The sequence below is a fragment of the Amia ocellicauda genome, chromosome 6 (assembly GCF_036373705.1).
Source record: "Amia ocellicauda isolate fAmiCal2 chromosome 6, fAmiCal2.hap1, whole genome shotgun sequence".
Classification (NCBI taxonomy): domain Eukaryota; kingdom Metazoa; phylum Chordata; class Actinopteri; order Amiiformes; family Amiidae; genus Amia; species Amia ocellicauda.
Window position 1 is genome coordinate 29,786,571 of NC_089855.1, and position 144,179 is coordinate 29,930,749.

General features: G+C 39.1%; 1 protein-coding gene and 1 long non-coding RNA gene across 3 annotated transcripts in view; both read left to right on the top strand.

Moving 5' to 3' along the window:
* The first annotated feature begins 58,554 nt into the window (after window positions 1-58,554).
* Window positions 58,555-103,225, top strand: LOC136751321 (uncharacterized). Of its 2 annotated transcripts, XR_010816992.1 has the most exons (5): window positions 58,555-58,853; window positions 74,227-74,345; window positions 87,660-87,860; window positions 98,242-98,297; window positions 101,187-103,225. It is a non-coding gene; the product is annotated as an uncharacterized LOC136751321 (long non-coding RNA). The 2 variants fall into 2 exon arrangements; XR_010816993.1 differs by lacking the exons at window positions 58,555-58,853; window positions 74,227-74,345 and adding an exon at window positions 86,921-87,515.
* A 34,384-nt stretch (window positions 103,226-137,609) lies between these two features.
* The window catches only part of dipk2b (divergent protein kinase domain 2B), a 10,089-nt gene continuing 3,519 nt past the window's right edge, over window positions 137,610-144,179 (top strand). Inside the window, exons 1-4 of the mRNA XM_066706824.1 lie at window positions 137,610-138,103; window positions 141,152-141,416; window positions 143,260-143,433; window positions 144,012-144,179. The exon at window positions 144,012-144,179 is cut by the window's right edge and continues 121 nt beyond it. Coding sequence (XP_066562921.1) covers window positions 137,838-138,103; window positions 141,152-141,416; window positions 143,260-143,433; window positions 144,012-144,179 — 873 coding nt within the window. The 5' untranslated portion in view covers window positions 137,610-137,837. The remainder of the gene's footprint in view (window positions 138,104-141,151; window positions 141,417-143,259; window positions 143,434-144,011) is intronic.

The window sequence follows — 144,179 nt, forward strand, 5'->3', positions numbered from 1 at the left end:
TTGCACTTGTTTACTTACAGCTATATAAATATGTATACTTACAGCTGTATTAGTGTGTGTATGTGTGTTTGTGTGTGGAATTACAGCTTCCACTTACAAAGCCCATGTGGAAATGTATTCCTGAGTACTCCTGTGCTTTTCCTCAATGTCCGCCCCCTTCCCTCGGCCTCCTCTCCTCTCCTCTCCTCCCATCCCCTCCCCTCCCTCCTTTCTTGTTGTTTCTTTTTTACAGCCAGGCCTTAGCTTTGGGGGGAAATATCATGAACAGAGTGTCAGTTGCTGCCTGTCAATCTGAGCACACTCAAAAAAGTAGTTTCCCCATGGAATGTTAAGCCCTGAGATTTGAGTCTCTGTAGGAACAAGGAAAGCAAAGCAGGATCTATATTGCCATGGCATGTTAAAATGAACAACCTTTTGAAGTGCGACTGCCAGCTAGCCACCAGGCACCGAAATGACACAGAAACAGAAGTTTGTCTGTATCTGGCTGCTGGGCCTATTGTGTCATGTAGGACTTGATTCAAATGGTCTTATAGGAGCTTCCGCAGAGTGAGAAAACCGCACACCTTTAACATTTCAAGGAGACGTGGTGGAATGAACATTGATTTGTTTGTTCATTTTTAACTACAGTGAAGAATAAGTTTCTCTTAAGCAAAGACACATGTGCCAAGTCAATTGGTAACTTCTTAATGTATTGAAATCAGGATTATTAGGCCAGCCCTGATTTTGGTGAGGGAACAATCCGACATCCTTGACTGAAGACCTGTATGACTGAGGGAAGGGATGGAAGCCAAGCAACAACAAATGTAAAAGCCTCAGACCATTGACATCTACAGATACATTAGTCATGCATGTACATGTGTTTCCCAGTAGCCAGTTTAAAAGCCAGAACAGCTACACATAAGTTCACAAATTATAGCATATTAAAAAAACAAAAAAAATTATACAAACCACATTGAAATCATTCTCTCTTGTTTAGTTTAGTCTGTTTAGAGCATCCTTTGTCAAGTACCAGGTATATTTTTGGTGTGCCATGGTGCATTACACACAATTATTAGTCTGAATGCAATAACTATCATACAGAAACGAGCTGTCAAGTCTTGTCAGAATACCTGGGAATGGATTCTCAAGAACTGGAGCCTATAACCTTGACAAAAGACCTCAAAAGAAAAAAGTTTGGGAGTGCTAGACTTCATCACTGAGGCATTCACACTGACAACAACTTAACAAAATAAAATAAATCTGTTCCTTAAACAGACCTACGGCACACTGTCATTGTGTCTGTAACATACTCTTGCGCCCCACGCAGTGCCTTCATCCGACCCACTCTAAAAAACAGCACTATGTCAAGAGCGCGAAACACAGTGGCTGCGATGTGTTTTTCTTTGAACGATTGATTTAATTTTTGCGGGACTGCCAGAGAGTTATTGCATAAGAAACCTATTTCTAAAGAGATGAGTAAGAGGGATACCAGTCTCTCCAGAGGATTACAAAAAATTTAAAAAAATGGTGAGTAATAATCCCACAAACGAAGGGTAGATGAACATATTAAATCAATTTTCTTTCTTTTTCCCTTTATTATGTACACCTCTGCTGTTATTGGGTTTCTACTGCTTGTCAGAATTTATTTTTTTCCAGGCACCTAAAGACCACCTGAAGACACAAACAAATTTGACCTGCAATGTAAGACTGAGATGCTATTCTCTGAATTACAGTACAATACCACAGAAAGCAGACAAATGCAAGGCTTATCAGTCATAATAACTACTGTTATTATTATTACTTGATTTCTTAGCAGACACCCTTATCCAGGGTGACTTACAATGACTATCACATTCTTCTTACATGTTACCTGTTTATACAGCTGGGCATTTGCTGGAGCAATCTAGGTAAAGTACCTTGCTCAAGGGCACAACAGCAGTGTCCCCCACCTGGGGATTGAACCCACTCCGGAGTCCAGAGCCCTAATCCCTACTCCACACTGCTGCTGTTAATTTGGAGCAGCTATTTAAAAGCAAAGCATACGTAAGATACACATATGGGATTATTAATTCTGAAAGGCAACACATATTAAATCTGAATAAGCACATACAAACAAATCTACAAGTGTTCATAAATATTCCATCTGTGTATCGTGTTTGGATTTTAGATTCCCTTATTGGACATTAGATTGATTAGTTGCCCACAGTAATTTTTCATAGCACTAATGTTTTTACATACTACAATACACTTTATTAAGGGGTTTATAAATGTGTAATAAAGTTATTTGTTTTCTACTCAAATTACTGAATGAGCAGCCCAAAGTACGATAGCTATATTATACTCAAATATTTTTGGTTTTGTGAGTGATTTACAGGAACTGTCGTGTCTGAAGTTTTGGGTTTTCTTGTCCCTCTCCTTCAAATTAATATTCATATTATTAATCCTACTGGAATTCTTAACCACTAGGATTATAAATATGGGGTGAGCTGGAAATCCTGAATGGAGCCCGAACAATAATCTAGTTTTCCCATCAATGCCTTGGTAGAACAAAGGAAGGCAATTCACAAGAGAGTCAGGTGAGATCAGTCAATACTATCAAATAATTCAAAGAAACTGCACGAGATATCAGTTAAAGTCTTCAGTAGCATTGTTTGAAAAAGAACTGTTTACCCTGTAGGATGACGCAACAGGTTTTAAATGAGCCTTTGCCCAAAGCGACACATGAGGGTTCAGAAATTCCATGTCAGTCTATCCTTATAACTAAGGAAATTTGCTCATGTTAACAGCGCAAAGGTTGTGTGACTTTACAGTGTCATTACGGTGTTATCGGCCCGACCACATCATTGTGTTGACACCTCAGATCGATCCTTCAAAACAGCCATTATAATAATGTAAAGGTTTTACAACTCCTTCTCGTTTAAAGAAGGCCGCACTGATAACAAAGCCCCCGGACTGGCAGAAAATGACAGGAAAAGACCTTTAGCTCAGATATTTTTTTTTTTTTTAATTGCTACACTCCTTCCCGACATGAACTTTGATACCATTGCATTCGGCAGCATCAAATGATCTTCCTTTTGCCAAGTGAACACAGAGAACCGCTAGATCACCACGTCTCTGCAGCGCTTCTCACACTCAGATGTCAAATGAAAACGAAAAAGTACAGCGTGTGCAATAACCCCAATGGTCTGGAAGTCATAATTACCCTAACCAACATCTCTGTGCATACAATGCCCTTTTTTTATTGTGTTCAATTTTGTTAATTGCAGAAAAAAATCCCATTCAAATGAAAAAGGAATGGCTTAGTTTGAGTGCCTGTAACAATAAAAGAAAATAACACCATTGTTAACATCTAACAGTTTCATTTTTGCTCCTTGCCTTCATTTGTTTTATTATTAATAGTACAGTTCTCAGGTAGTCTGTAAGTCGGAAGATGTGTGACTGTGGCCAATCAAACATGAGCGAAAATAAGTTTGAGGGAAATTAATGGTTTGAAAAAGTTAAAAGTTTCAAGTCAGCTTAGTTTCTAGCTTTAAGTGTTTATCCATGATTTTTCTTTCCACACAAAAAACATTCTGTCACTATCTTTAAAGGTCCCATCAATCTTTTTTCATCTGTAGCGCAATAGGTAAACTAAATCGATTGCTTGGCTGATTACTGACTGATACTGAAGCACCTTTTAAAATCAAACTAGATATGTTTTTTTCCTTACACACTTCATCCCATCTGTGTCATTCCTTTATACATAACTGTGTTGATTATTTGTCTTTTGAAGGTTTTCAATAATCTTCAAGGAACTGAGCTTGTTTCCCTAGTTTTCTGAAGATTCATATACACTTTTTGAGGTGGGTGGGGGTCCACTTACTGTCGTTTTAGTTTAATTTAACATAAAATTTGACAAATTGTTTTGTGATTGAATACCTTACGTATTTATCTAATTTGCCTGGTGACAATTAGAGGCTGACATTCTTATCTGCCAAGATGGAACTTTTCCTTTTCGCATACTTTGACAAATTTCTCAAAAAGACGTGATTAGTCTGTAAACTGTAACATCTGTAGGAGATAAAGTGCCAGAGACCTGTAGGACATCTGGGAGTATGCAGCTCCAGTTTAAATTGGAGTGCTTTAGTTCATTGGCAAAGGTATATCTAGGGAAAACAGAATCAGATTGGTCTGGTTAATGCTGAAATGTCACACTTGCTATTGGACAACGATCAAGCTTTTCATAAGTGTAACGCGGTTATTTCAAAATGTCTCCTTTGACAGGTTTTAATCTGACAGGTATGTAGAACTGGAGCCATCCTTTTTCAGCACCAGTTAACAATCATGAAAGGTTGGAATTACATTACCATAACCATTTAAACCCATTATGTAGGAGCACACTGGCACAAAGGACTGGACACATATGATTAGACAATACAACTGAATGTTTCCTGGTTAGTGGAAAACTGAACATAAAGGTCAACTTACTCATGTGCCAGTGACTGTTCCTTCTCAATATGGGCGCCAATGGAGCAATGTGGGGGTTAGTCTTATGTCCTCTCTTATGTTTTTTATGTTTCATACCTGAATCACTGCGCAATGACTACCTATTATTCAGCACATTTTTGTCCCCCCCCCCCACCCCCCCACCCCCCACAACCAGTTCTCTGATATCAATGGCTCCAGACTCCTTGCTATTTGTTCTCTGTTGTTGACTTTGGAAGGGAACATCAGTTTTAGCTGGTTTGAAAAGGCATACGAGACTGTGGCTGTGTGTGCGGAGTCATGGACAGCATACACACAGGGGTTACTAGAGTTTTTTGGAGTTTTTTTTTAGACCTGCTCAGACACTTTCTCTGCCAGGCGAGGTTGCCTATGTACCATTGCTCAACCTATTGGTTTACAAAGGAGATGCATGGACTTCAACCCCACCAGCATGTGTATACAAGACATAGCAAGATATATATATATATATATACACTCACCTAAAGGATTATTAGGAACACCATACTAATACTGTGTTTGACCCCCTTTCGCCTTCAGAACTGCCTTCATTCTACGTGGCATTGATTCAACAAGGTGCTGAAAGCATTCTTTAGAAATGCTGGCCCATATTGATAGGATAGCATCTTGCAGTTGATGGAGATTTGTGGGATGCACATCCAGGGCACGAAGCTCCCGTTCCACCACCAGATCTGGTGACTGTGGGGGCCAGTTTAGTACAGTGAACTCATTGTCATGTTCAAGAAACCAATTTGAAATGATTCGACCTTTGTGACATGGTGCATTATCCTGCTGGAAGTAGCCATCAGAGGATGGGTATATGGTGGTCATAAAGGGATGGACATGGTCAGAAACAATGCTCAGGTAGGCCGTGGCATTTAAACGATGCCCAATTGGCACTAAGGGGCCTAAAGTGTGCCAAGAAAACATCCCCCACACCATTACACCACCACCACCAGCCTGCACAGTGGTAACAAGGCATGATGGATCCATGTTCTCATTCTGTTTACGCCAAATTCTGACTCTACCATCTGAATGTCTCAACAGAAATCGAGACTCATCAGACCAGGCAACATTTTTCCAGTCTTCAACTGTCCAATTTTGGTGAGCTTGTGCAAATTGTAGCCTCTTTTTCCTATTTGTAGTGGAGAGGAGTGGTACCCGGTGGGGTCGTCTGCTGTTGTAGCCCATCCGCCTCAAGGTTGTACGTGTTGTGGCTTCACAAATGCTTTGCTGCATACCTCGGTTGTAACAAGTGGTTATTTCAGTCAAAGTTGCTCTTCTATCAGCTTGAATCAGTCGGCCCATTCTCCTCTGACCTCTAGCATCAACAAGGCATTTTCGCCCACAGGACTGCCGCATACTGGATGTTTTTCCCTTTTCACACCATTCTTTGTAAACCCTAGAAATGGTTGTGCGTGAAAATCCCAGTAACTGAGCAGATTGTGAAATACTCAGACCGGCCCGTCTGGCACCAACAACCATGCCACGCTCAAAATTGCTTAAATCACCTTTCTTTCCCATTCAGACATTCAGTTTGGAGTTCAGGAGATTGTCTTGACCAGGACCACACCCCTAAATGCATTGAAGCAACTGCCATGTGATTGGTTGATTAGATAATTGCATTCATGAGAAATTGAACAGGTGTTCCTAATAATCCTTTAGGTGAGTGTATATATTATTATTTATAATAGTATTATTTTTAATTGACTTAAAATACCATGTAATCTGCTCTAGTTCTTTATTATTCAATGGCCCACAAATGCTTTCCACAAAGTTATTTGATGCTGTTGAAAAAGCACATCACTGGTCAATGTTTGCAAGTTAGGGTCAGCATTTTGCGGAGAATGTGTTAAATTGGCTCCCGTTGGCTTTGTTTGTAATTGCTAAAAAAAACAGACTTGCCTCAATCAGCCTTTGGTATTATAATTTTTTTTTCAAGTGCCACATTTCTCTCCCCTGTAAATGATTTAAGGAGCTCTCTTGGACTATGTATTATGGTCTCTCGCCCACGGAAAGTGTGACATGAAAGATATTTAGCCTCACCTGTAAGCACTGGCACTCCCACATAATTACTGCTAATTTGAACTCTCTTGGGTAGGATCCCATTACCAAACCCCTTCCGATTGCTTCACACAGAACATTGTTGCTTTACATTCATTAATAAAAATTGAGATAATGAACCAAACTCGTAGGGAAATTAACTCCAGTGCAAATACTTTCTGGGAACTGACATAAAGAATATAATTTCTTGTTTATTTCAAACAACAATAGCTGTAGATTACTATTATTTCATCATCACGTTTCTTAATTTCTTAGCTAACGCCATCACCCAGGGCAACTTTCCCTTTAAAATTACAATAAATATTTCCAAAACATTACAAAGTGCAGTAAATACAGTCAGTAAAAAAATACAAAAGCATACATCTTAGTACAAATGAGATAAGTGCAAACATAATAATTAATTGTATCGAATTACAAGCTTTCTTCACTTCTTCACTTCACTAAATTAGTTTCTGAATTGAACTAGGTTTAACATTTAAACAAGTCGTTCATATATACAGCATATCAGTTTCCTTACACCTCTTAAGATAAATATCTCCTTTTCAAATGGAAACCTGGTGGGTGGAAGACAAATGGGAAACAGACTTTGACCCAATTTAGAGGGGGACATTATGTAGGCCACCATTCAAAATGCCTTTTTGGATCTGGTAATGACAATGCTGCTGTTGTGAAATGGGTCCTCCGAGTGGACAACTATGTCGAGCATTCAAGTACTGACCAGGCAATGTTTTGCTTTTGAGATCAGTCTTCAGGCTGGTTTACCTGCTGTCAAAATACGATAAAAGGCCAAACAACAATGTTTAAACAAAATCTGCCAGGAAGCGTTTGTTCAAAGATCATAATCGACAGATGTTCCTTTCTCAACTCACAGATTGTTCCTCTTTATCTTTGGTTCAATGTTTTCAAACTAGTGCCTTTAATGGGAAAACCCACTGACCAAGGCATTTTAAGTTTATTTAGGATATTAGAACTCTTTTAAAAAAGCCAAGTAGAAATTGCTGACATTTGTAGGGAAAGGTTTAAATAATGTTGTATACAGAGGCTGAAAGAGCTATGGTTGAGTCAAACTGCAAACTTGACTAGACATATTGAATCAAAATCTATTGCTGTGCGTCAAACCAGTGCCTTAAACAAATCATACAAGAAAAGGTTATTCACAATTTGGTTGTTGGGCATTTTGCACACAGCAGTTCAGCTCCCGAACCCTCTGAAGACAAAATCTGTGTAAAGGAGAGCTTGCAGGAAATATAAGTACTATAGGTGGGTGGAGGACAAACCTGAAAAAGGTCAGATTTTATTTTCATGTGAAATAGTTACTGTTTGGAATGCAGCAAGTAAAATCTTACAGAGCCATCAGTGATTGACCAGATATTAAGGAATCAGGAAAACTGGAGAAGCATCAAGCTACCTTCATTAGTACAAATCCTCAGTCTCTGGACAATGCAGCCACCCGCACAACTGGCATGAGAATGTCATGTTATGATGACATATGTTCATATTAATTTTGAAAGCTTGCATCAGAAATATGTGGCAGAAGTAGAATTAGCTCTACGGTTTACAGCTGTGGTAGATCAGGCAGCAGCGATGGTAACATTTGTGCGGACTGACTCACATCTCCAACATTGGCATGTCACTCATTGGCACTTGCTCTTTCATCCCCGAAACGAAGAATGGGAATGATCTTGTGACGGAAACCAGAGATCCGACTCCTCTGTTTACTCTGTTCATTCTTTGAGGTCCACTCCCAAAGTGAAGTATGCAATGTTAACACACTACTAGGTGGGGTCTTTCCAGAGCTTTACCTGAATCTCTCTCAAATGATTGCGTTTCCCCAGGGAAAACCTGAATTTAAGGAGTAGACTACCCAAGTCACAGGTTTCAAAGGCTGAGTTGTATAAAGCATTTGCCCCCAGGTAAACCTGCACAATACGAACTAAAAATTAACCACCCACTAAACTTCTGATTAGTACCAAAAGGAATGCATACCATCCCACTCAGTAGCCATACAAAAAATCTTCACACACACAGTAGGTAATGATTTTTTTTTTCTTTTGCAGCAGTGCCAACAAATAAAGCTTTCCTTTTTGATAGTGCTGTATTTTAGAAGAAGATAAAGAGACAAAGAAAGAACAGGTGTCACAGAAATATTAGAGTAGTTTTCATGAAAATGACTGCCAAAGAATACATTCATACAAATGCAATTGCACATGAGCAGTTATACAAGGTATCACTGAATTATAGGGGAAAGGCACATTCGAAGCCAGTCCCTGAAGCACTGCATGCCTAATTTCTTAAAAAAGGAAAATACTTGATATTATTGCTCAGAGTTTAATGGGGCATGTTTGGTATAACATGCCAATAGAGGATGGATGAAATCACTGCCGTATTATCATCAGTCCTGCTGTGACTGCTAAGACAGTTTAGAAGAAAGTGTAGCTTGACTACATTTGAGGTCTCTTCCTGGAGAGGTAACGGGGTTTCAGCGCACAGCTCAGCTCTGCAGCGGTTACCATAGCAACAACAACTGCAGCTACTGCTCTTCCTGTTTGACACTTAAGGTCCTTTTTCACTAACATACTCAAAGGGGAAAAACAACAGATAGGTGTCCTGTCGTGACTCTTCCTACAGCCCCATCGTTTTTTAAATCTGTGGTGCATAATGTGGAGAATATATGAATGTTACAATTCTGAGTTCTTCTCTAGGACTTTTCTATTTTTTTGTTTTTAATTCTTTGCTCTCACAATTACAATAAGCAAGTGTTGCAAAGTAATTACTAATATCTCACTCAGGTCATTTATTAAGCTGCTTTCAAAGTGTTGCTATCAAACGGGTTGTGTATCAGTTGTTTGCAGCTTTACGGTTATAAATACAGATGTTTGGATTCTCAAATGGTTTTAAAAATCACTCTGCGTCAATTTTCTTATCTTACCCAGTTTGAACATCAAGCGGTTTATTCCACTCGTGTTGATTGAAAGGCAGACACGTACAGTCTTTACCTACAACTAGTAATTATAACTTTCACAAAGTATAAGTTTCTATGCACATATACGGTACGAACAACTTGAATCACTGTAACGTCTTCAAAATAGGTTGCTCTTAAACTCTTCAAGATATTTTCAAAACTTACAAGCAATTCAGCATTAGTGATCATTCAGAAAGTCAGATGCAGCAGAGCATTGTGAAAACTCCCAATTACTAAGCTGATGTAATTTACTTAACCAACATAGCATTGACCTCTGTGCATCATCACAGCAGAAGCAGCAGAGCCGAAATAAATTTCTCAAAAGTGTGACATCTCCGAGTTTCCTGGCAAGTTCAGATCTCCTTTTATCCCCTCACCCACATACCAGAAGTGAGAAGCGATCTTTAAAACAGTTAAACTGTTCCACTGTGGTGAGACAGGGCTGCTTTGGACAGGAAAACCCATCTGTTATTGTGGGGAAAGAAGACAATGATTCAGCAATCAGCCTCGTGCATGATTACGATTCTGCCTTCTATTCACTTCATGAGTTTTTTTAGATTTGAAAACAGGACTTTAACTGTGACAATGATTTAACCTGGATTCAAACCCAGAGCAAGGACTTTTAATTCACAGGATGAGATGAGGAAGCCACTATTTTCCATGCAGTAGTTGGTCTCCAAAACCTTCCTTTTATCTCCCAGACTGGTATGAAATAAATCAGCTAAACCCAGCTAATCCATCTGAATGATCAAAAAAGCAAATGGAACGTGTATAGGTTGTAGGTGTTGAATTCAAGTATGGATAAAATGGGGTCTTATGTAGAGGACTGTAATCAAACCTTATTAGCATTTTCCTAAGAGATCGAACAAACCCGAGAGAGGAGGCATGGACAGCTGACAAAGGAGATGAGTTTCCTGGAAAATTATGTATCCATGATTCCCCCATGCTATGGCACAGCTAGAGAAATCAATGAGTTGGTATTCACTGTGCATGAAGTGGTGCATTGTGGTACTTCAACAGGAAGATGATACTCTTTAGCCTGAAGGAAATGTGAGACAGAGGGGAGACTTACTTGAGATATTCTCAGAAACAGATTGACAAAGTCAGGTCAAATCCTATCTTCTGATTCAACGTCAAAACCAGGACGTGAGGTTGATCAAGGCCAACAAGACTCTACCCACTGTGTCTTTATGTAAGGGCAGATGGGAGACTTCACTACCTTGTAGTTCCTCACCAAAACTTCTGAACTTATACATGCATTAAACATTACTCAGATACATCGCGAGTACTGAAAGACTAAGAGTGTTGATCCCTTAAAGTTCTCTGGAAGGGGGAGGGAAGAGGGTCGTCTCAGGTAAAATAATTAATATACACTAAAATCCTGTGCATGTAAAAGCATGCTGCTCTAATTCCTGATATGTTATCCATACAATGTTAATGTTTACACACTTTCAACAGAGGTGCCACTAATTAACTAAAAAGCATAGCGGCTCCTTGAGCTATCACTAGATGTCAAAGCAATTTTTCGGTTTTTTCCTTTTTTTCCTCAGCAGTGACTAACCTTCCAGCCAGGTGTTCTTCATACTCACATGTACCTTTCCAGTGAAGAATTTGCACTATGCATCAGATAGAAATAGCGATCATGTTTTGGAGGAATTGGACTTCCCCCTCTTGTTCTGACTAAGCCTTTTATGCATCACCTCCTGATAATTTTAACATCACAACACTGCCAGCTTCACATTTCTGAGAGATGAGGGTGTAGGTACTACTTAATCAAGAAACCAAGCTCTTTGAAGTATGAGGAGCATTTGATTCCTACAATCCGCCCTCACCATAGGGCTCCCGTCTTGGTTATAAATCATCATGTCCCCTTCAGCCAGACAAAGCTTTTCGTTTCATTCGGAATGTAATAAGTTAGTGTAATGGTCTCTATATCTGGAGTTGTTTTGAAAAGGTACCTCTTCTCAAAGAGCAGTTCTGACACGTGGGTTAGAAAGGTAAACCCATGCTGTTGGCTTGCATGATTGGCCGATGGTGCAATGTGGAACTTGGTTGGGGAGCTGTCTTTTAACGTATACAAGACTTGCTAAAAGATAACATGCGTCTTGCAGATAAAATGGGAAAACCCTTAGCTTTGAGACTTTGTTTTTAGAAGTCGTTAGTGGCATTTTTTCTTTTTTGAAAGAAAGAAAGCTTCTGGTAAAACAAAGCTGTCCTTGCTGACGTTATGGAAAATAGCAAGAAAGCACACAAAAAAATTAACATTTGTTTTTCAGCAATTTACATTAAGTATTAACCACAGCTTTCTTCCTTTTCTGTACAAGTTAGTACTACAAGTCAGCGGAACCCTATATACAGTATTATAGAGGATTATGAGTATTTTGGGTCATATTTACACAATATTCATTTTAAGACCATATCTTAAAATAATAATAATAATAATAATAATAATAATAATAATAATAATAATAATAATAATATTATTATTATTATTATTATTATTATTATTATTATTATTATTATTAATAATAATAATAATAATAATAATAATAATAATAATGTCATGGGCTGGTGTCCCATCCAGGTTGTACCCTGCGTTGGGCCCGGTACCTGCCAGGTTCTGTCTGACTGTGACCTTGTACTGGATATAGAGATATGGAAAATATGAGGACAGATGGATAATAATACAAATAATCATCACAAATAAGCCATGTCAGTTGAATGTATTATAAAAAATGTTAGTGGAAGAAGTCTATTTTTGAATTTATCTGAATGGAAAGGATACATTTTAAGATTCAATAACAATTCAAGATTCAGGATTAGAATTTAAAGGTCCCCATAGTCTGAAACAAATGGCTATCAGTTCTCTTCCTGACTTTTATCATTCCTTTAATATTGTTATTCTTCAATTAGATTAATTTGAAAGTCGATGCTTCAGGTACCTATTCCATTACAGATGTGAAAAAGGAACTAGTAACTAGTAACTAAAAATACTGAACAGAGAGCATTGCAATGTATGTTGACACATTTCTGTGTGTTTGCTGCGTCATATCTAAATCACTAGGTGGCAACAGTAATGCTATTATAACAAGAACCGCGTCCGATTGGGATTTGAAAATGCTTTATGAGGTACACGCAGCGAAGGGCAGAAAATGCACAGCAGCCCCATACATGTGAAGGAAAGTACAACAAGGTCACTAACGGTGAGAAGGGTGCAAGTCAAGAAACGTTTAATCTCCACTCAGCAAAGGCTAAAATGGTCTTGTTAAGAACAATTTAAATCAATGAGGAATAGTGATTTGTAATGAGGGCAGAAGCCATCTATTTGGTTCTTCTATTTTTATGATTTTGACACTTTTTCATCACTCTACAAGAATAGTTGAAGTAGAGACTGATGCCTTAGCACACATGAGACAGTACCAGCAGTCCTTGATATGTCATCACAAATATGACAAGCAAAGGGGAAAGGAAACAAGTTAAAACAATATAAATTTGGAAAGGAAAAAAAATGTTTCATTCTCTCTCTCTCTACATAAACTGTACTCATCCTGTTAAATCACATTCACCTTTGGAGGTCAAACTCCTACCTTGCCTAGAATATTGCAGCCCACTCCAATCCACCCCAATTGGACTCCCCCTCACTGCTTGCTCAAGGGTAAAGTGTTGGTTCTTCCCAGACTGCCACACCAGCGCACAGCCTACAAGACCCCTCTGAAGATATAGCCCTTTCCTTTCAAAATGAGCAGCTTTTGAAGAGGCTGCAAAACAACTCTTAATCATAAGAGCTGCTTGGTGCACAGAATACTAAAGGAACACTTGGAAAAGACTGCCAGTGGGATTTTGTTGTTGTTATTGTTATTGTATTTCGTAAGCCGACTGCACTCAGTTAAGTCAAGCCCTGTTTGAACAGATATCTTCAGATTACTAAGGGGCAGCTATGACAATGATGTTTCTGTGATGCCACAAGGTATGGCTTGGCTAGGGAAATGATTGTCTTGATATTCCATTACTGTATTTCATAAAAAGTGATGCATTCAATGAAACACTATGGTACTTTTCTGGACTATACTACTATATTATCACATTGTTCTAGAATAAACTCAAATATCACTGTACTTCTATGTCTTCTATGGTACAAGGAGTTAATACTCTTGTGTCTCAATTAAACTGTGCACTACGGGATTATTTAAATTGGTTGTGAAATGTTTTCAGAAATGAAACTAAATTGTTGCCTAGAAACTTTTGCTTTTGTATTTATTTCAACAAGCGAAACTCATTCTTAATGCATTCAGTTGGTAACAAATATCAATAATGCTTAAAGAGAGAGAATGTTTTGGGTATTATTTTTATAATCTTGCAGGATATCACTTTTCAAGGAGTCTAGCTTCAAATCACTGAAACTGGTATCATTTCTCTTTTCATTGTTCATATTTTACCTCATGCTGGTGTTGAAGCAAAGAGAACTAAAGATAGACAACACAACACAAGATATCTCACCTTTGAAGGCATGTTACACAAGAGGTTTGAAGAGAATATCTGGTTCCTTTAGCCAACCCATCACAAAATACATTTAAAAAGGTGACAAGTCTACCAGAACAAATGGGAAAATAGGAAGTTATGATATTTTTGAATGGGGTGTGTGAATGGAGTGTTTTTCCTCATAGTCTTTATTTGGGATAGCTAGACTAAAGAACACATGAATATATTTGTTCTTAATATACATTTTCAATAAAACTAGGCATTTGTAAGACAGGCAAGATTGTCAACCACATGGAGCATTTTATCATAGTATTTGTTAAACCACTTAATTTGCATTGGATAAAGGTGTCTGCTAAGATTGTTGTTACTGTTAATAATAATAATAATAATAATAATAATAATAATAATAATAATAATAATAATAATAATAATAATATCCCAAAGGAGCTGAATGTGTGTATCTGATCTACTGCTTGGAAAATAATCAACCCTAGTGAATCACCTTCACTTGATAGAATCAATAAATCAATTTCCTCCATTTAACTATGTTATTTTAATCCCATAAAACCTTGCCCCCCAGAAAACAGTAAAGATAAACATTCATTTCAAATGATGGTTCACTTCAGAAGAATCTAATTTATGACACTAAATAGGACAGATGTTGCAACATTCCTTACCAGATATCTCCATTGTTTGAAGTTCCGCACCCGTCATCGTAAATGAACTCACAGCCGCGCAAGTCTATACAGGCCAATGGGAGGAGGAAAAATAAAAAAAAGGAAATTAAAGGCAATTCTTTTAGCTTTATCTGTAATTTCTTGTTCTGCCCCATATTACATTTGAAGCTAAATAGTTCATATTTGAAAAATGATAAATAAAACTGGCATCACATTTTACAACTGCTGCAGGAATATTAAAGCAAATGACCTTGATGTGATTGGCTTTTAAGCTCTTGCTCTTGCTCTTTTCAGCTACAGAATCTATAAATGCAGCACTAAATCAGGACTTATGTATATGACTGTGGTATTCTGTTGTTAGACCCCACAGAATGTAAAATCTATGCTGGACTGAAAACCAAGATACTATTGGGAAAATATTTGAAATGTAGCATTTTGAGTTAAAAATATATTGTAAATATTGTATTATCCAGTTGATTTATACAAGGTAATTTGCCAAATTTAAGATATACATTTCATGTTATTGTATTTTATTATTTCAGTCTTATTATGAAATGTTGCCTGCCTAGTACATTTATCTTATTTACCTACTGATAGGATGAAACTGATAAAGTGCAACAAAGCATTTTTAAACTTATCTGGGTAAAAAAATAAAAAGTAAATACATTTTTTTTTTCACATTCTTGTTGATTCAATGAAACATTGCACTTGAGGAATTCCTCTTCAAAGGTGCATATGTAATGTTTATTCAACAATTTACTTTTTTTTTAGCCTCTGCATCTTTCTCCTGTCATCAAATCCCCTACCCTCAGAGGAGCAGTCTTTTGACAGTGCAAGTATGAAGTTGATTTATAAGTGAGGATTGGAGGTATGCCCAAAATGGCAGTTGAAATTGATTACCTGATCAGTGGTGCCATGACTTAGATCAAACAGATTGGTGCCTATATTTCAATGAATGTAATGGGGCTTGTGTACATGATCCTTCTACTGTGACCAGTGCTGAGGTCCATTCCACTTTTCTCAATTCCAATTCCCTTTTTCAGACCCATTCCAAATTGCACGACCAATTATTTTAATGGTTGACATAATAGGCTACACTGCAATTGGAATAAAACTGAAAAAGGAATTACAATCAGAATAAGAATGGAAAAACTGCAACTGACACCAACCCTGATACTACCCTACATCTGGAAGACTGTTCAGGAGACTTGTACTTTGATGTTGTGTAGTGGGTTTGGTGCTCATTTGGGACTGTTAGGATGAGACTTTGGAGACATTTCAATCCACAACCAAGACCACATTCGTGACAGTGCTTAAATGAGTATGATCCAGTAGATTGATGCCCTATGATCCCTAAAGTTGCTTCAGGGTTCAGAGAAGGAGGGCTCATGTATATATGATTCGGTAATGGTGACTTCACCCACCTCAGTTTCCATAAATGTACAAATTCCCTCTGAGGACTTGGCAGAAGATAAATAATTGAGACACCTTGCTTTTTGTCAAGAGCTCCCCATTCAGAATGCAAATTATTTTCACCACATTGCTTTTCAAAAAGAAAAAGGCTGCATGCTCAAGTTTCCGGATTGTATAAAGGTCCTAAGGTATGCTGAGCGATCTGATAATAACTCTTGAATGTCTGGCCATCTCCAAACTGACATTCATTCACATGTTTCATGACCCAAACCATATACATTAAATGATCAGCACAATTGCACAACTATTATTTTCTTGTATGGAGTAGTCTGTAACGCTAACCGTTGTTTTAGTAATCACCAGTTAATTCTTCCGTTTCACTATTGTGACAGATATTTGGATATTGGTAGATGGGGAACTCTTAGCAAATATGTTTTGTTTCTCTTGTTATGTAAAATTTAGCCGACATTTCTGAAGAGATAGCTAAAGCAATTGCAGGAATCATATATACACCGCATGCTCCTAATCTCTCCTCAGCAGGTAAGGAATAAAGACAAGGAGGGGTGGAGTGTGGAGGGACGACAACTCTATCCTACCTTTCAGTACGTATTTATCATCTTTGTTTTAGGAGTGAAGGTGATGATTAGGTTTATCCTCCCATCTACCACTCTCAAAGGGTGACCAAGCCATTAACTATGCAAGCTGGTTCATTCAGGTCAGCTCATACCTACCAGTTCCCTCACTCTGACCTACCACTTGCATTCCGAGCCTTGTTAAGACACGTCAGGCATTAATCGTACAAATGCTTTCCTCCATTCCGGAGCGGGCTTCCAGAGCTCGAAATTGGCTTCTTTAAAAGATATCGCATGCTTTCCCCATGGAAAAAATTAAAACACGGAATAAACAATGAGCAATTAAGCAGATACTGAATACCCCCAAAGGGTTTCGCAGCAGGGATCCAGGATTGAAAGAACAAAACAATATGGCGAGACAGGGTGTGGGAATGTGGGAAATCACCACGCCCTGGGTAGGTTTCGCCCAGTGCCTTCAACCACCCAGGAAGTGATAATATTTCCAAACAACAAAGTACCTGAGAGCGGTTATGCAATGGTAGGGTGGTACTACTTTTGGCAAAGTAAAAAATGTATCAGAGCACCTCAAGAGCTTCCATTTAGTGATCTTCACAGACCTAACTTAAGTGTGTTTGGTGTTATGATGTTCTTGGAGTAAATCGTTCTCCCCAAGCAGATGACACTGTCACTTTGCAAAGAACCCACACCAAACATCTCAAATGTCTGTCAGATTTTGTTATTTGGGGCTAGGCATTCCATTTCTCCCTCTGGGGAAAATGAGGTGCCTGTACAGCATATGAATGGTATCAGCAATAAAAGACTACTTTTTTGTGACTTTCCCCCCCAGGATTTACAGTTCATGTGGGCTGATTTCATGTGCACAACGATTAATATGATAAGGACTACAATCAGGTGCGTTTCTAGACTTCACATTTTATGGGGGCTTGGAAACGGTGTCCAGGATCGGGGGGGTTGGGGGGTGATGACGGTGTTTTTTTCCAGTGTAAGAGTGTTGCCAGTGTTTTGTGGAGTTACTTCTTCATTCTTGGATGCTTCTGTTGTATTATTTTTAGGTGGGCTGAGAGAAAATACAGAGAGTGGCTGACAATGTTTTGTCGGACTGTTTAACCGCACCGTTACTTCATAATCGTATTATATAGCAACGCCCCTGACTACAACAGAGGCTTTAAGCTACTTGGGGTGTCGTGTTTTTTCCAGTTCCCTTCACTTCTGGGTGCCTGCTTTGAAATCCGTGTCATTTGCCGTACACCACTGGGATCAAGCATCTGAAAAGGCTCCTTTTTCATTTCCCTGCATCCTAGAGCTAAACGAATTGACTTTGTAGTCATTCTCTTGACAAATCTAAAGTGGGTTTCGGAAACAGATTTGTCTGGTTTAGCCTCATGGGGTAGGTAAACATCTTTAATCAAATTGTGCAGACTATGGCAAGTATTTAGTTTTAGTTTTTTTTATGTAATTTAATTGTTTATGCTAGTTGTGCCTGGCAGGATTGATATAGGAAACATAATACTATTATAGAATGCAAAAAATAAATAAATGGCTACTTCATCATGGTTGCTTTATTTTATTTTTTATTGTGGACATCAGAGATTTTAAAGATGGAAGACAGAAGTCCAATCCAATCAATTTCATCAAAGTATTCTGCTGTTTGCTGCCTCACTTCTTCAATGCCATCCTCTACCGGATTGCCATCTTCCTTTCAAGTACCAGTCTTGGTTAGCTACTCTCTTCACTGCCCTACTGTCCTTTGACCTCCAATCTTGAATCCCTCCCACCCTCTTTGCTACTCCTTTCCTAACTGAATAGATACATCTATCCCTTGCTCTCCAATTACCAGCACCCACACCTTCTCATCCTTTTGTGCCCCTGTAGTGGAACCAGATACCCAGAAACATCAAGACTTTGCCATCTGTCAGTAATTTCCAGCACATCTCCAAAGACCACTTGTTCATACTGTGCTTGCAAATCCTACAGGCTGCTCCAACTAGGAATGGTTGCACTGCTCCACTCTGCTGGGCTCTTATTCCACCAAACATAAGTATATGGAGTAGTGTTGTGTGACAACTTACTGCATGGTCTTCATTACGTAAAGCAGTCCACTGGCATGGGCAGGGGAGCTTCATGACACTCACAGCTGATAGGAAAACTGCAGAGTACATCCTTCATGTTGCATTTTCATGTTGTTCATACATCCCCTACTACAACAATAGCTCACATGTTGGAACTGGTCATATTACATCCTTATGAATGGTACAAATTGTGAGGAGGTGAACGACGCATTTGTTACAAGACAGACTGTGGTGATGTTTAATTATGTATTTTTCAGGGGCCTAGCATGTTATTTTATATATTGGTATATGACCTTCTGTTCCCACTAAAAATCCCCTGATTGTGAGCCATCAGAGATGTGGCCAGGGGATGGATAATTGGGAGTGACCACATTAACAGATTTATTGCCTATGTTCAAAATCAAATTCACCAAACAGCTAGGTTGTCAATAGAGATTTACATAAAGCATTCATAATCTTTAATTAGGTTTATCAAGTGGACACTATTTTAAAATAACATTTTGGAAAGTTTGCAAATATACAGGACTTCTGAGAGAAAGCAAGTGTTCTCCAAAACCAATCCTCTATAATCACACTGCAAACTCAGATCATTTAAAGTCCACCTAGCCCATCAGGCCAAGGATCTGATACAGTGGGAATACCCAACACTTTGAAAAGCTGGCTTCTGAGAAGCCACAGTAGTCACCTGTGTGCAGGCGACTTCCTTTTTCCAGCAGGCTTCAGCCAACTCTTCCCTTGGTAGCACTAGGTCCTCTAGAAACTCTGGAACAAATCCAACAATGCCCATTGGATGAATTGGAAACCTCCTCATCCAGACTGTAACATGTAGAGTACTTTTGCCAAGTGCACCCCTTGAAAGCTGTATCTTAAATGACTGAAATCAGCCAAATTTGACCCTAATTCTTATTTAATCTCTTCTGAGAATCAATCACTGCATCACTGTGCATTGGGCAAGTTTTTGTTTTCATATACAGATATATAAAATCTCAAGTACTGTATTCTGCCCTACTTCTTCCCTCCTTAGCATTTATTGTATGTCACAGTGAATGTGATCCTTTCCATTCCTATTTTGGATACTAGCACACACAAAACCTGACAAAAAGAATATTGTGGGGGAACAATGAAAGGGGGACTGGTAAGAAAAGCTAAACCAACCCCCATCCCTAGGCACTGTCTCCTACCTTCCCCTCCCTCACAAGGACTATTTCTCACATCACCTACATGTATGCCTCAGTTTAATGTTGGGATTTGCCGTTCAATATGAGGAGGCAAGGTGCCAAAGTGGTGGAGGCAACACAAATAAATAAAATAAAATAAAGTAAATAAATATATAAATCCTACACATTTGAGTCGTGACTCCAACATGAAACAGCTGTAGGAGTTGTCTGACTACCACTCGCAACTGGTTACATAACACATTCAATAGCTGTTCTGTCGGTGAAGAGAGAGAGAGAGGGAGAGGGGGAGAGAGTAAGAGCATGCAAGGGGGGTGGGAGAGAGAGATGGAGGTTGAGCGCACAAAGAGGGGGGTGGGAGAGAGAGAGAGAGAGAGAGCTGGGGAATCAGGCTTTCAAAGGAGTCTCATGGTTACAAAATCCAGTGTGCATTTCAATGTTTCTTTGGTATTCAGAACCAAGGTCTATTGTTGGTTTTTTTTTTGGGGGGGGGGGGGAACAAAACCCCAGCTATTGACCTAGATTTGCACAGAATGATTGGGAGGATTTTCAAATGTTCAATTTACCTAACAGTCCAAAGAATGATCAATAATGCGACAGTTAGTGAATTAAAGGATCTGAAATTCTTTGAATTCTACTCAAGGGATAGAGTGTTTGATATATTTTGTTTGTCAGTGAACTGCAAAGTAGAGTAACCAGGTTTTTGTTAACATGGATAATATGCTAAAATACCCCATGCGAGTGAACTTCAATTGACACAATTGTATTCATAGTTAGATTTACAGGTGCGACCCCAGAAGGAAATGTGTGGCGATATTACTTGTCCTTTTTATGGCACCAATGTATATAGGCATTCAGACAGTTTAACCAGAAGACCTAGAGTTCTTTTAAATTCAGAGGAATATACAGTGAGGAACACAGCACAAGACATCCAATAGAACCATTTCACAGTTAAAAATGCTCTAGATGGAATAATAATAGACCTTTATCAGCCATGAATTCAGACTGTTACTCAAAGTTCACTTCCTCGCAGATGCATGCAATTAAGATAGGAATTAAATAAGCACATGATGCAAATGCACTCCAAAGACAACACTTAACGCTTAACTAATTAACACATGAAGTGAATAAAATCAAGTTACATCAGGGTTGGGAGTAGAGGTTCCAGTTAAGGTAAAAATTCATGCTGAAACAATGCCCACTTCAAAATATCAAAATGCAACCAGGGAATAATCAGACGGTGCACCAGTTGACAAATACCCAACGAGTGAAAGAAGATAAACTTATTTTGCAGTCATCGCCAAATTCATCTTCACCTTAGCAAAACTTATATTGCCACAGCCGCCAACACAGCAACACAAGTTAGTGGCAGCCAAAATGCACAGATGGAGGGAAGAGGGGATTTACCTGAAGATTAGCCAGAGAATGAGCTGCGGGTCTGGTGGCTCTACTCAAATTCTTTGCGTTTCCCCAGTTGGGAGTCTAGGCAGCAGAACATGAGCCAGAGTCTGGGACTGAATGTGAACTTCAGATGCACAGAAGAAGCAGAATGACAGTGAAAAGGAAAAAAGGATTTGCTTTTGTTTCACAGTTCTGGGCTTGTTGTTAAATTCTTATTTTAGTTTTAGTATTTAGTCATTCCTGCCATGATCAAGTTTGGGGTGAGGAATTCAGTAGTGCAATTCCCTGAGTTTCTGTTTATTTCCTTTTGCATATGGAAAATCTGATCTGGGCTTGGGAACAATAAAAGTGTAAGTCCTTTCCCTACATTCAGTCCCAAGTCTTCCACGGTAGACAAGGCAAGGGAAAGAGAGATTGCTTCACAACCCCGTAGACTTTATAGTGATGAATTTACAAAAATGCCTAGGGATTGATCGTGTGTGATGAAAATCTGTATTATCCAAGCATCTGAGTACCTCATTCTGCATTGATCCTCTACCTAGCAATCCTGAGACATGAACGAACACCGTGGTTCACGGTTGTTTAAACAGTTGTAGAACATGTGGGTTTTAACAGGGCCCTTTTGTTGATCTTTGATAATGTCAGTACAGATGACTCAATTAATCTTGCATTTGTACTGAGCCTGTCACCTATCTAAAACATCTCCAATTACTTAATCTCAGTGCTTTGGTCTGGGTGTAGGCTCCTATGCTTTTGCTACAATCAGGCTAAATACTATATAGAATGTTACTCATTCAGTTTTTAACATATGTATACATGCTTTATTAGTTGGATGATATTTACCAGGTATGAATAGAATCTTATTGGCCAGGTACTAACTGGTACCAATTAATGACTAATTGCATGTTCCTAAATAAATGATGCATTGTCCCCATATGTTCTGACTTTAATTCTGTAATAGATTTGATTATAAATCATTTATCAAGTGACCATTGGCTACTGCTAAAGTGTTAACAAGAAAGTGCTCTTTAGCAGGAGAAATTAATGTTCAATTTTGTCATGTCTTCAATCCACATTTCCCGAGTTTGCCACCAGAATTCTAGCTCTGTCTCTGACATTCCATCCCTAAGCACCACGTGCTTTTAGTTTAACTGACCCTCATCTGCCATTTGTCCAGCACACCTCTCCACTGTTGTCTGCTTCCCTCTGCTCTGTGTATGTATACCCCTTTTTGATCATACTCTTTGCAAAGTCTTGAATTCTCCTAGAATTGCATTTCTGAGCTTTGTTTACCTGTGTATATTGACTGTGAATTCGACCCATGCCTCTCCATTTTGACCTGTCTTTTGGATCTCCTGCATTACGACATACTGACCTCTTGCTTGTGAACTTGATCACGTCTCCTGGATGCCCTTCTTGATTCTGTGTGCCGGCTTTGACCCCTCGCCTGCCTCCAGCCTTGCCTTTGCCCCTCCATGCATCCGCTCTTGGGTCCAATTTGCTAGTCCGCTGTCGAACGATACAAATGTATAGAAAGAACCACACTTGCCAGTTTTGACTTGATCAGCACACAGGAAGTACCTAATATAAGAGGTACTTACTGATCTTTTAAGTGAACAATTAATGTATTGCCTTTGCCATAACAATTTAAAAAGAAAGGTTTAAAACGTATTTGAAGTCACTGGGAAGAAGCTTCAGAATAAAATTCATAAAGAATTGTACACAAAATACATTTGGTAAGAGTTTTGGATTACTGGGATGGAGGGTGTAGTAGACAGTCCATATCAGTCTTTCAAAATAGATATATTTTCACGTTACACCTCTGACACGTTTTAAACCGATATCTCTTCAGACAGAAAATGTGCTCATCGCTTATCCTTCATTTTCAATCTTCAGCGGGCGATCGACAATGGTGAGAAAGTCCAATCAGACTATTGGAATCTCAAGGAGCTTAATACATTGGCTGTACGTGGGTACGATTTTATCATATTATTATTCTTTCTAATGCAGCAATGTTGGCTGAGATGCAGTGCAGCATGTGAGTTTATAATAAGATCAAATAAGTTTCCTCTCTTAACCAAACGAGATGTTGTTGTCACTGAAGAACAATAGAGGAATCAACAACAGCCAATTACAGCTCGTTATTGTCCTTACAAGATCACTGATGACAACGCCTTGCTTACTTAAATGTATGAGATCTACCAGCTGTAAACATGTGGCTGGAATTCCTATAAGCTAACTACTGCTGAATAAAAGAAAAGACATCACGCCCATAGATTCTTTCCAGTGTTCAAGCCCCTTCTCCTCAGAGATCTCTCTGATGGAGTAGTAGGTGTGTTGCTTGTTTGGGGATTTGTGGCACTTGGAGGTGTGCCTTTGCCTTCAAATCCAGCATTTGAACAAAATCACTACTTACATCCATCATAAATCACTTCTCTGCTTAGATTGGATATGAATGGATTTTCTTTTACAGAGCATAAGCACTGGCCAAAAAAAAGTGCAATTACTTATTGCAGATTGTCAGCAGATGCTTTCTAATTTACTGATTTGTACTGAGCTTGGCTTGGGAAGAAAGAAAAGACACAGGAAATGTCATCCTACAATTCACACATTTTTAATGGGTTGGTTTCCATTTTAAAAATATGCACACAACTTAAAACAATGTATATTTTGGTGTACAAAAGGTATTCTGACAAACTGAAATGGTATCTTATTGTCTCTTACTTTTGAACTATGAAAACATTTCAGATGGTACCCTTGGAGTAGCACAAGTCAACACAGTCTTGGTCATACAGGCTTTAAGGCCTACACATTAAGCAATCTTGGCATGAGTACAGAACAGTCCTCAGCACTTGCCCTTCTTCTGCTTATTGTTGACAGGGATTTGTGAAGCTCAGCTGACAGATCTAGCCATGAACAATGCTCCGGTCTTACGGGATTAAAACATGCCTAGAGTACAAAAGCCACCGTCCTGGGAATGTTGCTGCGCACACAATCCTGCATGGCTTTTAAGATTTAAACACCTTGGCCTCCTTTAATACAACCATAATTGTGTAGTATTTACTGTCAGTCAATCTAAGTTACTGGGTAGCTTCTGATTTGATTTCCACCACCTCCAGAACAAAAACAAGTCTCCTCACTCTTCCAGCCCCACCCAGTGTAAGCAGTCCAGCTGCTGCAGGGAAACAAGGCAGAGCTACACAGTCTTATGAGGGAAGACCATTTTTGTTAAGGCCAGGGTAACACATTTAATTTGCATAAGCTTTGCACATTTGTATCACCTGTGTCAGTCCTCAGTTAATGTGAATAATAATCCATAAATGTCTCTTGTAATGCAACATTTGTGGCCAACAGGAAAATATCACAAAGATTTGATCATTTCCAATTTTGATTTGTTGACATCTGACAACCCCAAATATTATACACCTCTTCAGCTTCAGTCTCATATTGTGGCCTCACCTTCAGCTGTTTTCAAGGAATTATCAAACATAAACCTTTTTCTGTCTTTAACTTTAGAAATATAATTTACTGGTGGTTCCATAGTGTGGTGTCCTAAATTGTATTATACTTCGTTTTCCCTTCTCTATTTCCTTGAGCCTAATAAATGTTTATGAATGTATTTTGCTCACTAGCCTTTTGCTAGTATGTAGGTATACTGTATATTAATAGATTATTAATAACAACTCATATAACCATTAATATTGTAGTTATAAACTGTTATTAATGTAACCTTATTATACAATTTAGAAATATATGCTTTAGAGGTAGGGCCCTGTATGTGACAAGCTTTCTAAAACTGTACTTTATTCCTCCCCAACACAAGGTGGCCATGCAGTCTGCTTCATTAAACCACATATTGATTAATAATCTCACGTTTCCTTTAAACATCTCAATTAGTCTTTTTATTAAGGAGCACTGATGTGTTGATTAAGCAGCAGCAGCTACAGACATTTTAAGGGACATGCATCCCTTCACTACCAATACATCTTATACAATATTTTTAGTTAATTGTAAATGTTTTAATTAACTAGTAAGAACACAATTTTGAACACAAAAAAAGACAGCACTGATACAATTTTAATCTTGTGCAAATCAGCAATTTGGGGGTAGATATTTCATTTTCAGTTGACCTACTGCAGAAATATTATTATTATATATTTGTTCAGAAAAGCACATAGTTTGCGATTATAATTTTTTCCAGGGGAATATGAGAACAAACAAATGCCTATCAAAACGAAAAATTACATATTCATAAGTTTCTTTCCTTATATGTTTTTACTGGAAGAGGTCAATTACTAGCTGTTAATCTCAGCCTTTCATTTTTTGTGTTTTGTTCTGGTGATAAATGTTGGCTTATTGTTGACTTTCAAGTGTGCTCTAAAGATAAATTACAAGTTGTGCATAATAAATTATACCCATTGGTGTACAGAATACCAGAGGCATATGTCAGCTCAATGAAATTATTGCGATGTTTTTGACTCCATGTTTAGGTCTTTCGATGTCTCTTTTAATGCATTCATTTATTAACTACTATTAATGTAAATGATAATTTTTTCAATTTCTTAATTGAGAATTCAAATACCACAACTGTGGAGGCTGCAGGGACATCTAGGGCATAGCCGTTATATTACACTTGAAAGAAAATTGGTCTCAGGGCTCTATTTATAGGTTCGTAATATTCATATATGAATAAAATGTAGACAGTTTATCACATTCTTTTCAAATCACCTTACTAAAAAGAATGACATACATTATACAACAGTGTAATAAAAGTGTTACCCAGTGTCTATGTATGTCTAAATAGTTTCAAAGTATTCCTCTTCAACAGCAAGGATTTGTTTTTCTTAATGCTGTCTGAATTGCATATTTAGTTTATTTGTGGTGCCATCACAACAAAAACAATAACACGTGGGCAGGTGCAGTCAAGTGAGCAGTTACATCCTCTATAGGAAGCAGGCAAAAACAAGCCTGGTAAAGGTCAGGGTTAGCCACACAGCTTACTGTAAAAAAAAAAAAAACACTTCTTCATATTGATACACCCAAGACAAACTTACTAAAACACAGTTAATATCTTACTTGATTGGATGTTTTTTTCCCTGCTGCTGCATGTGTCATATTTGTGGTTATGAATGTACTACACTGTTATTTCTGTCCATCTTTTTTTTTTTTTTTAGGTTGGGTACATTACATTTACATCATCATCATTTGGTTTTGGAAAATATCCATGTTCTTTTAGGGGACTGTTTCTGAGGCCTGCCATCCACATCCTACTGTGATTAAATGACACCATTACAGAGTAGTGACCTTAGAAAAGATGTTACAGTAGCAGTTAGTAAAATTAACTCACATCATAGGCACAAGCCTGAAAAAACAGGTTTGACACCCTGAGCCAACCACACTTTTACAGCTATACTAAAAGGGATGTTAGGGAAAAATATGTTTTACCAGTTCTTTATACAGTATACTGAAAACCAATTTGTATTTCCTGCAAAGTTGTGCCAAAAGGTAGCATGTACCTTAAGTCACAGAAGTTAGTAAGTTCAACGATTCATGAAGACCTAGGATTGTTATAATTTAGTGACTAGTCCTTAAGCAAACAAAATAAATGGAGACCAGTTACCTTGACATATATTATTTACAGAGATATAGAACCAATATTAAGAGCTAAACTGGATGATGGTAACAGGTAAAGGGCAGTCTGCTTACAAAAGAAGAATCTTATCCAACCTCCTCACTCAACTTCTTTGAAGAAGAAACTATGTATGAAACATAGGTATATTTCCTGAAAGCTTTTGATAAGGTACCAAATGAAAGGGAAGGAGGAATACCATGAATCAGTTAAGTGCCTCTGTTCTTTCCACAGAAATTATCTGGACATGAATAATATAACCAAGCTTTTCAGGTTTTCATCTGACACAAAATTGGGTGAACCCTGTTGGACCGGAGGTGGGCTGAAATGTAATCTAAATAAAAGCAAAGTGATACACGCAGGTAGGTACAAACATAGAACTGAAAGACAAGAGCAAAAGCAGTGAATCTAAGAAAAACTGTGTGTGTTTTAACTGATACATTTGATATGAGTGTTCAGACAGTCAGGGTGATAAAAGGAGCTTGTCACAAGTGCAACCTGTTTAATTCATGTGGAGGGAGGTTTGGCTGTAACTAAATAATGAACAAAACATGTAAAGCATTGTGCTTAACTCCAGTTCAGCTCAACGTGGAGACACTGGAACAAAGGAGGGCAATTAAAATGACACCAAGTCTGAGAGATTGTTACATGGAGAATGAAGAGTTTAAAAATCCTTTTTGTTTAGGGGGTGGGGTGTGGTGGGGGGTGGGGAGGCTAAAGCAGCCTTCTGGGACAATTGATCAAGGTGCTCAGAAGGGATGGACAAGACCTCAACACCAAGCTCAACACAAACATCAGGACCAGAAGGTATACATACATCAAGAGCACTTATCTTTAGGATTGCGAACAGAAGGTACTTCTGTAGCCAATAGGGTGTAGGTGTGGGGAACTGCCAAGTCATGTGATCAAGGCTGATTCACTGAGAGGGCTTTCAAGCCTAGTATAGGCCAGTTTAACTTGCCTACACACGAAATGATCAACTAGATGTGGTCAGGGTTTATCGTTGACCAAACAGAGACATAGCACAAGCTGGGAAGAACACCAGGAATAAACTATCATCAATAAAATGTTCCTACAGTGAACTCCCAATGTTCCCATTGGTCTTCAGGGATGTTCTATAGAAGTAGTTACTTGGCAAGCAAACTAGCTTCAGTTCACCTTACCACAAGGTTTTCCTTTTCCTTAATTCTACAGTACTAATGCAGCGAGACATATCACAGGTACATTAGGTATAAGCTTTTCGCTTCGTCTTTTTCAAGTGTATTCCATTAAATCAAACCAGTTAAATGGTACAATGATATAGCATTTGATGATGCTGGGTAACTGGTTGGGGTCACTCATCTGTGGTTTCTGCATCCTTAAAATGAATCCTTTATGTTAGCTTGCAAACTTCTCTTTAGCTGTTAATAGCCTGTAAAAACACATTTATGTGATTGAAACAGAGTATTAGCTGAGATGTCTGTACTTTTCCTTTTTTATAGTAATCATTGTTCAAAATCGTTTAGAAGAAAAAGGTGTATAGATACAGATTACAAAAAGGTGAAGATCAACACACAAATCACTCAATTAATAAAAGCATAGAAAGTCCAACAAAAATCAAAATCACCTGAAAGTGCAAATAAAAGATGACGTACAAATAGAAAAATAGAAAGGAATGGTCATTTAGAGAAAAGGACAACACCAATAAGATTTGAAAGGCCTACTTTAAAGACTTCATAGAGCCTTTGCACTTTCAGCACTTAGTCTTATTTCTCCTGTACAGCCTACCTGAGATGCTGGACAGCTCCAGCTTATTAAAAGACGTCCACCTGGTCACACAGATACAAGCACGAAACAGGAGCAGACAGAATCTGCCTGGCCATGTTTTTCGTAGATGCTAATGAAAAAGACGAATATTTATACCAAGGGCATGGAAGCACGGTTACGAAAACGGATCAATTATGTATGAGGGTGCTCCTTTTAAAGAGACAGGACTCTCGCGCTTTTTTTCCATGCATGTAGAATCTTGTGCAAGCAAAGAAAGTCCTCCTTAGTGGGGAGGCCCATGCAAGATAAAGATATGCGTAGGTTCCTCATTTGGGAGCCATGTGCATCTTGCCGCTTATCCTTGGGGATTAGACCTCTCCTTGTAAAAAGAACTTGAAATGCTGACATCTAGGGCTCTTGTTCTTGTAAATAAAAGCCATCCCTAGGCTTTTCCATTTCCTCCCCATCAACCACTTTTCTGTTTAATCTGTTGTGGTTTGCAGGCTGCATGTGGGTGTCACATTGGCTACGCACATAAAGTACGATTTGCTTGCTTTCATCCTACAGACCTTCTTGGTTTTCCAGTAACATTTGCTGCTTCTTTCACATTTCTGGTGAAAAGATAGCTCAGATAGACTCATGTAAACCCCCCCCCCCCCACCAAACCCAGGCCAACTGAAGTGAGTTTTTTCTTTTCAAATGGCATTGCTTTCACACTTTCCTGTCACCATCACTTCCAATAGGAAAACAAGGTACACAGTACTGGCAACTTAGTTTTCATTTTCTTTCTTTTTCTTTATAGAATTTGTTGGGTGGACCAAGCAGAGAAAACACACACACTCGCACTCGCACATGCACACACACATACACGCACACACACACAGTAAAAAACATGGCTATAAACCCTGAAGCCAAGAATTCTCAGGAGCTGCAAAGAGCTAAGATGTAATTTAAAATCTAGAGCAAGACTAGCTGTTTTTAACACTAAGCAAAATGCAACTCCTGCAAGAAGTAGATGTGTCTTGGCTGTTTACGGTTTTATCTCTGAAAAAATTATTTGGCATGAAGCCATCTCGAAACCTCATTTTGTCACCATTAGGGGATCCTCTGAATTCTAATATTTCTATATGTCTTTTTATTAGTTTGCAGCTCAGTGGGACAACAAGCTGTGAAAGGGAATGATCTTATGATTAGTCAGTTTTCTTTGACTTGATTTTCTTTTTTTTTATATGTTTGATAATGTATCAGTAATAATTTTAATACTTAAGGGGCCACACCTTTAAGCAATGGAATATCTCAGGTTTGGTCATGCTGGCATGAATCATCTCTGTTTTGGGAAAGGATATTTAGCATGCTTTATAAAAGTATCACCTGGAAACAGCAATAGACCCTTCAACAGTGTCCTGCAGTTTACAAGGTAAAGTGAGAGCATGCTGCTATTGTCTCTACTCAAGGCACACTCAAATTTTCTAATTTCTAGATTGCAGTGCCTTTGAGGTATATATATATATATATATATATAGTGAGGGAAAAACATATTTGATCTCCTGCTGATTTCGTACGTTGGCCCACGGACAAAGAAATGATAAGTCTATAATTTTAATGGTAGGTGTATTTTAACAGTGAGAGACAGAATAAGAACAAAAAAATCCAGAAAAACGCATTTCAAAAAAGTTATAAATTGATTTGCATGTTAATGAGGGAAATAAGTATTTGACCCCTTCGACTTAGTACTTGGTGGCAAAACCCTTGTTGGCAATCACAGAGGTCAGACGTTTCTTGTAGTTGGCCACCAGGTTTGCACACATCTCAGGAGGGATTTTGTCCCACTCCTCTTTGCAGATCCTCTCCAAGTCATTAAGGTTTCGAGGCTGATGTTTGGCAACTCGAACCTTCAGCTCCCTCCACAGATTTTCAATGGGTTTAAGGTCTGGAGACTGGCTAGGCCACTCCAGGACCTTAATGTGCTTCTTCTTGAGCCACTCCTTTGTTGCCTTGGCTGTGTGTTTTGGGTCATTGTCATGCTGGAATACCCATCAACGACCCATTTTCAATGCCCTGGCTGAGGGAAGGAGGTTCTCACCCAAGATTTGACGTTACATGACCCCGTCCATCGTCCCTTTGATGCGGTGCAGTTGTCCTGTCCCCTTAGCAGAAAAACACCCCCAAAGCATAATGTTTCCACCTCCATGTTTGACGGTGGGGATGGTGTTCTTGGGGTCATTCCTCCTCCTCCAAACATGGCGAATTGAGTTGATGCCAAAGAGCTCGATTTTGGTCTCATCTGACCACAACACTTTCACCCAGTTCTCCTCTGAATCATTCAGATGTTCATTGGCAAACTTCAGACGGGCCTGTACATGTGCTTTCTTGAGCAGGGGGACCTTGCGGGCGCTGCAGGATTTCAGTCCTTCACGGCGTAGTGTGTTACCAATTGTTTTCTTGGTGACTATGGTCCCAGCTGCCTTGAGATCATTAACAAGATCCTCCCGTGTAGTTCTGGGCTGATTCCTCACCGTTCTCATGATCATTGAAACTCCACGAGGTGAGATCTTGCATGGAGCCCCAGACTGAGGGAGACTGACAGTTATTTTGTGTTTCTTCCATTTGCGAATAATCGCACCAACTGTTGTCACCTTCTCACCAAGCTGCTTGGCGATGGTCTTGTAGCCCATTCCAGCCTTGTGTAGGTCTACAATCTTGTCCCTGACATCCTTGGACAGCTCTTTGGTCTTGGCCATGGTGGAGAGTTTGGAATCTGATTGATTGATTGTTTCTGTGGACAGGTGTCTTTTATACAGGTAACAAGGTGAGATTAGGAGCACTCCCTTTGAGAGAGTGCTCCTAATCTCAGCTCGTTACATGTGTAAAAGACACCTGGGAGCCAGAAATCTTGCTGATTGATTAACATTTTTTTGTTGTTATTCTGTCTCTCACTGTTAAAATACACCTACCATTAAAATTATACACTGATCATTTCTTTGTCAGTGGGCAAACGTACAAAATCAGCAGGGGATCAAATACTTTTTTCCCTCACTGTACACACAGTGATGAAAAGGCTCAACTATATTTGTAATAATTTGTATATCTAGTAATTATGAACCAGACTTCTTCCAAAGACTCCTCAAAATGACAAACACACATTGGAGTTGACCTATATCTGTAGATTTTAAAAGTAATCAAAATTATAATTTAGATGTATTAAAGCACTGGTCATCTTTGAATCTCCCTAGTTAAGTACAGATGGTTGCCTCAGGCTGTCAAGGTGCTGTGAAAATCTGTCTGGCTGATCAAAGCATTTGATTCAGAGCAGATTATTACATGGCTTTCATTCTTTTTCCGGGTGGATGCAAAAAAACAAAACAAAAAAAAAACCTGACATTCAATGAACATCTACCTTAAAAACATCATCTGTATTTTACAAACTTATTTATTCATCCAAAATATAAAACAAACCATATATTAATGCATACTTTGGAATTCCCTAAAAATCAAGAAAGATGTATAAAGAAGTATGTAAAGTATGTATGCCTCTTCTCCTCAGCCTATTTATAAATAAATACATACATACATACATACATACATACATACAATTGAGCAAAGACAGTTTAAAATATTTGGAAATTATTTAAGGAAATCTTAATCTGTGGAGTTAATACAAGATGAAAACAAATATGCATTCCTGTCCAGACTAATAATTGTCTGTATTAGGAGTTAAAACCATATACTAGATTTACATTCACCTTAAGTCACAGTTGCCATTTAATTCCTGATTTACTATCAATTTAAACAGCACTCTTTCTTGGTAAAACATTTTTTTTTTCGGTACTTCTTAAGAAAATTGATGGTTTAGATGGCGTTTGTTGACATTACATTGCACCATTGACACTCGTTGCTATGGTTTCAGAAATAACTGTGTGAATGTCTCAGCCAATCAAGGTCAGAAAGAAATACACTTTTCATGGGGCGAATGGCTGGTCTTTGTTCACAAAATATTTTTGTTAGAATTTTTTGCAGCTATTCTCGTTACCAAAAAATTGCTGAGCAACCACCGGGAATAATAAAACTGCATCTAATCTAACCTACACTACAAATTCCCAGTTTGGAAGGCAAACAAAAGAAAACCTTTTTAAAATATTTCCAGTTTACTAATGCTTCCCTTTGATTGCATAGTTCCTTAAGCTTACAGAAAACAGACTCTCCATAGAGTGCATTTGTATCTTCTACAAAAAAAAATGTTTACTTCTAATCATACCAGGCAGTTGAACCCAGCTTTAGTTTTTGTCAATGAGAAAATTAAGGTCAAGTCATCAATAAACAGAGAAAGATTAGAAGATTGGTCTAAGTAAGACATAGTTGAATGTGGAGGATTGAATGCTAATGCTATTTCCATTGGAAGAAATTAAAAGCAGGCAATGGCATTGATTACATTTAATTGTACTGTAAATATAATCCTACAGACTGAGCACACATTGCAGAGTCCTGACCCTTCATTTTCAGCAGACCTGATGGATTATTAGATTTAGGACAACCAACTACATACAGTGGGGGAAAAAAGTATTCGATCCCCTGCTGATTTTGTACGTTTGCCCACTGACAAAGAAATGATCAGTCTATTATTTTAATGGTAGGTGTATTTTAACAGTGAGAGACAGAATAACAAAAAAAATATCCAGAAAAATGCATTTCAAAAAAGTTATAAATTGATTTGCATGTTAATGAGGGAAATAAGTATTTGACCCCTTCGACTTAGTACTTGGTGGCAAAACCCTTGCTGGCAATCAAAGAGGTCAGACGTTTCTTGTAGTTGGCCACCAGGTTTGCACACATCTCAGGAGGGATTTTGTCCCACTCCTCTTTGCAGATCCTCTCCAAGTCATTAAGGTTTCGAGGCTGATGTTTGGCAACTCGAACCTTCAGCTCCCTCCACAGATTTTCTATGGGATTAAGGTCTGGAGACTGGCTAGGCCACTCCAGGACCTTAATGTGCTTCTTCTTGAGCCACTCCTTTGTTGCCTTGGCTGTGTGTTTTGGGTCATTGTCATGCTGGAATACCCATCCACGACCCATTTTCAATGCCCTGGCTGAGGGAAGGAGGTTCTCACCCAAGATTTGACGGTACATGGCCCCGTCCATCGTCCCTTTGATGCAGTGCAGTTGTCCTGTCCCCTTAGCAGAAAAACACCCCCAAAGCATAATGTTTCCACCTCCATGTTTGACGGTGGGGATGGTGTTCTTGGGGTCATTCCTCCTCCTCCAAACACGGCGAGTTGAGTTGATGCCAAAGAGCTCAATTTTGGTCTCATCTGACCACAACACTTTCACCCAGTTCTCCTCTGAATCATTCAGATGTTGGCAAACTTCAGACGGGCCTGTAAATGTGCTTTCTTGAGCAGGGGGACCTTGCGGGCGCTGCAGGATTTCAGTCCTTCACGGCGTAGTGTGTTACCAATTGTTTTCTTGGTGACTATGGTCCCAGCTGCATGGGGATCAATAACAAGATCCTCCCGTGTAGTTCTGGCTGATTCTTCACCGTTCTCATGATCATTGAAACTCCACGAGGTGAGATCTTGCATGGAGCCCCAGACCGAGAGAGACTGACAGTTATTTTGTGTTTCTTCCATTTGTGAATAATCGCACCAACTGTTGTCACCTTCTCACAAGCTGCTTGGCGATGGTCTTGTAGCCCATTCCAGCCTTGTGTAGGTCTACAATCTTGTCCCTGACATCCTTGGACAGCTCTTTGGTCTTGGCCATGGTGGAGAGTTTGGAATCTGATTGATTGATTGCTTCTGTGGACAGGTGTCTTTTATACAGGTAACGAGCTGAGATTGGGAGCACTCCCTTTAAGAGAGGGCTCCTAATCTCAGCTCGGTACCTGTATAAAAGACACCTGGGAGCCAGAAATCTTGCTGATTGATAGGGGATCAAATAATTATTTCCCTCATTAACATGCAAATCAATTTATAACTTTTTTGAAATGCGTGTTTCTGGATTTTTTTGCTGTTATTCTGTCTCTCACTGTTAAAATACACCTACCATTAAAATTATAGACTGATCATTTCTTTGTCAGTGGGCAAACGTACAAAATCAGCAGGGGATCAAATACTTTTTTCCCTCACTGTATGAGTTAACACTTCTAACTCTTTAAAAAAAGAAAATTCACAGAGCAAGATTGTTGTTGTTTTTTGCTGAAATAGCTGAATGCTTAAAAACAACGGAGGAAGGTTGGGATAAGGCTATACTGCTGTGCTGCAGCAGTATTCATTTTCATTTCATATGTCAGCAAACACTTTGGAGTTCATGAAAATGAGAGCTCTGTTTACTTAATGGCTACAAAGACATGTTTCAGCCATTGACTGTGCAGCTATTAAATCGCCAGTCTTTCAAATTTTAATCAACTCCTGAATGTAGCAGAGCTTTATTTGCACAACATCTGCCCTTTCGCTTTATGCAGATCGTGGGGTCGGCTAAGTGGGGACAGCTTCTTTGTTTTTCTTTTCTTTTTTTGAATTCAACAACAGTTTTTCGTTTTGTGCAAGTGATGACCTCTGCATGTTAGAGTCCAGTGGACAACATTTACAGAAGGACCACATAGTCAATGTGACTAAATGTTTAAGAAGATCTTCCTATGGGTACAGTTGAGCAAATTGCCCCTTAACATTTTCATATTCTGGTTTTCTTATCAAAAATATCCTTGTAAACCCTAGTACAAGTGTAAAGGAAATAAAATAATGTTAGCCCTTTCCTTCTGCTCTCAAAAGAGAGCTCTTAAAAATTAAATAACAGTCATGTCAATCATGGAACACAATGCATTAATGCAGATATTTTCTTTCAATCTATTTTCCATTAATTTTGCAGCTCACTTCCATTTAATCTAGTAAAACTTTGATTTGACAAGAAAAGCTCCGAAGCCATTGCAGAAAAAAAAAAAAACATTGTTATATCAGACCCTTTTTATATGGAGTTAATATGAGCTTTGAAACAGAACATTATTTTAGATGGAGGAAGAATGGCAAAAGCCAGACCAATTGCCCTAAATCGCTGCCACAAATCTCACAAAATTACAAGGGTCTGGCTGTTAGCGTCCACCGCCTGCAATGCAGTGCATTGTAAGCGTAAGCCAGTGCTGCTATTTCCATTTCCCTGTGTCACATTATTCTCCCTCAGCCTGCAGGAGTGTTTCCACAAGCGATAATCACTTCGGTAGTAAGTTAGCATGGCAACTAACAATCTATGCAGACGCCACAACGGGGAGTGCTGCAGAGCGCTCAAAAATAGGAAATGTGTGAGGATGGACTGCGAGGAAATGAGCTACACCAGTAAAACAGCGCTCAGAGAGTGCATTTTTACTGCAGATTCCCATTCCTTAAAGGGGTCTTTCCAATCCACAAACTCAACAGGCAAATCATATCTTTTTAGCTCCTCTAACTAGAGTTCTCAGGACCCCCCAAATTCAAACACAATTGCCTGTTTTTCTAACTAAGTGGTGGGCAGCAGGCTTCATGCAAATGCCAAATAAACACCCACAGTGCGGTGTGCTGGCTGCTTCAGCCCACACACACGAACACACAAACGCCCACAATCTCTTCCAGCAGCAGCAGCCCACTCTCTCTCTCTTTCTCTCCCACACTCACTCACTGCGTCTCTGCCCCCTCCGCCCTCTTCTTACACGTATTCTACAGCCCACTGCTCGCCCCTCGAACACGCACACACAAAGGGAAAGGTCACTGGCAGTTCAGTGCCTTGACAATAACAACAGCACATGTTCAGAATCAAGCAGAGAGCGGGACCAGCTCAGGGTAAACCGGAGACAGGCTCGCACGTGCCGCCAGCTCCTAATCCGTCACCTGCCATTGAAAGTTTCGCCCATTTTTCAGAAGAACCACAAGAATCGTCGGAGGAAGAACTGCCAGGGTTTCTTCGTCGGGGAAAGGCTTTGGAAAAAATTTGACTGATGGAAGACATAAACAGAGCCTTGCCGAATTAAAATGAGCACCCAGTGCCTGTGAAACTGCCCAATGTCTGCATGACCAATCCAACACAGATCCTGTGTAATCCCACGCCACCAGACATGAAAGCTGTTTTTCTTTGCTCTGCTTATTGAATATATTAGGGTTCTGCGTACTCGGACAACTCGAGGCAACTCAGACTCATGAGTCAAACAATTATTGTTTATTACACTTTTGTAGGTTATCTGCCTTTACCACAAGGAGACTACAGAAAACCACACCCTGCATAAGATTTAGGTTTTACACATTTGATCCAGTAATCTCTTACAGCTTGTATTTCTTTTTGTTTTAAGAGAGACAAGCTGTACCACTCACCTCTGTGATGCACAAAGCATTGGTTGCTGCCCTCCCAGCCCTTTTGCCGTTACCATTAGACCACAATAATAAAACCATCAAATAAACAAATACTATGCATTAGCTGACACACCCATCTTTAAATGACTGTGTGTATATGAGAACAAAAAACAAAGGGGAAATCCATGGTGGCTATAAAACAACATGCATTTTTCCCCAACTATCACATTAATCACTTTACATTTAAATATCCAAACATATCAATCAAAAAGAGACTAACTAAATGTCTCTAGTTTGCCATTTTAAACCCTTCTGAGTACAAATGTGTATTTGGCACTTCGGTAACAATAAGATTGGGGACCCTTACTCTAAATTAGGATGTTTAAATTGAGTTTTATGGGGGTGGGAAGCAAACATGTCTGGAGGATTGAAATACTGGCATCTGATTAATTTAGCTTGATTGCAGCTCACACACACTTAGACATGTATACATATAGATAAATGTAGTGGTTTAAAATAAAAAGTGCAGTCTCTGCTTTTGTACAATTTACAGTCCTTATGTGCAAATGACAGTAGCTATATTACAGAGAAATCAGTCTTGAAAAGAGATTATTAGTAATAACTTATTCCACTCCACTGAAAAAAATAACCATTACTGAAAATGCTTAGAATTATTAATGGCATGCTAGATGGTGCTTACACTGAGGAGAGACACAAAAGCATCTTAATAAAATCAGTGTCACTGGAGTCATAGAGCATTTTCAGCCACTCCACATTCTCCACACATTTTCTGAGCAGAGGAGAAAACTCCCAATGTTAGAAAATCATAATCAACTTTCCAGTCACACATAAGGACTTTTAAATAACCATGTTGTTTGGTTTGACACTTCAATATTTGTTGTGAAGCCTTTCCTATCAGCACCTAACTAATGTGCACCTGGTGATGATGAACTGCTAATTTAAAGGGTTGAGGAGTTGCCCATAGTCCGGCTTTGTTTGCAGATGCTACCTTGAATCTGAAGGGACAGAAGAACTGCACATATCATGGAAACATGAAAGGCAGGGCCAACTGACACTCCAGAGAAAGAAGAGCATGACAGTCCAGGAGTTGCAGAACTTGGATGACCTCAGGGTGCAACAATGATAATTCTGGGGGGATTTCACGGATATTTTCAAATTACAAAAAGGCACCTGAGAAACACCACTTAAAGTGATTACTGCAAACTCAGTGATTATGGACTGTCTATCCACAGCCATTCAGAGCAAATATATTTATGACTGAGTTAAAGTACTACTTCTTCACAAGCTCATACCTTTGAACCAGCTGATTGGCTGATTGAACATCCAATGGGTACTTGGCATGTAATCTGCATTCCCATGCTTGTCAATCAGCCAATCAGACACTGCCATGGGAGACATTACTCTAGCCCTACAATTAATTAAGAGCCTTGACAAAACTACTATTCTGATATTGTTAATATCTGGTGTCTGATAGATATTTGTATGTGTGCCTCCAAACCACAGCCTCATCTGCTATGTTTGTACTTCTGAATTAAGTAAATAAATAAATACTGCATTCAAAATGCAATTCATGTAAATAGATTGAGGTTATAGCTTTGAAAATAATTTTCCACATAGTAACAAGTTACTGGGCCATATTCCATCATGTTAAGTTTACAACTTTGCTTTGAAATAAGAATCAGAATGTTACAATATGAAAAAGAAAAACTGTCACTGACAGACTTTTGAATTGTAATCCTGAATGCTGAATTGTTATTCAGAAAAAATCCTATCCATTCACATAAATATATTCTTAAACATACTTCTTTCACTAACATTTTTTTATACAGTCATCTGCTATGGCATCTGATATAGTTAACCCCTTAGGAACAATAAACATCTAAATAAAAAGAATCCCATGCAGTCTCATTTGTACATGCGGCTCAGATAAATGAACCAGAAAATTAAAATAAGTTTGCATTGGTTGAATACAAAGCATTTTAACCTAAGATTTCACAAAACTCATTAAGAATAAGCTCTTTTCAAGACTCACATCTACAAAATTCTTAAAGGAACAGAAAAACACTTGAAAAAAACAAAACAAAGCTCTGACAATAAAGACATCTGGCTGTGTCTTTATTGACATTTTAATATCATTGCAGGTTTTGGGGCTTTTCTTACTTATCCTATCATGAATATCTTGAAGCCCTTGTTTCCAAATTACCTTAATTATATCATCATTAATACTGGAGTGTCAAATCTAGATTTTGGAACTAATGGTTCCACAATAAAATAAATGAAAGATAAAACTGTTTAAAGAATTGCTAACCTTGGTTTATTTTTTGGGGTTTAAGCACTATTGTTTTTAAACATATTTGGGGGAAGAACTAACTCAATCCTTAAGGTATATTTTCAGAGACAGAACAAAAACCTTTCAGAATTTCGAAGACAATTTTCCAAACGCCAGGATGAAGCAGTTCTGCCACCACATCCGGATTGGCATCTCTCAAGCAGTGCTCCTCAGGGGGATTTACTTTGCTGCAATCTTAGGCCCCGCTGAGTGTTTGTAGGGCTTCAGGAGTGGCTCACGACTGAAGAAGCTTTACCCCTCTGAATCACTGAGCCAACGCTGCCCTGAGGGGGTGTCATCCACTCTTCTGGGAGGCGATATCTAAAGGCATGATGTGGGATTTCACAATCAGCACTCAAAGGGGGAATCCCACATAAATCACGATCGCAACAGGCACAAACCTTCTGAGTGCTCCCCCTTTCTCTGCGTCGTTCCCTCTCTTCTTTCTCTCTTATGAATGGTGTTGAACGCAGCCTGCTAGAGCAGACAGCCAGCAGAAAGTAGGAGAGGTTTGACCCACGCTCTGTGCGGACCTGTACCAAAGCAATCGATGCTCTCTCTCTCCCTCGAAAAGGCGATGTACCAACGGCAGAGGGAGGTTTCCCACACAAAACATCCCACTCGTGGTGCAACATTGTGAATTGCTATGCTGGATTTGTACCGGGGTTAACCAGTTGTCAGCCACAAAGCACTAGAGAGAGATGTGCCAATTTCAAACCAAAGGCCCTTCGCACATAATGGAGTTGTTCAGTTTCCCTACAACACTTCGACACCTGTCGCAGCACTTGTCGTAAGCTTGTCTAAGTAGGTGGAGCTACAAAACGGACTTGTCTCGTGTATTTGCAATTTCTGTAGGCTTGGGGTTGTTTACAGTCTGCAGAGAAAAGTCCTGGTTGCCCATTGGGTTGAGATTGTGCCTGCAAATCCTGAACATTTGGTGGCATGGACATCTGATTAGTCTAGAATTCACATCTAAAATATGCAGGACAACTTTTCTAAATCTAGCGGGAGACAAAAGGACTGTGGTGGCCAGAATTGGTATACTGGATCCAGACTAAAACCATGTTCAGACAAAGATGATGAGTGTGGCTTATTTGTCCATTCTGTAAATAATCTCAAAAGGAGGCAGAATGGAATCAAAGACTACAGCCTGAATTGATGGTATAACAGAGGGGATTTTCATTAGTAATTATCCACTTTTTAAATGAGTTTAGTGATGAAAAAGGGGGTCGGAAAAGGTATCAATGGATGTAGTGTGACTAAAATGAAACCATGCCTTCTTTTCCATCCTTGATAGACAGCTTTGTCTAGGCTGCCCCACGGGTTTGATATTATATTTTAGCAGCAGACATTAGGGTGTTAGCATTATGTTAGCACAGGAGTGGAAGTAATGAGCTAAATTGATTGGCATCTCTAATTTGGCAGGGTACACAAGTGAATATAATGGTACGATCCACATTTTTATGTAAACACAACCAAAAAAAAACAAATTGTGTTGAGCCCTTTCCTAATGCACGCTTTGCATAGAATTAAAATACACCTGCATATGGAAAAACTGCTCCACACTTTAAAATCAATATAAGCTTATGGGTATTTCAATCCATCCATCCATCCATCAATTTTCGAAACCGCTTATCCTGGCGAGGGTCACGGGGATGCCAGAGCCAATCTTATGGGTATTTTAAAATATTAAATTTAGAACTTTTCCTTTGGGGGAGGGGGTCAATCTGAATCCAGATCAGTATCAGGGTCATCAATATAGGAATTGCTAGTGGGCTGTTTTGTTTTTCCTTGTTTTTATTTTATTATTTAGTTACCTTGTTTCCCCGAACTAGCTGAATTACAGACAAACACACAAAATAATTCTGGAAATAGATGGTTTGTGCCTACTTGTTTTAACAAGCACAACCGAGGTATTGGAATCACATTTGATTCCCAATACGTGGGGGAAAAGGAGAATTCACCTTTCAGGTATGCAGATAATTGGTAGCATGAGAATATTGCGTTGCTGGAGGCCTATTCCCACTCACATTCTTGAACTACTTCTTTTTAATTACCTGGCTTTATGTCCATTAAGCCCTGAAGAAGCCTTATAGGGGTTTGAACAGTTGCCGAAACAGCAAGTGGATCAGAAGCTTTTGTTCATTGCATTCTGTTCCACATTCCAGTGTGGGTGGACATTTACCCATCGGTGGAGATTGGAGTCTGCAAGAGAAATGACGACAGAAGGCCGTTTGTAAAAACACAGGCCAACCTGAACTAAAATTGGTGTCATTGCTTTTTTTATTATTATCTGGCAAAGACTTTATTTTCTCTTTCTTATCTTGAATCTTTCCTGTCAGTTAACTTCATTGAAGATTTCATCGGCAGAGGCTGAATATTTCTTGGTTCACTTGATGTAAAGGGAATGTGATGAATTCATCCTCACGGATTCAGGATGGGACAGAAAATGCATTTTTTTCATCACTGCCAGGACATATTAGGAAGTCAAAATGGCAGGGGGAAGGGCATTCCTGTTCAATTGCCCTTAGGCAGTCTTTCAGCATTTTACTGACTTGATAAAATATTTAAAAAGCCATTATTGTCCCCATTAGGTGTGTTTTTTTTATTATTTTGCATTACAGTACAACATAGTCCTATTGTTGATCCCTATGTCTTTCCAATAAACAGTATTTTTGTAAATTGTAAAACTGCCATGTATTGTAAATGTTCAATAAAATGATTGAAATTCAAAAGCTTTTGCTTCATGTTTACCCTGGTCAACAAGGTCACTGAACTCACTTTGAATGATGTTAAGATTTAACACGGTTTTCTGCTGGTTGACCGTGAGAAGAACAGCAATACCATGCAGGAAAACACATTAGTTACATTATTAGATCATATTCCATTAATGTGTGATTATTATTATATGATATTATTGTATAGGGCAGCTGTGTGGAGCATTGGTCAGGGCTCTGAACTTCTAAACAGAGGGTTGTGGGTTCAATCCCAGGTGGGGGACACTGCTGTTGTACCCTTGAGCAACATTCTTTACCTAGAGCATTGTTTCAAATGTAATTGGGTGAGATTACATCAGTTGTGTTAAATAGACAAGTATGTCCCAATTCTGTCCAAATAGGCAGAACTTCTCACTGATTTCTTCAGCATTCAAATTTACCTCTTAAGAGGTCATCTGTTTGGTGGAATACTGCAGTATTATCTCTTCAGACAGGGAGGGTGTCTCTTGCACATTTCCATCTTGATTCCAGTAAGCCAGACACTCAAACCAAGACACACCTCAGGCAAAGGACACAAGAGGTAGGGGAGGTTTAGGAGGTAAAAAGATGCAAAAGCTTCAATGAGGGAAAATTGTCACTTGAGAAATATTCACTCTGCTAATGCATTCCTTTTGACCCCTGTAGCACTTGCCTGAAAACTGTGGGTGGTAGATAATTTGTTACCTGTCTGCTTACTTCCAGAAAACATTAAAGGGGACACAGAAAAGGCTCTGAATCCACACTTCTCTTTGATATAATGACATTTTTGTTTATCAAGCTTTAATTACCTCCAAACAAATCAGCATTGTTCCGAGATGTTGGAAATGTTCCAAGAGAATATTTAAAGTGTTCTGCGGAACAAAACAGAATTTTTGGTGCGCTCACACTAATCTAGAATCGATAAGAGAAATCTCGATTAAAGAGATATGAGAAAGAGAAATATGACAATGATGATAACTAAATAGCATACCCAAAGGCATGGTAGCTTTTGTGTTATGCAATTCATTACTTGGATTCATATCATGACTGGATTGGGAGAATGTCTTCACCACATGTTTTACATCTTTAATAACGTACCCATCTGACAATGACATCAAAGCAACCAAAGTCATACTTTCATCAATACTGTTCCTGTAGCTTTACCTAGAAGAGAAGGAGCATTTCATATCATGGTTTTGATCAACCGTTGTATTGCAGTGAAAAGTAGTAATTACACCCGCAGACAGTGGAAAATGCACAGTAATTATTTTATGTAAATCTATTTTGAAGTGTTTTGTTTTGAAAGAGTGGAAATTACGTTTCAGTTACAGACTGACCTCTGACTTTATTCTCCTTTAGAGCAACAAAAGCACTTGTGACCTTCTTCCATGGGACCATAAACCAGTTAAAGTGATCACAGTAAGGCCAAGAACCATGCAGGGGAAAGTCATGCGAGCTACTGAAATCTCCCACCAAAATGTCTGTGTGATAAAGTATACATCATCATTTCAGATTAGCCTGAGCTTCTTTGTGAATAGTCTTTTCAAAATCCTGCAGACTCCTGGGGGAAATTATCAACCCTGAACTGCAACACTTGTGACATCAAGTTCTCAGCTACATGCAAGGGGTTGTGCACCATACCATACCGCTACTCCTGGAATGAATCTGCTATTACCCAGATCACATCATTTCCAGCTTTCAGTGGCCTGCAAGATCACCTCACCTCACTTCTTCGCACATCTCTCTGGGGGGGGGGAGGGTGTAAAGGCCTGGGAGTGGGACGCTTTTTGACATGTTTGGACTGTAACCAGAAACGGCTGCATTGAATATACTATTGTAGAGAGAGATTGTACAGTGTTGTTGTGCACTTAGCTTCACCTTTTCTGCAATCAGAACATAGTTACGTAGAGTTTAGCATTCCAGACATTCCAAGCACTTAGTTCGGCCGACGCTGTACTAGGCCGTGACTTGTGGGCTCTGGACAAAGCAGTGTAATCCAATGCAATTCAGGTGTGCTCTCTCCAAATTAGTTATAGGTCGGCTATTTAACAGCCCCCCAGGACCTCCATGCCAGCAGTCTGCGCCAGCAGCCTCAGTGCCCCCCTTCCGATGGTCCACACTTACATAGGGCAGGGACCCTACCTTTGGGACTCCAGAGAGGAGAAGACTACAAGGAGAAGACTACAAGGAGACGACGCATATCGTCACCAGGCAGCCATGACTTTCGCTCTGATTCCTGTTCTGCTCTCTCCTTCCTCTCGGCATGCACCCTCACGCCATTGCCTCCCTAATCCCTCTAACCTCATCTTCCTGCCTCTCCCCTCCTCCTCCCTCCCCTCTATTCCCCTCTCTGGAGGTCTGTGGAACTGCCACTCAGCTTCCAACAAGGCCGACTTCAACTCCGCTTTTGCCTCCCACCACTCTCTGGATTTCCTCGCTCTCATCAAGACATGGATCTTCCCTGAGAACTCAACCACCCCTGCCGCCATATCCTCACTTTGTCCTGTCACACTCCCCTCGTTTTTCCGGGCGGGGAGCAGGAACAAGGCTGTTGCTCTCCCCTTCTCTCCTCTTCTCTGTCCCCCCTTTTCTCTCCTCTATCATAAGTAACAGCTTTGAATTCTACTCAGTAGAAGTCACCTCTCTCACCTCTTCCTTCTAGTCCTCTACTGCCCTCCTGGTGCACTCGCCTCCTTCTTGGATGAACTCGACTTCCTTCTCTCCTCCCTGCCCTCACTGTCCTCACCTACCATCCTCCTGGAAGACTTCAACATCCACCTCTCCAACCCCTCCTACTGCCAGATTTCTTCCCCTCCTCCACTCTTTTAACTTCTCTCTCTCCCCGTCTCCCCCCCACTCAGAGTGCAGGCCATCAGCTAGACCTCATCTTCTCTTGAGGCTGCCCCCCTCCATTTATACAGCTGGGCATTTTACTAGAGAAATCTAAGTGAAGTACCTTGCTCAAGGGTACAACAGCATTGCCCCACCTGGGATTAGCAGAAGTTGAGGCTGTAATCTCCACTACATCTCCCCCTCCACTGCTCTCACTCTCTTACCTTCCATTCACTGTTTTCCCCATCTGTCTGTTAACTGTGTTACCTCCTCTTTGTTCTCCTCCCTCACCTCCCCTCCTTGGCTTTGGATCCCTTCGGTTCTCCATTCAACCTGATCCAGTCTGTGTGCTGCTGAACAGAAGTGGAAGAGGTCCAAACTCCCAGCTGCCCTCGAACTCTACCGCTCTCTACTGTCCACATTCTCCTCCTCACTCACCTCAGCCAAGAAGTCTTACTTCGAATCACTTTTTGAACCCTCTGTCAACAACTCCCACAAACTCTACTCCACCTTCTCCTGCCTCTTCACCCCCCCTCCCCCTCTTCCTCCTTCTTCGTCTCTCACTGCAGATGATTTTGCCTCCTTCTTTTCCTCCAAGATCACAGACATATGCAAGCTCTTCAACAGTCCCCCCTCCTCTCCCATCCCACCCAAGTCTCCCACCGATCAAACTTCCTTTTCTTCATTTTTACCTCTCTGACTCTGAATTTTCCTCTCTCCTCCTAGGTCACAAACCCACAACGTGTGCCCTGGACCCTTTCCCCACTCGCCTCCTCCAAGCGACCGCTCCTGATCTACTCCCGTTCATCTCCTCCCTCCTCAACTCCCCGCTTCTCTCTGGCTGTTTCCCCTCTGCATTAAAACAAGCTGCTGTCACCCCACTCCTCAAGAAATCTACCTCTCCTCAGAACTACCGCCCTGTCTCCCTACTCCCCTTCCTCTCAAAGACCCTCAAGCATGTCCACTGTCAGCTCTCTGCATTTCTTTCCCATCACTCACTCCTGAATCCACTGCAATCCGGCTTACGCACAGCTCACTCCACTGAGACGGCTCTCATGGCAGTTACTGACTCCCTCAGTTGTGCTCAGGCGGCCTCCCTCTCCTCAGTCCTCATCCTCATTGATCTCTCCGCAGCATTTGACACCGTCGATCACTCCATCATCCTCTCCTGCCTTGCTGACCATAGAATCTCTCTCACCTGGTTCTCCTCCTACCTCAAGTGACATGGCAAGGTCCCTCATCCTCCCCACAACCTCTCCTCACAGGTGTACCCCAAGGCTCCGTCCTGGGCCCCCTCCTGTTCTCTCTCTACACTCGCTCCATGAGTCCCCTCATCACATCCCATGGTTTCACTTATCATTTATACACAGATGATGCACTCACATCACCTCAAGCTCAACCTCTCCAAATCTGATCTCCTCTTTTTTCCCCCCCACTCTTCCTCACCTTCTGCTAACATCTCCATCTCAATTCTCTTGGAATCCACAACACTCTCTATCTCTTCTTCCACTAAGAACCTAGGAGTCACCCTCGATCCTGCGCTCTCCTACACTCAGCACATCACCACGCTGACACGCACCTGCAGATTCTTCCTGAGCAACATATGCCGAAGCCGACCCTTCCTCAACAACTACTCGACTCAGCTGCTCGTTCAGTCACTGGTCCTCTCCCGCCTGGACGACTGCAACTCCCTCCTGGCCGGCCTGCCTGCAACTACTACCCGCCCGCTCCAGCTCATCCAGAACTCTGCGGCTCGTCTGGTATTCTCTCTGCCCCGATTCGCACACGCTAATCCACTGCTCCGCTCCCTCCACTGGCTCCCGATACCGGCAAGCATTCAGTTCAAGACATTGACCATCACCTACCGCTGTCTCGACCACACTGCAATGAGTTACCTCCATACATCCCCTCCAGATCACTGTGCTGTTTTGGTGCCAGAAGACTAACCCTGCCTCCTCTCCACTGCTCTTCATCCCTGGCCCCTAAGTGGTGGAACGACCTTCCCATTGAAGTCAAAACAGCAGAGTCTCTGACCTCCTTCTGGCGATTACTCAATACACATCTTTTCAGAGTGTACTTGTAATTTAGTCATTTATTCTCCTGTGAGATTGCACTTACACAACATCTTGTCATACTTTGCATTACTAGCACTTGTATTGTTTATTTTGATTTCCCCTACGCTCCCTTTCCCTTAGATCTTAAATGTGACTTAACATCTTGTCTGCCCTTATCAGCTTTTACAATCTAGGATGTAAGACCTCATATATTGTTTACTGTATATCTCAAATACACTTGTGTAAATTTTGAATTTGTAAAATGTATTATGCCTTGAACTGCACTGTATTATTGCACTTGGTATTGCTCTTATATTTTGTAAGTCGCCCTTGACAAGGGTGCCCTGAAATGCTAATACATAAATAATAATAATAATAATAATAATAATAATAATAATAATGTTAAATCTTACAGATACAGGTCAACATTCACTGGGTTGCAAACGTTTCTTCACTGCTCAATTGTAATGTCCCCCTCTATGTCTAACTATACCTGTGCTCTTCAAGTAAATTGGATGCGTGGTTATATAGATACACTTTTTAACCACCCTGTGTGTGGGTGTCGATACAAAAATACATACACACATAGTAAATATACAGTATATTATAATAACCCTCTGCATTATAAAGAACAGTTTGTTTCTGAAGGATCACAACGCCCACAAGGATGTAGAGTTCAAAATACAGCAACTGGAAAGTGTCCAACTTTTTTCTTTGCTTGAAAACTGGGAACCCTACTAGCTGTGATCATACAGTCCTCTCTACAAGTCTGGTTATAATTTGTCAGGCACTGACAATACATTGTTTCATGTTTTGCTATTTGTTTTCCAGCTATGTATATGGTAAAGGTGAAAGAATAATATATTCTGAGTAGCTTTACAGAGTCACTATTGAATTTATTTTGCCTCTGCTGGACTTTCCCCTTTAAGGTGCACAATCTCTACTAAACAATGAAAGGGAAGCTCAGGTTAATTTATAGGTCTTCTACCGGATGTTCTGTTTTGTAAAAAATAATAAAGAAAGTAATGGTGAAATGGAGAGCCTAATTCTGATTCAGAGTTTAATATCTTAACATTACCAGTACATTATGCATTCAGTTGAAATACTGCCACTAGATATTGGTAGGCTTCAACTCAAATGATCATTTAGTTTTCTGCATTTCTTTCCAACTGGTATTTATTCAGCTTGCCTTTTTCTCTAGGTTAGGACTTATGTCAAGCCAATGTATTGTTTGGAGATATTTTAACTAACTGCAGTAATTAAACAAAGATCTCTGAGAAGATTATAGTGATCGTAAAATATATGGAGATGTGAGTAAATCAATGTACAATTATTTTCATTTTAGATTTATTTGATATTTAAAATGTTTCTAGTTACTGTTAAAACTTATACAGATTTGATAATTGATTTCTGAATTGTTGTAGATATATTTAAAAAAATTTAGGACATATAATATCTGCATATACCTTCAATATATCTTAAATGGTTGTCTTGTCTATGTTCATATCCTGAATGCATTCACAGTCCTTTCAAAATTATGTGGCATGAGGATTTTGATTAATGCTATTGAATTAAAGCTATGGATACTTTTGTCTTGTCCCTGCACTTTGCAATACAAATAGCCTGTGAACACCTGGCTAAAGACTGGGGGAAGAGTTACAGTGAGAAAGACAGAACAAAATTGTGTGCATGAGTCACGACTCTTCACGGATCCTACTGACAAAGAACTATATAGGTGCATGCTTCATATCCTATCCTAAACTTTTTTTATATATAATTGTTATCAGCCAGTGGGAATGGTTATTTGGATTTATATTGAAACACAAAAAACACACCTTAAACATTGCTGGGACGTTAAATGGTACTTGGGGACAGCGGTTCCAACTGTGAATTGAAGGAGAATGACAAAACAGCTAGGAAGGCAAACTTTAAAGACAACACACTGTTGTTACTAAGTAGTTTCTATATAAAATGTAAAGAAGCTTCCTTCAGCAACTAGTCCCAACTGCAAAGAATGTGTGTATATATATATATAGTTATGAAAGACTTTAAGAGATCATTAGCATAATTTCCATTTCACTGAGGGATTGTACCATGTGCGACGTTCCATTATGGTTTGCACATTTGTTGATCTATACAACACCAAGGGAGAGCCCCTTTGATTAATGGGGAAAAGGCCTCACACCGCCACATTAAGTCAGTGATAATTGCTAAACTGTTTGTAGAAGTATTTTTCATACGATAGCCTGGGAGAGAGAAGAAGGCATTAAGGTAAGAGCTGAGAGTAAACCTTTGCCGGAATCTATTTCAAAGATCTACGGTCTCTATGGTTCAAAATGTAGTTAATAACAATGGTGCCATTCACGTCAAGGAGCGGTTTACTGTGTGTCTTCTGGTACGTTTTAGGAGGATCATTAACTAATTGCCTGTTAAACGAGAGATGTTTTCTTGTGTTAAATAGTTACAGCATATGGGAATCAGATGTTTAGAAAGGGATGACATGAAACACTAGAATGTCTGTGATGTAGTATCTATTCTCAAACAATGCATCCAAAAGTTTTTCCATTGTCCCTGACAGACAGATAGACAGACAGACAGACAGACGATCATAATCTGGGCCTACTTTTTTGTTAATAGTGTATTGACTGATCTATTCACTTTTATTTCTCAATTGTGTCAATATTATACTGCAACCGGCACCAACGTCCATTTTTCATTTCCAGTAGATAATCCTGCAGTTGCAGAAAGTCATGTATGTCTGTCCCTAACTGCCCTTAAAATGACTGGTCGAAAAATACCCTTTTGAAGTTGAAAAGGTTTACCCTTTCCCATATGAGCAATCTCAGATGTGGTGTTTTTTTTTCTCAGAAAGTAACACTATTTCTCCTTCGGGTTTTTTTAACTGAATGATACAGTTTCCTTTCGATGATGCAATGACTATCACTTAGTAGACCTGTGCCACAGTCTGTTGATTCGTCCAGATCCTTCTGAACTCATTTCCATTCAGACATTTTTTGTTCCTGTATTTCAAGTCATGATGTTTGAAGATCTAAACATGTTAACATGACTTCTTATTCACCTCCATGTTTAAAAAGCTCATGAGGTTAGAGCAGGGGGTTTTTCATCGCCAAAACACAATCACTGTCCAGTTTCTAAAGTCAGGACAGCAGTGAGAGTGCCAGCAATGACAAGAAATCCTTCCTTTTTCATGTGTCACACTTTCTTTCTTTCTGTGACAGTCATTGTGTATAGTGGCGTGTTTGATGCCACCTAAGTAAAAAACAAAAAAAGAAGTGTGATCTCATGATCACATGTCAGCATTTCAAGAAAACAGAAATTGTAACATTTAACTAATCTTGAAATCCTGACTAAAGGCAGTGATGCAAAGCTGTTTGTTTTTCAAGCAAATTATCTTGTGATCATCAGAAGACAAACAGGTTTCTAATCATCAGATGGGCTTAAATGCTCCTCCTATCCAAGTGAAATCTTTTAAAAATATCTTACCCTGGTCATTGTAAACTTAACGGCTATACCTAAGATTGTAACTGTGCTCACGGGCTCTTGAGTGGCCAAAAGACACAACCAACCTACACAATGATCTATACAATGTTACACAAACACCTCGGAACGCCACAGCAACCTCACAGACTAATAACTATCAATCTAGCTCATCCAGGTCACAGCAGCACTGCAACACATCTGTGTGTGTGGGGGGGAGAGGGGCAGACTCCAGATTTGAACCGGCATTAATAGTGCCCGAGTGTGTATGCGTTGCCTCGTAGAGACACAATGATTGAAGTCTCCACCAAATAACTACTGTACAAAAAGTCAGGTCTGCTCATCTCCTCACAGAAGTACCAGTCTCGGATGTGGTGGTTAGTAATCTAGAAGCTTCCAACTGATGTAAAATCATAAAGCTCGGGCATCAGTGGAAATGGGTGCCTGAATTGCTTTTGTTGTAATAAGCTCAATCTGACGCTTGAGGAAGTGTAAGTGTGTGGGGGGAGGTGGGACTACAGTCATCGGTGGTTATGAGGTAGTACAGTGAGTATTATACTTGAGATCCTGTTGCAACATCCTGGCTGCTCTTTTCTCATCTCTTTTATTTATTATCTATTCATTTTTTTCTGAAGATATATCCATACATACACGCAACACGCCAATTTTTGACTTCATTCACACCAAAACTGATGCAAGTACGTTCATAGTCATACAGAAGTGTTTGGGAACTTGGGACCATGGTGGATGTGTCAGAGACAATGAAATGCAGTTAAGAGATGGACCTCAGGCTTTAAAAAAACATTACAACGCAACTAGCTAAAGGGCAGCTTCTATGTAACGGCTGTAGACAGCAGAAAGGTCAGCAGAAATCTGTGTCTATGTCTCATCCTGTGGAGCCAGGGGGCATCTTGCTGTAATTACAGCAGCAGTTGATGTACAGTGAATTAAATTTCAGGATAGGCACTGTTGTCTGGCTACATTCAAGGAAACGTTGTATTCCATAGAAACCTGTATCATCATTTGCCCGTGTAGAATAGGTAAGAATTTAATCTGTTTTCAAAAGCACCAGGTGATAGAATCTACTACAAAACAATCACAATATTGGATTATACCTCAGATCAAAAGCTTGTGCTTACTGAATGGAAAAAAATATTTACCTTACTAAAACATGTGACTACAAATACAAGAACAAAAACAAATTTAAATTCATATATATATTTTTTCTTTTTTTTTCTTCTGTAGTATAAGCAGTGCCTACTTTATCCCGAATACCCTTCCTTACATAATCTATTCTAGGCTGTCTAACAGTTTTCTGTACCATGCCATGCCATGCCAGTTGACTAAATAACGTTATGAAAACATTGTAATAAAGTGAACACAGAACAACATAACATGTGCAACAACAGTTTGTAGATTCAAGGGAATGTTCTGAAAATATTATAAAATAAATGTACGGAATGAAATGTATATACGATTCCATAGACCACATGTTGATAACTAACAAAATGCAGATAATTAAAATATGATTAAATAAATAAGTACAATTAAAAACATTTACATTAATATATTGTATTTATGCATTCGTGGTGAATGTGTGTTGAAGAACCGTTGAAATGTGCAGACAGTGTTACTGTGCAACAATCAAAGAAGAATAACAACAGTGAGAGGTCAGGATAACTTGTTTCTACAACAATTCTAATTCTGACATATATTTGTTAGCCAAACTGCAACCTCACATAATATTGCCAGAGCAAAATGTGTTGGCCAGGATAATACCTCCTCTGGCACAATTTGTATTGGTCAGAACCATCACTAACTGCAAAAGTACTGCAAAACCGTTTTCTAACTTTCAAAGAAAAATATACTGTTAATGTATACCTGTAGAAAAATAAATACAATTTCCACAGAACTGAAACCATTATCCTCCTACACATGATGTTAGGCTTTTAGCTATCGATACATTATGTGAATGTAAATTAATATGCTTTTTTTTCGGGGGGGGGGGGGGGGGGGTGTTGAGAGTACATTTCCTTTGTATCTGAACAATAGCAAAAAAAAAAGAAAAAGCAGATTAAAAACAACATATCCGTAGTTATCAGTCTTCAGCCACTCTGGTCCAGACACTATGTTAATTAACAAATGGAAGACTGCATTCTTCAAAACATCTCTTGAATTGCATTTTTTCCGTTTCTTTTCTTTTTTCAATAAGACCGAGGTTTCTGTCCACAGAAGTGAAACAGCATTATGATTCATTCTTTGACCTTTTTCAATGATAAAAGCCCATTCAGGCTGCGTGTTTTCTTTTCAAACATGTTCTGAGTCCTCTTTTGATTTTGATTGGAGTTTAAACAGACCAAGGCAACAAGCCTACTCATTGGACTTGTCACCATTGAACAGCCAAGCTGAATTGAATACAGCAAGAAATATGTTTTCCAACAATAAATGCACACTTCAGTCTGCAGTCTATAGTGCAATGTACACTCTGGGCAGACCATAGTTAATCTGTTTCCAACAACTTAGTGTTTGGATTGGGTATGTCCATTTATGTTACAATCTAATCCTTCAATTCAAAAGGTGTCTTCACTTTTTCAGAAATGCAATACTGACATCAATTTATTTTAAACCTGGAACAATTTCTAGATACAATAACTGCAGTTTGAAAGCGTATGGAGCACAAATACACAGAGTTTTAGGGATACTGCAATGCAAAAACCTTGGTGGAGACATTTTGAAATGCTCTTTACGCAACGGGATTCCCTTCAAAATGGGTCTCTGGCCATTTATGAATAAGTTGATGGGTATATTGTGTTTCCTTAAGTATTTAACAAGGGAGAAGTAGACGATAAAGTGGAAAGACTGCATCAGAGCACTACCAGTTTTCATTCTTTCTGCTGCCAAGTGCTTAAAATAAACTGTCAGTGGTGTAGAGGAAAGTAGGGGCAAGATGGCCACCCAGTCCCACACTAGCACCCTATATAAACCACCTGGAATGGAAAAAATACAGAACATTCTTTGCAGAGGGGAAAAACCAAACATGTTTCCACACCTCGGATTCAAATAATATTTTATTTAAAAATTGTGTGTGAAGGGTGTCACTCCTTCAATCTCTGGGAAAGGATAGGAGCAATTTTCAGACCACTATAGGTCGATACATTAGACACAAGGCACATATTTTAATAAAGTTTCCAACCAGCACAGCTTTGGAAGTGGTAATTGCATCACCTGCAAACCTGTTTTTTGTTTTGTTTTTTGCATTTACCACCTTATAGTTATAGAAATAAAAGCCTTTAAAAATGTTTACAGTTGGAGTTATAGTGGTGCATCAGAGTTTCAGATTCTTTCTGGCCCTGTTTGGCCCTTTGGCATTTAAGCATCTTCACTCTTTCAATGATTCTTACTTATGTTTGATCTCTGATCAATTGTTTTGTTTTCTATCTTTTCTAGTAAATCCAAGTACACATCTTTCCTTAATTATTTGTGTTGTATATATACAGTACTTTGCAAAAGTATTCAGACCCTTCGTATGGTGTACCATTTCAAGTCTTTCCACATATTATCCATAGGATCCAATTCAGGACTTTGGGCCACTAAAGGACATTCACTTTCTTATTCATAAGCCACTCCAGTGTTGCTTTGGTCTTGTGTTTTGGATCATTGTCCTGTTGAAAGGTGAATTTCCACCCCAGCTTTAAGTCTTTAGCAGACTGAAACAGGTTTTCCTCTAGTATTTCCCCGTACTTTGATCCATCCAATTGTCCTTCAATTCTTAAAAGCTTTCCAGTCCCTGTTGAGGAGAAGCATCCCCGTAGCATGATGCTTGACTGTAAGGATAGTCTTGACTCGGAGATGTACTGTGTTGGGTCTGTGCCAAATGTAAGGCTTGGAATTTGGACCAAAAAGTTCTAATTTGGTCTCATAATTGTTGCAGGTGCTTTGTTGCAAACTCTATGTGGTCTTTGAGATGGCTTATTTTTAGTATTGGCTTCCTTCATTTTAATTTCTACTTCAAAGTGTCATGAGTGTAAGATTTAAAGTATCCACTGCTGGATGAAGACCTCCCCAAGATGTTTCCACTTCAATCTACAGCTTCTCTTTTCTATATAATTCCAGCAAAGTGTATGATTTAATCTTCCCATCTTCTATGTGGTCATCTAGGTCTTTTTTCATCTCATATATATATATAAGAAGTATGGACAATATATCTATATATCTATATATATATATATATATATATATATATATATATATATATATATATATATATATAGGGAATTGTTACCCTTCATGTTAAACAGATGACTCAACGTGGTAAATTATTAAAATTGTGGAAATCCGAATAGCCGAGAATCATTAAGTAGTTTCCTATCTCTGTATTCTTTTTTTAAACTACTCTTTAACTGTAATTGCTTGAGAAGATGTTTCAAAAGTCCCAATTACACAGTTTTAACCTTTGACACGATATTCCTGCTCAAACGTGTAATGAAAGCTGAACCAGTGCAGATTCTTGATGTAAAACATTTTTTATAATATATGCAACAGCTAACCATGCTGTTGGAAACCCTTTTTACTTTTTCCTGCAAAAAACATATATCTAAATAAATATACAGAATACCAGCTCAAACTTGCCTCACACGTATCATACAAATATGTTTTAAAGAACTATGCTACATTGCTTTGCATTGTGAAAATGTAACGCTACATTTTTATGGCAAAGATGAGTCATGAGCTATTATAAATTATAAACAGTACTCATCCCACCCTGTAGGGTTTTTCTAGTATTTATCCACTGCGGATCCTACCTATAAAGCAATAGAGTATGTTACTTTCACACACACATTTATCAGGCATTGTTAACACTTGGCACCATCATTTCTGCATAATCCACGACAGATCGGCTTTGCATTAACTTTAAACTCCAAAACCAAAAATAAAACTGGACATAATCAACAGAGAAACTGATAACTACTTGACTTCTGCTACTTGTCAGGCACACATCATATTCCATAGGATGTACTAAAAAAAACCTATCTAGAAGTGAAATTTGCAAATAGTTGCATAAGAGCTCAGCTTAATTCAGTAATGGTACACAGACCTGGTAAAATATTTAAAAAATTTAGCACCAGTGCTGCCCATTAGCTTCTGCAAGTGTGGATGTGGTTGAAATCAACAAATCATGTTCTGTGAGATTGCAGCCCATAGTTGGCACAAAATCAGCTGTCAGCAAGTTTGGAGAAATGACTTTACTGGGAAAGAAAACGCCACACGACTGCTGAGACTCATGTGAGTTGTCAAGTCATTTGTCTCTGTGAGGTCTGCTATCCTGGATCTCAGACAGGGGAATTTAGGGTTTCAAGTGGAAGAATGAGAACCAGGCAAGACTAATAGGCAAGCCCAAAGACCCAAAATACCAAGTAATGCATGACTTAAGCCTCTCCAGGTTACGACACAGTGTCAATGAGGTTGGACACGGACTCATACACTACAATTTCAATAAGCAGGTTTGATTTACGGACCCTGAAGGAAGTAGCTTACACAATGTGCTGTGAATTTCATCTCACTCTACCTGGGTCAGTGTTGGTGGACCTTCCTCCTGAGGCAAGTTGCTCTTGACTCGGGTCAACACACTTTCTATCAGTGTACGTGCTTTCAAAAGTGAGTTATAACCTGGGCTGGTGTGCTAGTGTGAAAAGGACTTCAGAGTTCTGGTATGGCATCTAATTAGGATATCACCCATGCATGTAGATAACATTAATAATCCCCCAAAGTTTGCATGCCTATTTTTACTAATGTTTTTTGTAAGGTACAGCTCATTTGAAATACTTATAGGTTGGGGTATTGATTTTAATTATTATACAAACTTGAAAGGAATATTTAATCAACTTACACCCAAATGTTTTCAGAAAGTATAGGGACACAGTGCCAAACAGATGCCAAGCGGATATTTAGTTAGGTGACCACACTAAATGTTCACAGTAAAGGAAGAGGGGAACTAATGATCATTTATCATTTATTCACTAAACATTAGCCTGAATGAAAAGCTATTGATCATTTCTGCAGTTTTGAATGTATGCATTTGTCTCTTATACAGTGTTTCTGCTAAAACATCTTATTTAATTGTAAAATAGGGCTTGATTTAACTGATGATAACTGGTAACCCTCCTCCTCTACCTGCTTGAGACTGGCATGCTTTCAGGGTTGTTTTCCTTCCTCCAAAATCACAGTTCCTCTATTGGAATGTGTGCAGAAAAATCCTCCAGAGGGCAAACTGTAAGGAAAGTAAAATCAGATGCATTTTTCTACTCAACCCTGACCACATGCATGTTATGAGAACAATTAAATATAATTTTAATTACATAACCACCATTTTTTTAACAGTTAAATCATATATTTAGGTAATGCATCATTAAAATGACACTCCAAAATCGAGACAACTGTATATACTTTTTTATACCACATATATATGAAGCAGTACAGCCATAGGTAAGAATCTTACATATCTTACACATTGTGCAGAGCTTCATGGCAATGTGACAAACCTGCTAGGTGTTTTTTTAGTTTTTTGAGGTAAAGTAAGAATAATAATAGTCTTTAGAAAATAGTTCAATAAAGGCTATATAAAGGAAAAATTGGCAGGCTGTCAATACTCACTGACTTCTAGTGCCAAATTAGAAACATGGAAAAATACATAATTTACCAGGTAATTGTAAATGTATTGATATGCGACCCTTCACCGCAAAGCTAGGCATAAGTCCCAGTTCCATTTGATAATAAAAGGCAAAATACTCTATCAACAGGACTGCCTACTTTAAACATTTATTGTAGTGGCTCCTACAAGTCCTTTATCATTGTTAATCCATGTCAGTTTCTTGACTAAATCACAGAGATCTGATGAATCACACATTTATGTATCATTGGTTTCAAACAAACTCTCTTTGAACTCCAATCAGGTGACACGGGGTAAGTGCTGCTGTTTATTTTTTGCAGTGAAAAGAAAAGCACAATGAGAGCAGATCTTTCAAAACAACTTATGTGATTTGCTCTCAACGGCTCTTTCTTTTCACTCCGAGAATTACAATTCAGCACAATGTGCGAGTCTGCGAATTCAAAAACACATGTGCCTCAAAAGCTAATCAACTTCCTGCCTTTTATGTCGGATGTTTCACTCTGTTTCAGGTGCACGGGCAGAGATTTTTAAACGAGCTTAAAGTGGCAAGACTTCTATTTCCCATGAGCAATTCAATAAAACGTCTTTGATTCCTCTTCAGTGTAAATGTACAACACAGAACTGGTTTATTACAACTTGTCCTGAAACTACGAATTAACAATTGATTACACAGGCCTGAAATAGAGGCTAGGAGATCCATCACTGAAGCTGTCACAGAGCCATGTTTGGAAACCCAATATACATATAAATATACATATATACACACATATTCATATAGTGTTTCAGTTTAACTCAGATTTCTTTGTTGCTTTTACACCTGGGTAAGTTTGTGTATTTCAAACATCAGCATCTTGGGAAGAGGGCTTCTGCAAATCACAGGTTATCAGTAGCCCCTAGGACTGGCCTGTGCTACAGTCTTGTATTCTTCACTGCTAATTATATCAGCTGAGCCCCTACCAAACCCCCTCAGCAAACTGAACTTAATACCCCATGACAATAAGAAACATCTCACAGCTTGCACTCCAAGACTGTGCCAAATCTTACGTTTTCCGTCAACTTTGCCTGTGAAAAGAACCTTCATGCAATACCTCAAGCAGCTATTGTCTTCCTTAACAATAGAGTGAAACCTGAAATAGTTTGACTGGGAAGTTGATGGGAAAGGGGGGGGGGGGGGCATTCATTAAGGAATTAATATGTATATATAGTATTCATCTATAGAGACAAAAAAGAAAAATAATGATGCATAGATAGATTACATAAATACATAGATTTTGTTTTAGTTTTTGTACAGATTGGTTTGTGGAAGGTAATGTAGCCTGATCTTTGTGCATACCACACACACAGGTAGTAGGCTGATATATGTATGGGTGTCTGTGTCTGTGTGTGTGCTGAGTGAGTGTATGCATGCGTGTATGCGTGGGGTCTGATCAGGTGACGTGAGGTAGGCTCTGTGTGGGAGCTGCAAGAGCCGTGTTTCAGTGTAGGCAGCAAAAGCCTCCGCATATTCGCCATATGACAAGGGGGTGGAGAGATGCTCTATAGTTAAGCTGAATTTGCAGCGAATTGATCACTTGCACTATGACACAGTAAGATAAACCATGTTGTGGCACAGAGAGGGAGAGCCGGAGATTGAGGAAACAAGACAGCTTTGTGGGATAAAGCAGCCAGCCAGCAGTGCCGGAGTGCGAGCGCAGAAACAAAGCATGCTGCGCGCAGACGGACCTGGCGAGCCATGTGCACAGGTAGGAACTTACTATAGCGAGCACAGCCTTCGTGTTGTTTCCCTCGACTGCTGCTTTGTGACATAAGAGCAACGATAAAGGTATTTACTGAGTGCCAGTTTGTTTTCTTGCACGTTTTTATGGCTGGGTATGTGAGCTGCTTCTATTCTACTCTGCTACCGAAGCAGCACACAGCATATTTTCTACATGTGTCTGGTGTCATTGCAACTTTTAGTTTTCTTCGGAAATATGAGTTCATGGCTTGGGACTGGCGACTTTGCTAACAGGAGACATAAAAGGCATTTGATCTATTTACACGTTTTAAAAAGCTGACATCATGCATATATAGACATGCATGTGCTTAATCTTTGATATTTCAGATCTGTGTGTGTGTGGGGGGGGGGGGAGCAGCTGTTATTTTTGATCGTGGCTGTTGTATACATTTTGAAATTGGATTTCTGTTTTTTATTCTTTGTTCTTGCTGTTTTGCTCTGTTTAGTAATTGCATCTTAGGAATGTGTAGGGTAGAATATCTAGGCTCTTTGTTCTCTGCAGCTGCATGGCAGTTGAAGTGAGGGTAAATACTGCACACCTTTGTGTTGCTTTTGTTAAAACCACTAAAACTTTGCATGAGAAATGGTTAATGTGATTTTTTTTTTTTTTACATTCATTTGGAAAAAAAAATCTGCAGGTTTTTCAGTTATATATACATAACCACACTATTATATATGTGAATATATATGTAAATCATTTTGTCTCAAGTAGTAATATCCTCCAGCACTCATTTATGCACAAAGGCATGAGACTGTCAAACCCAGGCATTCCTCTGCGCTGTAAAATGAATGGCGAGATGAATGCAGTGAATTTCATTTGAACTGCAGGGTCTAAAGCTAAAATACATTTAGCAGGGGGAGCTCCAACGTATCCCTGGGAATCAATCCTGGTCTTAACAGGGGGAAATCCAGTGAGCAGGCTTGTATTTCAGGTTGTACTAGAGGCAGCTGCAGTTAGTCAGGGGGTTTCCCAGCTGGGGAGAACAAACCCAACATAGTAAAAGCATTGCCGTTTGTTCTGCTAAAAAAAAAATAGATAGATAGAGAAGAAAAAAAGTTACTTTGCACTCCCTGTACTTATGCCGAGACACTTTTAGTCAATTACTGTATCTGGTTTTTTAGAGTGCTGTGACTTTCACTTCTGCATTTTTATCTGAACACTAGGGGACGTATTCATAAAGCAATTTGCCAGTAAGTGCATGGCATTCCTTTGCTTTAAAAAGTGCTGGCATTCTGATGCTCCCTGAATGCATCCCCAGGTGATCAGATCAGAGCTGTGCACAGACTCTTACTGTTTTTTCAGTATATTAGCATTTTAACCGAGTTAAATGTGGAAATATGCCTGTGCCACTAGAGGAAAGTAATTTCTCTGGTGGTGGAGGAGGGTTAGGAGTGGGAGTGGGAGTGGGAGTGGGAGTGAGAGTGGGGGTGGAGGGGGTGGAGGTTCATCCGTTTTTTGGTATTCCATTCAATATTCTAGAATTCTATTATTATTATTTTTTTTTTTTACAAAATTGGTTTTCACTTCAAGGAGGAAATGCACAACAGGAAAACATACATGAAAAGCAAACCTAAATTGATTGATTTTGTTACAATATGATTTATCTGGTTTAGTTTGCCCTCCCCTTCACATACACCCTCTCTTCCTACCCCATCCCCCCCCCACCACCACTTGGCTTGAGCTTTTGTTCTCACAATGAGATTCATTCACTTTCTCTCTCCTCCCCCATGTCTGTCTCTCTAACCGCCATTCAGTAAAATGAAGCTGAACTGGCGATTACCTAATGTCCTGTGATTTCCGCATTCCAGAAAATCACAGGGTCATGACCTTTCAACTCCACGGGTTCCTCTTATTTGTTTAGCACTAAGCAAATCCAGAAGCACTGGTCAATTAGGGTTCCACAGTTGCGTTTTAGCCGAAAGGCAGGCAAAGGGATTAAGAATACCTAGGAAATAACATGGCCAATATGCAGCATCTCTCACACTTATACCAGTGGTGAGGATCTGAGAGGTGTTTGGATTGATCTCCTAGCTTCACAGTGGAGCCTGGATAGATGCAACATGGCTTTAAGGTTGATCTTGGTTATTTTTTGTTTTCTATGTAATACCATGAACTTTCTTCCATGCTGTTTAAAAGTCTTTGCAAAACTAATAATACATTATAAAATTACACGTTATTTATAGCTGCACTATAGCAGCCTCTGATCACCCCATTTCTCTTCATTGTACCGTTTAACGCTCTGATGAGAGCTCCTTCTACTTAGAAGTGCAAGAACGGCCTGTACCCCTTTTGTGCAATGTGAAAAGAGGTCCTCCACACCACAAGATGGAGACAGGGCAGCACACAGCCAGAAAAGAAACCCCAAACACGGTATACTTTACTAACTGCTCTTTAAAAATAGTTATTTTCCTTGGCCTTTTATTATTATTTTCCCCCAGTTCACCGCAAAAAAACTATCTAGCACAGTAACTGTGATAAGGACGGGCCCAATGAAAGAACTCTCAAAAAAGGTTGGTCTAGTCCCACATAAGCCTCACATATCCTGGGTGTTTTGCTACAGTCCATTACGTCCAGCAAAACCTAAAGCGTCTCTCCTAAACGGTTTCGTAAATAAACCAAAAAAATAAAGAGGTGCAATACAAATATGAATTTATAAACATGACAGACCAGCGACCCTGAGTGACAAGAGACACACATGTTCTTTGTAATGATTTTGGAGTCAATGTGAAGTTCCTGCAGAAGATTTGTCTGCCTCTCACTACAAACTGAGCTTTACTAAGCAAAGGCGGTCTTGTGCCAGTGTGATGCAAAGCCAAGTCTTTTCCACAGCATTCGTATCTCATTTGTTGTACGTATATTGTACAGTTAATGTGCAGCTTTCACCTGTTGCGTTGGAAATGCCCAGATTTTTTGGGCCGCAACCACTGACATGGTTCAGAATTATATTTGGGCAGTTCAGAATAATGACCGTACAATGTCCTTCGGTAAAGGTGTTCTGGTGAGGTGCTCTGTGTGTTTTTTGGATGGGGGCGGAGCTACAGAGCAATGGAAGAGGCCCTGATACTCACCCTTGGCTCTGCAGACAAACATGTGACCATTATCTGAAGAAGGATAAGATTACACCAGGCTTCTATCTATGGGTTGATGTTTCTGCAACTCCTAGGGGGCTAACTCCACCTTCACCCGGCAGGTGTCACTCATACTGCGCCAGATTTAGTAAAAAAAAAAAAAAAAAAAATACATATATATATATATATATATGTACTAGCTGACTGCAGTGGGAGAAATGCATTCCCCACTGCCTGTGAGCGAGGCACTGTGGCCATTTCACAGCTGTATCTCTTCTGACAGAATAGTGATTGTTTTTATATTGCCTCGGGTGTGTCATGAACCTGACTGCTGATGGAGCTGAGAGTTTCTCACTGCTTTCTGAGGGCAGCTTGTGTTCGGTTATTTGAAGTGCAATTTCAGCAGGATAGTTAATACAATTACTGTGTAACTCTGAGGCACTCTGTTTAATGGGATTTTCAGATTAGTCCAGTGTTTTGATTTGTCATTGCCTCTCATCATATATAGTATAATATAGCCACCTATTACAGTTTCAGCTTAATTGTGTCGTTTTTGTAAATTTGCTGAGATTCCCTTTCAAACTGCCGATTGCTAAGTTTCTAAGCTTTCTTTGATGTTGAATGATATGTAATCTCTAAGAAGTCCTTTCACTGCCCCCCCCTCCTGTATTATGTAGTTTCTGTATTTGGGTGTATGAGATTGTCTGGTTTGTCCAGTCTTGATTGAATCTTATTAAATGGTTCACATTGAGCATGCAATCCACTGTGTCAAAATTTACTCTATTCATATCATTGGGGATCTTGCATCCCTCCTAAAATACTTTCATATGAATACTGTGAAGTGTTAATTTTAGCAAAACAACATTGAATGGTATAGAAATAGAGCTTTCTTTTATTGAAGAGCTTCCTGGATTTTTAAAGGGAGAACCTTTATGTTTCTCCCTTTAACACATTAGTTCATCCTAAATGAATAAAAAAATAAACAAATTCTCTCGAAAGAAAACAAAATATGAACTCCAGCATTATAATCTAACCCCTTAGTGCTTCGTGCTACAACTTGATTTGATGTCAAATAGGAGGAGCCAAAACTGGTCTAATTGCTTTTTATATTTTTTAATGTACATGGTATAGTGGTTTTCCATTAAAGCATTACAGACTCATTTTCTATTTTGTAAATTTTGTGCACACTGTTCTTCTTTGTGTTGCCATCCTTGTCACTCACTGGAGCCAAATAAATGCTTCAGATTTTCTGACCAAGGTGTGGTTATGCATGACATTTTCTGGGCGCTAATAAGCCACTTTGGACAGCATGGAAGTTCAGTGTGTCTCTGCGGTTATCTGCTATGCTTACAGGAGCCTCACCTGTTTGCAGCATGAAATTGTTTCTTTTTCAAAAATGTAAAATCTAAAAGAAAATGGAAATACCGGTGTGTCAATGTTTTCCACCAGACACTCCTATTCATTTAATTTCAAAAACTATTTGTGATATGAATATCTCTCGTATATATATATACACACACACACAACACATATATTGATAGGGAAGTTGAAACAATCCCACCGCAATGACTATAGAGTCTGGAAATGGAATGGTGGCAATGGTCCTACGATTGATATGAACAAAATTATCAGAAGTGTGGGCAGTAACAATGCGTGAACAATGCTGTGTGAACAAGGCATTAGTCTATAAGTAAACTATCTGGAAAGCATTCCATTTACTGGAAATGGTTTATAAATTGAACATGCTATGAGATATTTATAATATTCCCCTATAAGATCTGACCATTTCCAGCAACTTCTACACAACTCAGGTCTCATCTCTAAGTCACTCTGAACAAACAAAAGAAAAATCCCCTGACCACCTACCTTTTATACTAAATTACTTTGCAAAACTTGAGTGCTCATTTGATTTTCTTACCAAAAATATATATAAAAAGAAAAGATTATGAATGTTTGAAATCACCCCATAACAAACACTTTCAAAGATGTTTCATAGAATTTCTTTGTATTCATTGCAATAAAATAATTTCTAAATCTGTCAGTTTACTACTCAATTTGGGATTGCCAATTTATAGTAAATTGCCATAAAAAACAGTTGTATTAAACTCAGACATGACAGTAAAAGGGAGGGGTTTTACTTATCTGTTGGGAACCTATCAGCAAAAGAGATAAAAGCCAAACTAATCAGTTTGTACATAATTTGTCTTTTTAATTCTAAAACTTGTAGCATCCTTTTAATATATACCATTAGGTATATATAATGAAAGATAAAGCAATTGATAGCATATACATATACATATACATACATACATATATATATATATATATATATATATATATATATATATATACACACACACATATATATATAGATATAGATATAGATATATATACACATTGATTGATTGGTCAGTGAAGACTGCTGCAAGTATGACATTTTACCAGAACTATACTGTATGCCATTTGAACTACTGCAATACTGTACACAAGCTAAACATGTACGAAAGCCTAACTGGGTGAATTGTTCATTTTTTAGCAATGAACAAATATTACTGTAATGATATGACATATTTGCAGCCCTCTGTAATACATGGACTGGTTTAGTCAAAAAAGCTGTAGACAGAGGGAAGATCCGTAAAAAAGATTATGCAAAATATTGGAAGTGAGTTTATTTATTTCAATATCTGCTGTTTCACCTAGAAATTCCTCCAACTCCTTTGTGTCACTAACATATTTCTTTGAATCACTTTTAAAATATGAAGATGAAACAAGATATAAAAATAACAAAAAAACATGTAGCAACTTGTGCATGAAGGTATAGAATACCAGGATATAAGTATGGAATACAAATGAACAGTATTAAAGTAATACTGAACAATTCACTCTCTCACGTATGATGTATTACTTCCAGGTTTTTTCCCAGACAAAGCCTATGAATTGATCCAGTTAATCTACTTAGTAAAATAATAATTGGGTTTCATTATGTCACTGAAAGCAGGAATGCATGTTACACCCTTAAGGTAATGACCAGACAGTTAAAATATCAGCAAGCACATGTAAATTTAACTCTGGACTGTAACAGTATATGCAAATCAATGGCTATAAGCTTTAGACTAGTTGTAAACTTCTCTGGTCTTGAGTGACTCATTCAGTAATTTTAAAGTATTTTACTGCAATACTGTATTGCTTATATGGAACTTCATCAATGGCTATAATGTGTTATAACATACACTTGTAGTTGTATTCCATGCACACCCTGTAAACTTGAATGGGTACTTCTGAGCCTGCCACTAGTATGAAGTACCTGTCAGTAATAAACTTTTATTAAGCATACAGATTTTCTTTAACTTATCCAAAGTGTATATAAAACACATTAATGTGTTATACATGTGTAATAACATTGCACATACATTGTAATAACACTTCCACTGTACTTTTTAACAGTCTTGGGATAGGGCACATTCAGTGCAGTGTCACATCTAAAACAATATAACCTAGATACACACCATTGTTAATTAAAAAATTTACTCTAGTAGCTGAAAAAGCCTGAATTAGAATAAAAGTCAAGCCTTGTGCTGTGGCAATTTTTGCTCAACAGGAAAGTGCTTAATAAAAATACCATAGTTTGCTTAAGAATTCACTCTATTTGATTAAGCCTGTGGTTAAATGAAATGAAATGAAATGAAATAAATACAAAATAAAATAAAAATGAAACTAAAAATACTCACAAACAGGTGTTTGTCTTTTCTGTTGCCTTATATTCAGAGTACAAAAATGTATAAATACGTAAACTTACTAAATTGTACGTAATCATGAATCATGAAAATTAGCATTGGGAAGATATGCATTTACTTTTACAATTAATTACACTTGTTAATGTTCTTAATAATAACAAAAACATTCATGAAAAAATAACAATATAAGACCAAACATCTTTTCTTTTCAGCAGAAAAAAAAGATTAAAAATACAAAACTGCCAAGAGACAACTTTTACCTTTTGTGGCATTTTGGAAATTTATGTAAATGATGGGGTGCCTCCCACCTTCTTAAATTTCCCTCCTCTTCCCAAGAATGGCTGCTCAGCTGGTCTTCATCTTTTGAAACCTGTTGAATCAAAAAGAGACACCGCATATTAAGAGTTGTGGCTAGCTAGGTGAACTCCCATTATAATCATTTCCTGTCAGTCACATTCATGGTGAAGCCCCATGTATCTACTGTAAAAACACCATGATTCATGGGACGAGGACAGAGGTAATGTCTACACTCCTTTCTGTAGCTTTTTTTTGTTTTTCCCCTAAGAAACAGGAGTGTCAAAAAATACTGTTAAAAGAGAGCGAGAGAAAAGAAATGAGTCAAATTAATTTAAAACTGCATATTCATATTTCCAGGTATTAAACTGCTAGGGGCTTAAATATTTGCAGTCCTGAATGGTCTGTCTCTTATTTTCTTGTTGGATATTTGCTGGTCTTAATCTTCAGAAGGAAATTTCACAGAAAACTTGTAGAATACATTAAAGTTCTTCTTTAAAGGTAAGACATTCAAATCAACATACATAACATTTTATTATTTTTTTGTTTTACTCATGCATAATTTAGTTTTATTGACTCTACAGTCACTGAAAGCATACTAATAAATTACTTTTTATTGGCAATTTAAAAGCAGATGAAATAAATAAGAAAACAAAGAATTTTGATTCCATATTTGAGAAGAACCCTTCAAATCTAGCTTACAATGAATAAGGCGTCTTGCAAAGAATAGAACAGAAATCCTTGAAAACATGATTGCTTATTAAATGTTTTTTTATATTTTTCATCTCACACAATGTCTTACATGGATGCATTATACCAAAATTAATTGTAAGGAATTTTCATTAGTGGTATCTAATTCTGAATGTTAGTAGCGTGTTTACTTGATGTTGATAATGACTTACAATGAGTTCTGCGTAATGTACATAATTTGCTTCATTGCAGTAGTTAAACTGCCTTCTTCACCGCAGTATTTGTACTGTTGTAGTTTTATGATACAAACACCCTTCCTTTGAAACAATGTTTTGATTCATATAGTTTCATAAACATGCTTCTTTAAACTTTGCTGATTTGTCAATGAAATCTTTTTAGGGTTTGCTGAACACTGTTTCAGCCTAGAGAAAATCATGAAACATGCCCAGTTTTCCATTCTGACTGCTGCTCCATTGATATCCAATTGATTTGAGATATTAAAATAAGACGAGTTGTGATTGCGATACTCCTGGCTTTTTCTGGCACACTTATTTCATCACTACATGTTAAAATAAAAATGTGTGCTAAACATGGTCCTCTAAACTAAATACAACACTTCTGCATTCGCATAAACCAAACCTCTGATCAGTTAGAAAGCAGTGCACTATTATTACTATTTTATTTTGTGTAGTTCATTTCAATGTGCAAATCAAGTTTGTCACTTAAAAATGACACACAATCAAAAACACAAAATGTCAGGAGTACAGAACTTGCAACTAAATATTCCACAGACAGTAATGCAAAGATTTATTAATAGCTCTCACTGCCCATTATCTGCAGGGATACATTTGTTTGAAATGTAACATTAGTTTCAAAAGGACTTGTAACAATAATATTTTCATGTGACAGAGAAATCAGGTTTTCTACTTTCGAATAACACCCACCTTAGAGGGGAAAATGGGGATGTGCGGCAAAGAGCAATAAGAAAAGGGAGAGGTTTTGTTTTTGTTGTTTTGCTTTTTCATTCGCACTAAGGAGGAAGTCATATCGGCTGTATTTACATCTGAAACTTGTCAAATATGTTTTCTCTAAATGAAAATTGAAACCTCCTCAGAATTTCACCACTGTATTTGTTTCATTTTCTTGGAGTGCTGAGTACCCTCTAAGAAGTATGTAAAAGCTAACCATATATATTAAAGAGCAAATATTCTACAATCCCAAAGTATGTATATCTAAGAGCAATAGCAATGGATTATTTAAAGTACCCATTAATGACATTATTAAAAATAGGCAAAACATATATATTAAGGCATAATTAAATGGTTGTTATAAATCCTAATTTAATTATTTTGAAATAATCCTTCAAGTCTGTAAATTTAATCAAATTATACAACTTTTTATACAGTATGCCTTGTCATAAATACCAATAATTCAGAGGAGCGTAAATAAATAACGATTAACTGAATAAAATACAATAGACTTCGGCTGCCAATCTGACTAATATGTTTTGTGTAATTAGGCTATATATGCTTTATATGTTTTTAGCTATTAAATCTAAGTAGTGAAATATAGAAAAGGGTGAATGTATGCGCACACACAAAAGCATCAAATTGACTGAAAATAAAATAAAATATTAAATCATGCCTCTTTCCTCACTCTAGGAGTTAACACCAGAATTATTACACAAAATGACATTTAAAGGTGACAAAACTGTGCATCCTTGCTGCATGTGTTCTAGTCTCTTTTTTGAGAACATGATCAACTGAGCATAGTGGAAGTTTTTATTGGTTTCTGAGAAAACTGGTTATTTTTTGCAGATGTCCTCCTGATGTCAAATACACTATCAGCTTCTTCTTCTTCTTCTTCTTCTTCTTCTTTTTTCAAACTTGATCAGTGAGGACTTTCCTGTCTGAAATTCCTTGTGCTAAATCTGTGCATGTCTTGCATTGTGACATCATTGAGTGAACACCCTAGGTCGCAGTAGGGACGGTCCCAGCGTGAGCGGGGATTTCAGCAGGACTGCTGCCGGTGCGGGCTGGTGGGGGCTGGTGGGGGCTGTGTTGTACTGATGTGAATGGGCAACATGCGCCGAGACACTGGCGGAAAGCATTCAAACGAGTGGCATTTCCTACTGATCTGGTATGCGCGCCGTGAAAAGCGTTGAGGCAACAGATAAGGGGAAGGGAAATGACAAGCAGATTAATGAATGATGAGATCATTAACATGAAGTGCATTTTCAATTGAGGCGGGATTTTTTTTTTTTTTTTTTAATATACACATTTCTTAAACAGCTTCTTCTTCTTTTTTTTTTTTCTTTCCAAGTGGATTTTTTTTGCGGGTTGTGGCGTGTAACAGTAGTGCGTCTGACATTGCTGAGCAGCAGGCGCTGTCGGTGCGAGACCCCCGAGTGTGTTTGCGGACCCCCGGCTGCAGGAGCGGCTCGACACGCACAGTGGGACACAGAAAGGTTAGGAGCGTTTTTGTGTGTATACTTTCACTTTTTGGGGGGAACCCTGTCATTTCCTATCAAAGAAAGCACTGGGGAGAATTAAGTTGTGATTTAAATAAGATGATCAGGAGACACAGCGGGACATGGTCTGTTTTTTTCTGCGCAGGCGATCCGGAGTACTGTGCAGGGGTAAGCTGTCTGGAAGGATCTTTTCATTAATTCATAGAAATACTGTACAACCGCGCATGTTTCCCCCCCGCGTTGGTGGCCGATCTGTCCCCGGGCAGAGCGAGCCTCTCCCGGGCGGACTGGTGTGGTGCTCGGCGCAGTGCTGGTGGAGGTACGAAGTGTGTGGTCTCCCTGCTCTGACTAATGCAGTTTATGTCCTGTGACTGGAAATGTCTCATAGCCTGGCAAACTTGGCTGAAAGAGCTGGAATGCGGTACTTTCCTCCTCGATGGCTTTCATAAAGGGAGAGATCGGGCGAAAGAAAAAGGGGGCAAATCGTGATCGAGTGTCTGGCATCGATAGGGAGAAGAGTTTCGGGGGGGGGGGTCTTTTACTTGGCTTTCTTTGCTGGTTTTTGTGTAACTTGCAGGAGGGGGGCCGGCCTGCGAGCTGGAGGGGAGGAAATTCTTGTGTGTCTTGAGGAATGCGCTCACCCCGGGGAGACCCCACCGGTCTGGCTCGGCCTGAAAGAATGAAGTGAGGGAATAAAATAGCAGGGCGGGCGGGGAGGGGGAAGAAAGGAAGGGAAGGGGGGCAAGACAGAGGGGCCTATTTCCTTTTTCTTTTCTGTTCTTTTTTCTTCTCGGTTTCAATGACAGATGGTGATATAGCCTCCCTCACATGACACAAGCTGGTCCGCTGACTGTTGGGGTTATTAATCAGGTGATCAGCTGATGTGGGCTACTGTTAATAGACCCTTTGATAAGACAATAGGCACCCTATGATTGCCTAAATTAAAGTTTGTTTTTTTCTTCCTTTTCTATTTTTATCACTAAACATAGCAACGCTTGGATACATTATGTAGTCACTGTGTCAGATTAATTGTCTTTGACACTTTGTTGTGGTTGTTTTAATCTCTCATATATATATATATATATATATATATATATATATATATATATATATATATATATATATATATATATATATATAATCAGTGCACTGAATTAACATTTTAAAAATGCAATCATTACATAATGTAATGTAATGTTTTACCCTCATATATTCAGCAGTTCAGTTGTCCAATACATGTTGGTTATTATTTCTGTTTTGTTTCTTTTAATTGTATTGTAGATCAGAAACAATGTAATCTTGTATATCAGTGTCTCTCGTGTATCTGAGATTATAACTTCTGCAGAAAAATTGCTGTTTCTGTGTGTGTGTGTGTGTGTATATATATATATATATAATTTATTTTTATAATTAGTTTGAAGCCAATATGAGGCAAAACAACACATGTCTAGAGACTGTTTTTGTATATTAAAAAAAAAAACCTCTTAATTCCCAAGTTTGAATATATAATGTATTGTATAGTGAACACTTGTCATATTGATGGATTAACACACCTCTTTGGCAAAAAAATCTTAAATAATATTTTTTGTTACATATTTTCACAGACAAAAATGTGCCTTAGTCCGGGAGTGAATAGGGAAAGGGCTTTTTATTTTCTGCAAACTGCAGTGCTGAAGCTGGCACAGGCATCTATTGTCTGCTTTGGTTTTCGGCCAAGAGATCTAGAATGGACTAGACAGTGCGTTGTGTGACCCTGTGCAGACTCTTAAAACACGGTAATGATCTCTCGAGATCTTCCAAGGAATCTTTTAGTGTTAATTTTACAAGACAATTTGTTCACCGACTGTTCCCCAGACAACTCGTAGTTTTATAGCCCTTCAATGGAGTGAAAACATCGAGGACATGTTTCAGGTTGCACAAATGGAGAGTGTGTATAATAACAACCATAACTCGTTACAATGCCCAATCATGTAATACCACTCGAGTTTCACTGCAGCGGTCTTTTTTGCAGTCCTACGCCAACATCAATTTCAATATACCTTACTTCTGCCTTAATGCAGTTATCTTGCCCAAGGGTTTACATAATATAGTTGAGAATATTACATAACTTGCTCAGTTTTCCTTCCTTAACCCATTTAACTCTATTGAACTATCTGCAAACCTGAACGTGTGCAACGGTCATGTCTAATCTACCCCAATAGGGGGCACTTGTTAGCCACCAAAAGACATACTGTCTGCATTAAAGGAAGGCAGTGTTATGGTATTTCTGTTAAAAACATAGTGCAGGTGCTTTCTTTATATAAATGAATAACATGTTAATGGTTGCTTGTTGTTTATATTCACAGTTACTAATGGCAAGTTAAGTGTTGTAATTATATAAGGATATTATTGATATATACTTACAGAGGTAATCAGTATAAAGAGCATATCTATTACAGGAATAAACATATAATATCAACCCTTGCCTGCTTGGGTGGTTCTTCGATATGTCAAACCTAAAATCTTTGTGGTTATCTCATTCTGGGCACTGAATAAGAGCTTCAAATAGGTTTGCTCTGATGCACAATACTGCACTATAACCCCAAATTAACTACAACAATTACTTCATAAATAAATAAATACATATATTTTTGACAGTGTTAAATGTTAACACTTGCTTTCCAAAAGGGCACAAACGCTTAGAAAATGCCACTGTATTGTACACACAGTGAACACATACTGAGATTTGTGGTTGGCTTTAAACCAGAGACACTGCACTTAATTTTGGGCTGTGTTGAGATTGCCCTGTCGTTTCAGTATACTGCCCATTTTAGGAGAGCTGATGACCACTTCAGTGTTTCGCAGAAGACAAATTAATAGTATGTGGGTTCAGTTAGATAAACCCCTTAACTGGAAAATATTGGTTTGAACATGTATTTAGGGTTAAAGGGATCAGCTAATGGATCATCTAGCATTAAAGTGAGCACCCCAAACCTTCTACCATCTCGTTCTTCAATTCTCTCCAAGAGCCAAGATACCAGGTAAAGCTGTGTTGGAGTCTGCTCGGTTTTCTGCTTAGCATTGGACCACACCCATGGTACCATCTTCAGCCTAAAGTGGATTAGACACCTCCAATTGTACGTCGCCAGCTGTAAATATATCGATAGACGCCAAGTCAGAAATGGAAGGTGTAGGCGTCTTGTTACCCGAATAGTTGTTGTCTCTGCCGCATTGGCAATGCTGTGGCTTTTCGGGTAATCATCGCAGAAGTATTCATTACACAAACGCAATGCATGAAAAACTCCTCACAGCTTTTGATAGAGTTTGAGAGATTCATACAGTGTTTTTTTATGACAGTAGAGCTAGCACATGAAGATTTCTGGCGTCAAGTAGATTTAGACACATACTTAAGGGAAAATAAACATACTGTGTAGTAGGATTATATACTAGTTGTATCCTACAATTATATTTATCATTATTAATATGTTTTTATGCATTTATTTACTGCAATGTGGTTACAAAGTTGAGCTTTGCCAAGTGGTTCGTTTGGATGCACTGTGCAGAGAGAGAGAGTGTGCTTTAAGAGAACATGGCATGCATGCAAATTAAACGCGACATAAAATCAATTAAAATAAGTGTTTTAGTAATTTTTTGAAGTCTGAATTCCTGGTAATATGTAATTAGGGACTCAGTATACAGTAGTAATTGCTGTATTCTTCCACTGAAAGAGAGATATAGACAGATAGATGGAAAGATCGAAAGATGCACACAACGAAGCACAGTCACGTGCAATGTAAGTGTTACCTGCATTCACACATGTTTAGTGTTATTTTGAAGTGGCAGAGGCAGCAGCAACAGCGAAAAAGTCTTTTGAGATTGCCATTTGAATGCTGCAGCATAATGGTTGTAGGTAATCGCCTACTCAAACGAATGTAAATTATTTTAATGAGCAAGCTGTCTCTGAAGTGGTATGTTATCACAAAATTTTGTCCCTTTTCCAGGAATTTATGAATACTGAATCAGGGACATTTGTTGTCCATTTAACCTCAATCATTTTATGTGTTCACTGCATAATAAGCTAATTCCCTAGTGTATGGAACAACTTTATTAATTATTATTATTAATATTATTTAAATCCTTTATTTTAAGCTTAAGTTAGTAGTCATTTTAGAGGGAAAATTATAAAATGTATTACAATTAAAGAGTAACACTCCCATTCTAATGTTTTGCACTATTTTGAGAAATTTTGTTTTTTGTGGTTTTTAACTAATTAAAGGTATTATTGTTGATTTTAAAAATATTGAATTACAGAATGGGTTTTAGTCATTTGCCATTGAAGTATAATAGTTATATTTAACAACCACAAGGACCCATTATGTGAAATGGGAAATCATACTGAAATGGGACATAAACATAGCTCTTGACAACAGATTTACCATTACATTAAAACATAATTAAACATTTTCATACATACCAAAAAAGGAGACCTATAGTGGTTTGAAAACTGCTACAATTAGATGCATATATGATACAGGTTTCCAAATATTGTGAAACAAATTGTCAGTGGGGGTTGATTCCTTCTTACAGCTTAATCAACATTGATGAACCCCATAACATAACACTGCTTAGTACTGTAAATGCCTTAAGGTGCAGCCAGGGGTGTGTTACTTGTATAGGAAGTAGTGGTGGCATGTTTTTTCACTCATAAATCAGGTTTATTCAAGCCCTCTGGTGTTTGGTCAATACATATAGATGTCTTGTTTATTGAATTTAGAGCGTGTTGCAAAAATGTATTTTGAATTGCAACAACAGAACTGGGGATTAGAGATGCATGAGACCAGTTTAGCAAAAAGAATAAACTTAAAATAAAAAATAAAATAAACACAATGTATAGGATTTTCTTAGGAATATCCTGGGGTGAATTTTTTTTTGTGTTTTCAATGGCTACTGGGAGGCTACCTATACAGCCTGCCTTTTGTCAGATCACAATGTATGTGTTTCGGTGCAACAACTACGACTTCTCCTCCTACTACTACTACTACTAATAATAATAATAATAGTAATAATAATGGTGTCTTATAATCTTTATTAATCTTTGTTTTCAGGTTAAAGATGAAAACTCTTCTCCCTGCTATGGTGCCGAGCACAGTTACCACAGACACGTCTAAAGGAATTGTGTGACTCTTTCCTAGCAGCAGATATAAAGAGGTCATTCATTAAACAGGTAAAAAAATATAAATATATTATTTATTTATTACAGCAAATATGCTACAGTGTGTTTTTTTATATATATTTTTTTTTTTCCTTGGCTTTGCGTTTTCTCTGCCTTCTAAGACCAGCTATTTTCATCGTTGACCACTGTGATTGATGCCACGGCACATGGCTCTAATAATTCAGAGTAGGCTATCATCAACCTCAGCTGATTCCAAACAGTGCATTCGGGAGTGAATCCCACTCAAATTATTGATTGTAGCTTTGAAGTTGGTGGGATCTCATTTTTATCAAGAGTCCCATCGTGAGGATTGGCTCTCTCAAACAGAACAATAAATCTTACTGGTCAGAATTTCCCTGCTATAAGTGACATGTACAACAATATGCAACACATAGAATTAATTACTAAGATAGTAATGGTTTGGGCTTAATTCAAAAACCTGTACTTTTTGACTGCTTCCCAGGATTATGGGGCCATGTCTGCTATCACAGAGTTGGAAAGACTTGTTGGAAAAGTAATGTACTCTAAGAGAACACAAGCTATCATATCCAATTATAATGCATTCATATGTCAAAGTGAGCAGCCTGGCCACAGAGACAATATGTTAGCATTACAGAAGTGAAGTGGGATGACTGAATGGTGGCCCAGTGTCCAGAGGGACTTGTTTTAAAATGGCAGAGCACGATTGTAATGCACATTAGAAAAGGAATGTTTCTCACAAGCGGTTTGCTGTGCGTCTCGTATGATGACGATGTGAAAGGTAGCTGTGGTAAAATTTGTGGTTTTCATTAAACAAATACAACTTGTGACATCTGGTGCCGTGTCCAGGTAAAATGGTGAGAAAGACGTGGTTGTCGCTTCCCACTAAGGGAAGGAAGCAAAAAAAATTATTATAATCTGATCTGATGTTGAGCTGTCGTCTCTCCCTGTACGCTGGATAGTAGAAAGGCCTCTTCATGAAGTTAAGGGTTATATTTTCAAGAGCTGGCGGCAAAATCTTGGAGCTCTCAAACCCCTTAAAGCTTAAGTGGCAAGCTGAAGCAACAGGTGAACACGATGTTATAGTCAAACGTATCCAAACTGTGTTCCACAAGTCACAATTTTGCAAACAAAAAGGGAAAGTATCACCCATTTTTCAGCAAACTAGCGAGAGCACTCTCTGGATGTTGAAATCTTTTCAGTTAACCTTCCGTTTAGTTTTTTTTCTTGGTGGTTTGTTCATTTGTTGTTTCTTTAGTTCTTTTATGGTATTAGTCACATCACGGTACTAGAGTCTTAACACGTGCAGCCAGAAATGGTACTGGTTTTAAAGGAGACAAACCTGTCAGTTAAAAACAAAAAATATAAACGAATAACTTTTGAGAAGACAAGGCTGTAATTACGAATGTGAAATGATCCAAACCTTTGCAGCATCTTGCTTGGAAAGCTTGTGTGCTGTGTCACATTATAAAGGCAATGTAGCATATTCTATTAATAATAATAATAATAATATTTTAAGATGTGAATAACTTTTCTAACTAACCTCTTTCCTTGCAGAGGAGCTGTGCTAACCCAGTACTATCCTATGCAAACTCAGGCCCCAGTTCAGTTATTCTGTTTATTTATTTACAATTTGAAACATACACAACATTTGCCACCAATTAGAAGGATTAATCATCACATGATGTGCTCGGGCCCTGCTGGGCTGAAGTTTACAGCATGGAGTGGTCACAATTCAGTCACACACACCGCCCCTGCAAACCACCTACATTCGCTTATTCGTTTTGTTGATTTTTCTTCTCCTTTTTCTTTTTTTCACTACTGTTCTTTAATATTGTATTCATTAAGATTTTGACTTTAGTGATCTCTAATGCCATAGTCATTTAGAAACGACATTATCCCCCTATATGACTCAAATCTCACAATGCGCGTTTTCTTAGCTAACAGGTGTGCAGTGTACGGCATATATAGATTATTGTGGCTATTACCACAGGGGAGACAAATGTACTTGATTCACTTACACGTTTTCCCATGCATGGCTATATGAACTGTAAACTAACTGAAGCTGCCACTCCCCCGCCTTTTCTTACAATATATACAAAAATAGGCTTTAATTCAATTTGAGTATGTTATTTTCAGTAACCAGAATGATCTACCTGAAAAAGACAGCTGCCTGATTTTACTCCACACAGACCGTAAGCAGCTGTGACAGAAAGGACCTCTGAACTACTTTCTGAACAATCCTCGTGAAAGAGTTGCAGAAGTTTAGATTCAGCCGAAACACTTCTGTGTCAGGGAACTTTCCAAATATTTAAAAATGCACTGTTAAAAAAAAAAAAAAAAAAAAAGGAAGGGGGGGGAGTTAACCTTTTCAGAAACACACCAAACATCTTAATAAACGTGGTTCTCTTTTCTTTTTGTTTATTTGTTTTGAATCCTCACATATCTTTTTAGGTTTATCACTCAGATGCTTTGTTTTATAAATAGGATATATGTTCTTAATATAAAAAAAGACCGCTCTTGCTAAACAGCAAAGCAAGTCATCGAGAACAGGCCGTGATTCACTAAGACACTACAATTATAGGGCAACACAGACACACACACCCCCGATTCCCCCACCTAACCCCCTCCTCAAATGCTGGGCTGGGTGTAAGAACACATGACATCATTATGCGAACACTCATCCTGTGTAGGCTTCTACACGTGGGCAGTCAGTGTGTAGGAGCAGTAAAGACCAACAATTAGGGGCTCCTTCCTACGGATCTGTGGTTTGCAGTGTGCAAATCACAGCGGCTTCAGTCTGAAGTTTAAATGCTGTCTTGTCATGCGAGGGATAAATCGGCACTCCTACCTGGGTAGGATGGAGGAGCGAGGGGGTGTACGGCACACTACGGAGGGACAGTGATTCATGCGTGGGGCTTTTTTTTTTTTTTTTTTTTAAGTGGACACGGGTATAATGTGTTGATCTGCCAGCGCAGCTCGTTAGTGGCTGTGTGTGCAGCTCTACAGCCACACACATTCCTGTCTCCGCCAGTGTTTAAGGATGCTAAAAGATGCAGGCGAGGGAAGCAGGGGAAAAGCAAAGGCTCTGGTAAGACAGCAAGGCAGTGGCGTGTTCTAGGCTAACACGGATTGAGAAATGGTCTCTTTGCTTGCATGTTGCAGTTTATTTAATGGGTGTATTGTCACTGTTGTTGTTTATTTTTCACTGATCTCTCTCTATCTCTGTTCCTCTTTCTGTACATATAAATATGTGTATTTACATATAAACACAGGGGAAGGAGGTGGGGTGTATATGCAAAGATCTAGATCCGTGAACAATAGGAAATGACATAAAAATAGACAGGTTTTCACCTCTGTTATGCAATTAGTGTAGACAGGATTGTCTGCATCATCATGCACAATCTTACACTGTTTTTTATGTTTGGTCTTACAGTGGTAGTAAAAGTTTGTGGTTCGGTATTATTGGTTTGATTAATTGAAACAGGTGGTTGGCAGAGAATTGGGAACCGATTCTTGTCAGATTTTGTGATCAGGCGTTTCGTTTTTTAAAGATTTGACTAAACTCTAAAAGGTAACCTGCTTTTAGCATTTCAATGATGTATGATATAATAAATGTGCACTTGTCTTTGAGTATGCTTTGTAAGGAACTAATCTCTAAGCATTTTGGTTTCTATATCTTTACACTTGATCCTATTACCTGAACAAGATTCACTTATGTCATTACTTTTGTATATATTATTTTATATGTTTAAGTACAGTATAAATATATAGTGACTTACACTCAGATTAATCACAACACTTTAAAAAAGGTACATTGTGCAAAGTGGTTTCATAAAAAATATAGAATACTATACAACTTAATTAATATAGCTTTATTTATGTAAGCAATTCTCAAGGTTGCTTTACTGGATCTTGTATTAATGTGTGTCATATTTGTGCCTATTTATCCAAGACTAGTGGATCAATACTAAACACAAGACGCAACAAGGTAAAGCAGGGAGATGCAGTTCTGTACTGAAAGTACTTTCCAGAAAAGGTGTGGTTGGAATTGGCAACACCTATCCATTTGTTTTAACTTTGTAATAGATTGATGTTTATCTTAACACTTTAGACACGTCATCATTTAGACGAGCATGTCATTGCTACCAATTTACCCCTGTAGGGACTAGAGTTGTTTGTACAGATCGCCGTAACCTTTACAGTTAATCTTCGTATCCCTTTCCAGACCCATGTGTTTGCTGTGCATACAGCCACACACATGGAAACCAAATAGCATGTGTCACTCAGTGGGTGAGAAGAAATGTGACTTCAGGGAGGCATTTCCTTTATCTTGAGGATGGTGGGGGGGGGTAATCCTGGCTGATTCCTCAGGTAATCCCTTTCTCAGGAGAGACGATGAGCTCAGATGCGGCACATTGAACTTTCACTCACGCAATGGCCTCAGAGATGAGGTCAGCCACTTCAGGTCAATAGACAAAGGACAGGAACAGAACAAAGACAAAACTCCGATACTCCTTACAATTTTTGCAGTCTGGGTCACTGAGCCAGTCAGCAGATATCCCCAGAGCTGGCATCAATGCCTGGCCTGGACTCGGTGTATTCCTCAGTGATACTGATGTAACACCTTTTGCATATGATGGCCACGCAAAGAGAACACATCCTATAATGCAGTGACATTTCCTGCATTATGTATGACTATAAGTCACTATCATATGAAATCAGCAAGCACGCCCATGTGCACATGGACTTTCATGATGTCAAGCCTCCTTTGAGTGGAAGAAGGCCAGTAACTGAACTTGTCTGGATTGTTCAAGTATGACTTTCTGACCTGGTGGTCGGTCACTTACTGTGTTATATGTTGAGTCAGGGAGAAAAAGAAAAAAAAAAAAAAACTTCTTGTAAAGTGATTTTACATTATGTCTGCCTGATTCACAGACATTTCTTAATTGTTTCCATTTGCCATTGCTTCTGGTGTTCAGTTTTCTTCAAAATGGAGTAATTCAAAGAGTCATGCCCATTTTTGTTTTTGTTTTTTAAGAATAGATTTTAAGAAAGAAAGAAAAAATAATAATAAGGTCAAATATATTAGTGTGTCTCTTTGTCTTTAGCTTTACGGTGCCAAACTTAACTCTGATTACTTTTTGGGGGGCATGCCTGATATTTGCGTGCGATCGGGACCGTGAATGGGGCTCTTAAATGTCCGCCTTGCTACGTGGATGATAACTCAGGATAACACAAGATTATGGAAGTGAGGCCATAGTATGGCAGCTTGTTTTCCGGCATTTTCCTGCATTCGTTCTTTGGGCTCATTGGGAAGGTAATCAGTATGATTCAGTCTGTTTTGAAAAGGGACCGAAGAGAGGCCTTGGAAATTGAACCACATGCTGATCTTTAACCAGTTTAAAGGGCAAAGTCCACATGGACCCAGAGGTCAGAGGAGACGGAGAAAGGCTGAGAGGATAACCTCTGCAAAACGTCCCTAAAAAGGAACATTGCGCATTATCACTTCCAGCTACCAACCTATGCCGTCAATCAGTCGTAAGGCGAGGGGAGGACACGGCACGTTTAACAAGTTAATCAGTCCCCTGTGATTGTTACATTCCCCTTTTTTATAAAACAAAAAAGACTTATCTTCGTTTTTCACAAACATCAGCAGTTCTATTGGCAGGGGCCTGAGATAATTGAAGGTGGTACCCCCAGGAAGCTGTGAAAGAGCCCCCTTGTCTGGCGTTGGGGGTGGGGGGTGACGGTAGTGGGGGAGGACGGGGGCCGGGGTGTGAGCAGGAAACCCTGTTGGTGTGGCGGAGAGGAGAATGGAATGTTTCAAAAGAACAGGCTTGGAACTTCCAGGATGAGGGCGGCTTCTCCGCGTGCAGCGAGTCTGGTGGAGCAGTGGGAAGCTGTGACTCCATCAGCCGGCCCACTCACAGGATATACAGAGGGGAGGGGGGCGGTGGGGGCGGTGGGGGCGGTGGTGGAAGCGTGACCAAGTAGGCAGGGGTCAGAGAATTGCTGCGTGGTAAGGGCTGGTCAGGGGGCTTCTCAGGGGCTGGCGTGGTTTGTGCATCCTGAGTTTCCATGGGCCAAGAGAGAGAGAGTGGGCTGCTGCTGCGTGCTTCGCTGCTGAAGGGAGGGCGGCTCGCAGGAGGCTGGGTGTGCTGGAGTGTGTAGGCTGAGAGGAGAAGAAAGCTCAACGTCTGTGGGTGGAGATACTGCTGCAATTCTGCTGCTTTTCCTCTCACACCTTTTAAAGGCACAGCCCTGGGGTGGACCGGCAGCCTCCCAGACTGGGACAATGGAGCAACTCTTCCTTGAATAGACTCCCCAAGCCTTTTCTCGCTGATCCTGTGCTTTCTGTTCCACTAGGGCAAAGAGAAACACAAACCTGAAAGAATGAGGAGGGGGGGGGCAAAACTAAACAAACAAATCTATAGTACGTGTATTTTCCCTCTGACCCGGAGTGTTAATCTGAGAGATTCAGGGAGGTTTAAAAAAGCAGTTCATGATAAAGATGCCCTTGTGTGACAATTGTAGCATGTTGGAAAAAGTAATAACAGGCAAGACACTTGTGAAATTGAACAATTATATTGAATTGCTGTCCTGATAACCATCTAGACTGAGCGTTTCATTCAGAGCACCTTCTCATATAGAAACACATTGTAGTATATGCTTTAGAGTGATCTTGCCATAAAACATAAGTCATCATTTTGAAACCATACACGTTTCCTCCATACCTTGGCTATCGTCTCTGTAGATCTCAGTTTTTCTTTACATGTTGCATAGAATGCAGATGTGTGAAAATGCGACTGCACAGTGAAAGGTGACATGAACGAACTGACACAGAACCACTTCATAACACATTCGAAACTAAACAGTCTACAGGTTTTGCATTTTTGACGACCACAGTGTCTAATTTGTAAATCACTGTCAGTCCTAAGCTTGCATCACAGCTATTTAAGAAAATAAAAAATCAGCCTTGGGTAAAGGAATCCTATCTGTTTTGCTGTGCTTGTAAGATGAGGGAAACATCCCTGACTATTAAGAGGAATGTAAAACAAGAGCCCTATCTTGACCAGATAAGATGTTAAGTCATGCATGGATGGTGAGAGTGACATCATTGATCTTGCTTGTTACTCACTGTCAGAATGTACTGACTGCCCCCCTAATATAGACATCACCAGGGCAATTATTTTAGCTCTGTCCAGCTACAGTAAGCCTCTGGTATGTGGGTCACTCAGTACATTATCAAAAGCAAATGACATACTGTATGGGTCTCTTGAGCAGGTGGCATAGAAGCGCTGGTTAGGCATGATTTTTTAAAATGTATTCTTTTATTCTCGTTATTATTTTATTATTTTGAACTTGATGAATTTAATGAGGAACATTTCGTTTCACCCAATTGGAGGCTTAGTTTGGTCTGCTAGAATACCTTGAATTAATAATAAAAAGAGTTTAAGCATATAATTTTGACATTTATAAAGATATCTCATCCATTTATAAAGGATTGTTGATTGTTGTTGTTGTAATATATTAAAGAACCACAATTTATGGTATTTAAATCTGCTGATTCGCTTTCAAAATGAAATGAATGACCTTTTTTTTTTTTAATCGCCTGAATGTACCCAATTTCTCAGCCTCCCCTGTTGTAGCCTCTAATTATTGTACTTGTACAGCACAGTTATATCTCCATTTCTTCAGTTAAGCAACACAAACAAATACAAGTTCAGAGTGAATGAAAACTCAAAGGATAAATAGAGTTAAAAACAAAAAAAACAAAAAAACAACCTTCAGGGGCACAGTGCTACATGTACCTGACCACAGCTACTTTTGAAATGCCCAACTTTAATTGCAAATAGTATAATTATTCACTGCTGTCCAAGGATATGTTTATTGCTTCCCTCGGAGGAGTGCTCACTTTATATTCGAAACTATCAAGTATTACGTGAGGCCAAAGTCACTTGTAATATGTTTAATACTGAACAATATTTAAGTTTTAAGAAGGCTTTGGAACACATCTTAGCTTCTACTGTCACTTTATGTATGTTTTCTAGGAAAATAAGTTTTATATGATGCATTTTTAATCTCACTATATACGTCATCGTAATAATACCAAACTTGATTCTATTCGAAACACAATCGAAGTTTTGAACCAAAACAACAGCTATTGCTGTATTCAAACCTACTCAGATTATGCTCTTATTCTGAAATTAAGTTGAAAACAAATAAATACGTATGTCCAATTTATTTGACTTTTTTAAAATCACCTTATTTTAGTTTTTCTGTGAATGCTGAAACAATCCCAATTCTGGAGTGTTTTATTGGCCAGTATATCCAGCTCCACTAGCTCTGCTGGACTGTAGCTCTCAGTTTGTCACACATGAAAACTATCCAAAATTTGACAACATTCATTTGGCATCTGGCAGCCCTCTGTTACACCTTTCGGAGTACGAGGAATGTCTGGAATTTGTTTTCTCTCAATGGGAACCCGAGCTTCTGTGCTCAAATACTCGCATAAATATTTGAGGCTCTGTGTGAGAGTGGTGTAAGTACCCATCACCCGAATAACACGACGAGTTTTGGTGCATTCTGGGGGAGAGGAACATGGTGCTTTATGGCGGGACTGCGTGTATAAGAAGGAGTGCACGACTTTAACAGCGACTGCACAACAGAACGGACAGTTGTTCCTTAAAAGTGATAATTAATCTTTTTTGTAAAATTGGGCAGTGAAGACACAATCACCCATGTCTCCCAGGTTTTAACTCTATAATTCATATACTGCATATGCAGTGACTGATGACTGAAGTAAAAGTGGGGAAATAATCCACAAAGGAATGGAAAATAACCAGAGTTTGGCTTCGTGTCTCTTTATTAAATTGTTATAAATCAATGCATCAACTCTTTGATTGCTTGCCTTCTCCAGTGCTATATTATATATCTATATATCTACCATAGTCAAATACTTTGTTTTCAACCTTTTTTTTATATTTATATTTTAATAGTTATAGATACAAAACACAAAAGTATTTAACTTAGCTTTTTGTGTTTTTAAGCATATAGTAAGCTTCTAAAGCATATTGATTGTTTGCGGTTGTTTTGAAAGCTTGAAAGGAACAAAATCTTTAAGTACAAAATGTCATTAACTTTTCACCAAAGTTCAGAACATTTGTCGTTTTTTGTTGTTTGTTTTGGATTTTAAATCGTCTTTTTCAATATGCAGAATTAAGGATTCATTTTAATAGAGCACCAAATCATTTAAAACACAAGCTAGAAACATTAGATGCAAGAAACAAACTGGATTTGCACACTTAAACCATCTAAAAAGAAAATAGTTGGAGAGCATCTAAGCACTTACTGATAAATGCAGTGATACGTATTCTAGTTTGTTCCTTGGTTACAATGTAATTAACCTGACATTGCTATTCTGTGGTATCTTTCTCTGCTTATCACCCACTGAAGATAGAGAGGGAGAGAAAAAAAAAGGAATACAAATCTTAATTTATTTCAAAACCCCAGTATTGCACAGTGACACATTAGAAACATGATTCATCATCTACCCTTTTTCTCCCACCTCCACCCCTTTGTTTGATACGTCAGCCTCTATTGAGTCTCTATCAACAGCTACCAAAACAGAACCATCTCCTACCACAAAATACTTCAAATGGGGATTGGCAAAAGACAGGGAGATTATATTTTTTCACAACCAACCGGGTACTGTTTAATTAATTCAGGTTGGTTTGCCACCATGGCTTAGTGGCCCTCAATGAAATTATTTTTTTTAGCTAGTGGAGATGCTTGAATAAAAATGAAAATTAAGAGATTTTGTGTTAAAACTAAAACAGAATAAAAACTTATCTAAATAAAATATATTTATACATAATTATCTGGAGTATCATCTGTCTGAGAAATAGATACATTGTAATATATAAAGTTGTTAAAAACAGTACAGCAATATATTAATTGATTCAGTAGAGATGAGAGTAAAGGCCAGAATTAAAATAATTTGATTGATTTGATTGTCCCATGTCTGCTTCTTGTTAATGTCAGGAAAAAATATACTGTGGAATAGACCAAGCCCTGTCATCCAGTGAAACGATATTTGTATATTCAAATCTGAACTTTTGTCAGTTAATTATCAGGAGATATTTTGTTTTTATTTTTTATTTTGATGAAAAACTGAGTAGAAGGGTGAAAATGTACAGATTGTTTATGTCAAGAACAAAACATGTTGAAAAGGAGAATAATCTAATTTGAAAGATTATTACCAATTATTTTGGATGAATTGTTTTGTGTCTGAAATGATTGTATTTGTTTACTTCAAATATGGGATGCAATGCAGATCTGATATGCTTTTGAAATAAAATGAAAACTTTCAGTGAGTTTAATTAAAACTACATTAAAGAAATACGCTAGTAAGATAGTAAGATTAACATTGTCCACAGAATTTGTTTACATTTAATTTTTACATTTACATTTATTAATTTATTTAATGTTAATGTTTCTTAAGTGACTTCAGTCACAAGACATTAGCAGCACTGTGAGATGAGATCAATTAAGAAGATAATTAGCTTGAAGGAATCCATATTCATTTATTTGAAACCATGAAAATATATATTTCACCAAGTAAGCTGTAGTATGTTTTAAGTTTGGGATTTTTTATTTCTGTTTTTTCATTTCATTTTCTCAATTTAAAAACATATATATATTTAGTAACACCTGAATTGTGTAGCAGCTTTAGGAAACCTATAATTCTAATTCAGTACAATATCATTATAAAGTAAATTTGTACATTTTCTATGTGATTTATAAAAAAACAGGAACATTAATACAGAAGTGTTACAGTATATATATATAGTATATATACATATAGTATATATTTTCAAAGGTATTTTTTAGTTTTCTTTTTGTAAAAACTTTTATATAAAATATGATGTCTACATTAAAACGGTAGAAGACTTAAAAAAATAAGTCACAAATGTGTACAAAGACTGTATACATACACAAACGTGTGTGTGTGTGTATATATATATATATATAATATGTGTGTGTGTGTGTGTGTGTGTGTGTGAGAGAGTGAATCATCTTCCTGTTTTTAAATACGTATTTGAGAAAGTGAAGTTCTAGACATTAGAGCACATTTCTCCCTGTCTGAAAATTGTGTTTTTGTAAAAGAACAACATTGTGTTACTCATAACCATATTATGAGGCAAAAAAAGTAAAAATAAAGATGTTCTATGAAAGTTAAGTTTATTTCTTCTTAAATGGTAACTTGGAGATGAGTCACTAGGTTCTTCATGACTAATCCTAAAAGACTGTAACTAAGTGCAGTTTCGGTCCCATTGGGATACTGCTGGGTGCGGAGAAGAAGGCAGGTGAAGCTTAAGGTTTAAATCTGAGGTCCTGAAATTCAATTATATATGAGTGTCAGATTACTGAAACAAGACGTGAAGTAAGGTACTTTTTCCAAGGGATCGAATTGGCAATCAATCACCAATAAATCCAGTTAAACACAATATTGGTAACACTCAATGTATCTGTTATTGGGGTGTTGCATGTGTATTGCAACAGCTGAGGAAGAAAGGGGGTTTCCATATTCTTGTATTATTATTTTATAAGGGAAACCAATTATTTGACATAAAACTCGTGACAGTTCAATGATGTGTTCTAGATTGTTTTCAAGAGTAATAGAGCTATTAAAACTTTAAACTCACATTATCATGATCCCTGAATGCAAAGGTATATGTGATATTCAAGTTATAAAAAAAGAGCTGATACTGGATTTTTTTTTTAATCTTTAATCCCTCGTACTGCTGCTTTTTTGCCCAATATTTGTAAGCTGATGTTTTCCTTTAGTAAAACAAAACATATATTTTTGTATCAAATAATTAGGTCATTCTAATTTTAGCTGTGGAAGAAAAATGATCAAGTATTCTCAAATAAATTGATACAAAACAGATTAAATTGCAGGAAGCTATTGCACTATTTGACTATGATGAATATTTAATCTTTATTCTGTATATATGTGTACATGTTTTTTTTACAGAAGAATGTTGTTTAAGGTTAATATTTCCATTCATTGAAAATGTTTGTTGTGACGTTACTGTAAAATGAACTTCCCTTTATTAAAGTATTTTTTTTGTTTAGTTTGTGAAACTGTCTTTATCATATTGAATGCCTTGAAAGTACTTAAATATATATATTTAAATATTATACAATACATAAAATTACTTTCCTCCCTGTTTCACCATTTCTTTCTTCAATGCCTTCACAGAGCATTTTGGACAATTCCCCTCTACTGAAGAATGTTGATACTGTAAACATGTAAATTTGTCAGTTTCTATTTAATCGATACATTAATTTTTTTCTGCTGTGGCGTGTGAATAAGCATCAAATAAACGTTTCATCTTTTTTTTCCTTCTTTCTATTGCCTTTTCCCTTTCTTTGTCACAGCATCTCAAAAACATTTTTTTAAATAGGGTAAGTGGGTTTCACAGTTACGAGTTCTATTGAAAATAAAGATGAGGCAAATGTGTTAGATTTCTACAGAAATTGAAACCATTGAATATAAAAAAAAAAAAAAGGTGTTGCTCCAAACGGGTCTGTCTCTATGCCGTTGTCCATATATACTTCTATACGGGCTTGGAGTGAAATAATCGACAGGGATGGCTGAAAGTTGAGCTGGAAGTTGTAAACCCACTTCAGGATACATTCTCCATGTGGGGGACCGTCTCTAATGTGGCTGACGTTTCCCTTATTTAGAGACACTGGCGATTCTTCAGTCTCTCAGGCAGGGGAGTTTCCTGCTTTTAAAGACCAAGGGCACAGCCTAGGCGTTTTCATGAGTGTTGCTGCCGGGTTTTTTTTTTCCCCCTCTTTCTTTTTTTTTTTTTTTTTGAATGGGTGTCCTTTATCTAACCTCTCAATTCAGAAAGCTGTAATAAGAGACACTGCCCTCCGCTGTGATAGGCTGGTCTGTAATTGGTCAGCCCCTTGGCGGTCCTCTATAAGGGCTCCTGGTGTCTGCCTCCAGTGTGACTTGCCTAAAGCTTTTACTTCTCATAGCACAGTCAGAGCAGTAGAGACTTCAGTGCCATGTGATAACAGTGTTATCAGAGGCCCTGGCCACGGCAGGCACGGCAGCCAGTGAACTCAGTGGAGAAAGCACCTTGGACTTGGATTTATGAGCATGGGGGCTCAAAGCCGGTATTGTAACTGTCACTTTAAGACTGTTTACTGATTAAACTACGAAGAATGCAGCTAAAAGCCTCTGCCAGGAACTTGTATGGACTGATTTTTTTTTTTTTTTCTTTCTTTTCTTTTTTTTTGTATGTTGTTTTTGTTTTACAGCACAGGAATGAAACGCTGACAACCACTAAATCCTTCTCCAGAATGGCCTCTCGTGTGAATGTCTCTGCTCTGGTGGAAAAGGGAGAGGTGTAATTCTGATTTCTATAGCAGAGAGAGAGAGAGAGAGAAAAGGGGGAACTACTTGCCTCTCACAGCAAGCAACACTCAGCCACCAGGAAATACTGCTTTCACCCAGACTGAGTAAGTGAAAAAAGGGCATTGACTACTAATGGATATCATCTGTTGCATGTTAAAATCGTAAAATTGTTTGCAGATTCCCGATAACTGACTAAAGCTCGGAAACTGAGGGTTGAGGGGGGTTGGGGGTGGGGGGGGATGGGGGTAAGAGGAAAAAAAAAACAAAAAACAAAAAAAAAAAAAAGAGAACTTAGCTGAAGTAAATTATTTCAATAAACTACAAATTATCAAAATAAACCATACAGGAAAGAGGAGAGAGTAAGAGGATGTAGGTGAACTCATTCATTACGTTATACTCCAGACACTAAGTCAGAACTACCAAGTAATACAATCAATTATTAAAGAAATAAACAAATACATGTACTTTTCTCTGCCTCTTCATATTTTATATTACTTGACATAACAGGACAGCATTTCTTTATTTCTTTTTAGTCTTTCCCGAGAGTTTGCTCTATTGCTCTAGTTTTCATCGCTTTGGCAGCAGCAGAAGGTTCAGTGTGATGCTCTACCTGTGAGGGAATGGGAGGATTCAGTTTGTCTGCCTCCCTGGCAAGTTGACACAGCGTGTAATGTTCAGCCGCTTGGCAGATCTTAGCCGTTAGGAAGTGACAGAGGGGATGGGGACGACTTCGTAGGGGGGAGGGGTCACGTTCTGAATCGATTCATTAGAGGAGAAACACTCTATTCAGTATCCATGTAGTGTAGCTGCTGTTACGTATGAATGGGTGGATCGTGGTCTGCTGTGATTGGCTGAGCAGTAGAGTAAATAAAGGATACACATTTTGGTGTCTCGTCCTGTTGCGGCTTGCCAGTGATGATGAATCACCAGTGTGTGGTTTCACCTAGTTCCCGTGCTGCGATAGTGGCCACATGTCATTCATGTGCCAGAGCTGTGCGGAGGACAAGGGCTCGGGGAATTAACAATGGGTGCAGTGGTAAAGTGAAGGCGATCTGGGTTGCATCTGTTTTTTTTGGGGTTTTTTTTAGTCTTGTTTTTATTTTTAAGGAGCTTAGTCAGCATCCAAATAGAGTATATAAAACATGTATACATTTGGCTGGCTGGACAGCTGAATCTTCAATGAAGGTAAATCATCACGCTCGCCACATTGGCAGTTCACAAGCTTTTCTCGACCGCTGACTACAGCTGAAGTGTAAAAGACATATCGGCTATGTGCTCACATAAGTGAACAATAAAAAACATGAGGCCATACCATTATCGGGCAGAGTCATTGATTATTATTAATATGAATAGTTATATTTGGTGAAACTGTTACAGAACATCTATTAATCTGTGCTCGATACAGGCAGTCTAAGATGTATTTTTTGTATTTATTTTATGGAAGGGGAGTGGTAAAGTTAAGTGTCATTAATTTCGCTTCCTCTGTTATTCAACAGAATATGTAGACTATTGCTAATTTGTCTTGGGTTGATTTAGGCAGCACTACATTGGAAAATATATATTATGTTCACCTGTGCAGTAAGTAGTGCTCCTGTTTATTTAATATGTGCCATTACACTCTGATTCAAATGCATGCCATATAGAGAATGAAGAAATAATGTCATTCAGTAGTTCAATGTTATATTTCGGGAAAGGAGTATTAATGTATATTGTTAATATACATTATATAATATATATTAATGTATTCATGTTATAAGGAGTATTCATTCATATTATTGTAAAGTACGTCTTAAAATCCAGAGTTTAAACTAATTGAAAGTACACTGGAGTAAAGAAACCATGTGGGGAATCCCTCCCAGCATGCACTGTGTGTCTGCACGCGCTGATGAATGAGTGAGGGCGGAGGGGAGGGGGGGAGTGTCTTGAGCGAGTCCGGCTAGCCGTTAAACTGCCACGCTACGCCTAATTGTTTTATGGCCTTTTATATATAGCTTTCGGAAACTTCTCCGCACAATGACTACACTAAATTTAGGCTTCAAGGCTACCTGTATCCATCAGCAGAAATGACCGGGAACAGAAGGGAGTGAACTCTGTAGTTGAAAGGTTGGGCCGAGATAAGGACGCCCACTGAGAGCCGAGTTCCCGCCATGCTCTTTGGAATGTGGCAGCAGACTAGCAGTGCTCTGTGCCCCCCCGGCCCGCAGAAGGTGTGGCTCTGACACTTAAAACCTATCCTGTCACACCACCTGAGACTAATAGTTTACACATTTGCTCCTTGGTATCTAGCCGCTGATTACAAAACACTATTGCTTAGTAGATCACTATGTACCTACTGTAAAAAAATAAAAATAAAGAAATGGAGTATGACACTCAATTAGGGCTGCGTTTTTATGGTGTCAGCCTCTCCAGCTGCCATTGTACTTCGATTTGTCCTCGTCAGGAGTTAAACATCCTAATTTCTCTTCCTAGAAGCTGCCTGAAAGTTACCGTTAAATGTTTTATATAACCATAACGCTATCATGTCAGATATCAGAAATTCTTCCAGTGAGCTTGATGTATCCTTAATTTATTTCCCAGTTGTTACTATGCTCAATTGTAATGTTCATCTAGTCCTCAGGGTTGCCAGACTATGGTCACAAGATCAGTCCATGCAGAATCTATGACACGAATGCCATAAATGTAGGAAACATCTACTAAACAAACCAATAACCACAATCGCCACCGCACTTTCAAGGACAGCTAGAGCAAGTTTGTTTTTTCAAACATTATTTTGTATATATATAGCACATTTTTCTCAAACGCAACTTATGTAAGTCAACCGGCAACTGATGAACGATTAAATATTCAAATGTAAAACTGGTGTTAAATAATATAGCAATGACTAGTTAGCTTTAATAAACAGCAGCGAAACTCTCTGGCATTCAGCTAGATTTCATGAACTGATTGGATTTTAGAAAGCGGTGCGAGGATATATGCTTGAAATACGTCTCAAATCTAGTCCATTCCTATTAGAGACCCCTGAATGTGTCGTTGTGAGTGATACGGGGGGTCATTTCTAAAAGCCAGTCCAACACGAAACTAAAGACTTCAGTAGGGGAAACACTTTCAAATTGGCCTGTTAATTTTAAATTCTTTAACGCAACACTTGTTGAGAGAATACTGGCGCTGATGGTTATGCTGTCAGATTCATAATTAAAGGAGAGGAAAATAAGGGAAGGTGATAAAGAGAAACTCTGGGTCCTGACCTCGCTGCTGTGATATTATCTCTCTCCTTGCCTAATTCTCCCCTGTCTCAATGATGCAGAAACACCATGAATTAGAATCTTGCCCTGGTATTCACTAATATGCAGTGATGTTGATTGGTTACAATTATATCAGGAGGTGGGGTTTCATTACCTGCACTTGATAAATTGTGATATGGTTTAATTAGTAAGGTCAAAGAATAAAACACATGCTGGGGCTCCTGTACACGGCACTTTCGAGTCTTGTACTTCCATCTATGATTTTAGTTTTAAATGTTTAATTTTATTCTATTTTCTTTTCTACAAAAGACATGATTATGTTGGAGTAATTCATAATGTCATTGCATTAGACCTTTAAATGTTGATGGATACATTTAAAAACATGTCACTACAATTTATCTTTTGGATTCGGGAAAGCTCTGAAAGTATACATGCTAACGGAGCATGACATTCCATATGCAGGGATTGGGGCGAAAGTGAAGCTAAGTGTAGGTGCTGTGTGTAAACTGTACACGCCTTGCACACTTAACACACCTAACTGTGTTTCCCTGCCCATCTATGGTATGTATTTCCTTATGTTTGCTTCACTTATATCTTACACAGTAGGGCAGTAACTCCACTTGAATAACAGCAATCAGTGGGGCAAAGTTTCTCAAGCATGTAGTGAACGCATGGCTGCCTTGTACTAGGAAAATGTCACGGTGAACACAACCCAATAGAACAAGCTACTTGAGCCTCATTTAAGATTGCATCAGGTGACAACTAGTTCATTAGTCGGTGAACTGCATTGACCTTAACAGAAAAGAAAATCCACTTTTCAGAAACACTGCATAATTTCTGTTGAACTGAGGTTTATATTTGATTTTGTCTTTATATATTTATTCCACAAATTGTTTCTGTGGACCCACCCTATCTAAATACTGTAGCTCAATTTGTACCTTCTATATATTTTTTTATTTTATGACACAATTGTTCAGGTGTTACTAAAGGAGTTTGTGAGGTGCACCTGTCTGGCCTACATCTGCTTAGCATCACAAAGAAACAGGGAAGTTCACAGTTTAATGGAAACTTCCATAAGCAGCTGTTGTCTAGTAGAGCCACCTCTGTCCCTTAGCTGTTGAACGGCTGCATTTTCACAAGATTCTCACAAACCTGAACTCATATTAATACAAGAAAGCAAGGGGAAATTCATCTGTGATAAATTACCGGATATTCAAATTATTTGCAGTTTTTAGGTCAGGTTTGGGTATTTCTATCGAATCTTCAAACTATTTAACGTTTTCAGCTTTCCCTGTTCATACATATTTATTGGGTTTTCTACAATGTATTTAAGAAGAGTTTTCCCGTAAGATTGAAGAACTGTGCTAAATTATGTAATTGGAAACACAAAACAGGTGACTCATCTATAAAAAAAAAAAAGATAATAAATAACTTAAAATAGATATTTGAACTGCTGACAGGCTGAAATTGTTCATAAAAAAAAAAAAAAAAAAAACAATCTGTAATATTGCAAGTAGCTGATCTTGACTTTACTTTATGGCGCTGAACCCTGTGACTGTCAGTGTTTCACATATTTGAACAGAAATCAGACACTTTAGTGCACTTTAAAAGTAATGTATAGCTATTGATTAGTTTTACAATAGATTTGATATAATACTAAATTCACAAATGTCTTTCCTCCCATGCAGCCTCCATAGGCTTTAGTTGTAGAACATAATATGGTTGGCTCTGCCCCTCTATCCCAATGTTGCAGTGCTTATAAGGCACCAAAGATCCCACTGTCAACTTTCCCCACTAAAAATCAACATTTAAAATCCCATATGTAAGTGTATCAATCTATGGTTTAAATGGGTGCCACTCTCTGTTCACGTAATACAGACACTAAATTTGTTTGAGCTTAAATTCACTACATTGTTATAACGGGGCATTTTGTATGGTATCATAAGCTGGTCCATTTAAATAACTTGGGTTGTTGAAAAATATCTAGAAATGACCTAAAAATATGGTTGTTTGGTTTCAATAAAAGATAGATATGTTAGAGCTAAGTACATCAGGTTGAAAACTTGAAGTAAAACCTGTAAGGAATACATAACAGCTTTATAAAAACAATAATTCAAACTAAAACCCAAGGAAAAAAACAAAACAAATGCAGCCAAATGTACTACTTACATTATGTATCATGTTGACTTCTAATAAATCCTTCAGGCATACACTAGTAAATGGCTATTGAAGACATTTATTTTGTAGAGTTGTTATTATGAGCTGAATGGACGCTGAATTCTGACAGTAGTCAACCTAATTCATTGCTTTCTGTCCATGTTTACGACAAAAACAAGCTGCACAGTTTCTCTAAGAGCACTCCCAGGGTTTCATAAATCAAGGCAGGGATATTATATCAGCAAAGACATACGGAAAGTTCAACTTTGAACTACACTCATTTTATATCGGCAATAAATCAATGGAAAATAAATCAAATTAAGTCGAGCATTTGTTTGCCATGTCCCTGCACCTGGACTAAAAAGTGATCTTTCTCTAAGATTGCACTTGATTATTCTGGCCCCTTAACTTTTATAAATTAAATACTTGGAATATATTACAAATTTAAACACAATTAACACAAATATTTCAAGTGGAATAGCTACGGATTGTAGTAATGTAGGTATTATACATCTAAAGACCAAGTCAAGTATTCAGATGCCTTGGGAGGCCAGAATCACTGGAAGCTGTTTTTCATACATATTCGGTCAGCAGGTCGTTGTGGACAGAAAGGTTTATATGAGCCCCTTTGCAAAAAATGTTATTTTTAGGTTTATAGCTTTTGCATTGAAAACATGGGATTCCTACAATGTACAGTATACATTGATGAAAATGTACATTGTTTTGTTTTCCACTTTTCATCCAAATCTACATATGGTTGAGCGGTTTTTTTTTTTTAAGGATGAAATGTGTGCAGAGAGACAATGAGGTGGCTGCTGCGTGCATGTTTTATAGAAATATAGACTCACTTCAGAAAGAGTGCCAGATTTTAGGACAGAAGGTAGAAATGCTGAGGATTAGTAATCTGTGCCACACTGTGTTTCATTCAATCACTTTAGCTGGCATTGTTTCATATCCACTAACAAGGGGAAAAGAAGACATTGGCTATTTGTGGTGCAGTGCATTATTGGTTAGTGCATGTGAACAAATCCGTTAAAGTACACAACTGGAAGTGCTCTGCTGGAGAACCCTGGTTGAGCTGCTTGCTTCCATATCGCAAAGCAAATATTTTTGCCCACTAATACTGCTCCTAGAATGCTCCTTCTGCAATCTATAACTGAAAATAGCAGATTGCCATCTTGCATAAAGAGGTAATGCAATGAGGAACTTGGCAGGAAAAGAGAGGTGTCACTCTGATTGCAGAAGGCACAGACAACAGGCTCCACTCATCCTACCCAAAGATCCTACTCTATTCAACAGATCACATATTTCTTCACTGAACTGTCAGGTATTCATTTATTTCAGGATTCTGTCATTAGGGCAGATTAGAAAAGCTGAGATTGATCAAAATTAAATTAAATGAGAAAAACGCTATCGTGCATTGTATTGTTTCATTTATACAAACATCTAAATAACAGTTAGGTAATCAGTTACACAAACCACTAATTATCCAGTTAGACGTCCAGTAAATCGGGACAAACTGTCATAATATGTATTTCCTTGCCAAGAACAACAAGCTCTTGACTTGCACAATGCGTGAGACTTAAACGTAACACTCAAAACTCAAAAAATGTGTTGCGCAAGGAAAGCCGTACAAATATGATAGAAGTATTTGGTATTCCAAGAAGTACAGTTAAACCTACTATTAAGAAGCATAGGTGAAAAGGTATAAGTCAGTTGATGTTTTCTTCCAAGCAGAGTTTTTACAGTGTATAGAATATAGATTTTAATCGTTTTTTTCCACTCAAAACTGAAAGTGATTCTGCCCTTAATGATATGGCAAATTCTGTAGTTTATGTATCTCATGCACAATGGTGCAGTCTTTGGTCTGTGACTGTAAATGCAGCAGGCTTCAGGATGTGGGCCGTGTGGAAGGTGAGGCAGTGGTTAATGATAGGTCTCTTTCTAACCACAGCCAGATTTAGACCTTTCACTCCAGCTTCCAAGATATCATGATGACTCGCTTAGGAAGTGGCCCAGTACCTGTAGCGCAGGCTTTCACCTGGAGGCAGGGGTGACTGATCACAAACACACCAGCATTTGGCCTGAGGTTTCCCTCACAATATTTTCTGTGCTGTCCAACTCATTAACGAAAAAAAAGGCTGGGGCATCACAAATGATTCAGTTCCTGCTGGGGCGACCATGTTGACAGCACTTTGGTTAGGGGTTCTACAAAAATGTTTCAGAATGTGGATGTGGTCAGCCCAGTCATCTCTAAGGCAGCTCGGAGGAAACCCACATCAACTGTAAGATCACGAACTTTGAACTGCGGGAGCTCCAGTAATAACCAAGCCAAGGCAGGGTCTGATGGCAACGGTAACCTTCTCTAGTTATCGGGCTGAGAGCTCACCAGTTTGTAATGGAGACGGTAAAAATAGGCAAGGACAAACATAACATTGGCATGCCCCTGCCACTGCTTCACAGATCATTGTTTCCACAACCTTGTCACCATCATTTAAACTGCTTGTGCATTTCCAAAAATAGTCTGAAGGCAGATATAGAGGAACATTTGTGAATTTAATTGTTAAGAGGTTTGCTTCAGCGTTAACTCTGAGTAACGAATGAAAAAACCTTAGCCTAGCCTAAAAATACTCAGTGTTTTCAAAGGGCAGTGCATATTTTGCCCATGACTGTACAACTGTAATTTGTTCATTCATATATTTTTTTTGTAAACAGGAAGAATTTGTTTTTGCTAAATGCTTTTAATCATTTTCACCATGCATATTAAGTCTTCATTGTCACAAACCCATGAAAGCCCCACTGCATACACCAGCTTCCTATTTTGAGTTCAGGGCAAGTGTCTCTTAATGATCCCTGGAGTGCAGATAACAAACATAGCAAAGTGCAGAAATAGAAAGAATAGAAGGAGAGACACAGGTAGTGAGGGGGGGGGGGGTGGCTGGCGTAACAGACATCCTCCTGAGCTTCACAGTGTGACATCTCCACAGCTTCCCACTTTGATCCTCCCATGCTGCCTCTGCCAGAGAGAGCTGGAGAGCTCCAAGTTTGGAGCCTTGGTTTTCAATGTGGGCCGCAACTTCCATAGGTGGGAAAGTCTCGCTTTTTCCAGATGTGCAGTACAATGTAAAGCAGTCAAGGAGTGGCAGATTAGGACAAATAATCCACTCATGGGATGACACCACTCCTCGGCCCCGCTAAAACACTTGCAAGAAATTCACCGCTTCCTATGGAAGAAAGGACGATAAAAAGATCTTGACCTCACTCTGTGGATGGATAAAATGGACCATGTCCTTAGGAGTAAAATTAAGAATCCTAGCATATTTTAGAAAAAAACAAGCAATCCCAAACATTGTGAAATCCATATATTTCTGCACCCATGGGTCACCTCATGGGTCAGCCTCATGGATCCACGGGGGAAGCTGCCGGATAGTACTTTGCTTGTGTCTGATCTCCTTTATGCTCCGAGTCGTGTCACTCACTGTCCCAGCTCTGGAGATATTCCTATTCATTCCTGGTAAATCAGACCAGGCCAGCTGAGGTTCTCTTTCACAATTACTCCTCTTAGAGCACCAACGTCATGCAAGTGTGGAAAAATGCGAGATACTATGCAGAAGGTCATTCTAAAGTCTATCTTCCACCAAGGCTTAATCAGCATTTACTGACTGGGTTTCTTTTCCACCCAAAACCCCCCACCCCACCCCAACCCAACCCACCCTCCATTCATTCATATTCACTTGTCAAGGTCTGCTGCGAATATCTGATCTTCCATACAGCATCAAAGCAACAGGGCCTGGAACATGGCCACACAAGCTGGTGGCACATTAGAGATTAAGTGACCAGTGAACTTTGCCATTACATCAATGAAAAAACTGCACAGGAGAAGTTGGAATAGCCCTACAGTGCGCGTCCATGCCGTACTTCAATGCCCGTGTGCGTACACCTCTTCCATCTCTGAGAGGACAGCAAATGGGTTGCTTTTCTTTCATTCATCTCTGCAGTCAGTTAATATTTAATACAATAAAACCATGTGTGACGAACTACATGGTGAGAGTCCTGCAGTAAATTTAGCCCAGGGAAATACTCCTAGGCCACGGACCACCATCCTCCTACTGCTGTAAAGATGCTTCTGTGTGGTCTACTAGAGAGGTTTATTGGCTTTATTTGGGCCCAGTGCTTTTAGTTTTTACCTTTCAGTCTGAGGGTGGATTTAAAATGTATATTTTTTGTGTGATTGCAAGATGTAAGTATTATTCACATTTTTTTATTTTTAAATATATCCCACTGACCGTTTTACAATAATTATATATATATATATATATATATATAGTTACTGAAGCTGCCTGTGATCCACATATTCCGTGTCCCATAATGCACTCTGTACATTTGATTTATTACGCCTTTTGGGTCATCGACGTCTGTGTGCAGAAGGACACGAGTTTAAAACTACTACCACCTCCATAAGCCTCCTTGTCCAACAGTTTCCACCATCTCTGCTGAAATTGTACATTTTAATGTCCTCTGTTGCTGGAAAGAATTCACGCTTCAAATTGCCACAATGGCCAAGCTTTACAATATAACGTGTATTTAGGATAGGTACTTACAGGGAAGCACACAATTGGAGCTGTGTTGCATCCCTCTCACAATATTGTTTGCATTGATTCTCTGTGTCCTTTGTCCCTGTGTTGAGATTGAAGTAAAGGTCTGGGCTGACCTTGTGAAACACATAAAATATATATTTGTGTATGTCCTTGGTCATAACACAATTTGTGCAACTTTCATTGAATTCAAAACAGCTTTCATTGTTATATCTGAGTAACCACAGTGAGGTCTTAGTAGCAAGAAGGTTGCAAAGTCAATTTCATTTAAGGGATTTCAATTTCAACAAACACTTGTTGCATGACTTGAGTGGGTTTATGAATTAGAATACATTCTGATGGGGTACTAGTATGAAAGCTTTGGGAAGTCTGGCCTGATTTGATTAGAATTGTGTCAGTGCCATTGCTTCTTAGGATATATTTGGACAAATTGATCTGAATGTTTGTTTTTTGTTTTTAACTCATTTTTTTCCTACTCTCTTTCATTGCAGGTCTTATCAGTTTTCAGTGGATCACACAACAAAATATCCATCTTGCATTCAATGAGGTAAGCTGTCCTTCTGAATTTTGATTTAATGGAAAGCCTTATTTGAATAATTAAAGAGCAGAATCTATACACCAGCCTTTCCTTGAAAACAAAATGTCAAAGGTTCCATTTTCACAAAGAGAACGGATAACAATTTAAATATTAATAGTTTAAATTGAAAGCCATGAGTACCCTCGTGAGTCCCACAATTATAAATTACATCCCAGTGTAGGTAAAATGAAAAACCATTAATCAAATTGCCAAACTAAAATAATGGATTACAAGAAGTCATAATTATGCTTTTTTCTCTCTCTCTCTATGTGCTAAGTGTAAAATACAATATCCTTTTACTCTAACTTATTCTCTTTTATTTTAGGGTGCTTATTTCTAATAATTAAAAGATTAAACTAAATGAGTCAACAATTATATGAACAGGTTGTAAAAGTTCATGTGCATTTTGAGTAATGAAGAAACTAAATAAATTCTAGGAACCATCCTTTAATGCACTGTGATCATGGACATGCACCACAACCCAAATTGAATGTATGGCCTTACTCCATAGCAAGACTAAACACACCTTTAAAAATGCTCCAAGAATGATTCTGCAGCATGTTTCCAACTGCACAATTAATCACAACAAATATATTTACCCAGTCAAACAGGTCATCACAGTTATAGTCATTCCATTCATTGATTAAAATCACTAGGAATCCTGGATCTCTCTCAAAGGATTATGAATCTCTCTCTCTCGTGTTTACAACTCATTCACCCAGGGTCAGGGTTAGCGCATCTGCCATGGGTTTGAACAAAGGCAGCTACTGCAGGAGGTGCATGCCTACCTCCTTAGCACACTGCCAAAGGCCACACATCTGTGCTGAGCGATCAGCAACCCAGAGCTGCTGGCACAGAAGACGGCTGGCAAAATCTAGCTCATGAGAGCATGACTTATGATGTTCCGAGTTTGCCTCTTAACAGACGTACGCCATGCAGTAGGACAGGAGTTCTTATTAATGTAAAAACAGTAGGTAGGAGATTGATTGATAATATTCATTAATTAGAAGCTTTTATCCATAGCTGCTCTGTTATTTTAGTTTGGAGACAGATGAATAGAGAGAGGCAGACTGATAGAGAGATGGAGAGAGGGATAGATATGGCTTTAACTGAACTGAGAGACCCCAGCATTGTATAACTCCCGGGGTAGACAACCTTGTAGGCCGACTGGTCCAGCATATTCTTCCAGTTATAGAAAAGCCAGTGATCCACTTTCACAACCCATGGAACAAAGCACTGGCATAAGAATATTTTGGGTGCATGTCACATTTTGATCCGTTCTCCATGTAAAGCCAATACATCAAAGCTCTTCAACTGTCAAATGGCTTGAATTTGTTTCTGTTTGGCTCAGGTGAACAGAGGTGAACCGGTTTAAATCCATTAAATCCAATAGACTGGATAGGATCCTTGCATCACTTAGATATTAATGGACACCAAACAAGCACGATGGGTCAAATGGCCTCCTCTCGTTTGTAAACTTTCTTATGTTCTTATGTTCATTCCTTAAGTACAATATATTTATCTCAATCCTACAATAACAAACACAGAGATATAAAACTGATGCTGCACTGAAGAACATATCTCAACTATGTTCATCCGTCATGGTGCCCATAAGTAATATAAAGTCCTTCAAATATTCTTGAAAATCAGACATTTTGTTCTTTTGGGAATAGATATCCAGGATGTCTGTCCTAAGATAGCCTCACTTTCTTTCCTTACCTAGCAGGCAGACACCGATTGCACCAGATGAGCACGAGATGGAAACTCACAAAAAGAACATTGACTTTTGTCTTTTCGGTCAATAGAGAACCCACATTTCGAGCACCTCAACAGTCCTGCTAAGACTCCAGCAAAACCTCTACATAAGGCATTAGCCAAGACAGTATGGAGTCTAGTGACTCTGTAGCTGGAGTCAGTGCTGTCTCACTATGAGAGCGAGCGAGAGAGAAACTGTTCCCTTAATAGAAAAAATTTGAGTCAAGTGACCATCAGCTGGTCCGAGTGTGTTTGATCAGTACAGTCACAAGGCCTCAGGTATGTGGTGCTGGAATGGTTACAAGCAAACACAAGGTATGGATATGCGATCTTTGCAAGGTAATTATGGCAATCAGGCCCTTCTTCTGAATGACCTTCAAAGAGATATTTCTGTTCCTAACATACAAATCGCATAAAGGAATGCCAAGCTAATTTCGATCAATTTGTCTATTACGGCTATTTATTTATTTATTGGGCCTTCTCCTTCATTAGTGGAGCGATCAGGCACGTGCGCCTCTCAGAAGGGGGCGACGCTTGCGGCTTTTTCTATTGAGTGGCCGTTTTTTTTTTTCCTTTCCTTCTGTTTCACTTGATTTATCTGTTATCTAGCTTTTTCATTGCAGCTGGGGGAAACGAAATCCACGGGGGTAATTAGATCTTTACATATGAAGTTAAGCACTTTAACTGTTTTCTGGATGCACAAGATTTGCTTAAAATGTTTTTGTTTGATTCACATAAACTAACAGACATAAATACATGAATATATGAATTAATTAACTGCCTTGAATGTAACAGCATACTGTGTATATTATTAATTAGTAGATTGGTTTGGACAAAGAATATAATCTTGTTATAGCATAAAAATGATTGCCTTTAACCTATCAAGCTATAAAGCTTGTCTTGGGAGAAAGCTCCAGCATGTTGACACAAATATTTTTCTCGCAATTGCACAGTATATTGGCAACACAAACCGAGGAAATGAAGTTGATTCTTGCACAAACTCTGCCAACTTACGAGAAGTCAATCAAAACTTCTCGATCCTTGAAAATCTCTCTCTCTCCCGTCTTTCTTTTCCTCTCTCTTTCCCTCCACCTCTCACTTCAGAGTACAGCAGAATCAAGAATCAAACTGAAGTAAAAGTTGCAGTTAGCCAGCAGTGCCTGGAGGCAACTGGAAAAGAATGACAAAAATGTGCAAGTGCTAATGACACGCTTCAGAATGTTTGTCACTTGATCGAGTCAGACCATGATCCTTTGCAGGGCTGAATGCTAATTGTCAGGAGATTCAGCAGTTGTAATCATGAAGTGCTGTTTTATAACTCACATAATAAATGTTCTTTCTCTCTCTCTCTGTCTCTCTTTTTTTTTTAATTTTTTTTTAGTTGGAACCAAGCATTAGGATGAGGGTAAAGATGTTACACAGTAGCGGTGCTCATGAGTTGCTCAGTAGTCAGTGTAGATCCTGTCTTCTAATCAGCAGCTACATCTGGCTACTGGGTCTCTCGTGGCATTTTTCACTTCCTGTTGGCACATTCCTTCCAGATTGTGCTGTATGTTATCACAATGTGGGCTTCATCCTGTGACCAGCCAGAATGTGACTTTTTGAATGAAGAAAGAAAGAAAAAAGAGCTGGTTGTGAGGAGGTTTTGTATTTTTCCTATCTCCTTCATTTCATTCAACAAGCTTACATCTTTTCTTAACCCCTTTAATTCTGAGGGATTTCTTATTTTTCTTATCATCTGCCCCTCCCTAAAGAACAGGCAAAAGGAAAGTCTGGCAATGGCTTAAAGTATATTGGAAACCTAGATCAAAGACTATATTCAAATTAAACGGTCACTGTGTAACTATAATAGGTCTTCTCCAGTTTGGAATATATTCTGTTATATCAGAACACTTGAAAATAACTTTTTGTGACATTAATGCTGTCCACGGCTACTGAACGTGTCAAGATCATGCAGTACAATGCAGGGAAGTCTAGTTTAAAGCTGGTTTGAAGCATGCGCTTGCAGAGGTCACGGGAATGCATCTAAAGATGGTGACGAAGCAAAAATTACAAATTGCAGAAGATAAAGCGACACGTTCTCGGTGTAAAATATGATTACGTTGTCAAAGCGTTTCCCCTCTTTTGCTTCTTGTCATCAGCTTTTGTACAGTCAGAGGAAAAGCAGAAAAGCTACGCAAGCTTGAGATTTCACTTTCATGGCAAGGAGCTCTCTAATTGATCATCCAGTGTGATCATCATGTGTTAATTAGATATGACATTCTCTCACAAATGCCAATTTATCTATGTAAACTTCTGCAGTCTGCAGTTTTGTGCAGACATCCATATTATGGATTAAGTCCTCTGAGGAATAATTTTTTATTTATCCTTACAATTGATATTTACTCATATGGAACTCTCAGTGGATATTTTAATGTCAGCTTCAGACATGTACAACTTGTTAAACTTAAAGATCCTGCTACATTCGAATCTACATGCACCCGTTATTTAATTCCTACTTGTGTCCTTGTTTAAGTGTTGACTATTGGATTCTGTTTTTTATATACTTCAAGTGAAATAGAATCTCATACTCAGACAAATAAAATCATTCACCCCTTTAAAAACAATATCACTTCGCTACTTTGATGAATGCCTCATCTTCTAATCATAAAAAAGTATTATGGTGTGAAAGAACTGTAGTAATCTCCACTTGAGTGCAGGAGGCTTTTAAGATGTCTCGAGTCATTCAAATGACCGTATTATAGATTATAGCATGAGAGCCAAGTGAACATCGAACAAATGTGCCAATAATCATGTCATTGATTTGTTGACACACAGCCCAGAAACATACTCCAGGTTATGAATACATGAATGCTTTAGTACCTGAGCAAGTCTGATATTGGTCTAGCTTGAACCTGGCATACAATGTAGATTTCTGTGTTGTTCTGGCTACAGCTACATTGTCTGCTGGGTTTCAGGCTGACTAGAGAAGCTACCTTGAAGAGAACACCTTTTCTTTCTTTTTTTTTTTTTTTTTTTTTGCACTTAAAGCCAAAAAAGGACAGGTAAGATTCTCCATATTTTACAGAGATTCACTTTTATATAACAGCTAATTGTTTATTGTGTATTGTCTTAATTTTCGATAATAAAAAAATATATATACATTACTGAGTTTGTTTGTTTTTAAATGTCTGTTTCTGTCCTTCTTTCTGGGTAATTAAAATAAGATATGCGGGTGCATTCACAGCTCAGCGATCTTATATATATACATACATACATACATACATACACTTTTACAATTATTTCTCTTATTTCCCTGTGGCAAGCATTCTTGCTGTTGAGACCCTACCCTGTGGCATAGATATTGAAAAACCATTACCACGGATTAAGGCGTTTTCCAAGAAATGCCAGCTTCCTTCAACAGAATCCCTTATCACTGCTCACAGGCTGATTAATTTGAATTTTCTTGTCCCATGTGGAGAGTGCAACCCACTTGTCCAACAAAGGCACTTCCTGCTACACCTGGATTTCCCCTCCCAAGTTCTAACAAATTCAGAACAGTTTGCTCTCTGACATTTGAGAAGGGCTGCACTTACACCTGCAGATGCCCCAGTCTTCTCTCAGTTTATTTAGGGTCCATGCATGCGAAACCAAAGAATGAAAGAATAAAAACATATCCCCAGGATTCTTCTGATTCCAATCCTCTCTCATCAAAGCTTCTCTTTAGCTTTCCTTCCATATCAAACTGTGTTAATTGTACCCTCCAGTCGCATACTTTCACATGTTCTCTTCTCCTACAAAATGTCCAACTACAAAGATGCTTGAAAGTCTAGACTCCATTTAATCTTTTCCCATTGTACACATTCTGGAATTAATCAATAAGGGTACCAATAAAAGAACATCACCCACACACTTAGTACAGCTATTCAATGAGCATTTTACACATGGCTTCCATATTGAAATGCCCAGCCATGAAGTAGACAGCATATGTATGCAACAGAAAACAGAACAGACACAAATCCAGGAGAAGGCTAAACCTTGAGCATACTGCATAGCCTTACACAGACACTCGGGCTCAAGGCTGAAACTTCTAAAGGTGGCCGAGGAAGTGCCTTGGAGAAACCAGACAATTATTGTATGTGTGGAGGGTTTGCTGGTATGGTTCTGTACAGCAAGGTTCTGGATAGACATCCTATAGTTACCTGTTCCTGAAGTATTTGATCAAATCAAAACTAATACCGCATTCTGCAAAATGGTTTTAAGAGGCTGATTAAAAACATATTATACCTACAAATATATTGGTCTAAACTGTTTTTTAATAATCTGTGGCATAAATGTATAAATGTGAACGTTTTTTTTTTTTTAGAAGTGAGGGGAATACATACATTATTTCTTTTTTTATTTTTATGAGTTAAGGCATTTTTCATACAACCTTAATTATCACTTTCTCATTTGGAATGTTCTAGTTAGGGGATCCAAGTATAAAAATTCAGTCATGGCAGCCTAAATGGATTTTAGTTTTCCGATTGAACGTAAGTTATTATTCCATAACAATGACTCTGCTGTTAAATATTTAAGAATGATTTCTTGAGAGAATGGAACAGAAGAGTTATTACCCAGAATTACCGAAGCACACCCACTTTTACCTCACGTATATCATGTTAGACAAAAAGTTAAGAAAAGAAAAAGGTAAATAACTCCATATCCATTGTGATCTGAAATATCACAGCCTCCTAGTGTTCAATTTCAACTTAGACATCAGGTTGTCTCTCTCACAACCCTTCCCCTTGTGGTTGCTCCAGCCAATCAGTTTTGATTTAATACATCACGTATTCATAATTTCAGTCTCCTTGTTTGACAATCAGCTGCCATTATTCCCTTCTTTCAAACCATCTCTAAGCAAGGTCCCTGGGTTTTCATAAGCATTTAAGGCAGTTTGACATACTGAGGGTAAATTAATTGGTTTCCATTCACTGACAGTCTGATAATCCAAAGTCCATATTCAAAGTTATACATTCATACACTGAGCAAAATGTTGGAAGCAACTTAGGGGGACTCAGTCTTGAATACTAATGGACTGCCTTCAACTTTTACCTAACAAATTAATTCTGTTCATTGTGTCCTGTCATCAAATTATTTTATAAAGAATGAATTTATTGTTGGAATCTACCTGAATGTAAAAATGTAACATTCTAAAATGTGTTTTATTCCACCATTTGGCATAATGACTCAAACGTGTCTTTCATGCTTCCAGTTTTGAATAATCAGAGGTCTAATGAGTCTAATAGTCTTCATTTGTCGTGAAAGATGGTCTCTTGTCATGACCCTTTCACCACCATGAAAAAAAGAGCTTCCACTTTATTGTCTGGGTTCTAGAAAACCTTTAAAAGGAAAATTGAAACTTTCGCAAATCTTATGCCAAAGACTAAGATACCTGCAGACATTCTTGTCATTGAGTTACATCCCACCTGTTTTGCCATACTTTTAAACTAACTGTCATTTGGTAAGGTTATTGAGTGAAAAAGTTCATTAAAGTCAAATAAATAAATACAAAATTAATGATTTTTCAAAAATGTTAAAGCAAAGAGCGTTAACACATAGCAAAAAGCAGAATTGGGGCAGAAAAAGGTGATTTCTGCCTTATATTATTCAGAAAACCAGTCACGTGCATGCAGTGCAACAGGGCCAAATCTACTGACATTCAATCAAACGAGTCTCCATTTTGGAGACGGGATTTTTAATTTAAAATGGTCTTATTTTCGTGCATAGGCAGTGGTGTCATGGACAATCCGGTTCTGACATCATTGCCTACCTCCTCACACCAGCTCTCAATGGAAGAACATGTTCAATACTTTGTAACATAATTCCCTGCTTATCAAGAACTGGGATTCAAAAAATAAATAAATAAATGGTAGATCCCTTTTGTTTCTCATGGCATACATTCTGTACAATGGAGAAAAAAATGCAATTCATTGTTTTGGATGAGATGTAAAATGGAGATCCTGCTAAAAAAGTGTGACGGATCAGCAGCATAAAGTTCAGCCCACTCCTTAGATTTTGTAAGTCGCTTTTAGAATAAAGCAAACAGCCCCACTACAATGCTTCCCTTTGTCCTTTAATGATTTATTTCATAATAAATTAACTGTGTCAAAAAGAACACACAAGTTACCAGAGCAGCGAAGTAGAGGAAGGATTGAAATGACTTCACACCTAATGAGGGAGAGCATTTCCCTTCCTAACACGAGCCGTGAAAGTTGCTCGATGACATCACTGGAGTGTCATCAGTGGCATTCCTTGGCATTGCACGACTATGTGTTCAGAACTGGCATGTAAACCCGAGGAATGATAATTGCTGTTCTGCGAAGGGTTTCCGTCAGTGATCGGTCTCTTTGATAACAATGGAGGAATTTTCCGAACGAGGAACTATTTCATTCAACTGAGAGACGCTGCACTCTCTGCGGTATGCGTCAATCACCTGTTTCTGGATTTGCATGATTCAGGTAATAGGACTTCTCCATTTGGTGAGCTGACTGAATGACGTGAGTGATAAAGACTAAAGATAAAGGCTTCTTAACATCACTTGATTTATTTACAAACCACAGCCGATTTGTTATGTAAGTGGAGGTCCAAATCAGAGCTTTACCAATTTCCCAGCACACAAAAGAGCACTGATCCCATACCACAGTAACAATATTTCAGTTCATTACCCGCTCTTTGCTCAGTTTTCTTCAAGTGCTCCGTCTTATTTGACAAATTAATTCTATAATGAGATACCTTTGTAGAATACACATACTTGTTTTCCCTCTTTTTCCATATCGAGCATTTCATAATCACACGTTTTAGAAGCATTCCAAGACCAGAATTGTGGCACAGATAAGGGAAATGGTATAAACTGTTCAGAGAGAGTTGATTATTTATTGATTTAAACTGGAATCATACAAAACGATAAAAGAACCAGAATAACTGACCTCATGTGGAGAGAAACCTGAAGAACATTAGAGTTGTGTTCAACAGAACAATCATTGTAGGGTTTGCCAAACAAAATGAAAGGCTAACAAAAATGTATGAAGACCCACACCCCCCTAAAAAACTGCTTTTCTGTTGATAAAATGTCTGCCTACCACTCAACATATTCCTTGCAAAAGCTTTGTTTTTTGCAAGAAATATGTTGAGAGTCCAATTAAAAGCCATAAAAGTCTATGGCACGAAAGTGATGCAGTTCTCACCAATAATGTCACGAAGGCAGAAAGGTTACTTTTATGTCATGCTGTTTTGGTTCATTATTTGTTTAATGTCAAATATCTCGAAGGAGAACCTGTAATATTTGGTTGGCTCTGTTCTGAATGTTGTCCCTTGGAGCTCTAGTGAAGATACAATTTGACTTCTCATCCCCTGGGTTTCGCCACAGCTTGAGAATGGGGAATTGCCAAGAATGTCTGCTTAGACGAAGCTACAGCACTAATAAACTTTAATGCTTTCATAATTTGTATAATAAAAACATCCCCTCACTACAGTAGCCGAACCACAGCAAGTCTTGACATGCTGGGGATAATACTAATGGGGAGAGACAGCCCATGTCAGGGTTTTAATAAGAGGATCCTTTTATGATGTGTGTATGACATCAACCTCCGGAATGTTATTAGCGTTCCTGAGTCTCCACAGATGTTATCAGTGATTTTCTTTGGTCACCATTTCTCAGCTGATTTATAACCTAGGGGATGTGAATTGGAATATCCCAAAACCCTGTTATTATGGTGGACCTAGTAGCTGGGAAACATGCAGCAAGAGTGAACTGATGTATTACAAAAAGTGTGTGTGTTTGTGCGCATTATCAAAACCATCAGCTGTTATAGGGTGATCAGCTATCAGCTGCTAAGAAATAAATAATAATAATAATAATAATAATAATAATAATCAGCTGATAACTATAACTTCTCTAGAGACTTTAAAAAGAAAAACTATAGACCTGTGGCTTATCTCAAAATATCCCGGGGGTACTACTGTGCCACTGTAATTAAATTGCCTTTAACAACCCTCCCCTGACAAACCAGATGAGCTACTGCAATATGGGGGGAAAAAAAAACTCAAGACATTCCTCTATGAAGTGGATATATTTTTCTTAAATGAGGTATTGCTGATGTTCTATGTATAGCCTGGGTTATGCTAGAAAAATAATCTCTCCTCAAAATCAGACCACTGATGGGACTATTTGAATAAAAGGTAGATTATTACAAAACATAAAGGTTATCAAGAGAAAAAGGAACATCGTGCTCGTTCCGCACACCGCCTGCCATCGATGACATTTTGTATGGTCTACAAGAGATGGCTTGGGGAGAAGGGAAAACACATTCCAAATGTTTTGTTTGAATATGTATACATTTCCTTTGCATGTAATCATTGGTATAACTAATTTGGGTTTATTAATTTTATCATGGGGAACTATGACTTGAACACTGGAATAGACCATGGGGGGATATACGCTACATTTAACAGCATGTATTCAGTGCAGAATGGATTTTGATTATTATGTTTCTTAGCCGACGCTATGTCGAATTTAGAGAGAAAAGCCACATTCCAACACAGTCGCAACAACTTACAGTCCATGCTGAGTCAACTCCAACAGCCAGGCCACCATTTTGTAGCTTTGATTGGGCTTTACTGTTTTTCCAAGTACTTTTCCACAATGTATCCTGAAAATAAAAAATAAAAATGGACGTCCTGTCGAATGCTGTTTTACGCAACACCACCAAACTGATGAATAGTTACGGAAGTCTGTGGGAATGGTTCTACTACTTGATAACGGAATGATATTTGACTTTTATTTCTTTTCCACATCCATGACATCACTGCTGCCTTGCACTCCCCTGACTGCCACTACCTCTCTTCTGTAAATGTCCCCCGCCTCCCTTCCTGCACTTCTCAGCCACCCCAATCGGGACTTGGCTGTCTGGAGCCACTCCACACAGATAACGCGTTAGTGGGCAACGTTAACGCTACGTTTCGCTACCACTTCTTTTCATCCTACTGCCGTATATGGTATGTGCTCCGCATCTATTTTATGGACAAAGTGGAGCACCTCACACGACAGCAGACAGATGGTAAAGACAGGAAGAATGCATAGATCTCTGGTTTCGGCCTGGACTCAGTCCAAAACACAACTCTTAAAGAGGCCATGCAAAAGCATTAGAATCAAATTAAGCAAAGGAAATTTAATGAAATTGTATTTCAAACCAAGTTCAGTATTTTGGAGTTATTTTACACTGCAACATAATGCAGTTGTAATAAAGCTTTGTGATATTTTGCTGAATCCCAGAAGCAGAATAATTAACCAAATTCAATATTCTTATTTCCACTGTGACTCATACATCTACAAAATAACATAAAGCTAAGTCACATACACTTTTTCTTAAACATCAGCTAAAACTTGAAAGTCTAACAGTTTAAAGAAAAGACAAATAAAAAGCATCAATATTTTACTAGCTGTGAAATTAGTTGGCAGGGCTTGTGACAAAGGGGTTGGATGTAACTGGAAAACATTCAGGTCTAAATATACTAAAGGTATAACATGAGAACCAGTCATGCAAGGAAGTGAATATGCATTTTGAATGATTTGCCAAACACACCAGAACTTTCTCCATGCTTTGCCCTACTTGGCTGAAAACAAATACTGACATGTGAGAGACAATGCGTAGGTCACAGCAGGATAACTTATTACCTTCACCATTCATTTTATTATTGGAATAACTCAGTCAAAGGGGATATTTATTTTTAAATGAGAGCCACATATACACATTTGTCTTTTATATGAACTCCAACTGTAATCAGCTGACTGGTGTTGCTGTTATAATGCAGTAAAAGACTGAGCTGGCATACACAGACAATGCTGTGTTGACTCTTAAGGTTGGCATGTAAAAGGAGAAATCTCAAACTCCTGTTTTGAGGTCTCATTTTACAAAAGCAAACTGGTCTAGAAAAGTGTCGTTGCTTCAATGCATAGTACATTTCGCCAAAGCTTTTCCTTCTCAATTGACTAATACTGTAACTGGGTGAAAGAGGGCAAAAGTGGGGGAAACGTAGCTCGGGCATGCGGCTGTGTCTATTGAAAACAAAAATGTAAGAGGGACAAGTAGTAAATCATTTACACAACTTCACACTCTAGGTGTCTTATCACTGAGATCTGTCCTGTTTTTAATTTTTTTATTTTCCTCAGCAGGATTTTAGAACACATGACACTGCAGCCAGTAGTTCATATTATTATTATTAATTTATTAGCAGATGCCCTTGTCCAGGACGACTTACAAAATATAAAAGCAATACAAAGTGCAATAATACAGTGCAGTTCAAGACATAATACATTTTACAAATTCCAATGAACACAAGTGTATACGAGATATACAGTAAACAATATGAGATCTTACATACTAGATTGTAAAAGCTGATAAGGGCAGACAAGATGTTAAGTCACATCTCAAGGGAAAGGGAGCGTAGGGGAAATCAAAATAAACAATGAGTACTAGTAAAGCAAGGCAAGTAGTATGACAAAACGTTGTAAAGTGCAATCTTACAGGAGAGTAAATTACTAAATTACAAGTACAGTCTGAAAAGATGCGTCTTGATCGCGGGAAAGAGGTCCGAGACTGCTGTTTTGATGAAAAGGAGCGGTTGTGGAGGAAGGGGAGTGCAGAGGAGTTAGTCTTTTGACACCGGAAGACCGCAGCGGTCTGCAGGGGATGTATGGAGAGACGAGGGTCTTCAGGTAATGCACTGCAGTCTGTTCGAGACAGCGGTAGGTGAGGGTCAATGTCTTGAACTGAATGCGTGCCGGTATCTGGAGCCAGTGGAGGGAGCGGAGCAGTGGAGTAGCGTGTGCGAATCGGGGCAGAGAGAATACCAGACGAGCCGCAGAGTTCTGGATGAGCTGGAGCGGGCGGGTAGTAGTTGCAGGCAGGCCGGCCAGGAGGGAGTTGCAGTCGTCCAGGAGGGAGAGGACCAGTGACTGGACGAGCAGCTGAGTCGAGTAGTCGGTGAGGAAGGGACGGATTCAGCGTATGTTGCTCAGGAAGAATCTGCAGGTGCGTGTCAGCGTATTGATGTGCTGAGTGTAGGAGAGCGCAGGGTGACTCCTAGGTTCTTAGCGGAAGAAGAGGGAGAGAGTTGTGGATTCCAAAAGAATTGAGATGGAGATATTAGCAGAAGGTAAGGAGAGGAGTTAGGAGTTGAGGAGGGAGGAGGGAGGAGATGAAGGGGAGTAGATCAGGAGCAGTCGCTTGGAGGAGGCGAGTGGGGAGAGGGTCCAGGGTGCACGTTGTAGGTTTGTGAGGAGGAGGAGAGAGGTGAGAATGAAAAAAAGGAAGCTTGATCGGTGGGAAGTTTGGGCGTGATGGGAGAGGAGGGGGTACTGTTGAAGAGCTTGCGGATGTCTGATGTTGGAGGAGAAGAAGGATGCAAAATCATCTGCAGTGAGAGATGAGGGAGGAGGAGGGGAAGGGGAGGAGGGGGTATGAAGAGGCAGGAGAAGGTGGAGTAGAGTTTGGTGGGGTTGTTGACAGTGGATTCAAAGAGTGATTGGAAGTAAGACTTCTTGGCTGAGGAGGAGAATGTGGACAGTAGAGAGCGGTAGAGTTTGAGGGCAGCTGGGAGTTTGGACCTCTTCCACTTCTGTTCACAGCACGCAGACTGGATCGGGTTGAGCAGAGAACGGAAGAGATCCAAGGCTAAGGAGGGGAGGTACGGACAGGACGAAACGTGAGAGGACAGAGAATCAAGGGAGGAGGTGAGGGAGGAGAACAAAAAGGAGGCAAGGGTGGAGGGGGAGATGGAGCGGAGATTACGGCGGAAGATGACAGAGGGAGTGGGTAGGGTGTGGAGGGAGGGGAGAGAAAAGGAGAAAGATAAAGTGGTGGTCTGAAATGTCCAGGGGTGTCACAGAGAGTGTCGAAGGGGAGCAGCCTCTAGAGAAGATGAGATCTATCTGGTGGCCTGCCCTGTGAGTCGGGGTTAAAAGAGTATATACAGTCATTGTTGCCTCTTGCCAGACTCATGTGAACATCATATAATAGGCACACAACAGTTCTGTGTTAAGAATAAACACCAGGAGTACTCCAAGTCATGAAAATGACATTATGAATGGAAGTACCAAACAGTGGTCATTAGGGAACAATGACCCAATGGTAGCCAGTAACTTGGACAGGGTTTCCAAATCTTCTAACAGCAATCCCTGTCATTATCCAGGGAGTGAGTCTGAAGGACCCATATCTCCCTGCTAGTACAAGGGTTTTGTAGCGTTGAGCCAAGCGGATTAACAATTGGAGATTTCCCCCAATTTAAAATTCTAAATTGATTCTAAATTTGAAACCCAAGAAAAAGAACCAAGTATTTAATGGGTAAAATGGGATTTCCAAACCAGAAATTCACAGTTCTGTCGAATCAAATTACAAACTAGTTCCCCATTATTTTATACATTTAAAAAGGAGAAAGTACAAAGAGTTCAAGTGTGGCATTTTGGCAATGTGGGTGTGTTGCCGATTAAAGAAAATACTATCTTGTCACATCAATCCTCACCACAAAGTGTTAATCCAGAGAAACAGGTTCCAGCATTCCAGTCGTCAACATGCGCGTCAGTAAAAAGGAGGAGGTCGTCTCATTTTCTTCTGAATGAACCCATCTGACACTTCTCCCTTCCTTCCTTCCCGATCCGGGACATAGTTACTAAACACAAACGCGCGTGCCAAGCCCAGCATCCCGGATACGAGGCACTGTCAAACTCTGTGCATCTTCACTGCATACAAGACAGCTTCAGCTGGGTTCATCATACTAAGCATTAAGCAGTGATGGACTCCTTTTTTGAGTCAATTACAAACTAACAGTTAGGCATGTTCATCCAAAGTTTGCTAAAAGCATCAATCGACACTATGGTTAATTGCAGGTATAAAAGCTGTTAATTTCAACCCTGCTTATAATTATTCTCAATGTGATAATAATAATAATAGCAAACACCCTTATCCAGGGTGACTTACAATTGTTATAGTATATTACATTATTTTTACAGTTTTGAACAGTTCTGTTTTTGTTTTGCTTTTGTTTAAATGTGTTAGTTTCTGTACAGACAACCTGGCTTTGTTCTATGTGCTATTTTTTACATTTTACCCATTTATACAGCTGGGCAATTACTGGAGCAATCTAGGTAGAGTACTTTACTCAAGGGTACAACAGCAGTGCCCCCCACCTGGGATTGTGCACATGACCTCTGCTTTACAGTGCAGAGCCCTGACCACTACTCCACCCCACGTTGTTTACTGACAGACTTGGGATTCGTTGCTTCTTCTATTGTCTTTGACCTTTCGTTTGATGCAAACCGGGTGATAAAAAGCAACAATGCCCATGTGATTAATACAACACAGAATGTGTTTCAACTGTCAATACAAAATTTGACATAAACCAGACACATGACTGCTGCTGCTGCTACTTGTGAATGTTTCAGCAGTGAAAGAGTCACCTGTGTTGCAATCCAAAGGGAGTTATTTGTGAGGGAAGGAGAAACGAGGGAGAAAAAAAGCACAAGAAATCAACAGCATAAGTAGATAAAGGGTGAAACTATGCAATGACAGTTTTCTTCACAGACCCTTTTCTACTGATGTGGCGACATACACAGTCATGTTATGAAGCAGCGTATTTCAAATATTTCATTAGGACCTGGTTATTAACAAAATCATCCTGATTGATACTGTTTGTCCTTCGGCCAGCACAGTATAATTCCTGTAATTGTATGGAGGAGAGCTCCTCTTTAAGCGTAGTAATAATTATAATGACAAAGGTAAGATCTTCTCTCGTGTAGGAGAAACGTCAAATTGGAGCAAGTCCCTTTGTTACTGTTAACGTTGCCTAGTAACAGCCCTGCATTACAACATGCGTTTTCTTTTTTTTCCTTTTTTAATCAGCTGACTAAACTTTTTCCACTGCGGTAGATATTCCACGGGTAATCTCCTCTTGTGAAAACCTGTTCCACTCACCAAGTGCTGTCGTTGCTTTCTTTGCAAGTCCTCTTTAGATCCCCAACCCGGTGGGGGGGGGCAGGGGGGTTGGCTGGGTATTGTGTTGCGCAACTGATGTTTCGGTGTGTACTATTTACGTATGGGAAAAAATGATAACCACTCTTGACATCATACTAGCCCACTCACCTGCTGCTCAGGGGCCGTGCCTTTGACGTCAAAAGGCGTGGTTTATTGTTTCTGAATTAACTTCACAAGCCCAAGATCAAACCTTTACTCCAGCTGCTGCTTTTCCCCCCACACAGGCAAAAAGCTGCCGAGTTTGTCTTTCCGAGTCTGCAAACAATCCTTGTTTCTCTAAACAGGAGGGTCCCCGGATGTACGTATGAAACTGTGCATCAAATACAGGATACTCTGTTGTGTCCGACGTGACATTTATATAGAATACAGCAGTGGATTGGCCTGCATGGTTTTTAGGCCTCTTTCAATCACCACCTGCTCACAACTTGGAAATAATGTTTAATGTGAACATTTCAGTCATAGCCTCATTCAATGGCAAAACAGAGAGTGTCAGAAAACAAGACGACCCGTCGAACTTCCTCGGCCAGCGTTGCACATTTTGTTTTCCTCTCAACAGACAATGAACAGCTGATTGAATTTCCCCCAAACCCAATAAAAAAAGACGGGACTGAGACGCACATGCAGAAAATTATGATTGTACATAGTCTCATGGCCTTCTGACATCTGGGGGCTTTCCAAAGCTGGTCAATGATTTACTCATGACAGACACCGGCAATTTCAATTAACTTTTTCCACTAAATTTTATAGTTTTAGTTTAGTTTTTTCAATTTTTATTAAGGTATCTTAATTGGGGGGTTTTGCAGCCATTGTGAGTGAGAAGATTATCTTAAAGAATGTTACATTAACTCAATAAACATGTGCTGCCCTTACATGTTAGTCAATCCTTGATCAACTTTGCAAAATAAGGACATTACGCTGCCATTGTGTCATTATGCGGTGCCCATGTGAACAAATACACTATAATTCCGGTCAACTTTGAAGAAATATAGTTAAGAGTAGATATATGTCCAATGTAAAAATGAGAAGTAATGTCAATAATGATAATGTTCTAGCTAGTGGTCAATGTGTTGCATTTTTGTCCCTCCAACCCACCCTAAACCCAGTGGGGAATTGTACCCTACAGAAAGCCCAGGCTTTCATAAACACACAAACACTGGACCTGTAAAACATGGATATATTTCACACAAGTGGTGGAAATCCAAGATGACACTGACCTGCTTTTGACAATGCTTGTTTCAATAATCTGAGCTAGTAAACTGTCTGGATCAGGAAGACTCAATAAAGATGCTGCCCATTTTAATGTCATAGTAACAATGCTTGGCTTACAACTGGGCATCACAATGCAACACAAGCAGGCAAAGGTTACGAGAAGGAAAGAAAAGGTTGACATTTTAACCAGGTGTGTAGGCAAAAAGCGGGGTCTCAAATCTGTACGTCTCTCAGAAATCTCAAACATGTTGCATGGTTTTGGCAAAAATATGAATTTAGGTAGTTCCATCTGTCATGCGAGTAGAACGTTTTTTTGTGATTTGTTAGACCATTTTTAATTTTCTTTATTGGCATACGTATTTAACTGCTATCCTTAATCCCATTTTCTACCTTTTTTATAAATAGTTATACAATGTTAAAATGAGTCTCCCGGTAGGGCAATACTGAAAGAAATGATTACAAAGTACAAAACAGAGACCTGTGTTATGTAAAAAACTTAGGTCCATAGATAGTTATGTACTGTACATTTCTAGAAACATACCGTGTTTAGAAAAAGGTTTGGATAATAAAGAGTTAATATCCCTTTTAGGATCATTCAAGGGACTTGAAATCTGAGATCTACCAAAAAAAAAAAGTTTCTGGAGCTTTACACAAGACTCACGTTTTCCTGAACTGCGAAAGCTAGCGGAGGCTTTTGACTGACTGCTTCACTGTTCATGGTTAATTAAAAGCCTTGCTATTCTCTACATTTTTACTCCACAAAAGCTATCAGTTAAAATGACCACAAACGGATTTCTGTAATTTTGGTGCTAAACTGTCAAAGGCATAACTTCCTCGGCAGGGCTGATTCAGTCCCGAAAAATGCAATTAAAGCTGAATCACGCTTCCTCCTGGATATGACAATGCTTCCTCGACAAACTGATTTCATTTCTCTCCCCACGCCGTTAAAGGAAAGGGGGACAGGCTTCAATTACATGTTAAATATTTTCCATGGCAGGTTGGCATAGATACGTATATTCTTTACAACGAGGGTGGGGGGGGATAAATAAATAAATAACGTGAGTCAACCGATGACAAACCGAACATTAAAACCAGGCAGAAAAGAAAACCCTATATATCATAATGTAAAACATCTGCCAAGACTTTCATTTTGTGTGAACGCTTGCCCTTCCCTTTTTATTTTCATTAGCACTGATGCAATTTTTGTCTTTTTGAGGTTAAAATAATCCAGTATGATTACCTAACTTGCCGTTCAGAAGCTTTTTATGGACATGGCTTTCATACACAATAAAATGAGCATAGTGTGTGTGATGCAGACCGTAACAAAATAATTATACTGCTTGCATTTTAAAACCATCACGTTATTCACACTGATGTAGTTTTAGAGTGTTTATTTTGATTACTTATTTATTTCACATTTTGTTAGGTTTTATGTGGAGTTTTTTTTTTTTTTTTATGTCTTGTGCTTTTATAGAAAATGGCAAGTAGACAGTGGTGGAAATATTTAACTATATTTTGCATCTTCCCACTGCAGACAATTCAGAAATTGATCCATCACATGCCTAGGACTAGGGGCTGGGTGTAAAATAAATCTTAAATCATACAAGAATCCAGTAAAATCAAGTAAACAGTAATTTCAATAATAATAATAAAAGGTGTTTTTTCCACAGGATGCAAGATCTCATAACATTTTACCAGTATTGGAATGCCACTCATTAAGAGGTAAAAACATTAGGTTTCTTTGGGGGTTACCAGGGTATCACAGGAACGGCTATCCCTTCAGAAAAATCTCACACCGAGTCCGACTATAAACCGGGCTTTGGGGGATAATTTTTGCAAAGTTTTACAGAAGGCTCCACCTGATGCAATCTAGTCGCAATCTCCTCCTATTTACTTCTGACTTCACAAGTTGGCCACACAGTGACCTTTGTTAAAAACAACAAGTAACATGAATAGTTCTATGAGAGTGAAAGGTCTTCTAGCCGCACTCCCCCCGCCTCATGTTTGTTTACCTAGTCTTGCTCCTTTTCAGGGTTTGAGAAGGGCAGAAATTACCAGAACTAAACACTCGCCTTTAAAAGGTCACCGTTTTGTTTAAGCCGCCGTTGTTAATTGCCGGTCTGCTCAGATGCTGTGTAATGTTCCAGTCTGATGTGATTACTCTCACATTAATTAGCCATTCATTTTGTTCTTCAAAATTAAATTGTGTCAATGTTTAAGCTGCCACTTCCTCGTGTTTATTTAGCCATAGGTGTTCTGATGCACTCAATTACATTAGTACAAGAGGATGAGGTTTATTAATTGTAACCCTCCCATATTTACCTAGCTTTGAAGTGAATCTTCAACCATAATGCCATTGTAAAGGAAGTTTTAAATAAGACAAACACTCACTAAAAATGTCAGTCTCTTCTTACAGTAATGTCTCAACCAATAGAGAGGAAATTAGAGAGGACTTCAATTATTCTTCTGCCCTCATTTGACACTGGGACAATGCAGAAAGAAAATGACCAAGTCCTCTGCATTTTCCATGACTAGTTCCTATACACATACTACAAAATGTGTGTGAAATACAGCAGCAAAACGGCAAATTTATACAAAACTATGAAACCCAGATGTATGTCATGATAATTTCCTTTAATTTTAGTGTGTGTGTGCGTCTCTCTCTCCATTATCATTACTGCATAAATCAGCCTTGGAGAAATGTCCAGACCATTTGGCAGTCTTTGGCTTGTTTACAATCCCAGTGGAGAGAGGACAGATGACAAATTAGAGAGCTTACACATGTGTGAATGGTAATCCATTTGCATATGGTTGTAAGACTAATTCCACGCTAATGCACTTACAGACCTCTACAAACAAGATTGTTAGGTTGCAAAGCAACCCTGGATGTCTAAAGAGAGAAAAAGCAACCATCAGTGGGATATTGCGTCACATTTGTGGAAGGGTCACGGAGACACATTTCAAAGCTGTCGATCGTCCCTTCTGTGGGGAAACTGAAAAGCCACATGGCCGCCAAAGTGTTCTCGCAGTTTGAGGATTGCTTTCTCTGTCAGAGAACCAGGATTGCACTGCAACCCGACGCACTTTGAATTTTGTGCAGTGCAGTGAAATGCATAATGGTACTTTACATGGTATAAGTATCAGAAAAAAATATATATCAATAATGGTAGATAGACAGATAGATAAAGTACGAGCTTTGCAAACTGATCAGGACAGAGTTGTTCCTACACACCAGACTTGGGGTTAAATATAACTTGCAATGCTTTTTAAGTACTATCAAAAGTAGTTTGTGTTCACACTTCTATTCATTAATAAGCAGAGACCTTCTAATCAGAGCTCTTGCAATTACCATGTAATCAACAATCAGCTTAGTCAAAGGTTGTGAAGGTCATGAACAGGAGATGGGTTTAATGGGGGTAATGAAAAACTGAGCGATATTAAGGGCATTCTGGGTAGGAGGAGGGGGAAGCATTCACTAGTGTTGTGATTTTGGAAGAATATGACATTTGTGAAAATACTCCTACTCACACACTGTTCTGATATAGTGCACTCTGGGTCAGTTAAATGGATAATATATACAAACAATTAAGATGATTATTTTGGGGGGAAGGGGGTTATGTATGCAAGCAGACATAGTCATGGTTATTAAACATGTAATGATCTCCCCTTGCACAACAGAGAATCCCCAAAAAAGGAAAATTGAAGTACCAAGAGAAGCGCATACAGGTGCTAAAGCAGTGATAAACACTGAAAGCAGTAACATACCTGAAATAGAAGGATGCTCTCCGACAGCCTCCTTGCACATTCACAAGTCTGAAATGCTGAGAGGGATCTCTCTTCAATGCCTGTAATGTAACAGACGTTCAGGGGAGTAGGAGGGTATTCCAGTTAAGGATATATTTTAAGAAAAAAAGTTACCTGTCCATGAGAGTTATTATAATGTGGGATAGGATTTGGGCTTTTGAGAGGTCGAGCTGGTTGGTTAGACAAGAAAGTTCTATCAAAATCTTAATTTTGGAAACCTATCTGAGGACTAAATGTACATTGACATTGTCCATCAGTGGCAAGGAAAGGGTTACAACCACAAATACAGGCAGTGACTGGTAGGTGAATTTCACAAACACGGTTTGTATTATTTAATAACTGGAGCAGCAAGAGACGGTAGATGCAATTATGCAATACAAGTGCATATCGGACTGTGGTGTCTCAACCAAACCAAGAACAATTTGCTCCAGTAGAAGCAGACAGACAATTCCCTAACTTTGGGTTGACAGCGGATGCCTTTATGCAACTGCAAGGTTTTTGGCTGCCTCTGTCCACTGCCAAACTTTCCACTGTCTATTCAGAAAGGAGACTGCTACCTGTTTCATACATCATACCTCAAATTCACATTACTTTCAGTCACAGGCAAAATGTCAGAACTGCAAACCAAATCGGCAACATTTAAATAATTTAGCAAAACCATTAACACGTTTTCGGCCAGCTGTTGTGAATGAGATGCGTCATGTGATCAGCAGGTTTTTCACTGCATGTGGATCACTCTCTTTTAACTTGCTGTGCTCCCAGGAAGGTCCCAAGGGAGAAGGGAGGAGAAACGCCAGAAAAACAGCCAGTAGCTGTAAATAAACCCATTGTCTCTATTAACATGTTTCTCAGCTGTGAAGAAAGGCTGCGATATCTGGAACAGAGTGTCATTTCAAACGGAAAAAGAGAAAAGCTCCATCGGGGGAAATCCAAAATCCAACAAGTCTGATAAAGAGTATCTTGGGATTTAGAAGAAGAAAAAAACTAAAACCTTGGACTCAGAAAGGGCAGTAATACGTGAGCATACAGATAAACTAAGCAGAACATCTGAAGTCCACCACAAGTTTGCAGTCAGCGGTGGGATGAATCACAAGATGCTAAGAATTATTATGGCTGATAATTTATGGTCTCCAGTGGAGGTTCAAACCAGGGAGACTCATTTCTACTGAAGAGGAAAGTCCCTACTTCTGGGTTAGTCATCTACACATGTACCTGCCCTGTCTCCCCAGCAGGGGTCCCCATACGAGTCATTTGACTCCAAGTCCAAGCTTGTTTTTTTGTTTTGTTTTTTACCCATCATTCAAAATCAACCATTGATAGGATGAAATAAAACAGGTCTTGAAAAACAAGGGTTTTAATTTACACAGATCCATCAATGTAACGATGTGAAACTTTTAAACAAATGTCTCATGTTTCGAAGAAAATTAGGAGATACAAAAAGAACAATCGATAAAAGCATCCAATATACACTCACCTAAAGGATTATTAGGAACACCATACTAATACTGTGTTTGACCCCCTTTCGCCTTCAGAACTGCCTTAATTCTACGTGGCATTGATTCAACAAGGTGCTGAAAGCATGCTTTAGAAATGTTGGCCCATATTGATAGGATAGCATCTTGCAGTTGATGGAGATTTGTGGGATGCACATCCAGGGCACGAAGCTCCCGTTCCACCACATCCCAAAGATGCTCTATTGGGTTGAGATCTGGTGACTGTGGGGGCCAGTTTAGTACAGTGAACTCATTGTCATGTTCAAGAAACCAATTTGAAATGATTCGACCTTTGTGACATGGTGCATTATCCTGCTGGAAGTAGCCATCAGAGGATGGGTACATGGTGGTCATAAAGGGATGGACATGGTCAGAAACAATGCTCAGGTAGGCCGTGGCATTTAAACGATGCCCAATTGGCACTAAGGGGCCTAAAGTGTGCCAAGAAAACATCCCCCACACCATTACACCACCACCACCAGCCTGCACAGTGGTAACAAGGCATGATGGATCCATGTTCTCATTCTGTTTACGCCAAATTCTGACAGAAATCGAGACTCATCAGACCAGGCAACATTTTTCCAGTCTTCAACTGTCCAATTTTGGTGAGCTTGTGCAAATTGTAGCCTCTTTTTCCTATTTGTAGTGGAGATGAGTGGTACCCGGTGGGGTCTTCTGCTGTTGTAGCCCATCCGCCTCAAGGTTGTACGTGTTGTGGCTTCACAAATGCTTTGCTGCATAGCTCGGTTGTAACGAGTGGTTATTTCAGTCAAAGTTGCTCTTCTATCAGCTTGAATCAGTCGGCCCATTCTCCTCTGACCTCTAGCATCAACAAGGCATTTTCGCCCACAGGACTGCCGCATACTGGATGTTTTTCCCTTTTCACACCATTCTTTGTAAACCCTAGAAATGGTTGTGCGTGAAAATCCCAGTAACTGAGCAGATTGTGAAATACTCAGACCGGCCCGTCTGGCACCAACAACCATGCCACGCTCAAAATTGCTTAAATCACCTTTCTTTCCCATTCAGACATTCAGTTTGGAGTTCAGGAGATTGTCTTGACCAGGACCACACCCCTAAATGCATTGAAGCAACTGCCATGTGATTGGTTGGTTAGATAATTGCATTAATGAGAAATTGAACAGGTGTTCCTAATAATCCTTTAGGTGAGTGTATAACATACTGAGAGGAATGGAGAAGTAACTCCCTTTCTATAGGCCAATATCGCAAGTCAGACACGGCCGAGATTCTAGTTCTTTGAAATCAGTGTCATTTGCAGTGGGTTTAATCCACACCGACCATGCATCCCAGAACCTCGAGGAATGGTTTATTGACGCTAGTAATTCACCCATCCGCCGTCTCCCCTCGTTCCTTTTTATTATAGTGCCGTCTTTAAACAGAACAAGGAGACATTATGCCATCTGAGAAACCTAGTTACAGTGCATGGGATTTCTTCATACCGTCCTTCCAAAACAAACAAAAGGGAATCCTTTTGCACACTATCAAACGACGTGTCCCAACTCTGTCCCCAAAAACAGAAAAGTGTTCTTTTATGTTTATTTAGAATAATCGATTTCTGTTAGCGGGCTGCTTTTATTTGCCGACTGCCTTTCAAATGTCTGAAAGGTTCAACCACTCGGACACAGAAGCCTCCATTTACCTTGGAACAAGATTTGACAAAATGTTCTGCTGTGTTCTTAACAGAAGCGACTGGAAAGCTGGTAGAAAACCATGTCATGCCACTCCTTACACTTGCTCTAAGAATATGTGAATAAAGGGAAAGCAATATGTCAGGAGAATGTGGTCTGAAACTAACTCTTCGGAGGCCAAACTTTATCACTCACTCGTGTTACTCATAATTCGGGTATTTTTTTTTCAAATGTTACGTTTTTCTCTCTCCATCTGAAACAAAACAATTTGAGAGAGAGAAAAAAAAAGTGTGTTTGTTTTCTAAACTCTACTGAAGTGGGACCGAAGACTTCCTCTCTCTGACAGCGGTGGGGGTGACGCAGGGACGTGGAATCTGACTTGCATGTTCAAATGCTGGAGTCTCCAGGTTTGTTTAAAGTATGGCAAACAACAGGGAAATATGGTAAGCAGGGATGGGAAGAAAAAGCAGGAGCACTCTCTCCATCACCTCAGTTACAACAGGAATCTGTCTTTACCTGTGATTCCAGCGTGGCATGGATTTAGTTCTGGTCAGGTTTAGTTCCCACAGGATCCCCTGTCCTCTGGATGAAGCCGAGATGACAGTCACCACAGTCATCTCTCCCATTGTGGCTGTCGGAGGCTGGCAGTCACTGCTGACACATACAAGGGCTGTATTTGAAATTGCATGTTATTGTTTGTGTGTGTGTTTTGTCTTTGAAAGAATGAAAGTTACATACATCTATAAATAGATGAACAGTCACAGCCCTAGGACAAAGTTTGGGTTTGTGTTAAGTCATACGCAAGATCTAGATGTATAAGTGAGGTTCTTAAACTTACATCCTCAATCCTTAAGTCTTTTCTCATATGCAGTCACTTGCAGCCCAGCTGGCTAATTTATTTCCTTTAAATCGGAGCTGTACCTACAGAGGTTTTAAATACATGCACACAATATGACGGACATCTATTTTCTTCACTCAGCTATAGGTCGTTGTATTAGAAGAAATAGAGATTCTCGATTCTAGAACATCCTTTCTAGTGTATCATGATACTGAAGCATTGCCTCACAATTACAGAGCCTACACTTCAGTGCAGACATTAGAAAAGAAACACTAGCTGAAAATGTACTTAAATGGTCATTTTACTACATATTTTTTATATATATTCGCACTAATCAGGGCCTTGGAATCCAGATTATGTATCGCTCTTCCAGTTTGTAATCAAATCAATTGCGTCTGCATTACTGCTGTGTATATATTTACAACAGCGTAGTATAACTTCTTAATACATCGGTTTGGCCTCCACTGCCCATTCAAACTATTTTCATTGCTTTTCTGCATTTTTTAAAATATATACTTTAATTATCATAAGCATTATTTCAAGAGGGGGTTAAGTGCTTCTACAGTAATGCGTCTGGGAATACAAAATATTGAATTTGCTTAAGTGCGAGCTGTAACATTGTTTGTTTTCTGCCCTTGGGGCTGTTAAGTAGCTGTTTCTGCAGAGACATGCAAAGGCAGTGCATTGGGATTTATTTGAGCTTCCTCTGTACATCGCAGCATTATAGGGTGCGAAGCTACAGACAACACAAGCCTCACTGCAGTCTAATAATCCAGTTATGATCAAAATCGGGTTTAAACGTCAAATTGTTTAATCGCGTCGTTTTGATCCACGGATCTCCGCGTGCTACATACATGTGCCCGTCGCGCAGCACGTGCTCAGTGTGCTGCGCATGCGTGCAGGGCGGAGGGGTAACTCCCGGTCACACGGCAGCCACAGACAGCGGAGAGACGGGCATCCAGGGCAATTCAAATAAAATCACTCAAGCCAAATCACAAACAAGCAAAAAACGAGCGAGCCACGCCATCGCCGGCCAACTTTCATTTTCATGCAACGAGCTGACCTTTCACCCACTTCATTGCACATGATTCACTTGTGTATTCATGCAGCAAGAATGTCGGCTTAAACAAACTAGAGCCAGTCACTTAAAATAAACGAGATGTACTTTCATCTGATGATAATCTGTCGAAGACCGCATTTCTGACACACCAGACCACCGGATCTATTAGATTAAAAGCAGCAGCTGCCGGAGCGGCTCAGACCCGAACACAAGGGCCGCTGCGCGCGCATCACGCCGCTGCAGCGCAACTCACCTCCACGTGCCGCGCAGGTGCAGTGGACAGCGCGCCCTCGCGGTTCAGCGTCACGCGTTTCTCACACGCACCTTTAATGTCCCGACTAGAAGATCCAGTCACCAGTCTCTGCCTTTGCATTTTAAGTGCGCCTACTGATGTCATGGATTTCACGTTGGGTTAAGCACATGATCACCTTGCTCTTCCTAAAAATACGGCCACATATACGGCTGATTTGCATTTATGTCTGTTTAGATCAGAATAGCCTGGTGCAATCCCCCCCCCGCCCCCTAAATAAATAAATGCAATAAGTGAGAATCTGATCAACGGCATATTTTATTATTATTATTATTATTATTATTATTACTATAACAAAAACATGTTTGCAAACTCCTTTAAAATAAAATACAATTCATGCAGAGTGTCACCGAGCAGTGTGCATGCGTCCTGCCTCTTGAACTAACTTCAATTATCCTGTGACAGTACAGAAGGAGAAATATAATCCAAGCTTTCCTGTGACTCACTAAAGGAGTACAACAACTAACCTGACAAAAATGTGGGGGATTTCTTATGCAGCTCTCCAACTTTTTTTTTTTATTTGTATTATTACTTGAATTATTATTATTGAACGCTTTATGCTCTGCTTGTTCTGCTTTTGGAACCTCTACTGGTTTTGGATCTATTTGATTGTGGGCTGTTGACACAACTGGCCCAATCCGGTCACCGATCCAACAGGTCGACACCTGTCCTGGCCATGACAACTACCAGTGCAATGATACTTTCAAGCTGATGCTGTCAAACTACAGCAAAACCCTGCATTGTGTGTGTATGTGTGTGTGTGTAAATGTGCTTTGGCACTCTCAGCTATGAACTACACCGAGTAATGGCACTAAGCAGGGGGCTGCACCTCACACCTCAACAGCACAGCACGTGTGACATCCACACACACACACCACCGAGTCGAATTGTTAAGTTCGCTCGATCAAAGACTCTGCAACTGGGCGGAAGATCCGGCGTTGTTATTAGTAAATAGCAAGATTAAGAGAGTTGAAAACCCAAAAGGCGACCAGAGCTGTGACCTCATCTCGCAAAACCGCTGAAGGCATCCGGTACAGGCCCCTGGGGGTGAATCACGCTGTACCTGCCGCAGAGATGTCTCCAGTTGCACTTCTGAACAGTGGGGGAAATGGCAACTGTTAATGGCTCAATTGAGAAAGAACAGGAGAGGGATGAGCAACACGTTCAAACTGGGGTGTGTTAAAGGAGGCTGCCACCTCTGTGGGTTCTCGCAGTTGCTGCCGACTCCTTGAAGATGTAACAGAATACCCTAACCACAGGCAAATTACATCCGCTTTGCGATCTGCCACTTGTTTGCCATATCTACTTGAATGCCTTCAGTGAACTTGCCCTTCTTTTATTTCACAATCTGTAACGCCTTATTCATAGGTTGACAGAAGGGTCTTCCTCCCTAGCTTTAATTAGAGGGCTTATCATGCAATTACCTGTAGTGGCACATTAACCAATACATTTAACTACACTATATTCTGCTCAGTGCATTCATCTGATTTATATCTGGCTGGCAGACTCCTTTTAATAGCTTCTAAACAGGAACTGCCAATCTTTCCCTTATTTAGTTTAATAGTAATAATCTAACACTACACTGGTCTCTCTGTACTGAGCTATTATCATTTTAACTTTCATCAGATATCTCTTGTACTTTACATGTTCTGTAGACTAATAGGATTAGAAAAACATAATTCATTCAGACTCAGACTGAATGAGGAAGAAATTGTGATTTGAGGAGTTAATAGCATTTCACCAGTATATAGTCCATAGTATATTCATGTACACAAATATTATTTATTTTGACATTCCTGTTTAGCACGACTGGATTTGTTTTGTTGGTTTGTTGCTATTCACTTCAGCTTCAAACCGGTCTCTCTTCAAAAAGAAATCGCGGTTTGCTGTTGTTGAAACGACTCGTAATTCATGTTTGTATGTACTCAGAACGCCCAGTCACAAAAACAACAAGGAATTTTGTATATTATTTATACCTATTTCCAGGGTAGGAAAAAAAAACTAAATAAATAACCAAATAGAAACATGTACTGTGCGGTTATGATTCACACATTTCTTTGGAACTCTCAATTTGGTTCATTTTCATAAACCACAACTTGAATTCACAGTTTAATATACAAACTACAGCACGGTTACAAACTTGACACCTGTGTTGTGTAATCCTTTAATGGCAACCCCAATCAGGAGCCCCTTTGTCATCACATTTCTATACACTTTATGACCCTTTGCTTTCGCCACTATTATTGCATTTTGCGCCACTGTAAGGAAATCGATAACCGCTCGAACGTCTGCTTTGTTCAGAATCAAATGTTAAATAGAATTAAATGAGGGTAATTATAATGAATCAATGAGCAGATGCCTTCACACCACCTGCTTTACAGACACTTTGAGATGGAGCGCATGAGTGACTTATGTCAGAATCGCAGCACCTGTTTCACATACCTCGTTCTCTGGGCACAGTGAAAGGAGGATAAGTGATTCAAAGTAACATTATGAGTCAGCGGCAGAACAAGGGTTAGAACCAGAGAACATCTCCATTATACCTCAACGACTGAGCCAGCTAACCTCAAAGATCACAGCAGGTTCGCATTTCTGATTCATAGAGATGGACAATATGAGCAGATTGGGACTTATTTAAAATAACACAAGCCACTGACATTTTCGAAGTCTCTCATCATATACAGGAGATGGGTTGTGTATTATATCACTTCCACCACATAAGTCACAGCGCCAGAGTCAACATAAACTGAATGGTGAGTGACACCTGGTGTTATAGTCATTAAACCATTTCTGCAAGCTTTTTAAGTGAAGGGTGCCCTGCCACCAACTCTTAATTTGCAGGTCACACTACTAAAACATTGGACTTGGGAACCCCACTCATCCTAACTGTGGGAAACGTTACAGCTCCTACACGAAGACTGATTTCTATCAATTCTATCTTGTTACCAGTTTGGCAGGTGTCAGATTACCCTTGTAAAAGTATACAGCAGTTTACCAGGGTGAAAGCACTGTAAAGCGTAAGAAGCATGGTCATCTACATCGAGGTATTAAAATTCATGACCACGGAGAAGCAAAGTTCATGCATGGGAATTCACTATGGACATGTAGTGTCCAATTTTCACCAGGGGAGCATCTTCTAAGGATGTGCTTTGAATCACTACACCTTGTGATATATTTGGATCATCTCTTCATAGAGGCGTCTGTCTGAGGAGATTTAGAAGATCAAATTGTGGTATTTTGCTCCAGGTGCATGAACACTGTCAAATGAGTAGTGGGGAAGGAATGCAAAATAATTCAACATTCAAATTTGCAGTTCTCTAAGAAACCAACGTAGGCCTACACCCACCACCCCGCCCCCCTCCAAACAAAGTATTAAATAAAATATTTAAAAAAAAATGTTCCTGTCTCCCAGTAATGACATGCATGGAAGAAACAATGCTACAATGCTGTCTGTTTTAAGAGTGTAAGTATCCCAGGGGGAATTGAGGCTTCCAGCTGACGGTTCTGGTTCAATAACTGTTCACCAGAAGACTTCTTTAATCCGACACACTCTCAATGAGATTACACACGCCGTAGTACTGTTTGTTTTGATGTGATAGCAACACTTCCTATGTGCAACAATTTGATTAAGTGGGGTACAGTTTAGTCACTTTAGTGGCCACTTCCTCCTGCTCTGGGACCCAGCCACAGCATCTATGAATAATCCACAGTGAGTCATAGGCACACATGTATTTTTATGCTGTATATATAGCGAAGGACAGAAACTTTGCGAGCCGAGGTGAAAGACGGTAGCACGCTGGAAAGGAAACCCACGCAGCTTGATAAATATACATATAAGTGCAGCAAACTGTATTCCATATAGAGTTCGCTCTCATAGAAATGAAATCAGAACAGTCCACATGCAAATTTTGATTAGGCAAGTCTACATATTCTATATATACATTTTTCAGTTTTTTTGAGGTGGTAGTTATAGCACACTTTATCATTTTCTCTCAATGCGGGTTCCTGGCGTTTTATGGCGAGTGTCAAACTATTTGGTCTGATCTTTACCAGTTCTGTTTAATGCATTACTTTAAAGAATTGTCATAGATGAACCGCTATGGATGTCAAAAGGGAAAATATATATATATATATAATGTATTGTCAGGTTCTTCCCCCCCTCCCCTCTCAGAGCCTGTGCAAAAAGTAGTTTGATTGTGTTAACCACTATGTTCAACGGAGACGGTATAGTAACTTGGCAGAGAGACAAAAAAGCTCCATCACCATAGACTTTTTTTTCTCAACCACAGAATGGGTATGCGACAATAATTTAATCATGTTTCACTATATTGAATGTGACTTGGGGAAAAAAGGAATCATTCAGAAACTGTAAAACATGAGTATTCCCTTTAGTTTATTTTTAATCAGAGATGTACCCATCAATTTTGATTCAAAGGTAAAGTATCCAGTCTGTGAACGTATGCAGCGCTTGCATAATTGTACACTAACAAGGTCTAAGTATAGTTCAGAATAGTTTAATCCCCAGATCAAATTAAAAAAGCAGTGTGTCTGTGTTTTCCCTTGTATATAACTCATGTGTTTTTATTATTAGGAAGCAGCTGCAGAACTTTAAACTCATTATGAGTCATGCAAAAAACTACCCCGAAAAATACCCAAAACAAATACATGAAAAATAACATTAAACTGAAAAATTAAAAAGAAAAACAAGAACTGAATCACATGTGTGACTAACATGGCTGGAACAGATATGTTGTCGGACTTTAAAGAGAAACCAAGGAACTCAGCTTAAGAAATGTACAAGTTAAGGCAAGGAACTCTCATTTCACCCCTTAAATAACTTGCCAGGAAACACATCAAAGCATATCTGCATGATAGAGCGCACCTCCACATACTACATGCTGTAAATTACTCTATTAAAACTAGGATGTCTGTAAACAACAGTATAGTCTGGTGCAGCTGTAAAGACCTCGGTGAACTGGATTTGTATAGATGCAGCTTTTCTTAAACTGCAGTTTTATGTATGTTAATATCAGCTGTGATGTAATAATGACCACACATTGTCCAGTGAACAATTCAAGGTCAATTCAAGACCAATGTGTAGTTAGTAATCCACTGCATACTCCATTTAATGAAAGACAGAGCATGGACTTTACATATCTACGTGACAGATACTGCTCTTTTCACTTGCAAAATGATAGAAGTCAAAATGAACTAAAAACCTGTTGTTCTTTTGAGTCTCTTCTACGTGTATCACGTGAAAATAAATAAAAGCTTAGGTGATACTGTCATCTGCTGGAAACATGTGGCATTGCATAATTCCCGTCACAACCCAGAACCAGGACGTGCGGGAAATTACCAAGAAATTAAATTGTGTTTGATTGTGCAAGGGACTGATTGCTGTCGAAGTACAAACATCACGTGAAAGGAGATTTTGGAGGCTGTTTATTTCGACAAGGGCATTTAGACAAAAACCTTCCCACAGCATGGAAGGAAGGCTTAGTTGCATATTTAGTTGCTATGGGTATATGCTTTAGATCTCTGGGGTGGTGCGATAAAAGGCCTTCTGTTCCTCACAGGGCTCGTTCACTACTATGCGGATGCAATTTCGGTATATGAAAAAATATAAGGATCACACATTTCTACTATGTAATTAAAAATACAGATGCGTTCCGTATGGGTGGTATGTCTTTTCCCTTCCATTGTGAGTCTTCATTAATGAGATGAATTAAGAGGTAGTTCAGTGCATAGGATGCTACTAGGATTCCCTCTCTCAGTGAGCACAGACTCACTGAAAATTACAAACATCAAAAGATGGGTTAACTGGGAACGCTGACCTGATTAAACCCTTTGGGCCCTTTTACCCTTTTGCTGATGCCAGCTGCTGTGATGCTTTCCAAAGATCAGACTCCTAGAACAGCTGATCGGCACGGCTTGGCTTGATTGGAAGCTGGGGAATGTGCAGACTCGCTGAAATGATTGAAACAGAAGGCAAGCAGCAAATGGAAAAAAAAAGAGAAATAAACCATGCAAAAAAAGCCACAAACCAAAAATAAGGTATGAAAAATAGACCTAATAAAGGGTTAAAACTATATACACCACCACGGTCTTATATTCCGTTATAACCCCAGAATACAATAATTATGCTATTACATAATTTTTCCTTTGTTTACCTTTAGGTGACTTCAGAAACCCATCCCACATGTCCTAAAATCTTCAACCAGATGATACACCAGAACACGCATCTGATTCCTGTAAAGAAAAGCATCGTCACAGGAGGCATTTGGCCTTAAAACAACATGCACGTCAAACCCGGGTCAACCTTTCACTTCAAAACACACCAGACAGGGGAAGACCAAGTCACCCAGCGTTTTTCCATTGAAACCACACAGATCCCGTAACACCAAATAATAGAAAAGCCAGGCCACGAGTACTGAAATTGTTACTCTTTCCCTGTGATGCGATAGCATATTGAAGACAGAAAATGGGACCTTCTCTGTTTACACATCAATTGAGTCAGCGCAGAAAGGAAAACAGGCAGCCGATGCAAAAACACGGCCACACTGAGGTCATGTGAGAGATATGGAAGGAGTCCGGTGCTGTGCTGTAGACCCTGGATATCCTGTTGGTGTCAAGAAAGGAAAAAGACCTCAACAAATATTAGGAGGAAGAGAATCCCAACAAATGAATGTATGAACACAACAGGAATAACAACATTGGACATGAGTGCAGATGCTGTTCAACCCCATCGCTGGTGTGGAACTCTATCCCTAACATTGACCCCTAAAGCCTAAAATGAACTGTTATACAAGTAAATCAGTATCAGATATCAGAAAGACATTCAGGTGATTTTCCTGTGGTATCCATTCATTAATTCACTTAGTATTGGCCGCCATTTTTTAAAACTGAATTTAATTAAAGGGTGGGGGGGGATCTCTGCCATTGTGAACCTCACCCAGAGATGATACAACACACCCAGGACTACCTAGACTCTATTCAGATCCAATGTACAGAGTTCAATTAAACTTAAAACCATCAATAAGTCCATGACAACAGTAACTATCTGATGCATATACAGTACCATGTCTGTAGAGGACAACAATTCCCTGAAAAAAAGTGTTCGGAAGAGGCTCAATAAGGGAGCAGCTGTGCCCTCTAGTGGTTGACAGGGGAAGTGAACACTGCAGCAGCCCCGACACCACAGCACTTTGCATTCTGTTATTTGTAATCTAGTTTTTGTCTCATAATATATATATATACATATATACACATATATACACAAATACATACATATATACATACACATATATACATATACAAATATATACATACATACATATATACATATATGTATATATACACATATACGTATGTATGTATATGTATATATAACATATACATACATATATACACACACATTATATATATATATATATATATATACACACATATATATATACACGTATATATATACATACATATATACATATATATATACATATATATATACACAGACACACATATTATATATATATACACATATATATACATATATACATATATATATATACACACACATATACATACATCTACATATACATACACATACATATATAAATATTCATATATACACATTTATATATATTATATATATGCACATATACACATATATACACTCACCTAAAGGATTATTAGGAACACCATACTAATACTGTGTTTGACCCCCTTTCGCCTTCAGAACTGCCTTAATTCTACGTGGCATTGATTCAACAAGGTGCTGAAAGCATTCTTTAGAAATGTTGGCCCATATTGATAGGATAGCATCTTGCAGTTGATGGAGATTTGTGGGATGCACATCCAGGGCACGAAGCTCCCGTTCCACCACATCCCAAAGATGCTCTATTGGGTTGAGATCTGGTGACTGTGGGGGCCAGTTTAGTACAGTGAACTCATTGTCATGTTCAAGAAACCAATTTGAAATGATTCGACCTTTGTGACATGGTGCATTATCCTGCTGGAAGTAGCCATCAGAGGATGGGTACATGGTGGTCATAAAGGGATGGACATGGTCAGAAACAATGCTCAGGTAGGCCGTGGCATTTAAACTATGCCCAATTGGCACTAAGGGGCCTAAAGTGTGCCAAGAAAACATCCCCCACACCATTACACCACCACCACCAGCCTGCACAGTGGTAACAAGGCATGATGGATCCATGTTCTCATTCTGTTTACGCCAAATTCTGACTCTACCATCTGAATGTCTCAACAGAAATCGAGACTCATCAGACCAGGCAACATTTTTCCAGTCTTCAACTGTCCAATTTTGGTGAGCTCTATTGGGTTGAGATCTGGTGACTGTGGGGGCCAGTTTAGTACAGTGAACTCATAATATATATATATACATATACACATATACATATATATATATATACACTCACCTAAAGGATTATTAGGAACACCTGTTCAATTTCTCATTAATGCAATTATCTAATCAACCAATCACATGGCAGTTGCTTCAATGCATTTAGGGGTGTGGTCCTGGTCAAGACAATCTCCTGAACTCCAAACTGAATGTCTGAATGGGAAAGAAAGGTGATTTAAGCAATTTTGAGCGTGGCATGGTTGTTGGTGCCAGACGGGCCGGTCTGAGTATTTCACAATCTGCTCAGTTACTGGGATTTTCACGCACAACCATTTCTAGGGTTTACAAAGAATGGTGTGAAAAGGGAAAAACATCCAGTATGCGGCAGTCCTGTGGGCGAAAATGCCTTGTTGATGCTAGAGGTCAGAGGAGAATGGGCCGACTGATTCAAGCTGATAGAAGAGCAACTTTGACTGAAATAACCACTCGTTACAACCGAGGTATGCAGCAAAGCATTTGTGAAGCCACAACACGTACAACCTTGAGGCGGATGGGCTACAACAGCAGAAGACCCCACCGGGTACCACTCATCTCCACTACAAATAGGAAAAAGAGGCTACAATTTGCACAAGCTCACCAAAATTGGACAGTTGAAGACTGGAAAAATGTTGCCTGGTCTGATGAGTCTCGATTTCTGTCAGAATTTGGCGTAAACAGAATGAGAACATGGATCCATCATGCCTTGTTACCACTGTGCAGGCTGGTGGTGGTGGTGTAATGGTGTGGGGGATGTTTTCTTGGCACACTTTAGGCCCCTTAGTGCCAATTGGGCATCGTTTAAATGCCACGGCCTACCTGAGCATTGTTTCTGACCATGTCCATCCCTTTATGACCACCATGTACCCATCCTCTGATGGCTACTTCCAGCAGGATAATGCACCATGTCACAAAGGTCGAATCATTTCAAATTGGTTTCTTGAACATGACAATGAGTTCACTGTACTAAACTGGCCCCCACAGTCACCAGATCTCAACCCAATAGAGCATCTTTGGGATGTGGTGGAACGGGAGCTTCGTGCCCTGGATGTGCATCCCACAAATCTCCATCAACTGCAAGATGCTATCCTATCAATATGGGCCAACATTTCTAAAGAATGCTTTCAGCACCTTGTTGAATCAATGCCACGAAGAATTAAGGCAGTTCTGCAGGCGAAAGGGGGTCAAACACAGTATTAGTATGGTGTTCCTAATAATCCTTTAGGTGAGTGTATATATATACACACACACACATAAAAGTAGCGATGTTAGTTCAGAATATAGAATTTCAAAAGAAAATCTTAAATCAGCAAGTCATCAAAATGTTTGACTGATCCACGTGGAAATGAAATATCTTTTACAAACACAGTTTTTCCATTTAATCTTGCTTAATCTAGCAAGCAGCAAGAATTTTCTAATTTCTGCAAGCAGGGCAAACCACAGGTGCAAACCAGGTAAAGCACTGAAAAACTGTAAAAGACAATGGAATTTGTATAATAAAACAATTAGAGTTATGTTGCATAGAATTGGGAAACATCTGCAAAGCAGCAGCGGTAAAAAGCAAAGAACTGCTTCCACTGTAATCTTAGATAAGAGAAAATGCTAACCTACATATTGGTTGATACGCAAGAGTGACTCTTGTGCAGTGCATGTAATTGACCAAAACACATTGTCATCTTCCATTTCACATGGTTCGCAAGGGTTAAATATAACACTATGCATTTTGTAACCTAACGTATTGAGAAATGGTTTACTACATGTTAAAATTCCTTCTGTTTTCCTGTTTATTTGCCAGAACCCTCAGTATTGTGAATTGACACAGAAGTTGTGACAGTTGTGCTGAAGCACTTGCAGGGAGTTTCTGCTGAACCAGAAACTTATATTGGCCCCAAGGTGGATGGCTCATTACTCAGAAAATCATTAATACAAATGGAAAAGGAGTGCGGAAATGATGAAGGAAACATTGTTTTATATCCCCCAGTTCTCCTGTTGCATATTAAATAGTTTTTTGGGGGGGTTTATATCCCTTGAATCCAGAACAAAGTGAATGTAGAATAGTCCATAGCATGCAGGATGTAAACTGGAGAGCAAGCCTGGGTTGGCCACGTTCCAGCATTTTCTGCTCCAGTTCAGGGTGTCGTTCGCTCTGTGGTTTAATCGTTTTCCCAGAGGGCTTTTCCTGGACAACAACTAAGATGGAGCGCTTTTGCATTCTTCGTAATGCAGCACAGACACCGCTCAGGTCAGGATAATGAACAATCTGCTGCCAAATTACATCACAGTATTAATGCAGTATTTTCTCTGGTTCTTTATAGACTTCTCAGATTCTTTTTCACACAACAGCCCAGGGGAGGTCCATTGTAGTCCCATAGAATCACAATCTGGCAGATTGTGTATGTAAATTAAATTATCAACCACAAAAGACATGAACAACTTCATACCCAACACATGAAGAGGGATTTTTTTTCAGTGAATTAAAATAATTAGGGACAAATAAACACATTTTTAAAAGCAGACAAAGAAAAACTGGTTACCCATCAAAGTACACATGGCTCCTAAAATCAACACTATTCAATCTTTCCCCAAGCTGTAAATTCAAATTAGTATCACCACGTATCAATTAAAGCTGCCAAACACGGAGGATGAGGTGTTTTTCCAACAAGTCCAATTGATGCATCAACACACAACAACGCGAGGACATGGACATCTTTGCATGTGCTTCTCAACTTAAAAAACTCTTAATAGAATGACCCATGACACACGTGTCACTTTTTGGAACGTAAGGTTTCTCAGCGTCTAGATGTCTCCATAATATGGAACCCCAACTTAAACATTACACTGGTCTTACAGTGAGGGAAAAAAGTATTTGATCCCCTGCTGATTTTGTACGTTTGCCTACTGACAAAGAAATGATCAGTCTATCATTTTAATGGTAGGTGTATTTTAACAGTGAGAGACAGAATAACAACAAAAAATCCAGAAAAACGCATTTCAAAAAAGTTATATATTGATTTGCATGTTAATGAGGGAAATAAGTATTTGACCCCTTCGACTTAGTACTTGGTGGCAAAACCCTTGTTGGCAATCACAGAGGTCAGACGTTTCTTGTAGTTGGCCACCAGGTTTGCACACATCTCAGGAGGGATTTTGTCCCACTCCTCTTTGCAGATCCTCTCCAAGTCATTAAGGTTTCGAGGCTGACGTTTGGCAACTCGAACCTTCAGCTCCCTCCACAGATTTTCTATGGGATTAAGGTCTGGAGACTGGCTAGGCCACTCCAGGACCTTAATGTGCTTCTTCTTGAGCCATTCCTGTGTTGCCTTGGCTGTGTGTTTTGGGTCATTGTCATGCTGGAATACCCATCCATGACCCATTTTCAATGCCCTGGCTGAGGGAAGGAGGTTCTCACCCAAGATTTGATGGTACATGGCCCCGTCCATCGTCCCTTTGATGCGGTGCAGTTGTCCTGTCCCCTTAGCAGAAAAACACCCCCAAAGCATAATGTTTCCACCTCCATGTTTGACGGTGGGGATGGTGTTCTTGGGGTCATTCCTCCTCCTCCAAACAGGGCGAGTTGAGTTGATGCCAAAGAGCTCGATTTTGGTCTCATCTGACCACAACACTTTCACCCAGTTCTCCTCTGAATCATTCAGATGTTCATTGGCAAACTTCAGACGGGCCTGTACATGTGCTTTATTGAGCAGGGGGACCTTGCGGGCGCTGCAGGATTTCAGTCCTTCACGGCGTAGTGTGTTACCAATTGTTTTCTTGGTGACTATGGTCCCAGCTGCCTTGAGATCATTAACAAGATCCTCCCGTGTAGTTCTGGGCTGATTCCTCACCGTTCTCATGATCATTGAAACTCCACGAGGTGAGATCTTGCATGGAGCCCCAGACCGAGGAAGACTGACAGTTATTGTGTTTCTTCCATTTGCGAATAATTGCACCAACTGTTGTCACCTTCTCACCAAGCTGCTTGACGATGGTCTTGTAGCCCATTCCAGCCTTGTGTAGGTCTACAATCTTGTCCCTGACAACCTTGGACAGCTCTTTGGTCTTGGCCATGGTGGAGAGTTTGGAATCTGATTGATTGATTGCTTCTGTGGACAGGTGTCTTTTATACAGGTAACGAGCTGAGATTAGGAGCACTCCCTTTAAGAGAGTGCTCCTAATCTCAGCGCGTTACCTGTATAAAAGACACCTGGGAGCCAGAAATCTTGCTGATTGATAGGGGATCAAATACTTATTTCACTCATTAACATGCAAATCAATTTATAACTTTTTTGAAATGCGTTTTTCTGGATTTTTTTGTTGTTATTCTGTCTCTCACTGTTAAAATACACCTACCATTAAAATTATAGACTGATCATTTCTTTGTCAGTGGGCAAACGTACAAAATCAGCAGGGGATCAAATACTTTTTTCCCCCTCACTGTACATATCCAGCTGCAGGTCAATGGCCAAGAGTGCCCCAGATAATCAAGTCACGTTTGGAAAATTCAAACAAACAAGTGAAAACTTTGTATGCTGGGTGGGGGGGCACCAAATGACCGAAAATGAAACTCAAAATAAGGAAGATGGGTTTCCCAAGAAAACTCTCGTATGTTCAGGGCTTTGAACCGGCACTTTCAAAGCTTCCTCTTTTACCCCCGCTCGGCATGTCAGCGGGCCAGGATATCCCACCTTTGTGCTGGCTCTTATCTCGCTGATGTAGTAGGGGTGGGGCGCACAATGTTGGTCACAGACATCTGCAGGGTAAGGAAGCGTTACCACAGTAACTAAGTTATCTGTATCCTCCATGTATTTCCTAGCAGCTGAAGCAGAGAAATCTGGGCTGTAGTGGACTTGGGGAGGGGTTTGTCGGTTTGCCATTTTGGTGTGGGTGAAGCGCACCACACCGGAGTTTTGCCACAGTGGAAGCCTGCGTGAAGTTTGGGCTCCTGTGTTTGGATGCTGCTCTGTGGAGGCTGTGTCAGCGGGGCCATGCATCTGACTGTGGTTTGCGAAGTGAAAAGACTCTGCGGTGCCATGTGGCTACTATGGGTCTTAGGGATGTTCAGCTGGAGCTCACTGGCTGCTACACCTTCTCACACGACTGCCCCCCCAGCCCAAAAACGGCAACAGTACAGCTTCGGGAGGAGCTTTCTGGGGCTGGATAAATGCAACGCTTGTATCGGCACGTCCAGCTGTAAGAAATTCTTTAAAGAAGAAATCAGGTAAGAAATGGAAGTTAAAAAAATTATAAAATCTAAGATCAATGAAAATCCTCAAAAGTCTGGTATTCATTTTGCTGTCCTTACCTTCCAGGGTGAACAGAGTAGTCCAGTTACAGTGGAAGCGATTAAAGATTTGATTTTCTGTAAGGCAGGAGTTCAATTTACATGAATACTGGGACTGAGGAGGAGAGAGGGAAACAGAGATTGATAAATAGATGATACATATACATAGATATAAATACAGAGATTAGCAAGTAAGCACGATACATTTTTCCATAGTTTGCACAAAAGTTAACAGATGCTAGCATGAATCGGAAGCGCTGTTTTGTTTGTGTGTTTCTGTGGGGGTGGGGTTACTTTCAGTTATGAAAAATAAGGAACTGTTCTCACTCACAAATGTAAAGCTTTCGGCAATGGAAACAGGCATGAGGTTCAAGGTCACTAGTGTGCATCTTAAGAGAATAATTGGTTTGTAGTTATATTATAATAGTATTTCTCAAAAGCTGTTATTGGTTTAAATAGGCCATAAAAGACTGAATCATCAGGCTTCGTGCTAATTCATGAATCAGAAAACACTGCAAAGTAAAGACAGAGAATCCATTTGCAGTCTTACGTGGCTTGGCATTTCCTTGGATTGGTTTTCTTCACATATTACACTGATTCACTCACTGTTCAGTATATCACCTTGAGGACAATCCAATAAATCCTGCAATCATTTGTGACTTGGTGACCAAACCACATCGAAGACTTTATTCAACCACTAAAATAGAAGTCCTCTTTAGAAGAAGTGGTTGGTGTTCTAATACAGGTTGAAAAAATAAGTGATCTTTAGATCGTGAAGAAATTGCATTGTACGCGGCTTTGGAAGTGCTGGTGAAGAGATTGGCAGCTCCAGAAAAAAAACAAACAGGTGGGCAATGATGAAGAATGACTCTAGTACAGCGTCATATGTGGAACACTAATATTCAAAAAGAGGATCTTGTTTTTCAAGGTGAAAGTGCAACGATAATGATAGATCCTGACCTTTCGATCATTTCATCGTCGTCAGTAAAAGGACACGTCAGTACAGATCTGAGTCTTAGAAGCAATCGCCTTCCCTGAGATCAGAGACTTTCGGTTGGTGGAGATCATGGTAGGCGGCTTACTAGGATGAGCCAAAGTCCTAGAAGAATGCAGTAGCGCACAACAATGTGACCGAGATAATGAGTAGACATTACAAAGCAGAGCAAACGGACAACACAGCACTTTCTTGTAGTTTGTCTTAGGGCATCATGTGGGGCATTACACCGATGTTCACACTGTAAGCTGATATTTATAATCACAGGAAGCGGAGTTCTGTGGGAAAAGCAATTCCATTATGTTCGATTGGGGCTTGCTCACTTCAATATGACTAATTTTTACTGGAGGGAAGAAGGGATCTCTGTGGGTTCATCGAGATGGGCTCAATTTCAAATGTCATCTGAGTGCACCCAATTTATTTTAGACGATCCGTATATAGGTGTACACTTGTGTGAGAGAACCTGCCTGCCTTCTTCCACTGGGCAGACAGCAAGCAACAACAAAGCACCACAGCAGATCTTTAGGACCACCTTAAATTGATTTGAATTAACCACACTCAATGTGGGCAGTAATTCAGCAGGTTTCTACTGGTTTTGCCATCTACTTTGCTTTATTATGGTAAAAAATGAAAGCATGCTGCATCTTTGTGTAGCTAAAAACGGAACACAGAAAATCAAGATGACCACACACTCAGGTCGCTCTGAAGTGGTCCCGTGTTCATCAAATGAGGAGATGGATAAAGACGTACGTACAATAAAATGGGAATGAGTGATTCCCAAGACCAGCATCTTCCATTCAAACGAAAGACGCAATAATTCAGCTACAAGATACAATAGCTTACATTAGAGCTTTAGTCACAATGAACAATTAAACGAGTGCAATGAATGCAGGATAGTCTTGCTGACTATTTTGTAACACCTAATTGTGTAGTTCTGTATTTGGGTTGACTGGAGTTTCCTTTGAAAGGACAGTTTGGTCACTCACTTCACACCCTGAAATTAGCATGGTGGTAGTTGAGACTACTAACTACTAGACAGCCCTCAACCCTGTGCGTTTGTCAGTCAACCACGTAGAAGGCTAATATTCATACCGGGGAAGAGAACATGTTTGAGGGGTGGACTGCACTTAGTGTGGCAAAGCTCCACATACATATGCGCAATTTATGTAGCTGGAAACCAATATTTTAATCTGTTATATTGCAGGCGATATTTTACAGATGATCATGTGATAGCCAGTGTGAGATCTGAAGTGTGTTTAGTAACACCACCCTGTGAAAGCTTCCCGTTTCTTTTCTGCAGTTTGTGTTTTAATACTTTATCAACTATATCTGTGCCTTTCAAACTGACACATACTACCTTCTACTGACAACAGTAATTGTATTGATCACCAGATAAATCGCTGGATTACGTTTTTTACATGACTGGACAAAATTCTACCAACAAAATGTCAAGGTTTTTTCTTTAAACATAGTTCCTGTCAAATACTACTTTAATTCACCTTCCACACTGCTCAAAGGTTTGAATATGCAATGGTTCTGCAATGAAACCACTTTACCAGCTGAAAATGCTGACATGTATTCGATTTAATCTGTAAAAATGGACAATCGACACACATTCAATTAGTTTACAATAGCAGGAAAACGATTTGTCAGGAATGATAACCTGAATACGATTTCTAAGAGAGATGATATTAATCACACTTTGCCACGAAACATATTGGATAGGGGAACATATGGAATGATATATAAGCATTGTTATGAGTATGTATGAGCAGTGTATGGATGTAAAGAGTAATGGTGGATTACTGTGAATGAAAAGTGAACACAGACAATTATGAATGAATAAGATCCCAAATACACAAAACAAAAAACAAAACAAAAAACAACTGAGTTTTCAGGACTGCATGGGATGTGCTAAATAACAAAAGCAGACATTAAACTAAAATGCTGCATGTGATAATGTACACTAAGACTGAACTTCGACCCCTCAGGTTTGAGAGATGGCTGTCTCCAAGACTGCAGTTACCACCCACCTTTAAGAAGAGCTACCCGGGGAACTACACAGACGACTCTGAAAGCTGGAGGCCGGTGATCATCTCCCGCCTCCTCTCCCACCACAAACATGAAGTCTCGGACAAGAGGATCTGCAGCTCAGCCACCCAGCGTCACCCCTGTAGCATCGAGGGCGTGCTGAGGAAGACCGAGAGGTTCCAGAGCCTGGCACACTCCAGCCTGCTCACCCCTCCCATGGTCCAGGTAAGGCTTCCGATTTCCCTTCCCACCTCCAGCCCTCTTCCCATTTTCCTCGCCTCTCCCCAAGGCCTGATGTTGTTCTGCACTAATATAAAGCAATTTGAGGATAGGGAAGTAGTATTTAACAATAACAGCAATTAATTCGTTATGAGCTTTGGAATAATTACATTTAACACCCCCCCACCCCCCAAACCCCAATTCTCAGAGTTCCTCATTCCCTTTGCCGGTTGTGTTGCCCATACTAATAGGCCCTTGCCACAGTACTTTTAAAAGTGCGTGCGTTTGAATTAATACATGTCTTTGCAGCTGCTTACAAAGACTGCATTCCTTGTCAGGAGACCACAACACAACACGAGTTACCCACATTCCACCCCATGCTGGTAAAGCTCATTAACACGAAGCCCAAGGATGCAAATAAGAGGCTGTGGCAATGCTCTTGAAATTGTAAAAATGTCTCTCTTGTGGTAATTGCATCGCAGAAGTGTTCTGGAGACTTCCAAATTGGAGAGTCAAGTGTCCGAACACAGCGAGGACTTTTACTGTGGGATTAGCAAATTCAGAAGTAATTGCGCTGTGTAATTCAAAAGACAGCAGCCGAGTCTTCATTATCACCAAACACAGCAGAATGTTTGGTTTCTGCAACAACTTCAATATTCACATTTTCTATAAATTGGTCTAGAGGGGATTTTTATTTTTAACTTTTTAATAAAGCTATTGCAACATAAGGACATAAGGAAAGAAGAATATAAAAGCTCGTGCTTTATATAATCAGCACCTAATTTTCCTACAGTCATGTCTTGAAGGAATACAGAAAGGCAATATCCGAGACATGGTTGGATAATATGGTACATCCCTCACAACTTTACCTGTCGATAAGTGCCTCTTATTTTCAGACATAAGCCTACCTTAACTTCACTTCCACGCCTTGTTTTCTTGGTGAGCATGAAGTAGTCTATGGCGTCCAGTTCCATTTCACACCATTCCAGATCTGGAATCCCTGAATCAAACCCCCTGCTCTTAAAACATCTCCGTTTAAGCCTAGATTCAACTCCATGAAGTGGTCTGTGTAAGATGGTCCTTTGAGACCTGGGATTACTTCAGTCACTTGTCTTGGAAGTGGCCCCAGGGCCCAGGTGTCCAGCTAGCTCCAACAGTGACAAAAAAATATTCTAAATTAGTTTTTGTTGTTGGCAACAAGACACATCAGTAAGGCCACTGGGAGATCCCTGGGGTACACAAGTGAAGTCTGCCATATTTTTCTAAGTGAGTTACATGACTAAGAGTAGAAAATAAATTCCTCTCACCAGGTCTCCAAAGGCCTTATAGGTAAGCCAACTTGGATTCACAGTGCAACTTTCACATCATTAAACTATAAAATACTTTGAAACATTTGGACATGGGTGAAGAAGAGCCACACATTTAAATGGCTCAATTGAGTTAATCTATTTTAGCCTAGAATCCATACATTTTAAATATACAGATAACGGGCCACTTTGGAAATATGAAAACTAGAAGGATCACATTTCAACCATAATAAAATATATATACATATTTGTTCTGAAGGGGTAGAAGATCCTGCTGGCTTTCAGGACTGTCCATTTTACAACAGGGCCCTGTAACTCTGAACCTTACAGGCTGCATTACACAGTCCATGAGTTCAGCGATCAGATGCATGTTTCAAATACTAATTGGGAAGAAAAATGGTCCCATAAGGCCAATCCGAGTCAGAAGCCAGTGGCTTCCCAGGAGCAGGGCTGCAGATTCATCTTCGAAGTAGACCGATAAAATGATGGACACTTGTTGCGGTCTACAATTGCAATGCCAACTGTGAGGTGCATCTCCACAGGGCTTGTCCAGTCCACTGCTGCGCTGCCCTTCACAGCGGCTCCTGGACCGGATTGTGAGGCGCTATGCAGAGGTCACAGATGCCGGGAGTGTTCAGATGAAGCACTTTGCGGAGCGTGATAAACTCAGACTGCTCTACACCCTCTCTGTCAATCAGCAGCCCATCATGTTACAGGTAGGAGACAGAAAATCCTTTGTTCTTGCTACTTTAGACACAGGACTGTAAATTTCTTTGTTGCTGCTAAATGCATTTTCTTTTTCAGGAAATAAATTTAATATTTGGAAATCTAAACAAAAATAAATCACTGAAGAAACAGTGCAGTCAACAAACTTGATAGAGTGAAATCTCTGAAGACAAACTACTAATTTCTACTACCCATAATGCTCTACCAGCTAAAAACAAAGCTTAAACAAGGTGGGGGGAGGGGAATGTATCTACAATACTGTGCCACATTCAATCAGGACTGTGAACAGTTGCAATAGCAACAATCTCTGATATTCCTTTTATGTTCATAACCTTGTATTTCAAAACATTGTAACAAACGCTACCATCCAACTCTCAGTAGGTTAGTCTCCCAATGTATGAATTTAAAGCAGCACAGTGTGGTTCATTGAAATGAACTTGCCTCTTACCAAAAATAAAATCTATAAAAAATTCTTGGTGACCAGTTCATACCACTCGCAGCTTTAGATCTCTTGTTTTTCCTGGTTTGCCATCTGTTACAGTTTATATTCTTCTACTATACTCTTCAGATATTCCCAGGAGCAGAAGGGTGGCCCTTTCCAAAGTACTATGGCTCCTGTGGAAGACTGATGGTGTCCGCCAGCACAAAGCCCATAAAGGAATTCTACGGCTCTTCTTTGGAGACTAGGGCTGACATTGCTTTCCAGCTCCTGCAAATCACGCAGTCTCTGAGGACC